Genomic DNA, 144,179 nt, shown 5'->3' with positions numbered 1-144,179 from the left:
TCTCCGGTCAATAAGGGAGGGGCCGACAGGTGAGAGAGGAAGAGGATGGCAGTTTATGAGTTGAGTTTTTGCCTTTGGGTCGGCTCCTGTTGGTGTTGCTGCACACTGATGGGTGTTAATATTATTTTGTCCTTCCCATTTATATCAGTGACAGTAGACTAAATAACAGAAACACCTGCCTCTACCTGGTGTGGAGAGTCTTCTTCACGCGCCGCCGGCCTTCACGTAAAGGTGATGTGATTGGTGGATGTTTCCAGAAAGTTACAAAAATTGCAAGATGCAGCAAAGCGTGTGTTTGAAAAGTGTTTGATGTGTTGATGCGAAAAGCTTCTTCCTTCACTTTGTGTTTGTTATCTCGCTCTTAAGTTCATCAAGAAAACCCCCGAATGGCCTTTAAGCAGGTAAACAGATAATATAATGTGTCTTTCTGGGATTGATTACACACAATCACAAGTACTGTTCCCCACAGGAGCTGTTCTGTGGCCCTGAGCAGCGTCAACATCTTGACTTATTAACTACCTCTGTGACAGATGTGTGTGTGTGTGTGTGTGTGTGTGTGTGTGTGTGTGTGTGTGTTGATTGTAATCCTTCGATTAGCGTCACACAATCCCTCCTTTCCCGAGAGACAAGCTGTCAACTCAGAGAGAGAGAACAACACAGAAAAGTGGAGAAAGAAAAAGAAAAAGAAGAGGGATGATGGAGAGCGTGGGGACGGACGGCAAAAGAAAAGAGCAGGAGGAGGAGGAGGAGGAGGAGGAGGAGGAGGAGGAGGAGGAGGAGAGGGAAAAACGATGGAAAGTGACAAAGAGAGAATGACAGAAAAATGGACAGGTGGCAGAGAGGGAGAAAGACAGCGGAAGACAGAAGAAGTGAGATGCTGAAATGAAGAGATAGGAAAAAGGAAATCATAGAGAAGGAGTCTGAATGGGAAATAAATGGGATTACTGGGCCGACTGGGTGTAATTTTGGCATCATGACTGATCAGTTTGTCCGTGCTGGTTCATGTTGTCTTTGTTTGATGGAGGAAGTTTGACCCTAAAAAGACTGAGACTGCAGATGTGCTCTTTATTCCTCTAATTAAGACTGCCTCAAATTAGCTTTAGCTTTAGCTGAACTGGGTTAGCTTTGTTTTAAAACAGACCGAAACGATGCGAACACGTCCTCCTCTAAAGTTTACATTTAAAGACATCATTAACCGTTTACGTGAAGTAAAACATCAGATGTCGTTTTGAAGCCAGGAGACAGAGTAAGTGAAATAAAGACAGTGATGAAGGACGGAAAAGAAGAAAGCACATTAGAGAGAATAGAGGAGAAGAAGAGGCAGCAATAAAGATGCGACTGATACAGAAACAAAGAGGAAGTGATAGAGAGATACAGAGGAAAACAGACAGTGACGAAGAGATAAAAGAGGGAGAGTTTGTCCTCTATAAATACCAGACTTCCTTTTAAACCGTCTGGTTTATATGAACAGCACTTTTCTCACAGTGGAAATAGAATAAAAACTACGTCAGATTTAAGACACAAGCACAGGATGCAGCAGGACAAACACGTCAATAATCTGCTGGATGCTGAACATTCAATACGTCAGCCAGCGTGAAGTAATATCTCAATCTGCTACTTCAGGGGAAATTCAAGGAGAATGCTGGAAAGATTAAGATTCAAGTGTTTTAACCCAGATCTCTGAATACCAGAGTGATTTATGCGTCATATTTGAGGAATATTGAGCAACAGTGTGACTGGAGCTTTGCTTGGTGTTTACTAAAATCTGAGATTTTCCACTGGAGCCTCCAGAGCCGGCCGCTCCCTGTGGTGTTTGTCCTTCAGACGGAAAGACAAAGGACGGAGACAGTGCAGCAGGTAAAGAACATTTCAGAGTACACTCATGAGGTACATTTTTGGAGTATTTTTACGCTGTGATGTTTCTATTTCTACTCCAGAACAACACTGACAGAAACAGGGATAAAACATATAAAGACAAACAGGAAGGACAGTAATAATAATACATAAATAAAACAAAATAAGGGTGAAACGACTGATAAATGTATATTTTGAAATGTCTGCTGTTGCAGTACGTAGATCCTGGCAGAGAAGAGTCTGCTCCATGGCTGAAATATGTCGGAGTGGTTGGACTGATAATGACGTCCTGCTGTAAAGTCTGAGATGTTCTCGCAGCTCTGTTTGCTGTCTGCTCTCTGATTAAAGAGCCAGGGGACGAACGAATGCACCACACCTGCAGTAAAACACCTCCAGGTCCCACACTGTGCGCATGAGAGAGAGAAAGGGAGGGAGGAAGAGGCCTTGACCCGCTCTCTTAACTCTCCCGCTCGTTTACCCTCGGCCACCTTACTTTCTCGCAGGATTTTTGGGTTTTACGCTCACGTCACGCCTCAAAAACACTCAAAAACTTCTGAAACCTCCCTGGTCAGGAAGGGAGGGGCCGACAGGTGAGAGAGGAAGAGGATGGCAAGAAAAGGTTGAACGTGTCATCCCAGAATCATGGCTTTTCATCTGATTTCAGTCCTTCCACCAGATGTTTGAAGCAGCAGCAGAGAGGTCCAGCACTGAGGTGATAGGTCGGTGCTCCACTTCATCCCACAGGTGTTGCAGACCAGTTAAATTCTTCCACAGCAAACTGGGAGAAACATGTCTGAATGGAGCTGCTTTGTGCACGGGAACATCAAAACAGCAAACTGTTGGAGCAAAGCTGGAAGTGCAGCACGGTTTGGAACGTACAGGTTTCGTTGAACTGTGTCCAGATCCTGCATGGATCGTAAAAAAATGCTTTTTGACAAGTATAAATGAATGAATGAATGAATGAATGCATGCATGAATGAATGAATGAATGAATGAATGAATGAATGCATGCATGAATGAATGAATGAATGCACTGACTCACTTTAAAATAGACAGGAATAAATCTGCATGACTCTCTGATACAAAACTGTCATTGTTAGAGAGAGACAGAGAGGAAGGAGACAGAAAAGCAGAAGGAGAGAGTGAGCCGGTCCAGGTGATAGTTACCTGCCCATCAAACCTGTAATTTGCGCTCTGACGACAGGGCTGCCGCCGGCGACATTTCCTCAGGGACCGTCTAATACGGCAACCCGATGGAGCCATGGCACCACGCCCCCTTTCGTCTCGCTCTTTGATCTCTGACGTCCTGGACCTTTTAAATTAATGGTGTGTTTGCAGGCCGGGAAACCCCCCCCATTTCCATGTGTGTGTCACCTGTACAGGTAGATGACCACTCTGTGACTCACACTCACGGGAACATGAGTCATTAAACCTCAGCGTCTTGGCAGGGGGAGGTGTTTTTTTCTGGAATTAGTCACGGTAACAACACGAGAGGGTCTGAATTCCTAAATATCACGAACATGAAGCTAACATGATGATGTCCAGGCTGAGATACGTAACTTATGGATAAACGATGGACGGATAAACCTTTAAATGATGCGAACATGAGGTCAAAAGTCAAATTTGTAGAGTTTTTTAGCATTCAAGACACAAACTGTGCTATATTCAAGGCCCAGTAAGTGTCAAGATTAAAGACTCACATTAGTTATGTGTAGCTTCAACACGTAGCACATGTAACACAACGTCAAATAAAACTGCATTAAAAGAGCAGTTTGACTTTTGAGGAAATCATCTTTCCACTTCTGAGAGTCAGATGAGAAGATCAATATCACTTTCTGTCTGTTCAATATGAAGCTGGAGCTGGGAGGTGATTAGTTTAGCTTAGCTTAGCATTAAGACAGGAAACAGCTAGCTTAGCTCTGTCCAAAGCTAACAAAACCTTTGCACCAGCACCTGTGAAGTCCACCGACAACATCTTACGTCTCGTTTGTCTAATTTGTATAACAATTGAAGCGTTAAAATGTCGTGTTGTGGTTTTAGAAAACAGAAGCTCGAAATAGTTTGCATCCTCATGGTAAGAAAGCCAATAAGTATATTTTTTAAATGTTATGACTGTTCTTCCCACTGGGCTCCTTCATGATTCAGACTGCTAAACACGTCTTTAGAACAAGAAGACTGAGGACAGAGGAAATGATCACCTTCGACGGAAACACCCACCAGCCAAACGTCCAAAGAATGAAGGTATTCAGTCCTGCCCACAGATGAGTGACAGATGATTTCCGGGATGTGCTGCGCAGACAGAGGCAGAAAAACAGAGGCTGCATGAAGAAGAGGAGGAAGAGGAGGAGGAGGAGGAGGAGGAGGAAGTCATGATCAGTTTAAACTTCACTTTATGGAGAAACATGTTCGCCTGACAGCAGCAGCAGTTTCCCCTTCAACCCACTTTAACCCAGTAACAATCCAGGTCAGGTATTTAGGGACAGTGTGTGTGTGTGTGTGTGTGTGTGTGTGTGTGTGTGTGTGTGTGTGTGCTGGCCTGCCACCCCCCTTTCCCCTTCAGGGTCTAAGACCAATCTGTCGCCTCATCCATCCATCACTCAACTGAGAGAATAGAAAGTTATAAGAAACACTTGAAACACTTAGAAGGAGTAATGGTCTGCAGATGTGAATGAATGAGTACAGATGGGAGTGAAGATGAAGCCTGTGTGAGGCAGGGAGAGGAGACGAAGACGGCAGAGAGACGGAGGAAGAGGAGGCGAGGAGGAGAGATGAAAGCGACGGCCTGTTTGCAACATATTTCACTGATTTTACGACACTTTCTCAAAGCATTTTGAGAAGTGAACGTGAAGCTTGTTCAGTTCACAGGAAAGCACAGATGGAGGCTGAGCTCCTCTCCTCAGGTGACAGCTGAGGAGGAGTGGAGGGAGGTGAAGAGGACTGCGAGGACAGCCGGGGTCATGAGCATGAACACAGAAGTGAAGACTCACAACTGGCTCTGGGCTACAGCAAGAAATCACAGTCAGATCAGGAAAAATCCATCGATTCATGCTCAGTTTTGGTTTTATGAACTGTTGGTTTTTCACTGAGCTTCTTGAGGTTTAGCTTTTCGGTGATCTTCTTCTTCACCCCTCCTCACGCTGACAGATGTCGACGTGCAAACCGTGTGCTAATACTACACAAACTGTTTAGTACAAACTGGATATAAACTGTGTTTTGCGCAGAAAGCAGAATTAGGAACCGAGTTCAGAGAATTACTGCCATCATGGTTCTAACTGGAGTCGTGCCTGCAAGCCGTTTTCAGTGCAAATGCTGATTAGAATGGAAATTTGGGGTACGATTACCTTCATTTTCCCTGCTTTAGATAATGCAGTTAAACTGGGGATTTATTTAAATCCTGTCTGAGTATGTGACTGTTCCTCGTGCTGTAACGACCTCTGCTGCGGCCACAGATGCAAACCCGAGAAATGATCCGAGGAATAAACTCAGAGCTACACAAATAGGAAACAAATTGTGAATTTGCATTTATTTTACGACGTTTCGGCTGCCGTCTGAACGAGGACGTTGCGGCCTGTTCGTGGCAGGTTCAGGTGTGCCTCACGCCTTCCCTCCTGTCTCCCTCACGCTCGTCTTCCCATCAGAAAATATCAAAAATATCAAACCTGAGAAGCTGCTTTTTAAAAACCTGAAGCTGGAATGTGAGACATGCAGACAGACAGGCAGAAGGGCGACACCTCCTACAGTCCTCTCTGCCTCGGAGGGAGAATTTACACACACACTCACACACTCGGGGGTCCTCCTCCCCTCCATATTGCCGCCGTGCCTCTGGCGAGCTGTAAAGCAGCAGGTTTGTAGGTTTTCAGGGTGTGGACGATTCAAACTATTGACCAGTGCAGCGCAGCGCCGCCGTGGTTAAATTAGCAAGATGGCCCTTCCCCGGGAGCGACATATGTTTTACTGTCTGTCTGAGTCTTTCCCCAAACACACACACACACACACACACACACACACACACACACACACACACACACTGACCCCCCCTGACAACACCTCCTCGGGTCAAACAAATCCCTTTCAAATCTGGGCCTGCAGCCGCCACACAGGGGGTAAGGCGGGGTGACTGAGCGGGTCACAGTGTGTGTGTGTGTGTGTGTGTGCGTGTGTGTGTGTGTGTGTGTGTGTGTGTGTGTGTGTGTGTGTGTGTTCGTGTGTGTGTATGAATTCCTGGATGGTCGCTTTAGATACAAAAGAGTCTTGTAGCAAAATGTTTTAACAGCCTTTTACTTTGTTTTTGTCACATCATACAGAAGTTGCTACTGCAGCTCTAAAGATTCAGGTTCAGGGCTCAGGTTTTTCTCCTCAATGGAAAATGTCTGGATGTGATTATCATGCTTTTGTTCATCCTTCCTGTCAGTTCTCAAAACATTTGACTCGTTACATAAGCGGCTGAGATCTGAGAAAGTGGTGACAGCAGTGAAACGGAGTCTGATGTCATCGTAGCGGTTAGCTCGGTGAGCAAAATGTGATCAGAACTGATAAACAAAGCTGTGCCTGCTGTTAAGGTTCTTCCAGGTTATTCTGAACGAGGTGAAGGTTTTTCTCATGTAGGACAAAAGATCCCAGGCTGTGTCCCCGTGGGCCGCCTCTGTTTGTACAGCGATGAAAAGTCGGTGTATTTATTCTATAAATGAGTTCAGATTTCCTGCAAATTCAGGCCCCTTGAAGGCAGCGTTTCCTGTCGGGAAGATTGGACCAACGGCAGCAGGAACAGTAGAAAAATTCAAGAATGAAATTCAAGAGATTTTAAAGCATCTTTCTTGTTTCTGTTGGACGAACTCACAAAATTCACCGATGCACAGAAAGTCAGTCAAAGCCTCCGTGAGTTTACCAAGTTTCACTGGACTGAAAGGAAAATCCAGGATGTTTACAAGGAAGTGTGTCATTCCCCTCAACACTGGTGGAGCTAACCACTTTGTGTGTGTGTGTGTGTGTGTGTGTGTGTGTGTGTGTGTGTGTGTGTTTTAATTAGCTGAACTGAGTTAATCATCGGCAGGGAGCGAGCGGACGACCTGCAGAGCTCGGTGACATGTCCCACATGCTTCTGCAGCCGAAACAGACACAATAATCCTGTCCTCCACAGTGTGTGTGTGTGTGTGTGTGTGTGTGTGTACATGTGTGTGTTTGTCATACACACACACACACACTGCATAAGCGTGATCTTTCTTAAAAAAAATCTCAATCTAATATCTGTCTTTAGTTTCACTTTCAACATGCTAAAATCAAAGGGCTCATATGTTAAAGAGTTAACTTCTAAAATGTTCACTTGTTGACTAATTTGAGGAACTGGATTATTTCTTTTACTACTAATAACATGAAATTACTTTGTCACAGTGTTTTAAAGTGTTGACAAGCTTTTGTTAGTGCTTAAAACCAACGCAGGCCATGTTAGTCAAAGACAAAAGAATCTATTTCTTTGACAAAGAATCTGAAAACTCAAAGTTTTCAGTTGCATCTCTCAGTTTTTAATCTTTAATCTTCTTCATTCATGTCATAAACATAGAAAAACAAAACAAAACAGAGGAAACCTGCTACTACAACCACCTGCTTTTCATTTATTTCAGGTCGGTCGTAGAGGTGGATTTTTCTTTTTTGCATCCTGCTGTAGTTTCACCTGCCTGTCCTGTGGACATAAAGGCGACGTGGTGCATCAGGAGAAGAAGGAGTTCAGGTGCCCTGTGCTCAAAGACGGATCCTGTGAGCTGAACGCAGGAGAAACCAGCTCAGACTTCAGTGGATTAAAGTCAGATAAATGGAATTCACAAACTAAATAAAGCGGGGAAACTCCCGTCCAGGTTTTCATCGTGTTGTGTTTGAGGACGCCAGTTGCTGCGAAGGATTTTCGGGTGGAGTCTGCTGTTTCTGTACGTTCAGCTGTTTGACTGAACCGACTGAATGGGGGATTTTGGGCTGCGGTCTGATTTTCCTGCGAGTTTGCTATCAAAAGCTGAAGACAAACAGTTTGACCCAGATTACAGCGGGGACGTGGAAGGCTGGGGGGGGGGGGCAGATCTGGACCATTTTTGCAGATCTTGAAACCATTATTAGATTTGATTGAACCGTTTTATCCAAAGGAACATTTGTGTGCTTTTATACACATCATTTCCATCTAATGGAACAAAACCAGTTTAGAGTCCAGCTTCAGCAGACTGTCCCGTCCCTCTGTCCCGGCTCGACGCCCTCGCCTCTTTCGACAGTAACAGGGAGAGTCGTCTTTGTTTTGGCGAGTCCCGCTGTCCGTGTTTATAATCTGCTGAGGCCAGTTCACTGTCTCAGACACTGGAATTAGACCAGTGGATTAAACTGGTGAAGAATTAGCCTGATGAGTTTTCTCAGCAAACACAACGGCCCCCCCAAAACTGCCCCAACCCGTAAGCTGCTCACAGTCTGAACACAGGCTCTCACTGTCTGAGACTCACACACACACACACACACACACACACACACACACACACACACACACACACACACACACACACACAAACATTCATGAATATATGCAGATAAACACTCAGAGCCACAGGGATAAACACGCACGTCCATCAGTGATCACTTATTCTCTGAGTTTCTGAGTTTTTCTTCAGCATGCTGTCATGTCGCCTCTGTCGTCACCTTTTGTCACCGACAGATCTGGAGTCAGATTCCTCGGACGTGCACACGTGCTTGGCCAGTAAAGCTGATTCTGAGGCCTTGACCACATGTATCTGGATATTCAGCAAAGCGTCCTCTCAGCGTTTTATGTCACTAAAACAGAGACTTTTTTAAAATGCACCCTGAAGTGCATGTTTTTTCTTGGGAAATGATGATGTCATCCATTGTGTGTTTACTACCGGTCAGCGCTGCTCGGTCGAGGACCAGAAAGGTGTTAGATACCTACAAACACATAAATAATTAGCCATTATTGTTTGTGTTTTTTAACTTCCTCCAGAGGAGAGTAAGGTCTCTATGCGTCGCTGAGAGCCTGTGGACACCGACTGTCTGCAGCATGTTTGTCACCTCTGAGACAGCAGCTGTTATGGTCAGCTGACGTTGAATGAAAATGTTATGGATGAGATGGACAGCTCTGTGATTGGCTGTTTTACCCATTTATTACAGAGTCTTTCCTTTCTTTTCTTCTTCCACTCTCAAACAGCGCAGGCTGACAGAGCAGGACAATCAGCACAAACCCTGCTGTAAGCGACTGGAGCTCTATTAGCATGTGCTAATTGACTTGACAAACGTTAGCTCATTGTCACTCAGTCGAGACGCCGTTTCCTCAGTTTAACATAAGATCCACTCCACTGAGATGTTTGTCATCCTTAACTTCATTGACTTTCTGTCCATCAGAGCTTCCTGTCGTCTTGAAAAAGCAGGTTTGTTACAGAGATTTTATTTTGGAAGGAAGAAACTTCACTGTTGGCACTGCTTGGATCAGTGTGGTCACATGCAAATCCAGACGTTCTCTGAGGTTTTTATGATTCCCACAAAACTTTATCACTTGAAAGCTCGATGCAACGTACTCAGCTCGGGTGTGAAGATGTAAAACAGTTGGTTGAATGATTACTGTTGGATTGTTATACTCATTTATTACATCTCACATTCAGGTGATAATAACAATCAGTCTTTGGCAGCAGCTGTTTGTGCCGTCAGAGACTCTCAGCTGCTGCTGCTGGAGAAAAGTGATAACATGAAGCCTCCGTCAAACATCAAAAAGAAAAGCTGCCCTTTTAAAGAGCTGTAAATGATGTGCTAATGAGTCCACCATGCTAACACCGACCCATTCACTGCCTTTGTTCTTTAGCTCATTAATGCTAATGCTAGCTGTTTGGGCACAGTGGCTACATAAACAAACCATGAAGGGGAGCGGATTGCATTTACCTGCGGTGTGTGTGTGTGTGTGTGTGTGTGTGTGTGTGTGTGTGTGGGTGGGTCAATGGAGAGACAGCACACACATTATGGACACACACTTGCGTTAGTGTTTCCAGTCTGGGTTGTGACACTCGACTTCTCTTTGGCTTCTTTTCAAAAACATCCTGATAAAAACCTCAGACAAACTCGACAGCAGGAGGAAATGATGCGAGCACTCATTCACTGCTTTTAGCTGCAAAAGCATCAACAAGAAGAAGAGCCCCGTCAGGTGAGAGCACGGAGCCTGTGTCTGTGCTTCGCTCTGCAGTTTCTGCACATTTTGATAACCCAAAATGAGTTATTTCCATACGAATACGGTTCCATTAACTGTTATGGAAATGATCCCAGAGATGTTTCCCTGTCCTTTGCTGTGCCAGCAGCACTGCAGTAACTGCCACTTTCCTGTGTGTTTGTATGAAACTGGTTTTCTCAGGTGGTGAGTTTGCATCGGAGTAACTGCTGTGGTTTTTACCCAAAATGAATAAAACCGGGCTATAAGTGATGCAAATCAACGTGCTTTTAAGAGGATGATTTGCATGCTTGGCTCAACAGATGAAAGGTCATCTGATAAGAAAAATTATGGGTTTGTTTTTGGAAACACTGTAAAACACTTATTCTTCTGAAGTTATGGACTAATCACATTAGCTCAAATGGAAACGCAAGTTACTGAGACACTGACAAGGGAAAGTTAGCATTTCTAGCATTTGTAATATTTGAACGTATCAGTCGTTTACAGCTGCTTTGGGAGAGATGAACAGTGGATTCATCTTTGATTCCTCGCTGCGAAGCGAAGAGGTCAAGTGTCAAAGTCGCGGTACGACTTAACAAAAGCATTCACGGCCGTTCTTCACGATGACGGGCGACCTCTAATGATGATGGACGCTGCTGTTGTGGAGAATCGCCGCATTGTTCCAGGTGACATTCCTGCCAGTCATTCGGGGCTGCGTTTGCCAGCCCCTCTCTTTCCATAACAAAGAGCTGGGTCACCTGACGCCCCAACTTCACCCACTTCACTCAGCAGCCTCCCAGCTAAAGTAAACAAACTGTTAATTCAGGATAATTCACCATAACATATAGCCCCGCTCATATAAATTCCTCACCTCTGTCCCTCCCTTCCTCCTCTCCGTCCTTCCCCCCTTTCCTTTCTCCCGACCTCTGCTCTTCCTTGATTAACTAAAATGTGAGTGCTTAACTGACGACTTTCAGGAAACATCCAATAATATTTTCGTCTCTGACGTCTCCTTCTTGCTGTTTTTAGGTTGCTGTAACCTAAGTTGAACATTCGTCTTGATGGGACTTTTCTCACATAAAACCAACGGCATGAACATTTTTGGAGAAGTGTTTGAAAGTGTAATCAGAGGTTCCTTGTCATCATTCTGCAGATACTAAAACAGCAGCTTAATCTGACATGAACGCACCTTTTTGATATTGATAAGGTTGTCTGAGTGTTGGTGGATAGTTACCAGAAAAACATCCAGGAATCAGAAGATCTTTACTGGAACGTTTGGGAGACACAGAGAGCTGCAGCTTACTGTTGCGAACACATCAGTGCAGCAGTTTTGAATAATCTGTGTATTTTCAGCCATGTCTGCAGCAGCGACCAGAGGTCAGACTCACACCTCTCCTCTAGCGCCACCATCAGGTCAGGGTTTAACTTGGTCCACTACTTTAGATTTACAGGTATTTGGTCATAAAGCAATTACAAAGCATTAGCATGCTAAACACAAACATTAGCATGCTAACCTGCTAACCTAAGGTGGGGAATATTAAACATGCTAAATATGTTAGCATTGTTTGTTTTGACTGCTTTTACTCTTGCTGCTGCGCAACTTTTTACACTTTTATTTTGATTTTCTATGTTTATAATCTTGTGTAGTTGTAGTTGTTTTTTAACCTTGTTAGCATCTATTTTTTTTTTTTTTACCCGTTTATGTATTTTGTTGTGGCACCTTATATGTAATCTGAAGTCTCTGCATCCTTTGGAGCCTTTTTGAATGGTGGATATCAATCTGCTTTCTATTTTTTATAAGAATCGTATCGGGAAGAAGGAATTCTGACAATAGTTGGCAGTTCAAGAAGCCAAAACTTCAACCGGAAACCTGCCATAAATAAGCTTTTTCCTGCCTTCACAGCTCTGTTTATTGACTTGTTCTGAACACGCCATGACAGCGCAGTAACAGATCAGATTGTTTTGATTTTACACATTTGTAAAATCTAGATTTTTGCCACTAATTTGACCTTTTTGCTGCTCTCTGCACTTCTTTTTTTTGTCCTGTTGCGTCCCTGTAATATTTTCTGCTGCAGTGACCTCACCTCGAACCAAACTCTCAAGCATCGTGAATGTTTTCCTTTTATCTTTTAGAGTTATTTGATCCCAACATGGAGGACGTATTTTAATTGGACAGAAAAACAGTAACAATACATGAAGTGAAATATGGGCGTGTGAAGGTAAAGAAAAGGCATTTTTCAGAGGAGGAGAAGAACTTCATCCCTCTCCTTTTCTTCTCCTCATGCCACAGTGAACGGGATCATTCATCCTCTTATCAGGTGAGTCCTCTCCCCCGCTCCTACTCCTCCCCCTCACCTCTCCCTCTCTCTCCTGGCTTTTGTCCTCCCCGACAATGGGGCGATCAGGAGTGAGGTGGGTATAAAGGGGTGAAGGGGCAGTAAAAGAAAAAAAGAAAGGTGGTGTTGATCCCTCTTTCTTTACGGAGAGGTGGTTCAGGTAAATAGGGGCCTTTTTCTCCTCTTTGCTTTGTTGGATCTTCGGAGGCACAATGAGGGGGTTTGTGTGTGTGTGTGTGTGTGTGTGTGTGTGTGAGACCCTGAACCCAGCCCCCATGCATCCCACCCATTTTAGTCCTCTCATGTGATAAAAAGGCCTAAAAATCTGGAAATGTTTGGTGGAAAAGTCTGAATTTCTTGCCGCCCAAAGGCTTTGAGAGGAGCTGGAGTTCAAAAACAAGTCGTAGAACAACAACACTGAAAAGACTCTTTAAAAACTATTTCATAACACTCGAGGTCACAGAGCTTCTTCAGGCATACGAGGCACAATAGGTGGGAATACAATATATTAAAATTCTGTAAGAAATGAACCTGACCATGAACTGTAATCCAGAGTTTGATGTTGTTGCATGTTGTTCTCAGTCTCTCTTTCCTCTCATTTCCTGTCGTTTCTGTACTATTGACCAGCTAATACAAACTATAAATGAGAGCACATCCTTTACTGCCTTGTATCCTTGACTGATGTTTTATTCCAGCCTCTCTTAATGACAATATAAACTCCAAAGTCCCTCAGCTGTTTACGGCTCTGTCTCTGAGTCTGTGTACAGCACCAAGTATCATTCTGAAGGCAGGGCAGCCTTAATGTGGCCTGACAGGCGAAAGTCTGGGCATAAAAGGTCCACACACACAGAACGAAATCAGTGTATCAGCACATCAATTTAGAGCTTCTCCCAACTGGATTTTGACAAATGAACCGGAAAAGTGTGGCAGCAAATGTTGGACTTTGAACAATGAACACATTCACCCTCATACCCAGAGGAAATTTAGCCCTCGGTTATATCCAATTGGGTTTTTGGTTGTTTTACTCTGAGTTATGGGGGGCTAGACTTGACGGAAACTAAAAAAAGGAATTTAAATACATGAATGTAGATTATCTGGAGTGATGGGATTAAAGTATATTTCTGATAGGTTTTTAACTCAAATCCCTGAAATACAGTGAAGGAGACTTTTTTTCCCCAACACTCAAACACACACACGTCCCGCCTGAGGTTAGCTTTTCAGTGACCCGGGGAGGCACGGAGCTGTCAGCGCCCCAGGGAAGAGCTCTGACTGCTGGGGGAGAGAGTCACCTGCAGCCCCCCCCGCCCCCCCCTGCAGGAGATCAGAGAGCTGAGAGTGGAAGGTGAGGACAGAGCGCTGCTTTTCTCCCACACTTCAAACCTCAAACACAGCCCAGACTGCCGAACTTAAACGCAACGCTGGCCACACCACAGCTGGAATCCCATCCACATGTTTACCTCAATTTTGATCAATGCAACAGTGAGAGGAGGCTACACCTCCTGTGCATCACTGACATCACAGGAAACAAGCAGTGAAGAGGTCAAAGGTCACAGAAACAACCACGACGTCCAAAGAGGCTTTGAAAAGTTCTGGGAAAACCTGCATGAAAACCATGAAGAAACCCTCATGAGAGCGATGCATTTCAGATTTCCAACACGACAGCAAAGGTCAGACAGGAAGACAGACAGTGTACAGGTATGTACGTGTGTGTGTGTGTGTGTGTGTGTGTGTGTGTGTGTCCTGAGCCCTGAAAGGGAAAGGCTCCATTAAAGCTCACCTGTTCTGACCCCTGCAGGTATGTTACCTTCCTTTCATTCATTCATTCTTTCATTCACTCGCGCCTCCCTCCCTCCATCAGCGGCCCGGGGCAGCGCTTTGAACTCACAACTGCACCTCTGTGTGTGTGTGTGTGTGTGTGTGTGTGTGTGTTTGAGAGAGAAAGAGCCAAACAGATCTAGAAACAGTGACACTGATGAATAAATGAACACAGGATGAAAACATGTCAAATTCTCAATAAATAATCTGTTTATTTGTGTGTGTGTGTGTGTGTGTGTGTGTGTGTGTGTGTGAGTCACTATAGATTTAAACCAATGTTTTGCCTAAGGTGTTGGCCAACCATTGTTCCCAGTTAATGGCTCGCTCTGGCGTGGATGCATAGGCCTCTTAGTGAGCTTAGTGTGTGTGTGTGTGTGTGTGTGTGTGTGGAGTGAACATCCCTGGCAGCTACAAAGATCTTATCTCAGCCTTTGTCAAACTAGCTAAAAGGTGTGTGTGTGTGTGTGTGTGTGTGTGTGTGTGTGTGTGTGTGTTTACATCAGGTCGTATCCACTCTAATGCAGACACATTTGAAAACGTGTCAGATGTTCCCTCCAGAGACGACCCCATCACACACACGCACACACACAGACACACACACACGCCGCAGACGTGAAGGATGTCGTTCACTGCACCGTCCTCGAAAGCATCACGAAAGCATCGATAAAGGTTCAGCTTCCCGCAGAGGTCGTCGAGCGATGGCACTCTTCACACTCACCCGGAGGAGAATCTGATCTTCGAGACCAACAGCTTCACGATCCTGGACGATAAAACTTTAAGGGGCTGCTGGGAGCTGGAAAATGAAAATGAAACAGATCTGCTCCCCTCTGTGCCGACACCGTGCGGCTGTGAGCTGAGCCTTGAACGCGTGTTGGTGCCGTATGAGCGATGCAGAGACTCAACAAGTTCTTCTACGTGCACTTTGGTGTCCAGGTCTTGAGTCTGATCCTGAGTTTGATGACATGTGGGATGGCGTTTACATGGAACATTCAGCCTGCCGTGTGTACGACGATAACAGGATCCAGGTTTGTGATGGTGTGAGCGTGTGAACGTATGGATTTAAAGCTTCACGAAGCTGCTGTGATGTTAAGAGGACGGCCTTCGAACCCTCAGCGACGGCTCAGTTTCCAAAGCGATACAGCTGATCGTGATTTGTGTTTATGTGCCCGATGACTTCGAGCCATGAAACCGTGATTTGATCGTCTCTGTTCATGACAACATGTGGTGCTCATAAACCAAGACGAGCTCATTTTATATCCGTTCAGCTGTCAAACAACAGAAAGACAAATGAATGTGGTGGACAGTCTGCCAGACGACCCACACAGAGAGGACTCTGTTGACTCTGATCGCGTCAATACAAGCTCATGTTAGAACTTTATGGGGTAGAAAACAGACAGAAACAAGATTTAATTGTGACTTTCAGCCTTCACGCTGCTCTTTTCATGCTTATTTCCTCTTGTGGGACATGAAAGATCAGAACTGAACAAACCCAACAGAACCGATTCTGCACATTTTGGTTGTTCGAATTATTGAAGTAATTAAAAACTAAAGGGAGGAGACATTAAAAACTGTGTGTCTGTGAGTGGACGTGTGTGTAGTTTTCCTTGTGTGTCCAAAAGACCCCCCCCCCCATCACCCTGAAGACTGCCCTGATAAAGTGAGCATTAAACCTCCAGGAAGACCCCATTTATACCAAAGTGGGGCCGTGTGAGGTCACACCTGTCAATCCTCAATGGATCCATCCTTCCCATCAACCCCTGTGATTATTAATCACCTCCACGGATGTACACACACATGCACACACACACACTCACTCACACACACACACACAGAAGTCTTGTGTCAGGAGAACAAGTTGAAGGATGGACGGGGGGGGGGGTTGTCTAAACAAGACAGTGAATGAAGAGAGGAAGGTGTTAATGTGCGGAAGTTCAGTGAGTGTGTGTGTGTGTGTGTGTGTGTGTGTGTGTGTGTGTGCGCGAGAGAGAGAGAGAGAGTGTGTGTGCTCTTTTCGTCTCTTTGCTCTCTTTGTGAGGACCAATCAGAGCTCCAGACCTTCAGACTGAGGACAGTTTGGAAAGTGAAGACATTTCTTACAGAATCTGTGTGATCTGTCTGCCATCTACAATAATGACTATTTTTCCAGTGTGTGTGTGTGTGTGTGCATGTGTGCGTGTGTGTGCGTGCTCAGGGCTGAGGTGTGCTGTTCCTCCATTCTTATGTTAACATGGATTACTGCTGTGTCCTCCCTGCTGACCGTCCATTGTAGGACCTGACCCGCTCAGTGGGGTTGTGTCTACACCACCCAGCAGGAGTGACTGAGTGTGTGTGTGTGTGTGTGTGTGTGTGAGACAGACAGAGAGATACTGTAGGTGTGTTTCACCTGTTTTTTATGCATTATTATTTTCAATTTGTGCATAAAAACCGACAGAAAACACAGAATTTTTTTTTCAATCCTGAAACATTGTGAAAAAGTTCTCACACTCGGCTGAGGCGGAAACGTTTGTGTGTTGATAAAAGCAAAGATAAGATAAGATAAGATAAGATAAGATAAGATAAGATATAACTCTATTAACCCCGCCAGCAACCTTCTGCAAAGGCACAACCTTCTTCTTATCTGGATGAACCAATAACCTCATAGTCGTGGTGCAAAGAAACAAGCTTTCGTTCACATTTTCTGCTTATTTTCGCAAAATTCTGTTTAAGTCTGCAAAAAGTTTGGATGTCAGTCCAGCCGAATGCACTGTGAGCTTGGGAATCAATGCTGGTTAACATGACGGGTTCAACTTCTAACCAGATCTCGGCTGTGATGCAGTTTTGTTGACTCTCAACTGAGAAGAGGACTTAAAATTCCACTACTTTCATGCGAACCAGCGTTTCAGAATTTGCACAGAACTGAATGTAAACCAGGTCTGAGAGAGCAGGAGACACTGAAACATCATCAGGCAGAGACGCAAAGGTAAAACACACACTCTCCCTCTGTCCCTCTGTGTTTTATGAGTGTGTGTCTCCGCTCTGTTTACATGTTAAAAGCTCTTTAATAAGAAGCTGCGGGGGAAGCGAGCCGATCGGAACCTTTCATCTCAACCTGTCCCGTCACACCCCGGGGTGGGGGGACCTTATTTATGGCTGCACGCAGGTTGGCTTTTCTCTCTGTGAGGTGCACTTACACCGACGTCTGAGTCAGCCTGGAGGCTCCAGAGGAGGAGGAGGAGGTGGAGGAGGAGGAGGAGGAGGAGGAGGTCTGGATGTAATCTGTTATAGATTACAGATTACCTGTCGCTCAGTTCACCTGTGATAGGGAGAATAACCAGATCTGCACTGGGTTCGTTCATCTGTCCACTCAGAATAATTCAAATTATGGATTAAGGTCTTCTGGTTTAGGGTGTCATTGTTATAATACAGCTTAAATTTACGAGGGCTTAAACTTAAACCAGCCTGTTTTCTCTTGTTCTTCCATTGTGTGGTAACAAACAGCAGTTTGAACAGAAGGATTTTGGACTAAGACAGTAAAGAAAACTGCTCTCGTTGTCTTAACGGGAAACCTGGCAGGCTCCCGTCGTTGTAATCAGATTACTTTAATCTCTTTGCTCGTGTTGTATCTGTGCGGAGCTCCACCCGGCTGGCAGACAGACTGTTGTTCGCAGCGTCTCCAGCTTCCTCTTTCACTCACGTTCACTTGTTTTCCAGAAGTATGTGGAAACAGAGAATATTCCAGCAGCGCAGAGCGAAATGTGACCAGTGTGACGTGGAAACACTGAGGCGTCAGAGCTGAGTCTGCTCATCAACGTTCAACAGCGCATTCAACAACACTTAAATCCACCTGGCTGCCGGCTTTCTGCACAATTATTACTTTTCCACGTTTGACTCGTGTGTTGGAGACTTTTCTCACACACACGCAGAATCATTACAATCATCCAGAATTATTAGTTCAAAGTCAAACTAAAAGTGTACAGAAAGCAGCTGAAATGACTCTTTCTTTCTGCATGTCTCACACTGTTTGTACCTGGAGCAGGTTTGGCAGAGGTGGCTGATGTAAACTGATTATTTAAAGTTTCAATTAAAACGAAAATCCAGCAAAGAATGAAAATGAAAATACCATTAAATTACAGTTTACCAGGTAAAGTGCACATCAGTATTTCCTCTCCTTGTTTCTCTTGAATTTCTGTTGACAGTTGACTCACAGCTGTTCTGGAAACGTTTTAGATGTGATTTATCGTTTCCAATCAGCTGATAAAGCTGCAGGTCAGTCAGGCTGCGAAGCCTCCCGCCTCCTCATAACCTCACACGGTCTGAAGCAGAAAAACACACCTCAGATATAATCTGACGCAGGGCAGCTGGAATAAATCTGATCTGACCGACGATCTGAGTCACTCATCAGCAGGAGATCACCAGAAACCTTTCCTCTGGTTTTCTTGTCTTGCGGCGATGGTCAACCTCAAACGTCCTCATGACAGAGACGAGGCCGCTGTGGAGAAATGAGGCACCAGAACCAGCTCACCCTGCGTGTGGGTCAGATGATGATCCTCCTGCTGCGACCACGAAGAGATGACGTCTCAGCCCACACAAATACACCAACTGATTTCAACGTTCTGTCTTTGCAAGTGTTGTTTTCTGTGGACGGGGACGCCTCACGGAGACATGAGATTACGATCATGCGCTGCTGTCATTCACCTCACAGTCTGTTTGAACTCTCCTCATGTTCTGCACACACAGCTCATATTGTTTTCATCTTTATACGTTTTACATTTTCACACCTTCAGTCCTGCCTTGCACCACCATTCATAGAAGCATTCGGCTCATCTTAACTTGAGGGCGGAGGTCCTGGCAGGTTGTGCAAAAATTTTGAAAAATTGCAGAAACAGGCAGCCTGAGCCGAACTCTTATCTTAACTAAGAGAAACCAGATTTCGTGTAAAAAGAGACAAAACAAAGCGTCAGTCACAGACGGTGCTGTCATTCATAACTGCACCAGCGACCTGATTCAGAAACCACATTACAGAACAGAAAGCCTGCTGAGGAAACCCATCTGCATCTGAATTCATCTGATGGTTTTTACAGTGAGGGGTTTCACAAGCCCGGCGGCTCAGGGGGATCTCCCCCCCCAGCGGCGCTCGTGGAATGAATGATATGAATTATGATGTGTGAGGTTAACATGTAAGATGAATAATGATGTGTTCAGCTCGAGCCTGCAGCAGCAGCTTCAGTCTGACTCCCGAGCAGACGCCGTTCTGTGAAGCAGCCTCGAGGTAAGCCGAAAGCTGTTGAACTGAAGTGCATCTAATCTAAACTGAGAGTTATGAGGTCCTCACATGACGGAGGCGTATCCAGTGTAAGTGTGGCGATTTGTCTTTTCCGTCCTCCGTTCTGATCCCAGGCCAGCAGTGACGAGCCGCCGGCTAACTTTCCCTCCGGAGGCAAAACGAGCTCTGAACTCTTCACCTGGCTGCGACGGAAGACACACACACACACACACACACACACACACACACACACACACACACACACACACACACACACGCGCACACACCTGCTCTGAGCCATCACCCACACACAGAGACCAACACTTCCAAGGCCAAACCTGCTGTAAATCTGCCCTGACACAGCACAGCATGCCACACACACACACACACACACACACACACACACACACACACACACACACACACACACACACACACACACACTGGCAGCAGCATGTCTGAACAAAGGCAAAGCTGCAGAGGAGTTAAGAGTTTTATTTCTGTCTCCGTCTCTTCTCTTCCTCTCAGTCGAGCTGCACTGAAGTGAAGAAACCTCTCTGATAGACATCTCGTCTGTACTTCATCAGCAGCAGTTTCTGAATACACAAACTCACAACGTACACACCAAACAGGGGCAAACAAACACCACAAGTTGTCAGAAAAGTTTGCACATTTTTGGGAGTCGATGTTATTTGGAGCGAGGGGTGGACAACGCGAAGGGAAAGGGAAGGCTGCAGTGAGAGCGTTTTTCACTTTCTTGCTCATGAAGTTTAAATAAAACACACTCACACAAGCTTTTATGTGTGTGTTAAGTGGTTGGGTGGGCCTGTGGCATTTGTGATTGACAGCCAACCCCCCCCCCCCGCAGTGTTTTCTCTTCCTCTGTGGTCCACCAGTCCGGCCTGCATCACCTACAGGAGCGAGCAGAGGCACCCGACACTTTGTGCACTCATGAATCATTTTTTGGTTCTGTTGTTTGTAGGAGACTGATGAAGAAAACCCGTGCTTCCTCACTGCTTGCATAGGAGGTAAAAGTTTGCAGCGCTGCAACAACAGGAAACCCACAGAACGACCAGTTTGTCACCAGTTTGCGTCCCTGAATTCCTGACTGTGAAAACAGTGACGTGGCGTTTGCAGCAGGAGAAGGTGAAACGCCGTCAGGTCCCGTCAGAGGACGACGCGTCGTTACAGAGGGAGCCTGCTGTCGCCTGGCAGGGTGGCCTGGTGGTTACAGCGAGGGTCCCATAACAGACAGGGGACAGTCTGATCCATCACACTGTGTGAGCTGACAGAGGACAGCGCCATCTAAGGCTGGAGACACACACTGCACCAAACTGCACACAGACTTTAGGATAAATGTTATGCTTGGGTGCCAGTTTTCTCTTTTCTGATCATCATGTCCTTGATGTGACTGAAGGATATTTAAGACTGTCTCTTGTCCTCAGGGATCACAGGACTCAGGACACAGCACCATCTGTGTAAAGAAGGACTTCAGCTCATCAGCTTGACACAAAACATGAAAGTACTTTAATTTGTTATTCATTTGTTCCTCAAATTACTTGCAGGCTTATGTGTCTGGAATTTGGAAAAGCTTTGATTTCCTGCTGATTATCAGTTATTTAGGGAGTGGTTCCATGGTTGTTGCTCTCCAGTTACTGTTTCTGAACTGGGATTCAAGATTTCATGAAAAACCAGGCAAAGAACACAGACAGTGTTCCAGTGAAATGATTCAGAAACCACAGGGTTATTGTTGGCATCCAACATGTCAGCTTCCTGAGAACTGATCTGGATAATGAAGATGAATCTATCACCAGATCAGTCTGTTTGTTCACAGAAAAACATGCATTGTTTAACGGCCTGCGAGTGAGTTAAAAATGCATCTTGACCCCGAAAACATGTGTCATGTCTAACAATTTCACAGATTTTCTTCTGTTTTTTCTGCCTCAGCCAGATGTAGCGGCGATAATCGGCCATGACAGTCGGCGTGTCGTTGGCCTTGAAGGTTTCGAGTGTAAATCCTCTGTCAGTCATTCTGCCCGCAGCCGACAACTGCGCTTCGATCTGACGCAGAGCTCGGCCTGCGCTGCATTCTTCACATTGTCAAGATGGAAAAGGTATAGAGTCTACAGTCTAAACACACACACACACACACACACACACACACACACACACACGCAGCCGGCCGTCTCCTGGTCTTGCTGTTCCACCTGGGGTCTTCTGCAGCCTGGAGGGCTTAAGGAGCAGAAACACACACCCTCATTTTAAAATAACCACCGTCTTGTCCCTGTAGTGGCACTGCTGTCTGTGTTATGATAAGGCGTGTGTCTGAGGTGTACCGACACACACACACACACACACACACACACTCCCTCTAATCCCCCACACGGTCTGCAGCAGCAGCCTGAATAAGCAGAGTGTGGAGGGCCAAACATTCAGCCAGCGGCTGCAGGAATGTCAGCATGTCAACTACAGTAACACACACACACACACACGCACACGCACACACACAGAGCAACCTGAGCCCGGCAGCATTGTCCTGTAACGCTGATGACACACTGACAGCTGCCATGAGAAGAAGAAGAAAAGGACAGGAGGGAGGGAAGGAGGAAAAATAGAAGAAGAAGAGATGAAACAGGAGACGCTCGCTGATTCCACACCAATTTAGGAAATGGACTGAAAGGGAAGACACAAGATACATTTCTGGAAAATCTCTTTGTCAGATGATTAAAACATGAGACACAATGAGTGCGCACAATCAACCTGAAGCAATGCACTGATGAAAAATGTTCAAGGAGGCTACAAGAGCTGACCATGAGCCAGTTGCTCCGTCCTGTACACGTCTGTCATCGGCCCATCGGCTTGCTGCTGAGGACAGACAGTGGAAGCATCGATAAACTGCAAACCGACCGAGTCTGAACGCTCAATTTCAGCTTTTTCTGAAGGTTTTTGATCAGGACTCATCTGCAGGTTTACTAGCCCGGTTCACTGAAGAGCTTGAACTACTTCGATTAACCAAAATCAAACAACGGCGCCGAGTTTGAGCCGGATTGAAAAGAAAAAATGGAAACCGATTTAAGGTGAGATGGCAGCCTGAGGGAGAGTTTCAGATGGAGAGAAAGAGTGAGAGAGGCTTAGAGAAAGAGAGGCGTGGATTAGAGAGAGAAGGGGAAGAGCAAGGATTAGCGAAGGAGTACGAGGGCGTTTAGTTTCACAGCTCAAGGTGTCAGATGTGAATATTTAATGTTAGACTTTTCTCTTGTTTCCGTTCACGTTAATTCACTCATCTGCTCTCGTTTCACTCTGCCAGCTCCGTTTACACTGCAGAGGCGTTTCATATGGCTGAGCGCTACATGCTAGTGATGCTGATGCAGCTGCTGATCATGAGGATACGCGGTTAAAACCTGTTAAGCATGTTTTGGGGGATTTGGGGGACAAGGATGCGCCGAAATGCAGCAGCTTGCTCTTCTTTAGCATTTAAATGATGTGTCATTATCACTGTGACGGTAACGCTGTGCTAATCATTCTCTGATTCCCACGAAAGCGATGATGTCCTTATATGAGAAAGATGAGGAAGAGGACAACGTATTGTCATCTCTGTTTGGAAAGCCATGTGTCACTGTTTCCTGCAGCCTGCCGTCCATGGCACCACGTGTCCTCTCGAAGACTTTATGTGACACGTCCTCCAGATTTTACATTTAAAAAGCTCAAGGAGTCATTGAAACGATGTCTGTGGCAGCTTTGTCCCTATAGGACTGCAGCTGCTGGCCCAGGCTACAAGATAACACACACACACACGCACACACACACACACACACACACACACGCACACACACACACACACACACACACACACACACACACACACAGGTTAAAGAGTACCTTTGTAATGACACTGGCCTGTATCTCATGTGAAATCAACATTGAGCTGAGTGAAGACTGAGGCATGCTACACTTTGAAGTATCACATGCTCACACACACACACACACACACACACACACACACACACACACACACACACACACACACAGCTAACACATGGGATGAATGTATGTATGTCCAACAAACACACTCTCACACACCCTAAATACGTACATGTGTGCACATTCTGCACGCACGAATATAACACAAACACACACACACACACACACACACACACACACACACACACACACACACACACACACGTCACGAACAATGGCTGCAGTCTGAGTGTGTGTGAGTGAATCTTTGGTTCCTCATGTTACACTGAGGCCTTTTATCTGTGACCCAGAGACAGAGAGGGAGTATTGAGAGCATCGTCCTGGTAAAAGACATAAAAGATGACACGATGATGGAGGATTTTGTGTGTGTGTGTGTGAAAGTGAGAGAGAGACCCGGAGGAGTGGGATGAACATTTTGTACTTATATGAGACACAACTCATCAGACTTAATCAGGGATTGAACAAAGAAATGCCCAACTTATTTCCAGCCCTCTCACTGGTGTGTTTTCAAACACATGTATCGACGCATCTGCAAAATAATCACATACAAAGACATAAAACCGAAACCGAGAGTGACGTCTTTAAGTCTAAAGTGTGATTTTTGTTCCACTTTGACTCAAAACCATCTTGTGTGATGACTCTGTGAAACATGTTGGAAAACACACTCTGCTTTTTTCCTGGAAGGTGAGCAGTTTGTGAGAAATGTCCACAGAGGGTTTATTCTGCCGCATCAGGAGTCCACGACCGACCTGCACAGAGCTCACATTCCCCACACCCGGAGAGATCCCGGAGGAGGAAGAGGAGCATCGAACAGGCCTCTGTTTGTTTGTGTGACTGTTCCATGTCTATATTTGGGGTAAAGTCTTCTGCCTGGCTTTCAGTTCCCTGCTTCGGATGATGGACACACACACACCCCCGCACTGAAAAATGTCAAAAACATACATTGAGTAAGAGAACTTTCAGCTGTTTCTCAATAACGGACCACAGACACATCCTACACTTATCACATGTAAACACAGCCTGTGTGTGTGTGTGTGTGTGTGTGTGTGTGTGTATCCACATGCAGCGACATCATATGTCCTGTGAGTATGTGTGTGCGTGCACGTACTGTGACCCACACCATTCTCATTTTTACTGTTCTATGGTTTGATGTGTGATTGCATCTAGCTGAGAGTGTGCATATATTTGCGTGTCTGTGTGTGTGTGTCTGTGTGTGTCTGTGTGTGTGTGTGTTTGGTGACTGTTGCATGAATAAGTGCACAGTGAGGACGTCAGCAGTATGTTCGGTTCTTTCCACTCGACATATTAGTCAGTGTGACCGATCAAAAAGACAGAAGTATAGCTATGTTTATATATCGCTGTGTGTGTGTGTGTGTGTGCGCGTGTGTGTGTGTGTGTGTGTGTGTGTTTGCATTTATTAGTCACCAACTGACCAGTTAGCCAAGACTCATCTGAAAACAAGTCGCCGTAGAAGCATACAAGTGAAAAACTCCAAAACGTCGCCGTGCGTTTAACTGGAGCTGCTCCGTCATCACGGCGCAGAGCGAGCGGCGGGGAAAGAGCCGAGAGCGTTTTACAATCATCTGTGCACTGATTCACCACTGAAGTGGAAATCAGATCGCACCGTCATTCACTCGTTCACCCTCACCAGCATCACAAGCACTCAGTAGTTTGCAGCAGGATGAAAATTTGGACACTTTAAAAGCATCAGGACTGCAGGAGCGAAGGCAAAGCGAAGCATTTCTCACACCTTTAACTTCATTTATGTCCTCTGTTTTATACATACGCCATCAGACACAAAATAAGTTGCAAATATTAAAATATTGATGATAAATAATATGATTTAGAATTAAAAAAAAGCAGTTATTGTCCATATTTTAACCTGCAGTTTGACTGAATGAGCACCGTCAGTGCTGAGGAAGTGTTTGCTACTTTAAGACGGACAGAAAATGAAAATAGAAAACTACTGGATGAACACATCTGGATCATTTTTAAAATATTGAGCAATCAATATCTGGAAAGACTTTCGTCCTGTTTATAGATCTGGACTGTTTCAGAAGCAAAGCTTTACATGTCAGTTAAGTGAAAAACGTGGAAGAGAAATCAAACTTGAATGTGAAAAGTTTGATTGCTGATCGTGCAGAACAGCTTTAACTTGTTGAGCTCATGAAGTCGTGCATGAAGGCTTCTTTTCTGAGCTTCTGTTCTACTTGTAACCGAGGAACGATGGAACATGTGGAGGACCTTCTTGTTCGTCGTCCATTGTAAGGACCAGGTGCTGCCATTCGCACAGCTCGGTGCTTGGCTTCGATTCTGATGGACTGTCTGAAACTCCTTGAATCCCTGCTCTTCTTCCACGTGTCTGCAGGAGTGGAGGGTTTGTCCTGGTCTGAGCTCTGACACTCGAACAGCCTCCACTCTTCTGGTTCCAGTCCGTCCACCAGATGTTGAACCTGCTGCAGGAGCAGTGAGGTCCAACGCTGTCGGTGCTCCAGTTCCAGGTGCTGGTTGGGTTTGAGGTTGGAGCTTCGTTCAGGCCTTTGACGTTCCTCTACACCAAGCAGGGACGAGCATCTGTTGGTGGAGCTGGCATTGTGCAAAGGGTCATGTTGAAACAGGAAAGGGTCTTCTCTGAACTGTTGCCAAAAGGTTTGCGGCTCACTTCCCTTCCTGTCACTTGATTGAAGCCCAAAATCATGAAAACCCTGCACGAACGTCCTGTTTGCAGACGGGGGCGTCCACTTACTTTTGTCCATTTTGTTGTGATTTAGGTGAACTGGCCCTTTGAGCTCATTGTTTGAGCTCCAACCACAAAAGAAGTAAAAACAACACACAAATGGAGTTCAATGTGCATTTTAAATATCTTTTTCAATATTTTATGCTGCGATGTTTTGACCTGATGCTTTGTTCAAACATTTTACTCGTATTTTTATGTTTTTATGAACATTGTTATTGAATTTAGAATAAATATTTTTCAAGAAAAGAAAGGAAAAAGAAAAGGAGCAAGTTTCCGACCACCACACCCCCTCACTTCCACGCCTCCACGCTTTACCGGATACACCAACCACAACAGATGGGACCCCCAACACACACACACACACACACACACACACACACACACACACACACACAAACTACTCCAGCACATGTTGCTTCTTTTTGTGAGGACGGCTTTAGACCCTCATTGCCACAGTCAATTAGTCCGTCTGACTGGACTAATCAGCTCTGTGCGCGCGTGCACACACACACACACACACACACACACACACACACACACACACACACACACACAAAAGCACTCCACATAAGACCCCTTGCTCCTAATCGCAGGCACAGCACATGAGCACAACTGATCTGTGAACCGCAGCATTTTCAAACAGTAATCTGTTTCTGTGTGTGTGTGTGTGTGTGTGTGTGTGTTTGTGTACATGAACCATCCCACTAAAAACTCAACGGAGCCAAAACAAACTGTGACGTTATTGACAAGCAGCGTATCCATCACCTCACACGTATTAACGTCTGCGGTGCAGAAACATATGGAGGCAGAGGAGGAAGTGGGATTATTGGAGCAAAAACTGAAACACACATGTGACGGTCAAGCTGCTGAACTGGATATAAATAGCTGCAGACTCGTAAAATAAAAAAGCTTTGAAGCTGATCTAATTGCTCGCGTTGCATTTTTCAGCTACACAAAGTAAGCTGCTCGCAGCGTCTGTGTCGATAGTGCAGATATGTGAAAGACTGATGCTCGTTATGGGTGCAGAGGTGAAGAAGTTCATGTTTAAGATGCTTCACAAGCAAAATGTTTGATGATTTTTAAAGGACGGCCAATTATCTGCACAGAAAATGAACAAAATCAACGAGGTTTGATAGACTTTGAATGTTAATATCTGCCAAATTCTTTTGTTTCTTACCATTAATGTGAGATTTTTTAACCTCTCAGCATGTTTCCTTACAACTTTGTCAACTTCTTTTGCACCATCTCACTCACATTTCCCCAAATTATAACCAAATATCTTTCATACTTCAGCTCAGCTGTGAAACATGTTTGCAACTTTGATAGATTCAAAGAGCTTTCCTTTTGATTGACATGATTTATTTCTGTCTTTGTATTTAATGTTTAATTTCTTCTTAATTTGAAGCCAGCTCATAAAAGTTTGTCTCTAAGGCTTTAAAATCTGTGCAGCACATGGAAACTTTTATGTTTGGACTCTTGTTTCACTTCAAGAAAAATCCATAAAGACGTCAAAAGTTACAGAATTAGAAAACAAAAGGACTTCAGGCGTGGAGGAAATGTAGAATGTAACAAAACACACTGCTGTGATGGACTGTGGTTTGGGTTTTAATGTGCAAAGTGTTTGACTGAGTCTCAGACTTTTTCATGACAAACACTCAGGTAACGCTCATCAGGTGTGTCTGCTTCAGGCTCTCCTCACTCGTTAATGCTATCAGCTACACCTGCGCTTCTCCTCCCCTGACAACACGCTGAACGCTGAGTGCAGCTTCAAAGTGTTTCTGTTAAAAGAGCACAAATCTGAAAAACAGAGCAGAGAAAGCAGTCTGACGTCCTACAGGAGGACGATAAACGTCACAGACTGAAGGCAAACAAAGACTTCACAGAAAACGAGACGAGATAAAGCTTTCATGTGTTTTCTTTCTTTTCTGTGTTCATTCAGTCGCATCTTTTCAGCTTCTGGCTGAAGGAGGAGAGCAGAGTCACAAATGTCTGTGTGATATATTGAATCAGAAGCATTACAGGAAAAGCTCTCGTATCTTTTTCAATTTTTCTTTGAATTGTGTTCTCAAATCGCCGTGTGTTTTTACGTTAAAATTTCTGAAATCCATTTTTCCTGCTGAAACGTTTTAACGCTGGCCTGTTCCAGCAGGCAGATCATCCCGTGCGGTCAGTGAAATCACGACAAACGTGTGGATAATTGGCTCGTCGTGTCCTGCTGTCACATCCTGTTTCAACACAAAACACATCAAATGATGGAAGTGCTCAAAGTGCACATTCACTGTGACTTTACTTTATTGACAGAAGGATGATCCTGGATTTGTGTGTCTACTGCTGGTCTCCTGCAAACCCACATGAAACAATTTGCCATGTTTTATTCATATTTTTCCAACGTATTACAGAACATAATGTTGTAGTGTTGAAATGGTAATAAGTCTATTGAATGTCTCTTAAAAGACTCTCCGCCCACGCTGTTAAGGCACCACACTGAGCTGTTTTTAATCACGTCAAGAAGCCACAGACTATAAAGTGGCTCGCTCACAGTCAAAGGGCTCAGTCAGCACTCAGACCACACACACACACACACACACACACACACACACACACACACACACACACACACACACACACACACACACACACACACACAGAGCGATCTGACTTCCTCTGTTCAGGCCGCTGCCTCTCTCTGCTTCCTGTGTCTGACAGAACGAGCGAAAACATTCACTTTCAACACACTTTCACTTCGCCTTCCTGCAGGCTCTCATGTGCTGATCGAGCGTACGAGGGACGGCCGGAGAGAGAGCATGGGAAAGAGGAATAAAGAGAGGAGATGCATCATTAAGGCTGAAGAAATAACAGCGTCATGTTTGGTTGAATCTCAGCTTCTTTTCACCAGGGAAAAGTTCAAGAGCACTTAACTAACCTTTTACATTCATCCACACTCTTATTCTCACTGGCGGAGCAGCAAAAACATTAAACAGTCGCCTGAATTAAATTGAAATAAGCTTTAAATGAATTGTTAAACAAAGGTGATGAAAGTGTGATCGAGCTGAATCCCGTCGTGTTTAATTAACGCCTCACAGACGAGCTGGTTTCACATGCTGTCGTGTTGAAATCTGTCGTCTAAATATCCAATCAGACGACTCCAGGAGCACTTTTATGAATTATTCTTGAATATTTAAGTCTTTCCTGTCTGCGGCTGCATCATTCCCTCAAGGGATGTCAAACTTTGAAACATATGGATACATTGGCAGGAAGTGGACCCATCAATGTTTTTAGGGCTTTATTTGCAGATTCCTCTTCAAATATGTTTTGAATGTGAAAATATTCTATCTGAATGATAATTTGTTTAGTTTTTTTGCACAAAAAAGGCTCATTACCTGTCGTTAAAAATCCTTAAAATGGCATCTGGTTCATCTCCCTTTAATCCAGAAATCTCTGAATCTGAAGCTGATCAGAGTCAGCTTTGTTGGCCAAGTATGTGTACCAAAGGCATCAGATACAAACAAAAACAGGTCAAACACAGTTAAAAGCCAGACAATAAAAGCTGGTCTTTGGCGAGTTGTGATGCTGCTTGAGCGTCCAAAACTCAGGTTTAAGGTGAGCACAGAGAAAATTCTTCCTTCAGGAAACAGACATGAAAACCAGCTTCTAACATCAAACCAGGAACCGAAGGAGCTCACATGTTTGAGAGGTGGGAGGCTTTTTCTTCCCCGTGTGAGCTGTCTGATGTGTCAATCACAAACCTCCAGAAATCTGACTTTGGCCGTCGTCTCCCGGCCAGGAGTCCTCACCGTAACATGACGTTCAGGAGTGCAAACCCACATTAACAGCAGCTTCAGCTCTTCCATCAAACACAAGCATGAAGGATGAATTCCTTCCAGAGCTTCGTTAAAGCACGAGGACTCCATCACGCCGACTTTAATCAAACCGCTGATGTCTTTATCAAAACAAGTGAAGCTCTAACAGCAGGCTTTTCTTCACTTTCATCTGTTTTATTGTGTAATTTTGTGAATTACCCCTCTTGTATTCTGGGCAGCCCTCTGAGCTCTGCAGCTGAGCCACAGTCAGCTTCTGTTGGACACCGAGCAGCTCGACTTGACGTTTACCTGCATCACCCACGTTTCTGCCCGCTGGCAGGACCGTAGACCACAAAGGGCTCCAGCAGCCTTAGTTCTGCCTGTGGATGGATTTGAAATATGTCCCTGATTTCCATCATTGCTTGTTTCTAGCGATCTAACGCCTGCGCAGGAGTGCGATAGCGGCACGTGCTGCAGGGCGACAGGACCCCACACCCAGCACGAAATGACAGTGCAGAGCATTAAACAGACAGAAGACTACACATATCAACTGCAAATATACATTCAGCAGAGTCACTGTGCGTGGCAGTGTGGTTGGTAAACAGTCAGAGGAACAATGAGAGTGGAGCAACGATTGGGCTCCTCGACCACACGGTTGTTATCACAATGAGATCCATATGACCGACACGTCAGTTATGATCAGCACAGAGAAGGAAAGCAACACAACAGCAGCTTTAAAAGCTGATTTGGATATCAAGATAAACTTTGATATCTTTAAACGGTTCCTCAGCTCGTCCTTCATGTGCACCATCCTGCCAGCTTTCACATTTTAAGACTCCTTCTGAACCGGAGTGAGTGTTTTTGCTGCTTCATTACACTTAACCAACATTTTCAGATTGATCGGGAACTTGACACTGACTCGTCTGAAAGATGTTTCCTGTTGTGAAATTCACTGATCGCAGAGTTTACAGTAAAGGAGGCGAAGACAGCGAGGAGAAATAAATCTACGTGTAATGCAGTATTGACTTTTGACAAAGTTTGAGACCATGCAATCTCATAAACGGTGCAGAGCACCTCAGAAAATGAGCACAAGCTTCCACTGGTTTGTAGGTTTGTAACTTTAAATCCTGCACGTGTTGAAGACAGATGAGGCGTCAGATCAGGTGCAGAGTTTCACTAAAACACAGTGAATTCACCAGCAGTTGTTAGTGGAGTCGCTCATGTGCACCTCAGTCATTCTGCACTGGTGGGAAGTGATTGACAAACATTATGCAAAAGTGAAAAGTGTTGGATTGCAGCGGCGTGCGGCTGCAGGTTGGCTAACGGCGTGTTGAAAGGGAGTAACGACACGGCAGAGACACACGAAAGGCAACACGAGCTGGGTTTCAGCATTAACACGCAGACCTGCTTACACAAACATGGCTGGGTGCTTTGTGCTCGCAGGAAGGGGGTCAGTCGTCTGCGTTTGCGTGAGAAGAAGGAGGAACTCGTTTGCGATGACGTTATTCTCACGCAGACAAACTGAAATAATCGGAGTCGTATTTTTGCCTCTTTCTCTCTCACACTCTCCATCCTCTTCAAACCGCAGAAAAAGCAGAAGCGCTTTAAAGAAGGTTTTAGTGACTCAGTGTCTGTATGGTTAGCGCTGTCTAGCATTTCTGCCACAATTAGTCACTGAGCGTTGTTGTTCTTTTCACAGTATATTTTTACTTATATTTTTTGCTGTTTCCATGGAAAACTGTGAGCCTCAGACGGCGTCCTGACTCTCTAAGAACAATGACAGCAGCTCACAGCGGCTAACTCCTGATGAATGTCGAACATAACAGCCTATTGGACATGAAAACTGTACATTTTGTCTGCAAACATTGCATAATTTCAGTTTCATTTGGTGTTAAAGGCTGAACATTTTGACTCCGTAAATGCAGCCTCATCTGTGTTGTGCATGAGCTAATGCTTCGCTCATTTTGCTAACTGGGCTAAATGCTAAATTTATGCTAATCCCTGGTTTATGAGTCACTGATGCATCTGATGCTCTGCTAATTGCTAATCAAGCTAAATGCTAAATTCATGCTAATCCCTGGCTGGTGACTCATTGGGGTAGTTTATACCTTGCTAATTGAGCTATATGCTAAATTCGGGCTAATCCTTAGTGCAGAGTGGAATGAGTCAGATTGTGAGATGCTTCACAGAAACACATGTTGGTTAATCTGCGAGAAGGAAATTAAGAAATTCCTCTGCAGCTGCTCTGCGTCTCAGTGTGTGCGTGTGTGTGTGTGTGTGTGTGTGTGTGGGAGAGGGACAATGTGGGAAATAATCACCGCAGATTAACGACGTTTGCATGGTCAACATGAATCATTTTCTGTCAGTCGGCGGTCATCAGCTGTGACCGCTTACGTAATCCGCCTCATTGTGACCCTTTTATCAAGACTCATATGGAACCTACTTTATTTACAGAGCATCACAGCACTTTTAATTAAGAGCAGGTCTTAAATATGCTGTCCACTTACGGTCAAGGTGTCACTAAAACCATCAGGACTCATCGTATGGGAGCACCTGAATCCACAGCAAGCATAATGCAATGAAAGCAGCAAAAATAACAATGCAAGCTCCTCTCAGCTTTATGGTGAGTTTTAGCTCATTGTTTAGCAGCCGGGTCTCACCGTTTCGGTTTTAGTTCACTCTGCCGCTTTCATAGCCTCGTTTTCGGCCACAGCAAGCAGCTGTTTTCAGAGCTGTTTTCACTTCTGATTCAGCGGCAAACAGCAGATGCACACCATCAGAGACTAGCTGGTGCAGCATGTAGCCGCTAAAAGGGCAAAGATTTGCTTCATGGGAGGGTGGAGACCAAAAACAGAGCTAAAAGAGACTGGAAACCTGACAGACACTTTGACATTAGCATGCAATGATATGAAACCTGCTAATGTCAGTGCACAAGCAATGAATTCAGTTTTTCGAGATCCGAGAGGCTGCAGCTTCCCTCCATTTCTATTTTCATTTGACTTGTTTCTGTTATTGATTAAACAACATTTGTTTTAGTTTTCCCTTTTTCATATTGAGTGTTGTGTCATATATTTGCTTTTTCAACAGTGTCCATGAGCCATCTATGCAAAAAAAGCACATTTGAACACGATCTTGAAGACAGATGTGTTAGAAAGATTTACTTTTGGTCAGCCAAAACTACCTATTGAAAGATAAAAACCTTGGAAAACAGAATTAGCACTGTTTTTAATTCTAGTGTGAAGGCCTGCGTGTATCAGTGTGGAGTTCTGTGTTTCAGTGATCCCTCATCTCCACCCTGAAGCCTGTAAAGCGCAGACCTGGACTAACGTACTGAAGCAGTATTTTGCCTTCAGCCACCTCTCACTGGATTAGTGCTAACAGCAGGCTAACAATGAGCCATGTGAGAGTGATTTTACTCCACAACAACTCGTGCATGTTTGTGTCTCTTTTGTAATCTGCATTTTAGAGGACACACAAAAAGGAACTAGACTGCATTGCACACACCACACGCCAATCACTCCCTGCTTTCTCCTTTTTCGGCCTCTGCAGGCCTCCTCGGCTGTTGTGGTTGCCAGATCTGAGGGGGAAAATCCCCCTTAAACGCAACCAGGCCATTGATGGTAAAATGGCTACCAGACCGGAGAAAAGGAAGACATGGAGGAGAGGAAGCGACGTGCAGCTCTTTGATGGCGGTGTCGAGGACAGTCTCTGCGTGTGGCATGTATATGTCTGTGTGTGTGTGTGAGTGTGTGTGTGCATCAGTGTGGGTGAATGTGACTGTACTATGTGTGTTTGCACGCCTTGTTGTCTGTCATTCCGCCCGTGAGCAACCACTGTTTACATACACAAAGCTGAGCAGGGGTGGCACTGTGTGTGTGTGTGAGTGTGTGTGTGTGTATGTGTGTGTTGGTGGGGAGGCAGGGGTGTTAGCAGTCTTTGGGTTTCAGTGGTTAACCCCTAAACTTTTTATTTTTTGGAGAAGTTGGGGATTGGTGGGGGGCATTTGAGCATCAGCACTGGTGTGTGGGCACGTTATGTTCTTTATGGGCCAGGAACAATCAGGAGGGGAGGAAGTGAAGGGTAGGGGTGGGAGGCGAGTGGGTAAGGAAGTAACTGCCCCGCAATCCCAACATATAACCCCCCCCCCCCATCCCACTAACCCCCTCCCAACAACACCCTCACACCACCACCGGAGGGAGAAGAGGAGGCTGCCGGACCACAGACCACCCAGAGAGATGGAGACAGGCAGAGATACAGACATAAAGACAGACAGACACTAAGACAGACAGACAGGGAGACAGACGGGCAGACAGACAGGGAGACTGAGGATAAAAAGAATTAATAGGAAATTAGAAAGGAAAGACAAAGGAAGAGAGAAATGTGATGTTGAAAAGAAGTGACTGACAGCATAACCTATAAAAAAAGTGGAAAATGAAAGTGAAAAGTGAAAAGAAAGCTGTATTTTTAATAACATCAATAAAATTAAGAACAAATTTGTGAAAAAATTTTTTTTTTTGCATGCAATGAATTATTTCAGCAGTGGATCATCGTCAGTCGGCTTGAGTTTGTCGATGTTAATGACAGAAAACAATCAGCCTCATGCAGGAACATCTCTCACCTTGTTTGCACTGATCCTCCATGTTGGATTCTGCACACTCTCCAAACTGCACAAACTTGTTGTGATTAGCTTGTTTCGACTTGATGAATGCCACCCATACAGGAGGACGTTTGTGAGATTTGATCGTTAGCTTAATCGACGCCCCCAAAGCGCCGCAGACGTCGACCTGTTCTGCTCCGTTTGCCATTTCATTCACAAAAACTTCAAACCAGAGTAAAAAAGAAAGAGCCTCACGTTAAACACCTGCCACAGAAATCAAGAGAAAATTAAATTCATGTTAAAATAGACACAAAAAACGTCCCACTGAGGTAAAGCGAGCCATGACTTAAATGAGAGGCGGTCAAGCAGATGGACGGGAGAACACCTGCCGTTACAGGTGATGCTGCACTCTCAGGTGCAAATGAAGTTGAAGTGTGAGAGTTTTCTCAGAATTCCACTCAGCGTCTTTACATTCAGTCGTTCACAGTGTTCGAGGCGGAGTCCGCCATTCCCGCCTTCACAGGGATCCACAGGAAACGAGCAGCATTTTATCTCAGCGGTGTCGGCCTCAGCGGTTCCCGTCCGCTCACATTAAACCACAGCAGAGCTGCTTGACAGCGCCGCCGAAGCAGACCCAACACTTCCCACCGCTGCTGTTTCACATTAAAAGCACTCAAGAAGGCCGTTATTGTGAAGAAGCCGCTGGAAACACAATGAATTTGTCACGGAGGTTAGCGCTGACAGTGCCGTCGACAGAGACGTACACTGTCGCTTTGGACGTATTTTGACAGCAGATCAGTTTTAAATGTTGCAGGGGAATTTTTATTTTATTTATTTATTCATTTTTGTTGACTCAGGCATCTCATTTTAACTCCAAATTCATTCAAATTAAGGCGCTGCAGTCCTGAGGTCAAACAGGGTTTTCCCTCAGTGGAGAGCGGCAGACATGACTCGTACAGCAGGTCTGGACCACTTCAGGGCCAAAGGGACGCTGGGTGGAAAGAGCAAAGCAAAGATAGCACGTAGGAGCACTGAACTCATGGTGTAAAAGAAAGAGAAGCGAGACAAAGAGACACCAGAAAGACATTAGACGGACAGACAGGCTGTCAGTTTGGGTAGCGGATCAGCGCTGTGACTCAGTTTTCATGTGCTGTTGGTCCCAGGAGGAAAAAACCTCGACGCTGTTGTCTTTCATTTCAAACATGTTGAGAAACAATAGAGGTCTGTGCGTCCGTGAGGCCTGTTTTCACTCTCCGCTCGTTCTGGACAAGAGCAGAGACGCAACTTCAGGAAGGAGGAAGAGTCGAGCGCAGGATCTCGTCTGTCCTCATGCGTCTCGAACAAATGGCCACTTCGCCTTCTGCTCCTCCGCTGCCACCTCCTGCTGCTTTGAGAGGTGGCGCGCTTTTGTTTTAAGAAACCTTTTTAGGGCTCAATTTTTTAAAAAAACTTGCTCAGCTGGAGATTTTCATCTGTTGAGTTCTGCAGTTTTATAACGTACGTGCGTGTTCGCATGTAGTCTTTGCACACTTGTGTAGTGTGTGTGTGTGTGTGTGTGTGTGTGTGTGTGTGTGTGTGTGTGTGTGTTCATGTGAGGGTGAGCGCTCCCTGTCTACAGTGAATCTGCATGACTAAGGTCTCTATACGTTTCCAGGCCGTGTGTGTGTGTGTGTGTGTGCATATATGGTCGTATGTGGGTAGATGACAGAGTTTTGTGTTCACCACATCAGTGTTTGCAGTGTGTGTGTGTGGTTTCCTCCACTTCACCGCTGCCTCCTCCACTCAGCCTCACCGCCCTGCTGTTTTCTCTCTCTCTCCGACATCGTTAACATTGTTCAAGCTCTTTTCACAGGATGAACTTCATCACGTCAGCTGATCACCGGTCGGCCTGAGCCTCAGGTAGCGTTTCCCACCATCAGCGTGCATCAGCTCTGTGGAAAAGCTGGTGTTTGATGACATTCCTGCTCCACATCCCAGTTGCTATACCTTGATTTACTTTTATTTTTCTGTCTGACAGAAGTTATAAAAGTACTTAAATTAGAGAACAGTCAACTTGTACAAAGAATGCTGCGTTATACCTCTGATATTTCAGCAAATTAGAGATAAAACCAAACATTTGCAACATCGTTTCAAGGTCTTTTATTCAAAACCTCAATGTAGGATCTGCTGTTTTGAATATGCAAATTCACAATACAAAAAACACTGCATGCAAATTCATTAAACCACATGCTCTTTTAAATAAAGTTAGGTGGAAGTATCTCTGTTAACATGCATCATGACGGACAGTGAAACCAGGATTTATGATGTTCGTTGTTAAAATGATTGTCACAATGTTTGTGTTTTCCATGTTTTGTTGTTCCTCGTTGTGTTCTGCTGGTTTGTGCAAGGCGCTAAATATGAGACGTAGCCAGAGAAAGAGCAAAGAGGAGAAGAAGTTCTGGCAAAGAGAGGCAACGATGAAAAGAGCGGAGATGGAGAACGATGATCGCAGCTCTCAGACTCAGGGGTAAGTCCGAAAGTCTGCCGATGTCTCAGGGGAATTCAAGGAAAAGTGGGGGACTTTACAAATGAGTCACAAAACAGAAATAAGGCGGAATGTGTTTAATAAACTTTTTCATGTATTCATTTTGTCAGATTGTTTCCAGATGGAAAAAAATCAACACTGACCAACTGGAAAAAAAACATATTTTTAGGCAATAAAAAGAAGTCATGGAAAACTCTCAGCCTTCGTTTCTCTCCGTTAACACCTTCTTCTCCTAACTTTCCTCTCACTCTTTCCTGCCCGACACAAAAGCAGAAATACTTTTTTTGGAGGGAGGAGGAAGGAGTGAGGGAGGAAGAGGAGAGGTGGAAAGTCCCTTCATGGATCAAGGACAGTTACTTCCACATGTCCATCTGTCTGACCGTCTGACTCACGCTGCTATCACACAGACGAGACACAAGTCAGGTGACAGGCGGCCGTGAGAACGTACACGCGGACAATGAGCGGAGGAACGGTTGCTTGTTTTTGCTAGAAATGGTCCAAAGAGGCACCTGTAGCAGAACACGCTGACATTCTTCCTGCAGGAGGCACAGAACCTGGATGTGACCCTGGATGCTTCTGAGCATGCAGCGCGCAGCCTGTCCTCATCTGGGACACTTGTTGCCTCTGGTCCATGCGTCTGCCACCAGGCCTCTGCAGCTAGTCCAGGATGCTGCAGCCAGTCTGGAGCTCAGCATCCAGTTTTCCTGCATAACTCCACTTCTGCACTCATTAGCTTCTTGTTGCAGCTCACTCGTAGCCTCTTGTGCGGCACGGTCTGCAGCGCAGTAAAGGAAACAAGTCTGTACTACCTCGAAACTATGGTCCAAACCACTCTGAGGACCCTGCGGATCATTTTAGTGAAAGCCTCTGAAGTCAGGACAGCGGCACACCTTGACGCCGCATGCTAGCTCTGACATCTCATTTCTGTTTGATACTAAAGCGTCGTTGTAGTGGTTCTTACCAACACTGTGACAGACGCTTAAATACAGTTTTAAGACTTTAATGAAACATTCAAACACCTTGTTTAAAGGTCCAGTGTGTAGGACTCAGTGCCACCTAGTGGTGGGGTTGCAGATTGGTACCCACCTGATTACCCCTCGTCCCGCCCTCCCCTTCGATGGCATTGAAAAACTGTCTTTAGAGCTAATGTTTGCTTTGTCCTTTCAGGGCTACTGTAGAAACATGGTGGTGCAACATGGTGGACCTGCTTTCTGTGGATCTAAAGAGCTCATTTTAACAAAAACACAACCGTTCTTATTCACAGGTGATTATACGCTAATGAAACATTACTGCGAACAGTCCCCCGAAATGGGACACACTGGACCTTTAAACTGGCCGGGCTAATTTAAAACACCCAGCAGCAGCTTTTTCCCTCCCACATCTCTTGATGATCAAGCAGGTGGGGATTTCCCAACCTCACATTCTCTTTAGGTACATTTTCCAAGATAAATAAGCAGGTCAGAAACTATGACAGATGTGTTTGACGGACAGCAGTAATGAGAAGTGGAAACGATGATTCGCTGCTGGTGTGACACACGTTCGGTCCGTAACACGCCCGCTCTGTGAGGAGGTGCAGCAGTTTCCTTTGTGTGCGTTTCATTCAGCGTCACAGCATTTAAACCCATGTCCGCATCAATCATGCAGAGCTTTAGAGGACGATTTTGAGTGACTCCTCCTGAAATATGTTTGATTAATTATTGTTATTAATATTCATCATCTGCAGGCTGAATATGTGCTTTTTACCATGAGCTGAAACATCTGGCAGACGCTGTGGTTTAGGGTTGTTCAGATTTCTTGTAAGTTGTCGGTTAGTGTCAGTTGCACCCACACATTATGTTGCGTGTGTGTGTGTGTGTGTGTGTGTGTGTGTGTGTGTGTGCAGTTCACTGTCTGAATTGTGCATTTGTGCAGACTTATTTTGTGTTTGCAGATGTGAGTTTCTGTGTGTAGATCAGGTTATGGGTGTGTTTGTTCTGAGTGTGTGTGTGTGTGTGTGTGTGTGTGTGTGTGTGTGTGCAGACATGTGTTTGTCTGTGGTTTTTCTGACTGTGTGGGCTTCACTCTGCTGTAAGTGATTGTTGCACATGATCTATGACAGCAGCATCAACCTCTCCTCTCTCTCTCTGTCTTTCTCTCTCTCTCTCATTAAGGGTGCGTTTGTTTCAGCTCGTCTTTAATTTTGGTTTAGCTTTTACTTACCGGCGCTGATCCGACCAGAACATTTTCTCCTGTTTCCTCCACAATCTGTGATAAAGTGCTCAAATCTGCCTTCATTACACCCAATTAGCAAAAACACTGAGGGAATCATAGATGGTGTAAAATACACAATGTTTATGTTTTGCATGTAAACACAGAGTGTTTATGAAAGTCATCTCACGCGCTTTCAAACACATTTGACCAGATTATACCTGCGCTAAAACAATACGGGTAAAACGAGAAAGTAAACCAAATGAAAGTGGCCGTGGACATGAAAGAGAAAAGAGTCCAAGACAAGGTGAGACAAAGGCTTGGTGGCCATTTTGCTGAAGAAGGCGGGGAGCCAACATGGCGACGGAGTGTTTTTGAAGCGTCTCGTGCCGAGAAGTCGACGCTCTGCTTTGTCAGTCCAAAACACACATTACAATGAAGACGTGTGGAGGGACGACGAGGCCTCTGATCCTGATGGACAGAAAGTGTGTGTGTGTGTGAGTTTCCAGTATTTTCTGCAGGGAATGAAAGAAAAAAAGAAAGGAAACGAGCCAATTCTGTGAGTGATCATTTTTTGGGGGGTGTTTGAAGTCAGGTAATGGTCTTTTTTTGGCCTATTAAATAGCTTTTTTCCCAAATCTGTTCTCATCAGCAGCTTAAAATTTGCTTTAAACTGATTTCTATGATGCATTTACTGTGTTCTTGTGCATCTACTCGTGCAGCTGCAGCCTTTATGTCCAATAGGAGCGAAACAGATGATGTCGGTGCTGCTGCTGCAAGGTGCAACAGAAGAAAGCTCATTTTCTTCTTCTTTATTTTAGAATTTTCTGAACACGAGTGGCGCCGGTATCACACACGCCACTTCAGACTTTGTTTACGTTCTTGATGTCGGCCTTGAACGCCTCCTTTCAAAAGACACCGTGCAGGTTGTTAAAGGCGGGAAGCTGTGATTGGCTGGGGACCAAGGTGTCTGTCGCGTGTCGCCGCCAAGTCATGCAAAGAATTTCTGACACTGTAAGTGACGAGTGATGAGAGCTGGACTCACGGCAGCAGCTCTCATCAGAATTTGAATTTTCATTTTAATTCATGATGAAAATTAACGACAACCTGCTGAATCTGAGTCAGTTCGTCTGCTTTCATGTGAGCATTGTTTGAGTTTTCAGGATTATTTCTGCCACCTGCGCAGTGTGTGGTATGTTTGTGTCTGTCAGCCTGTCTTTGCCTGTCTGTCTGTCAGTCTGTCTGCATCTGTTTTTCTCTCCCGTCTGTAACGGCATCACACACCTACTCAGGGTGTGTGATGTGTGTGTTGCACTCTGTCTGTTCTTGCTCATTCCATTTCTATCTCCTGCATGTGTGTGTGTTTGTCTGTAAGAGTGTGTGGAGGCTGGAGAGCAGGTTATTAGCGCTGAAATCCCTCTTGCTTTCGATTGTGTCTGTCTGAGCGTGACTCACCCTGCGGCTCTATACGTGGCTAATCGCTGCGGCATTAACCGTGATTAGTCCTCATTGTTGCTCAGGTTGGGTAACAGACGGTGGTTTTGATAGGGAAAGGAGAGGCAGTGAGCCAGACAGTCGCTGAGGTCACAGAAAAATGCAATTTTTAGCCTCGTCTGATTCGCATCTTAATGTTTCCCAACAGGACTGCAGACTGGTTCCGCTGCCAAAATGACGCTCAGGTGATGGGTGTCGTCACTGCGGCCACAGGTGAACAATCCAAACCGAGCCCTGTTGGAGAGATCTATTTTTAAACCGCTACAGATACTCCTAATTCTCTTCCGGTTCTTATTAGGTGTATCGCCCGTCTTCCTCTGGTTATGTTTGACATTAGAAGTAAATTAGGCTTTCCGGAGCTGCCATTTCACCATCACTTTAGAAGAACAGCAGCAGAAAATACTGAAGGTCAGAACAGATTTCAGCTTCAGGAAATCTGACCTGCACTCAGCCTTAAAATATGATTTGTCTCTAGATTCGAAACTCAAGTCAAAGTGCCAAAATTCAAAGATTAGCCTGCTGCTTTGGGTCAGTTGTGCTGTCGCAGTGCCCTGGAAGACGTGGAAATGCAGGAAATAAGAAATGCAGCTCAAACTGGCTGATATTTAAATGAATAAAATGAAAAATCAGTGCTAACAGCTTTTCACAGCAGCTGTTTACACACACGCTTCTTTGTTATGGATCCATCTATTTTTCATCAATTTTTTCAATCTGGAGTTTCTGTTTAAAATATGTGTAAAATGTTGCTGCGTTCAATGTTTCTATATGTTTTGTTTTGGCCAAAAAGTCCCATAAAAAGACCAAAACCAGTTGCTCATAATAACTACTGTGTGTATCAAAGCCTCCACTGTTGTTCAGAAACCAGTAAAACACATCAGGAGCTTCACTGCTGCACCGGCTGACACGTTCCTTCAGGACCATGAACGCACACGCTGTAGTTCATTTTGATTAAATCCCACCTCCACCTTCCTGCTGCTGCAAATACTCACTGAGAACTGAATGTGGATTCATCCGCTGCTGAAAATAGTCCCAACAAATGCCCTGGTGTGTAAGGTTGGCTAAAAACTACAGCGACCAACATTTTATAAGAAAGAAATACGGATTTGTGAGGCATTTTTTAAGATCTTCACCGTTAACAAACAGGCTGAGAGTCGGAGCAGGATAGAGAAGTCGGAGGATTGAGAAGATGACCTTTTCGTGGGGTTTGATGACGATGACAGAAATATAGAACACAGCCAGGTTAATCTTAAACAAAGGCAGCTTCAGGCTCTCCAACCGCTGTTCTATGATCAGAGTGAGCCACAGTAAATTCTAGCAGGACCTTGACCTCGTGATGATTAGCGACTTGCCCTAACGGTCATTTATCCTGACCACTGTGAATGCAGCAGTGGATGCAAGTGTGCAGACCTGCAGGAGAAACCAGGAAGCAGAAAAGTTTTTTCCTCTTGGTGAAAAATAAGCCTTCTCACACAACATGAACCCACACGGTGAACTTTCAGAAGAAAATCAAGTCGTTTGGTGACTTCAGGTGATCCAAATGTGGGATTTTCCCCATTATTCTGATTTAGATCAAACTAAACTTTGCAGTGAGATGATGGACAGGATTTAACGCATGATCCCTCTGAGGAGCTGAAGAGGATTACCGGCCTTCGTGTAAAACTCCCGGATGAAGACGAGCAGCGATGCGTGAGTTACTCAGACGTTTGTTTGTGCTCTTGGATGGATGCTGTTTAGTATCTTATAGCAACAGTAGGACCGATGGGTGGATGACGAAGAGGGAATGTACCTGAGCTGAACTGCTGAGGAAAACTCGTAATGTAGTTTGTGCTTCCAGGGGATTAAGTCGACCTTAAGGCGCCTTCCACACCCAAACAGAGCAGGGTTCACCTCCGCATCGCTCAGGACGGTGCGGGGGTGCGTTCCTGAGTCTGCGCTGCCTCTTTAAACCGTGTCTGCTCACATCTGATGCTCTTAAAATCAACACAGCCTGAGTTAAAGTTTGAGTTCAAGGTGCAAATCAGGTGTTTAATAATTAGAGCAACCTCAGAAAAACAGGTTTTTAAGTCGACCTGAATCAGCACTGAATGACAGACGCTGACCTGGATATTCTGCTGTGACCTCGAAAATCTCAAAGACTGAACATGACGTGAATCATCAACACCTGCAGATCTCAGTAATCGTGTTTCCATCGCTGTATTTTTAACGCTAATCTGGAAGTTTCACGTTAGAAAAGGTCGACAGAACTGTCACTTTAACTCAGATGATCCACTGTTTCTGCTACAAGAGAAGAAGAAGAAGAAGAAGAAGAAGAAGCTCTTTCCGCTGTTGTAATATTCCTGTAGACCTCCGTTTTTCTCCTGCAGATCAACTGGTTTTCTTCTTCTTCTTTGAGGTTTTATCAGTCAATCAACTATTTTGTTTCCTGTTCCCGACCTTCACTTCTTCTACTCACATGACCGCCGTGGAGGCACCTTCTGACCAAACTATGTTTTATACAGCCTGCGACAGTTCACGTCAAATTCACTTTGGAAACTCGGCTCGTGATAAAGTGACACTGAATCAATGAAGTCATTTTTTGTTTCATTTGTTAGTCTGTTTTTTTTTAATCGTCACAATAAAAACTCTCTTGACTTTCCCCGACATCAACTCAACATGAGATAAACGCTTTTAATGTCCTTCATTAGCAAAAGGAACCAGCTCAGGCGTCATTTAATCAAAGCCTGGAGCGCTGGCTCAATCTAAAGCTAAAACTGTATCTAGAAATCAGTAAAATGTCCATTAGTGGTGTATATATAAACCTTATTTTTCTCTCAGGGCCACCGTAGTTTGAATATGAATGCATAAATTAAATTACTGAATGTTAATAATGATGGTTTGCAGATACATGTGATGAATGAATGAATCGGTGCTCTAAAAGCTACAGACAGAGAAAGATGGAGGAGGTCATTCACATCTGTCACCAGACACCATCTTTGACGGAAGCGGGACTCTTTCCACCACATTCGACCACCTGTTATCACATGACCGACACGCCGCACATGAAGACACCTGAGGCCGTTCCATTTGCTAATGAAAGCCATGAGATGTGTTAAAGCTCAGACAGTTAGCTTAGCGGAGCTGTACTTCATTTATTTATCAGCGCTTTCTTTCCTACTACCACTTCCTTTTCTCTTTCCTCCCTCGCTCCTTTCGTTCAATCCCACCCCCCCCTCTTCACTTCCTCTCTCTCTCTGCCCGTCTGTGTTGTGTCTTCCTCGTTCGTCCTTTCATCCATCAGAGGACGAGGAGGAGGAAGAGGACGAAGGCCCGTTTGAAGTTGGCGTCTGTCCCAAAATCAGTGGGCACACCTGGAGGCCAAATTGGTGGTGTTGTCCTCCGGTGACACGTGCGCGTGCACACGCACACACACACACACACACACACACACACACACACACACACACACTGAAAGTCCCCTACTCATTTTCTCACACACACACATTTCCATCCTCACATCAAAGCGTCATGACTACAGGGCTCAGAGAGACTAAATACCGTTTACCTTCAGCTCTACTGACTGATCGGCTTCCTCTGCACTCTCTCACACACACACTCACACACACGCACACACACATGACCCCCTTCCAGCTCTGAGAACCAGTTGCATCTCGTGTGTGGGAGTGTGTTTGTGTGTTTCCACTCGCCTCTGTGTCATCTTCAACATATTCACAGTGAGGTGTCCAGTTCCTCTCGGTGAGGTCAGAAGTCGCCGTGTGGGTGTTGTGTACTGCTATACCATGACTCCCCTACCGGCGCTCAGTTTACCTGTGTTTACATCTGTGTGTGTGTGTGGGTGTGCGTAATCTTCCTCTTCATAAACACAAATAGTGAGACACAGCAAGAAACGGTGACGCTTCAAACAACTGAGGACTTTCCAGAGGTCTCCTCGTCCTGCGTCTCGTTTGCCGTTGATCAATTTAAAACAGCAGAGGAGTCACTTTGAAGTGACTTTAAAACCTTCTTATTATGTTATAGCTGTAATTCAAAGAGTCCGGAAAATGAGTCATTGTGTTAATTTCACAGTTTACTTTGATCTCTTTCGATTCTTGAGTCTAAGATCTCAAACTCTTCTGCTCCTTTCTGTTTGCAAAAGGCCAAATGTGTTGTTTTAATCGGCAGCCAACAGTACTTCAACACAAACACGCTTTTAACACAAAGAGAGAAATTATTTCATATGTAACATGTGCTGAATTTACAATAAGGCCTTAATGATTCAGAGTTTGACAGACAGCCTTTCATGAAGTTTATAAAGTTTCTCTTTGTGCATCAACGCACAAAATTGTGTGTTTTTTGAAGGGAGTCTGGGGACTTTCTGCACAGAGAAGAAGTTACTTTCTTGGTTCCTGTTTGTTGTATTTGTAAAATTTGACACGTTTGCTGTTCTGAATGTTTCCCCATTCATAAATTTTACGTAAATGGTGAAATTTCACATTGTCATTTTACTGCAACACAGTGACGACATAAATAATGTGAGCTGAGTTTGCAGGTGATGACTGCAGCTGTTGTTGATGCTCCGCGGGAACGACATGTCTGTCTGTGAACACTGATGTTTGTGTTTCCGTCTGTTGTCTGAAGTCCTGTCTGCTCTGCTGTGTACGACAGATCCAGTTCACCCTGCATCTACTGTGTCAGTCCTCTTTTGTGTCACAGTCACGAAGCGTGTCAGTCGGCCGGGTCACGTGACATGGACCCGATGAACCTGCCGGAAGATTCTGAATCAGAAATCATGAAAACTGAAAATGCGATGATAATAACAACAGCGAGTGATGTCACGTTAAGGGAGGAAATAAAGCAGAGCCAGTCGTTCTCAATGACTCAGCCGACAGCGGTCATCAGTGGGCTCTCACAGGGTTTCACCACAACATCACAAGTTCAACTTTAACTCATGACGTCGGTCACATGTCACCCATCGCTCCGTTTCCCATCATGCCCTTCTCTCTCCACCACACAGACACTTCACATGTGCTGAGAATCTACCACACCACCTGAATCCTGCTTTGGTTATCAAAGTATTGACGATGACTTTACACTTTACAAAGTCCTTTACGTGGAAACAGCTCACACATCCAGATCAGATGAAGTTCAGCGAGTTTAAACATGCTTTTCTTTATATGGTGATATTCTGCACTTCTATACCCACCAATGACCTGACACATCTTATTCCTAGATCTCTACTACTGAGCAAAAAAACGGTGAGAAACACATCGGTGAGTCACACCGTTACACCAACTGACAACTTCCTCCATTATCATGACTGCAGATACTCAGCAGCACAGCCCCGAAAGACGAGCACGAGTCGCCCTTGATGCTGTCCAAATATGGCATTACCAACTTGCACAGCTGTTTTTTTGGTTCCCTTTTGGCACAAGCTGTGGATGGTGCCTCAGGTCTGGGCTGGTTTTGGTATCAGCTCACCAGCTGAGCTGATGTTAAAAGAGACCACTGATTGGTCAGAGAGATCGTCACAAGCAATTGGAGCCATGTGATCGTCTCCACTCCGATGAAGGATTTCCTCAACTCTCCTGCTTTTTAAATGTTTTTCTGTCATATTTTTGGTACTGAAACAGTCAAGTCGAAGTTAGCTGAGCTGTATATGCAGCCTCTACGCAGTGGAAAGGAGGCTTTGGAGGTTTTTCATTATTTTGACTTGCATGCTGAGCAGGTTTCATGCACTTTCAAATGCAGCTCACGATACTACGATGACTCGAGTGTCGGCCTATTGTGTTATTTTCTTTGATTTCCTTATTATTAACTTCACAGTCTTTCCATGGACCCACTGGCAGCTGCAGAGGAATCATTAAAGCAGTAAATGTGCATTAATCGGCAGCTGAAAATAGTCCTCAGGGAATCCACTATTTACTCCTGTTTGAGAAGGATGTGCTAAGAACTACAGCTCCCAGCTGCTGAGACAATGACAGAGCCTTGGGAATGTAAAGAAGCTGCAACGTTCACAAATCAATTCAGTCGATCAGTGATGAAATGATCAGCTCAAAGCAGACTGATAAAAGGCCTCCAACACGGCTGCCAGCAGGGATGTTACATCACATGAAAGGAAAAAAAAAAAAAAAGTAAAGACATTTTTTTTTTGTGCCAGTGAGTCACATGTTGAGGTCTCGGTTCGAGTGTCAGTGTGAATTCCCAACAGTGTCATGAGACAAATCGCTCTGACCTTACACGGGATGTTTGTGTCTGTCAGGTGTTTTCACTCACACGCACACACACACACGCACACACACACGCAGTCTCACAGACTCAAGCAGACAGTGCTGTAGGAAATGGTTGGCTAACTGCTTTTTATTTTGTAAACATGTTGACATTCCATCAGCCAATCAGAGTGCAGGTCTATCACACACAGCCGCACAGGCAAGTTGTTGCGTGCTGTAGTCAGACACATACAAACTCACACACAAGCACACACACACACACAAGGTACCTAGCAAAAATGGTACTTACACACTTTGCTGACCCAGACAATAATACTCCAAGCCAATCCAACATTTAGCACTTAAGCCCCTACAACTCTCTCTCCCTCTCTCTCTCTCTCTCTCACACACACACACACACAAACACACACACATATTGTTGGCCACTGGTTATTCCCAGAAGTCAGACCCAATCACAAAAGCGATGACAGGCGAGGCCCCCGGGACACACAACACATTTGTGCTGTAACTGTACCTACACAGCAGACAGTGTTGCAGGATAATTCATTTTAAATACGTCTGCATCACACGTTGTCCTCACACGACTTTCTCAAGCTGCTAATTATCACGTTTAATCACAGTATTTTCCCTTTTTTTCCATTAATCAGCACAGTGATGTTGATTTGCTTGCAGTGAAAAGAACAAACTCAAAGTTCAGACACGGTGAGAGGCAGCAGCTCCTCTGATAATTACCAATAACATCAGCCCCACAGATCGTCTCTTTCAAAAAGCTTTCAAAAAGACCAGAAAACAGCCGTGTGCATCAAAACAGCCACGCCTTTTTTTTTTTTTTGTGCAACCCACACGCCGGTGGTGACACATGGCTGAGCGGGTGAAAATAGGACACTGTCCTATTTTCCATAAATTCCAGACATGCAACTAATTTTTGAAGAACACTCCCACATTTGACTCGAAAGCAGAACAAGCATCGAGTTTGACCTGATGAAGTCATGACGTCTTTACACCGAAAGGACCTGCTCTCAGTTATTTGAAAAGGAAATGTGAAATAATAATTCTGCATTCAGACACGTGAAAGTCTGACAATTCGCTTCTTTAGATTTGAGGCTTGGAATGGCTGAAAAGGACTTCATAAGATTTAATGCACATTCATCTACACTCGTACAAAAATGTACGAGAGCTGCGCCACAAGTTATAGGTCATGGTTTTGCACCAGAAGCTGCCAAAAAAACACCAGAAGAAGAATAACAGTTAGCGAGGTCGCTAATGAAGCATGCATACACATAAACTAAGACAAACCCAATGAGACCAACGTTTTTCTCACATTTATGGCCTCTTTTTTATGTTGCTCTCACGCCCTTACAGATCAATCAGTGGATGAACTGATCCGGGATCAGATCAGTGCCAAAAACTCAGTCTGCTGTCTGAATGATTGTGTTAAAATCACTGCAGTCAGTGTTTCTGTGACTCACACAACACGTTAGTCCAAAAGCAGAACACACAAAGGCGCTTTCATCTGAGCAGCCTCGTTAAGAGCGCTGTACCGGTGTTATCGTCACTTATTAAGGCTTATGCACTGAGATTATTAGATTAGTTTAATGAAAGAGCCAGTTTCAAGTTATCAGTGAGATTATTCTCAGTCTCTAATTTTTATGTGCTATAACAGAGGGCAAAAGAGGTAAATTAAACCCTCACACAACCACAAAAATAATCAGACAGCCACTCCTTGTCATCTGTCAGCCTGTGTGTGTGTGTGTGTGTGTGTGTGTTTGTGTGTGTGTCCACCCACAACAAGGGACCGTCCTACTCTACCTGTCTTTCAGGGAGCAGAGTGAGTCTCTGTCATAACACTCAGACCTCATAAAGCATGTTATGTAAGTGTCTGGCCTTGTTGACTCATGACATCACTTAATTCTACTGTATTCTATTTTCTTCCGTTCCTTAGATTTCATAATTTCCTCATTTTTGTCACATATCTTTTAAAGATGTTGAGATGTAAAGCTTTCAGCAAATATAAGCAGCAGTCACACGGGAAGCCTTCAAACGGATGTTACTCTGACCAATGAGCTGCGAACAGGCCACTGCATGCAGGACACTGAAACCACGACATCCAGTGACAACCTGTAAGCGTGACAACAGGCTAACTGCTTCCAGTCTTCATGTGAAACTACGCTCACAATAGTTTGTTTGCATATGACGTTACATCACTCTTTTGTTGTGGCATGAACTGCAGATGGAGGGCGGGAAGTGATTTTCTGCATAGGAAGCATTATAACACGCTCAAGATGCCAAAGTTTAGCTTCGTTTACAGTCACTCAAATAGATCAAACCAAGAAACCACGAGGAGCTTTTGTTGAGTATCAAAAGTTGTTGTTCATAAGGGTGAAAAATGCAAGAAAATGATTGAAGAAAAACGGAAAAAATGGCTTGTGAATCTTCGTCTGCAGTCCGGAGGAGCTGAGTGGGATGTTGGTGGAAATGATGTAACATTAGTGATTGTTTGATAGATTTTAAGTAACAGCTACAAACAACACGACCAACATTTGTTAAATCAGCGTTAACGGTGTCACACCTGAACGTCAGTAACGTACCCTGTCTCGTTTTGCAATGATCCACGTTTTTAGTGGCGTTTCAGTGAACCTTTGCGAGTGTTTAACCTAGCAAACGTAACATAAACGTCAACATTCTTACTCGTTAATCCACAGGACAGTAAAAGCTACGAACCCTAGAAAAATCAAACAGCAGTCATCCCAAAGCACCTTGGTACCGAGGTCGTGGACCAACCGCTAACGAGAAAGTTGTTTGCGTCCAGACTTTTGTACGTTTTCATTTAGTTTCAGTGACGTAAAGGTCACATCCGACATATGTTCTGATTCTCTGTTTGTACCTTTCTCTCGTAATTTAATCTAAATTAGCACAGGAAGAACTTTCCTTCATCTCGTCCTTTGTGGTTTCCACTTCCTGCCCTCCGTCTGAATTTAACATCACATGACTGCAAACGTCCTTTTCCCAGCTCCTAATTAAATAAGAGGCCACAGTTTGACATGTTCACGTTGTTTTTTGGCTTTTTTGGCCACATTAATCAGATAACATCAACACCCAAGCTGACAATAATCAGACTAAAGAATGAATCGGTTAAATCTTGGGCAACATTACGGCAGTTTGCATGAAGTCTTTGTGTGTCAGCATGTGTGAGTGTGTGTTACTTAACCTGATGTGTGTGTGAGAGATTGAGCTACGTAGCAAGGGTGAGATATGTCCATCTCTGCTGCGCCGTGTGTCAGCATGTGTCCTTGGTGGAAGATGAGTTGTGTGAAAAGGGGGGATTTCAGCCCAGCCGTGCTCATGACTGGCAACCTTTAAATCACTCGCTGCACTTTTGGCCCCGGGGTCATGGCAAAATCAGGGCTGCCAGATTAGATGAAGACCCACTCTCTCTATCCGTCTCTCTTTATCAGGGCCTGATTAGACACAGAGGGGCGGGTGAGGAAGAGAGGGGTGACAAAATGAGATGGATAGAAAAAAGAGAGAGAGGGATGAAGAGAGCAAGACAGAAGCAATGGACAGAGAGAGCGCGATTGGAGAGAGCATGGACAAAAGAAGGGGAGGTCAATGGAGGGAGAACACGAGAGGAGGATGGAGCGGGGAGGAGAGGAAGGAATAAATAAGAAAGAGGGATGGAGAAATTATGACAGAGGGGAGAGAGGTGAGGGGAAAGGAAAAGGATGGAGTGAGGGAGGAAGAGGAGGTGTAGAGAAATATTGCGAGACTGATTACAGAGGAGAAGGAAGGTCTCACACACACACACACACACACACACACACACACACACACACACACACACACACCACACACACACACACACACACACACACACACACACACACACACACACACACACATCCCTCGAGCCAAACCACCAACATGGCCAAAAAATACACAAATGCTTCACATATCAGTTACATGAAAACACAGAAAATCTAATTTATTGAGCCGGATTGCTTCATCTTGGTCAGTTTGGGTGTAAAAGCTCCAGATTCACTGCCGGTCAGTTAGCTGTGCTATAACTTCATTAACTGTAAATTCGTTGAAAGATCTCCACCATCAAAGCACAGTATCACCTCAGATGGGTCCTGCAGTGTTTGTGGTGCACCCTCGCAGAGGTGTTCAGAATCTTCTTTTTCGCTCCACTGATGAGTAATTATGTATTACCAGTGAATCCAATGACTGTTAGGTGACCGTGACAGTGAGAATTATTACCGGGTCTGTAGCTGTACAGAGCTTTTCAGCCTCTTTTAGCTCATTGTTATGGTTTTACAGCACAGTCACAGAATGATTTCAGCTGCTCTCAGCTCTGAAAACACCCACGATATGGCACCAAACAACAGGCAGACGTCGACTGCAGTAGCTGGAGAGGTTTTTTTTTTTCTGGGGTGGATCTCAGAGGTGTTTTGTTTAACTTCCAGAGAGACAAAAGAAAATAAAGAGTCCCTCACTTTCCGTTTCATGGGATCATCTGTGTGTTTCTTGACCTCCGGTCCTCCTGCTGGTGGCCTGCTTACATCTCTGCGTCTCCAGGTGTGGCGATCAGGGAAAGCCCTGTTGATGCCAGTAGCCTGTGGCTCTCAATATCAGCTGTCAGACTGAGTGACTCACCAAATGCATGTCTGGCTATTAATGACTCACACACACAGAAGCACACACACACACACAGAGGGATGTACAGTACGCACATTGCTGCACCCACGCGAAGGGAAATTATTTGCTAATTGCTGTATGCTGAAGGACACACACACATACACAGATCGAGTGCATTCCCATGTGTGGGTGACTCAGCGTCTGTGAGCGGCAGACACAGACTGAGGAATGTAAACAGCAGCAGTTGCCGGTTCAAATCCCTGCAAAATTCGAGAGAACATGGCGTGGCCCTGTGGCTTTCACCCTGCGTGCACACGGCTGATACCAGCTGCTGTTTACTGTTTACGCTTTATTTACCCGTGGACGCCTTCGTCTCGCACTGCGACGCCACCCTCCTGCACATTCTTCTGTCTCCGAGCGTCAGCGACGGAAAGACAGCTGAGAAATCAAACCTGACTGACAAACAACAAGCAGACAATCACGTCGTGAAAAGGATCCTCTTTATGATACGGCTTCTGTGATTGACTGACCCACAGTTAGCACGTGTGGGATGTGACTTCAGTACATTTACCTGCTCAAGTATAAATCTGAGGTGTCTGTATTTCCTTTTATCTGACAGGGGTCATATTAAAATTCTTGAACCAAAGTTAGATTTACAGGTACGTTCAGGTGCTGTTTAACGTGCTGTAGATGAGCAGCTGATTGGCTACGTCGCCTGCAAACAGATGTTAGCGCTGCACTTTTCCCCCAGCGAGCGTTTCTTTGGCAGCTTGTTGAACAGGCTGAAGAGCAGCACGAGACGTTTGTTCATGTCTGTAGGTTAGATGAGAAGGAGGCTTTAGCGGAGAAGCTAATGCTGGCTGTTGTTCAGTGTTGTGTTGTGTAGCAGGCCGCCGTCTGGCTCACTGTGACCGCCTGCTCTATGATACAACACTGACATTACAGCTAAGGTCTCTGTCTGTGTAAAGTAATACTGGGACTGTATGTACTGTATGCTGTATATAATTGCCTATGTTCACCTGTAATACAGGCCACATTTAGCATCACACCATTAAGGCTACTTACGTCATGTAGCACAGGTGCAGAGGAATGAATGGCATGTGGGAGCCTGCAGTGTCTCCACACATGCAGGCCCTATACGCTCGACCTCACCCTCTGATTCAGCGACAGCCGCTCTCATTAACAGTGTTACCGTCTCGTCTTACGAGTTAATGTGAAATAAATGTTTAAAGTGTTTGATGTCAAAAAGCATCCAGGTGGAAGGAAGCTGGACGTCCTTGTTTGAGAAATGAAAGCGTCTCGGCAGCCTGGATCTCCTACGATAGCTGTTCTAACCAACAAGAAGAAATGATTAAATATCAACACAAAGGAGGAAGATGGCAAGACTTGTATGATAGACATGTTTTCTTCTATTCCACAAATTTGTCACTAAATGTATTATTACACTGCAGAAACTATTTATTTATTAAACTATGTATTTATTTATAAGGCACTTATAAAACAAGTTAAAAAGTGCTTCACAAAAAGGCAATTATGATTAAAAATAATACAGGAAACGAATGGGTAAATGAGAGGCCTTAAACTGGACATGAATAATATCAGTAAAAGAAATATTAGTCATCACATTACTGCGCAGGGACATGAAATCATGCAAAAGAAAACAGTGAGTTCCTGTGGACAGGCCGTTGTCTGATCTCCTTCCTCCTTTCGGTCTGTGTTTGACGTTCTCTGGTAGTGAAAATCTCTCTCTTTGCATTGTCCTTTCAGTATTATTTGCTTCTTTTAGATGGCGTCATTTTGTCAGGAGTTTGTGATTTGAATCATTTCTGGTTGGTTATTGCATCAGTTGGCCTCAGTATGAATATGTTGCTGTCTGTTAAATGTATGTGAAGTTAGTGCTTCATTACTTTCTTCAACTATTACCAGTAAAATAGGAAAACTGAGGTAAAATTCTGGTCTGAAACACTCACATAAAGCAGTCTTGATATGAACATAGACCATCACCCATTGGTTCGTGAAACCTAGCAGCAGCAGGAAATTAGCTGTAGAGACCAAAACTGTATTTTGTACCACGCTGTCAACATTTCAATGTCGGGGTCTATGGGAACTGACTCCAGCCTCAAGTGGCCGTTTGAGGAACTGCAGTGTTTGGGACTTCTGTGCTACTTGGATATGAATGAAGTTAGCTTTGGTTCCAGTAAAGCTAACATTAGCAATAAGGAGCAACACCAAAACTCATAACAGTAGTAGCTGAAAGGAAGTGTATGTGTGTGTGTGTGTGTGTGTCAGTTTGACTTCCCAGCTTCCCGTGTGTGTCTGTACGCTCAAACACCTGTGTGTGTGCACGTGTGTGTTCTCACTCGTTCATTCATTCGCTCCCGTCCGTGCTGCCGCTGCAGGTGCTTCGTTCAGCTCAGGCCTTCATTCATAAGTGCACACTGTGGTGGAAAAACAAAAGGAAGGATGTTGCACTTCAGCGGAGCAAAGAATGGACGCATTGTGTCGCCCCAACGCCACATCCACCGCACATTTCTCACACTTTTCATTTTACAGTGGACGTGAGGCTCAAGCTGACAATGTTGGGAAACGATAGCTGAGTTCATTTCCACAGCGCGCTCTGTTTCTGTTTGGAAAGACACAAGTCTTGACCCACTTTTTGCCAGCAGTCAGCAGCTGGAAACATGTGGCGCAGACAGCTGAGTGCACGTTTCACGTCCATTCACAAACCTGTCGTCGTCGTTGTGGTGCTGTCGCTGTTGATCGGCGGCTTTCAGCCTGTGGTCAGAGGAGACGTTTGAGCCGTTATCGTCTTACATTTTACTGCTATTGTTCTGAATCGGGGAATCATGATTTATCACAGCATGGTGGGATAGAAAATCATACAATGGGATCCAGAAATGTGATGATGTGCATATAAAGCAGATGAACGTGTTAAAATATCAAGTAAATCATATTATCTGGCTCCCAGAGAGGATGCTTGAATAGAGCAGCATGACAGAGGATGCACTCCTCATCAGTGTGATTGCTGTAGTTTTGCACAGCTCAGTTTAGACAGAACGATTTCCAAACAGCTTGACTTAAATGTCCAAGTCAAGTGGTCGCGTCTTGCTTCCGTTCATGAAACCAGCTGCTGTGCACATTCGTCGTCTTTCCTTGCATTCGTGCTGCCGGTGCAGATTGCTTCATGCCGTTTAAGGCGATGTAATAGCAGCGTTGCTCCACAAATCAAGTTCAGACATGGCTCTTTATCTTCAGATCCAATTTGTGTTTTCTTGCAAACGTCATCATATCTGGACAGTCTGCAGTGAAATGCTCTGATGCCTTCTCTGGTTGGCTTTTTAAAGTCTTTCTCATCAGAAAGAAGATTCTGTGTCTGAGAACAACAGTGAGCTTCAAAGTGTCTCCTGTCCCAGAATGCCTCTTCGATCTGCAGGCAAACACCTTGTAGCTGCTGCTGAGCTCACGTTAAAATCAGGGGATCATCGAGCTTTTGCTTTGGAACCAAACCGCCTATATTTGTATTATGTATCCCATATATATCCCACCTTCAGCAAGACTGTCAATTTTACCTCAATTAAGCCTACAGTTGCACTAATAGACTCATTATTTCTGCACATTTCTATGCAAAAATCATGTTTATGTACAGTAGGTATTAGTGCTTTATACTGCTTTTAAATACCATTTGCTCAATGTCTTATTTTGCTGAGTTTCTATTGAGGGATAACAAATCCTTTTCAGTGAAACTCTAATAACCAGGAGGCCGTTATGTAACCTGAAAGTCTGTGCTGAGTTCATGCGGACTCGGGTGTGCTTGCGAAGGACATGTTCATAATGTATAGAGCCATCTGACAGGCTGATGGGTAAACAGCTCCGTGGATTTAAGTGTGGTAATGTCAGTAATGTCTCCACATTAAGCCGCACAGAGGCCATGACTGACTCACAGACACACAGTGTATCCGTTACCTAACATCAGCGGACGTGCATTTATTTTTACCTCTCTCTGAAATGACTCACTGGTGTCCCAATCCGAGCCCAGGTGAGTTTGTCTAATCCTCCTGGTCTCCCTTTCTCCACACCCTGGGACACTCATGACCACACCGCTTGCCCTTTAACCCCAGCCTCAGTCACCTCGCCCTGCGCCAACCACAGCCCCAGCCCCCGGCTCAGCGGCCTCGGCCCACAGGACCGCCAGTCCTACAGCCGCGGGCATGCTAGCTTAAGCTACACTAAGCTAACAATAGTCTTGAGGATTACCCTGTGATGAAACTGTGGTTTGGAGAGGTATTAGGGTATTTCTGCTGTATTTACACCCCCTTTCTTTTTGATCCGTGAGGATTTTTTTGAATGGTTTCAACTTGCTGATGTGCAGGCTGACTCGTGTGCGGTCAGACTCCACAGATAGCAACAGTAGGAATTAGCTAACCGTGGTTTTGTCGTCGGCGGATTGTTGGCGGTGGTGTGATTTCTCTTTAAACGGCTGGTGAGCTGTCTCGCACACAAATACACACACTGACTAACGCTCACTCACTCGCCGTTGTACACACACGAATAGAAAAACTGATTCACTGGGTACATAAAGCAGAAATTCTATAGAATCACAGCCGGTCTGATGTCAGTTTTCAAAGATGTTTGTGTTATCTGATGTGTTTTCATCATTCTGACCATCTGCAGGCTGAAGGCACAAGTCGTATCAGCTGCATTTGAGCCAGAAACAGACACATCACTCCTTCCTAATAGCTTCATGAGCTTTTCTGCTAAAAAATGATGACATCGTCTACTGTGCTCCCAGGAGGCTTTGACAGCGGTCATTGTGGCATATGGAATACTTTGTTGTTGACGGACCCGTTGAATGTTTCAGCCTTCAGAACGACTGATGATGGAAGGTCTATTAGACATGTGTGGAAAAGTAATCATAAGTCAAAGGCCCCATTACGAGCTTTTATCATATCTCAGGATCTTCATCAGCAGATGGGGTTCACAGTGGATGCTGTGAATGGTTTTGTTTTAGTGTCTGCAAAAGTTTTACACTGAGACCACATGAAGGCCTGATCTTCGTGCTGATGATAGCCGTGTCAGCTGTGCCGTACGTGGCTGAAAGCTCCAGAAAGAGCCAGCAAGCAGAACTTCAACTGAACATTATCATTTACCATCATTTCTATTCCTCAGGTCAAGAGTAAACCTTCATCTGACAATGAAAAGATATCACACAAGACACACAGATGCATGGAAGGATAGTAGGACATATAAACACAACAGACACACACACACACACACACACACACACACCAGATATATGTTAATGACAGAGCAGTCTGTTAGCAGGATCTGTTCTGTCCAGCGTCCTCCTTCATCCAGAGCTTTGACTCAGACCCGTTGTGTGTGTGTGTGTGTGTGTGTGTGTGTGTGTGTGTCCTTCTGTAATGACATTTTTGGAAAGTGATGACATTTTGTCCGGTGCTCACTTCTTCAAAGAGCTGTTTGAGGGCTCAGACTTGGTCATGGGGTTAAGGTTTAGGTTTAGGTTCACGGTTAAGGGAATGTATTTTGTTTATGAGGGTCCCCACAACTATAGAAGAGCAAACGTGTTTCCGTGTGTGTGGTAGGATGTCTGAATATTCCTTTCTACTTTTTGCTTTGAAGTTTCAGGAGCATCATCCCACTTCTCTGCCGCACCAACACACAAACACAAATACAAACACACACACAGATGTTGTGAACATACTCATTCATCAGGCCCATCAAAAGATGTGTGCGCACACACACATGTGAACCCACACATGCACAAAACTGCACAAAGTGCACACAGAGACACACAACAGAAACTGTGTGTGTGTGTGTGTGTGTCTAATAAACAGGCCTATAAATAACATGAGAGGAGGAGACACACAGCGTTTCTGTTGTGGTTTCATGTTTTGTCGCTGGAGGATCCTGCAGACACACAAACATCCCCAGCAGTAATTACCGTCTCCACGGACACTGACGACTGATGAGCCCCCTCTCAGCCAATCACAGTCCGAGGAGGGTACGGGGACTTTCTAACTCCTCCCTCCGGCTGTGGATGTTCATCACGCCATCCTGAACTGTTCGTGAGCCGGCAGCCAGGTGAGAGTCGAGTAAAAACCTCCAGCTGTACCAAATAAAACGTCCATGTCAGTGTTAATTCAGATCATGACAGCTGGAGGGAGACAGAAAGGCAGCGGGGAGAGAGGATGAAGAGCCTGAGCTGCAAAGACTCAGCATTAATACATAGCACCTGCTCTACCAGGTGGACCGAATGTCCACAAAGTTATCTCGACATGCTCTTTTCTGTCAGCGCACTGAGACATGCAGAGCACACAAACGACTCACTTCCTGTTGTCAGTTCCGCCCCCGAAGCTCTCCTTCTGCACAGATATTAAACATTACATTACAAACCCAGTTAGGAAATCAATGGCTAAGAAATTAGAATTATCATTGAGAAATCTGCTGTGCAAACGTCTCTTATCTCAATTAATCCTTAAATTTATGGGTGTTTTTGCAAACCTTCCTCAATATTACTACTACTAATGCTACTTCAAAGAGTATCACAGACTGAGCGACAAACTTAAACAAGTATTGCAGAATTTTACAATCGATCGGCTCAGTTTTCTCACCTCAACACACACTCATACTCTCTCATACATATTCTTGATTCTGTCTGTGAAGTGTCTGGGCACCACCATCACCGGCGACCTGAAACAGGAGACTCACTCCTCTCATGTCAAACCCCATCGACTCACCTCCTCTTCAGAAAACTTCCATCCGGCTGCAGGTTCAGCTCCATCAGCACCAGGACCACCAGACACCTGAGCAGCAGACACCTTTTTTCACAAGTCACACAAATAAGTACGCGACTGTAACGGACACAACATTTTTGATGCAGGTTTACTGTCACATGTTCATTCATCCACACCCACTTCATTACATCATATGATGTTTAATACCAGGATCATTACATGTATCTCCATTCCCAGTATTGGTAGAACATTATATCATAGTGGTGCACCTCGCATTACGACCAATCAAGTTCCGAAATGGCCAAGGAGCCCATTCATGTGAACTTGACCCACGTCAGACCTGCATCCAGCCCTGGTCAGGAAGAGGAGAATAAAGGAGATACGCTGATACGGTCCACCGACGCATTGCTGTGTCTGAATGAGTCTGAGCGAGTTTCATGGAGGAGAGAGTGAACACGGGATGCAACCAGACCTGAGGGAGGCGGACGTCTTTGTTTATGAAGGTAAACAGGAAACACACACAATGAAAAGGATTCATCCCTTTGATTGTCAAGGCTGTGAGAAAAACTGGCCGTCAAGCTCCAGCGTGTGTGTGTGTGTGTGTGTGTGTGTGTGTGTATGTGTGTGTGTGTGTGTGTGTGTGTGTGTGTGTGTGTGATGGTATTGTTGCCATGAAGCACCTGCTGCCATTCTTTTAACCCCCCCCATAGAAGTCTCTTTGACTGGAGACACAAAAAGGCACACATATACGCAGCAGGTCATTCATCAGGAGCTGCACAGTTTATCCTGTATATCAGTCAATCAGCGTCCATCATGTGCACAATAAAACACATTTTCTCCAACTCTTTTTTTTTTACAGTTTGCTGTTTGCCAACAAGACCAAAAATCTTCCTTTGCAAAACTGTTAAAGTGACAGATATTTTGGAAATTGTTGTAAACCACAGACGAGAAGATGGAAATCAGTTGCTTCTCTGTGCGTCCAGTGCAGAGGTGTGTTTAGCCTAGCTTAGCATAAAGACTGGAGGCGGGGGGAAACTGCTAGCTTACGACACGAAAAGTGAAAACGTCGATCTTTCAACAGAAGCTGCTGGATTTCCACTGTGAAACTAGTTTGTTTACTCTGTGTCGAACAGCATACAACATGAAAACAGGAAGTCTGACTCCAGATGCAAACATGTGTCAGTTTGTAGTATTTCATGACCTCGATCACATTTGATGACATTTCCAACACACACACACACACACACACATACACACACACACACACACACACACACACACGGCCAAAACCCACTGACGGGCTACATTTATGAATATGAATGTATAAACACTGATATATGAATGTGTGTGTGTGTGTGTGTGTGTGTGTGTATCTTCTGAGAATAGCCCTGCACAGGAAGTCTAAATCTAGCCTGGACCAGGAAGAAAAGTGTGTGAGAGGAACAAACAAATCAGGAAATCCTATCCCCCAACCCCACCTCCACACACACACACACACACACACACACACACACACACACACACACCGTCTCACAGATGCAGTGAAGGGTAAATCCACCTCCCGTCACTGTTATGGCCTCTGCGGTTGCAGAGTGGATGCCTGCTGACGTTCACTCTGCGTTGAATCGACTTCATATTCAATAAATATGAAATCTGCTCTGTGATTTTCTCCAGTGAGACACCGAACACGTAAGCAAAGCGTCTTACGTGTCGGTCGTCATTAAAGCTGTGTTGCACCCATCTGCTGTTACTCAATGTTGTGAAACTACACCATGAAAAGTCATGGACGCAGGTGAACGTTGTTTATAACTTTGATTTTCAGGGTGACACGGTCGGAGCGTCCCCTTCTAGTTAGCCTACAGCTAACGTCCGTACAGCTGGCGCAGCCTCGGTTTGGGGCAGTCCAGACTGCAAATATGGACAATGTGTGATTTGTAATGTTGGGTTCTATGTGTAAAATCGAGTTGACTTGTCTTGACTGCTGTTCCAGTCAGTCTTTAATCTCGAGTTAGTCACTGTGGCGCTGCATGTCGACACGTGCTGCTGGCATCAGCTGTGAAACCCTCAAACCGATTACGATGTCCAGATGTTTACCTTTGCTTTTTGCTGCTTCAGTTATTGCTCAGATATTTACAAAGCTTTGTGCATCCAGGTGGAACACCATCGCTCACACGGGTCACAGTAAGGGTATTGATCAGTAGCCGATGAGCATATTATTGTTTAATATTTTCACTTTCTTACAAAGCTGTTATTATTATGAAACATGTAAAATCCATAATGATGACTGGATACTGAACCAGAACAGGCTCTCAGACCTCTGTGAAGGATCAGTGCTCAATATAAAACCTGCAGTTCAGCTGCCAACCAATGAGTCCTAATCACAACAAACTCCTGTTCAGGGTCCCAGGAAGCAGTCTGAGACTCAATCCAACAGTTTACAACCATAAACAATAAACCCAATAAACAACAATAAACCCAAGCAACGCCTTTTGGAGTGCTCAGTGATTTGTGGTAAATACGATCCATCAATGAAACAGTTGCTTTGGGCGGACCTACTTGTCAAGCGAGCTGATTGGTCGATCCGTCTCCAGTCAGGAGGCGGGTTCAAAATGGAAAAACACATAAACATAAAATCTGTAAAAGAGCAGAAACAGGTGGAAAAGAAACGTGTGTTTCAGTCTTCACTGACTCATCGTCGACGCGTCGAACGTTCAGTCGTGTGTTGATACACAAACGTTACTCAGCACTTTTTATCATTTATTAAAAAAAAATGAACTATTGTCCTTAACTGAGCCGATAGCACAGACACCTGCCAACACACACACACACACACACACACACACACACACACACACACACACAGAGGAGGAAGTAGGATTCATTTTTTCCCTGAGGAAGTCTGTGTGTGTGAGTGTGTGTGTGTGTGTGTGTGTGTGTGTGTGTGTGTGTGTGTGTGTGAGAGAGACAGGTTCTCAGGCCGGCCGGTACTTCCTCCTCCTCTTCTTCTTCTTTTGTCGTTTGTTCCTCCTCCAGCTGGACTCCAGACAGGAAACAGATGCTCTCTCCCCCTCTCTTCCCTCTTTCTCCCTTTTCTCTTCCTCCTCTCCTTTTTAATCTCCTTCCTCCCTTTCTCTCCTTCTCTCCCTCCAACCAAAGTGCCATTTCTTTTTCCTCTCTCTCTGCACCTCTTCTCTCTTTCACTTACGTGCTCTTCCTCACATGTATTTTATGTCGTCTCTTCCTCCCTCTTTCTTTTACTCTACCTCTCCTTTTTGTTTTTTCTTATTTGCTTCCTCCCTCTCCAGTCTGCTTGTGTTGTTTTTATTCATTTTTCTCCTCTTTCTTCCTCTATCCTCTCTATCTTTCCTCCTTTTCTTCTTCTTCCCTTCTCTTTTCTCTCTGTTGTTACCTTTTCCCTCTTTTACAGCATTTCCTACTTGTTGTTTTCCCTCTGTTGAGTTCCAAATTAAGAGCCTCAGTACACTTTATAAATCAAATCAAATCAAATCAAATCAAATCAAACTTTATTTATATAGCACTTTTCATACATAGTGCAACACAAAGTGCTTTACAAGAGTTAAAACAATATAAATAAAAACAGTATACACATATATGGAAACAAAAATACGGCAAATACTGTATATATATAGTTAAGTTTTTATATCTGTAAAAAAGCCATTTTGCAGACAGAGATTTGCATTAGATTTTCACATCTTAACACATTTTCATCATTTTAAGGTTACACTCAGTACTAATATCATAAAATTTAATATAGTCAAGTCAGGATTTTTCATTTAAAAACAACAAAGCTTGACCATCGCCTGAAAGAGCACAAATACAACAAAATAATTAAACTGAAACTAAATGCATGGGTAAGAAAATAGCTGCAGATTAAAAGCAGATGACTCAGAGGAAGGTGTGACTGATAGTGTGACTGTTATGAAATAATGTACCGCAGCAGCAACATTGTTTCTAATCACAGTCATGCTAATAACGGAAATTTCCATTTAATTTGAGAGAGAGAGCATGAGAATGAGCTGGAAGAGGTTAATGAACAGGACACTTAAATAACGTGTGTGCATGTGTCTTGTGTGTGTGTGTGTGAGAGAGAGACAGACAGAGACTGTGTCTGTGTCTCCACCTAGTGGTCATGTTCAGATTGCTCTGTGTCCCTCGCTCTCAGTTTCACTTTGCTTTCATGGCCTTTCTCACTGCAGACATTTTGGCAGGACAGGTGTATTTAATGATCATTGACGGTGACTCAGTCCCGATCAGTCAGTGAAGCGACATGTATTTGCTGTCTTTGTGGCAGAAGTTACAGACACACGAGCCTCCGTCTGTCTGCGCTCACAGTAGCAGGTTGTATTGACCTTCTTGTGTTTGGCTTTTTTTTTTTTTGTCATGTCATGAGTTTACAGCCTGCAGGGAGACTCCAAACTAATCAAAGTTCACTCAGACACTGAGCTCCAAGCTCAAGCGAATAAACGAATGAAAAAGAAAGCAAACTCGGGAACAGTGCGCACTGTTGATCCCAAAGATTCAATCAGAGCTGTGAGAAATTCAGTGTCGCAGTGTCCTCTTCGCTGAGACATGACAGTCAGCTGTGTGAAGAAGTTCAGTCAAAGAAGAAAAGTGCTTTGGTTTCAACAGAGAGAGTGAAGCTTCACGTCGGCTGCTGGAGCTCGTGTCCGTTCACCCCAAACAGCCGTGCAGGAGACACCTTAAGCAAGCCAGTAACGTATGCACGAAACTCCTTTTCTGTTGTCTCCAGACATTTTCAGATCATGTGACGTGTCCTCACCTCCGTCCAGGACAAACTGGTCCATGCTCCTGTCTTGGCATTGACCTTGTATACAGTCCTTTACATTTGGATGCTACCACAGCTTTTATTTACATAATAGCATGATTTTTATTTATTTTTTACCAGTTTGACTGGTTGAACCCAATTTCATAAACTGTTGGCTTAAGTTTTACTCAGAGTTTAGAAACGACCAGTGCCTTTCAAACAAAGAGGTGCATTTCACTTTTATTAGGCTGCTTTTGAAGGCTTGTCTGACAAAATTCAGAGTGATGTGTCCAAACCTTCTGCATAAAATCTATACACGAAGACTATGAAGACCACAGCATGAGCTGCTGCAGGGTGTTTTTGCACCTTCCGTCTTCAATCCAAACCTTTTTCCTGGTCCAGATCTGCAGTGATGCAGCTCCCAGTCAGCCTTTCTCTCTCTGACAAGGTAAACTGAGGTCAGATGACCTGTGTTTGTTTTCAGCTCTACGCTGCCTGAAGTGAACGGAGGACGGAGTTCGGCGCTGTGAGATGTAGGGGGTGTTTTCTGGTTTTATGATGCCGTGTAATCCTTCCAGTAAAAACAGTCCACTGTAACAACTACAGCTAAACTCGATGTGAATGAATCAGAGTTTCCAAGTATCCTGCTCAGATGACCCCCCTCCTCTGCTCTCTCACACACACACGCACACACACACTCCTGAAGTCACCACAGCAGTCAGAGGAAGCAGCCCGGAGCTCACGGCTGCAGTGAATTATCATCCAGCGGTGGCTGCTCTCTGCTGGATGTTCTGCTGGGATGCTGCTCTGCTTCTGTCTTTCTTTTACCAATTAACATTCTCCCTTTCTCTCCCTTTTCTTCTCATCCTGTTATTCTTCTCATCTTCTTCACCATTACTCTTTTTTCCATCTCACTCTTTCTTGTGAAGTCATGCTCACAGTATGAGAATGCTGATTTCGAGTCCACCCTCATGCACACAGTTGCAGACTGAACCTCGCTGCCGACACACCAGACCTCATTAAAAATGTTGCAGTTTTTGTTTTGTTTTGTTCCTCCAAGGTCAGAGACTTGATCTTAAGTGTTTTCTGTTTATTTCTGGTGTTCTTTCAGCCAAAACAGTAATTCTGCTGAACTGGACAGAGTACAAACTCTCTTGTTTTGTCTTGAAGTGTATGACTGGAAGACAGCCGACATGTGAAATGAAAGCTGATGAAGTTTGAGTCTGCACATCGTTGACCTGACACCAGTTTTTCTGTGATGAACTTTCCTTTTATTCAATTTATTTCTAACTGATGAATTTGTGGTTGTGAGCGTATAAAGCGTTCCTTTCTGTGTCTTTCTGCGGCTGTCGGGGTTACCTGCTGGTCATCCCAGGGGCCTATCACAGCACTCATACATCAAGTCTTTATTAGGAGGAAGTCATTAGGTTTCTGCGGCGCCCCAGCCTTGACCCTGCTGAAGCTGCATTAAAAACCCCGACCCAGGGGTCAGGGCAGGGGGTGGGGCTTATGCTAGGCTTCAGCCAATCACCGATGACTTGAGCACCCAGTCGGTAAATTTGGGACAGGTTCCAAGATTTTCTGTGCGAGTGTGTGTTTGTGTGTGTTCCTCCTTCTGCCCTGATGCCTTAGAAGTATTATTTGCATTTTTTTTCCCCCCACACCAAAACCTGCCTGTCACAACAGTCCGTCAGAGCGCCCAGAGCACAAAACCTATTCATTCAGTGACAGGAAATCTTCCCCAAGTAGTACTTATTCTATCACGTTCTCTGCCCGCAGCTCTGCTTTAACCACACAGTAAAATCCTCTGTTTTGGAATCTCTCTGCATGCAGACACTCTGTGTGACCCTTTGGGTTTCAACGGCGTGTCAGGAGCTGAACAGCGTTCTGCAGAAGAACCATGTTTGCAGCACTTCTGATGTACGCAGTCGAGGAGGTCAAGCTGGAAACACCGGACTAAGAATCTTGAGCCATTTTAGCAGCTCTGTCACGCTCTGAGCGACAGCAGTGCAGTGATGCTACACGTCATCATGCTGCCACGCTCACAACGAGAACGCTAACATATGGAAATGAAAAAACAATGATGCTATCATGGAGGTCTGTGGTATCAGTTGGCAGTCTAAAAGGAATCTGAGGCACTCTGACTATGAATATAACAGTTCTTTATTAAATCATGGACAATCAATGCATTCCAACTCAGAGAGTCTCTGTCAGGACACATTTATTCAATGATGGCATTTTATATTTCATGTGGAAGCTGAGACTAAACAGCTCTGACCTTTGACCCCTGGGCTCCTCGCAGAAGTTGTGTGTCAGTGTTTTTGCCTCATCATCTTGAACTCGTCGATGTTGAATTTCGCTCACTTTCGGCTGATGATCCGATGCTTCCCCCGTGGGCGGGGCTGCTGGGGGTGTCCTTTTGATTGACAGGAGACATAATGTGGCGCCGGGCGTCCCCTTGCCCTCCATCTCCCCTCTTCACCTCTCTGCTCAACTTCCTCTGCCCGGATCGCCTTTCTGGGGTTCAGAGGTCATTCATTAGGATGCCCCTTCGTTCCTGATAATACGAACACACACACATAAACACAGAGTGTGTGTGAGGGTTATAACCGACACAGGACTCTGCCAGGGGTGGTGAGGGCCGCAGAGGGTTGACAGCGACCATCAGTCTTTAAACAACCCCCCAGAACCATCTCTATCACACACACACACACACACACACACACACACACACACACACACACACACACACAGAGTTCACCCTCAGGGACATCAGTGTCCTCACTTTGCCCTGAAAAGGAGTCACACCGATCGGTCACAATGACGACAGAAAATGTGACGCTCCATCGGTTCGGTGCCGCCGCCTCAGACTGAACTTTTTGCGTCTCAAAGCGACTCTCTGCTTTTTGAGTACTGAACAAGCCCTGTCGGCCTGGACGGGAGCAGTCAAACGGTTGTAGCTTCGTGGAGCACAAAGGCTGCAGTCAGCACGGACTCCCAACAGCTAGCGATGGGCAGAGGCCGCCAGCAGCAGACTGGTAATACTGGGTGGCTCCCAGTAGAAATGCATTGAAATCAGGGAGGTGCTTCTGGAAACAAGTTCACTGTTTGTCCTCAGAGTCTTTACTTGGTAAACACAAAGGTAAAAGTTTGCTCATTTACAGAAGGAAGGCCGATTTTTTCCTCCTTAGATAAGAAAACGGTTTCAGTGTGTTTGTTGCTGCTCGCTGACTGACCAACCCCCCCCCCCCCCCCCACGCCCCCCCCCCCCCCCCGACCTACCCATTTCTGTTGTGGTCGAAACAGGAAGGTTTGGCCAAGCAAAGGATTTGTCAGGAACGGAGAGGATGAATATTTGCTCAGTTATTTAAAGGGTCCATGAAAGACTTTATTTGTGGTTTCTGTCTTTAATTTGAAAAACATGTGAATGTATGACATCAGACGTCCTGTGCAGACTCTGGTTAGTTGGTTAGCTTAGCTTAGCATCCTGAAACCAAAGTGTTAAAAGGAGCTTTAAAGGGCCAGTGTCTATTTTTATTATTGTTATCTCCTGAGATTTACTTCTTTTGCACGTTTTGAAAGAAAAAATGCCAAATTTCCAACCTGATTTCGTCAAAAGCAGATATGTTGGGTTCATTCTTGTACCAGAGCTTTTGACCAAAGCACACGTTTAGAAGTGCAGTTTGTCTGCACAGCGGCTGCTTCTGCTGCTCAGGACGGGTTAAACGCACAGATCTAATTTCACTATGTGTTGTACTGTGTGTGACAATAAATCTTTATTTTTACTTGATTTGATTGATCGAGAATAATCAAGTGTATCGCCAGACTTCACCGCTTTTTCACTTTTTCAGTTTTGATTTTGAGTGTTTTTGCATTTGTCTTCTACTGTGAACTTCCTTCATTTCTGTAAAAAAAGGCTCTGCATGCGATCAGGATCAGGACAACTGAGGACGAGGACAGCAAGCTGTGAAATCAAGCTCTAGACTTCAAAATGTCCCTTCAGCGACATATGTTGACATCACTAACAATACGTCCACGCTGCCATTGAGCAAGGCATTCAACATAAACAGCTCCAGGGTCAGTTTAGTCCACTGACAGCAGCGCTGCAGCCTCAGCGGTTAAATAGAGAGCAAAGAAAATGAAAGTATTTCCAGAACAGGATGTTCACAAGCTGAACCTTTCTGAATGGATAATGCTGCCAAACAGTCTTCCTCTAGTCGTTTCATTAGCTCTTTATGAGGCATTTACACACACACACACACACACACACACACACACACACACACACACATTAATCACTCTGTCAGGACAGCCTGTACAGGTCATGCATCGTGTTGACAAATCTCGAGTGACGCCCCACATCCCTTTAAGTATAACCCTTCCCCGTGTCATTGTCTTCTTCTTCTTCGTCTTCTACTTCATCATCTTCTTCTTCGTCTTCTTCTTCTGTGGTTGCACCGTGCTGTGAGCATTGTCTGGGCCCAGTGTGACAGTTTGATGAGCCATTAGTGGACATAATTTATCTGTGTGTTCACTCTGCCTGCAGACTCTCTGTCTGCTGTGGGACGGCGTTCCTTTGTCCTGACTGCTGCAGGCAGCAGGCGAAGGTTTGCTACGCCCACGCAGTCACACAGCACTGACGTAAAAAACATGTTACTGTGTTTGCTAAGAATTACACGATACGGTGTTACAAAATATCAAAAGTTCAGAGATAAGGTAAAGTGATGAGGAGGCAGCTGAGGAAAGCATGAATCATCTGTAATGTAAGTCTCATGCATATCTGGTTTTCTTAAGGAAATAGTTTTGATGGCATGGTTTATGCTTTATTCCTGTCTGTGTGTGGGTTCTGTGTCTGATAAAAGTAAACTCACTATTTCGTCCAGGACTGTTTCAGCACGAGCTGCCAAACGCTCCTTTACGTTCACGCGGCTCAGGCTCAGTAAGAATCAGAGGAACCAGACCTGCTGATCCACTGGAGGACGGAACAGCGGATTTGTGACTATGAGCAACTGCTTTTACGTTCAGATTTTTAACATCTGACTCATTGTTGATGTAACAATATTTAATACAGAAGCTTCAAAGTTGCATTCATTTATGACTTCTTAAAATTTTTTGGCCAACAGGAGACAACACTACTGTGCATGTTCTGAGGGCCCAAAAACACAGGGGCCCATTTTCGTGGAGTCTAGATGTCATTTATCCACGATACAGACGGAGACGAAGGAGCAGACGATGGCTGTGCGCTGGAGGAGCTGATTGTGTTTATAAGGGGAGGTTTTAAAGTTTTATGCTCTCAGAAACTTATTGAATGTCTGGAAATATCGTCAGTTTCTGAATTATTTTCAGATGGAAAACTGTGTGGTTATTGTGACAGATAGGAATAATGTCCAAGTCCCAAACTATATTAGAAAAGTGTATTTATCATTTATTTTCTGTAAAATTGGCCTAAAATGCCTTTCTGTAAATCTGAACAGACTGAGGTAGAGGTTTTTATTCCCGCCTGAATATTTTTTTTTGCTAATAGATGCCTGCAGATGATTATATCTGGGCCTTATTAGATGGAAAACACAATGGGACCACAGAATGAAGCCTGACCCTCGTCCAAGTTCAATAAAAACTGACAACTATACCACAGAAGATAAATGTTTTGGCTATTTTTTTGTATGTCAAACTATATCTAGGTTTTCTATGTTCATATTTTGGATATCTATACTTGCATTTAAGCTGTGTATCTTTATATTGAGTCCATTCACTGTATTTATCTTTTCAGACCCTGTGTAATTCCCCTATTTGCACTGAATTCCTTGATTTGTCTATAAAATTAGTCACTGAAGCAGCATTTCCTAATTTTGGAATTTCATTGGCTGTATGAAGCCCAATCGTGTGCCCAATTGAAATTTTATTTACTTATTTACATGAAATAAGAGAATGAGGCAGTTCTTTTCAAAGCAGACTCTCATTGGCTGTTGGCGGCTGTGGATGTGACACGGAAAAGAAAACATGAAACACGAAACATAAAGCTCTTAAATGGAAAGAACATACTGTGTGTTGATGGTGTTTTAAGGTGGGTTGAAGGATTACACCTGCTTTGAAAGGAAAGAGAAGAGGAAAACAGTTCAGAGGGTGAACTTGGAGGCTTAAAAGACTGATAAGGAGCCCATCGTCAATATTAGTTACATTTAGGATTAGGGTTAACCTTCCTGAAAAAGGTTAATGGTGGGACAACGCAGCACTCAGTCTTTACAGATCATAGCAGACATTCTTCTGCAGGCGCTGCCCTTCGTCCGCTCTCTGTCGCTGTGGAGTTAAACGTAACGCCATCTGTGTCTCGTGTTTTTGCGGTTTCGGCTCTCACAGCTCTCACTTTGTCAGTGTTGTAACCGTCCTGTTGCTCAACAACTGAAGCCATGAAGAGAAGCTCGGAAACACTGAGGGGAGAGGCGAGGGGCTTTCTGTCTGGGTGGAGGGCAAACTCCCAGCTCGATAAGAAAGGTGAGAGGTAAACATTGACCTGAGTCCTATCGCTGCTTGTCCAAGTCCATCTTTCACTGGAGAAACTGTGCAAACAGCAGGGATGCACTGATAACTCTCTTTCACTCCGAGCAGTAAACCCTAAGTATCGTCTGATAAGGAGGACCAGACCCCAGGCGTCACAGTTTCTACCTTCCGCAAAGGTAGTTTGGTAAAACTGATCCATGTAGACCATTTTCGACTTTAGAGCAGTCTGTGTTAATATTTTACCTTCCATTATTGGCTGTTTTTAGCAAATTCTCTGATCTGATGCGATGGGATTGCTGATACTATTGCCACTTGAAGGGTTTTCTTTTTCGGAGCTTCTTAATGTTCTTGCGGCTGAATTTCCATGCAGTCAACATCCGACTGTGGCCGTATGTATACTGACTGTCCTCTTCAGCAGTAAAGTAGCGTGACAGTGTTATAGCACCGCAAAACCTCTTGGAGAGGGGGTCCAGATGGATGTTTGGGTCCTCAAAGCATGTAATTTTGACAGTAAAGACCACTATACACATCTTGTCCTTTTAAAAAAAATGTCAACATTGGTTTCTTTTAACCCTGACCACCATCTTTGACTAACCGTTACCAAGTAGCTTTCAGCCACACTAGTGCCAGACTGCAAGATCTTAAGATAGATCATCATGGAATGTGGTACAGATGTTCATGGTTCCCAGAGGATGAACCCCAATCACTTCACTGATCCCCTTACTTTTCATCTTACACCACCAGGCAGGATGAAACTGCCTTATGTCTCAGCTCTGTGCGTCAATGTGTTCAATACATCGGTGGACTCACTATCAGCTCTGATCACATGGTGTCATGTCCATGTGGAGTGCAGGAAACATGACGTGCATTACTTTCCTCTCTCTTTTTGGGCCTGTTGAAGTCCACCACTTTTTCGATTGGGTCTAATTGATAGATTTGGGCTTTCCTGGGTTTGTTTTGGACCCATGAAGACCTCGACAGGAAAACTTGTTCTGCAAAGCTAAAAACTGGTCACAGTAAAAAAAAAAAAAAAAAATCCCTGCAGTTACTGTGCTTTGGTTTCTTCCCAATAAACATCGAGCAGCTACAGTGGGCAGACATGATCAAGGGAGCTGGGAAAAGAAAATGGGAGGATGAAGCAGTAAAACCACAGGAGAAGGTTTTACTTCAGTTCAAACAAAAGGAGGAAGAAGGAAGGTAATACAAGATGACCCATCTGTTAATGGCTAACTGAATCAGTCCATGAATGCTGGCCTTCTGCATGAGCACATAAAAAAGGCATTTGTACACAAATAGATCATCATGAGAGTGAAATGGCCACTCCACAATGCCATTCTCCAATTAGGCCTGTTCAACAGTCCTCATTCAGATGAACTCAGTACTTTGAATTTTCCCATTTATCAATCAAATCGCTTCAGAGGATTATATTCAATCTTTGATCGCAGTGTTTTTGAACTGATTTTTAAGTATGTGTGTCGGTAATGTTTACCATATCGATGCGAGCCGCATGGTTGGTTCCACACATACGTCTCTTTAAATACAGCTTTATTACACCGTGATGCCAGTGAACACACATCCATGCATGCGTGTGTAAACATATTCCAACAACTGTCGCTCCACACATGAAGTCAGGATATTGAATCTCTCTGTGACTCTCACCGATGCATACAGCACATTTCCTGTCCATCTCAGCAGCAAACACACGACCGGCCTGCTAACACACGGCACGGTACAGAAGGCCTGCGATGTCCAGTTTAATGACACATGAAACAAACGGGGGGAGAAAACATCTGCACATTTGTGACCAAGAAGCACTGGAGGCTCAGAGCCGATGTTAGCGAGGATACGAAGTCAATGTTCGCAAAATAAAAGAGTCAAATCCAGAATATGAAGCAGAGGCCTGTCATGCTTCCATACATGAGAAACATGCAGGGAAAAGAAAAGATTAGATTATGTTGAAATGAAACTCAGATCATTTGGTTTCTCCATCATTACAGGTGGCTGGTAAAAACATTTCAGGAGCCGGAGCTTTTTTCAAGGCTTCCGGTGATGCATGTTTTTTTGTTTATGTCGCAGGAAAGTTACTGCAGATACTTCTGCTTCAGTGTATATGTCAGATGTTAACTGAGAAGAAACTGAAGTACAGAAAGACAAAGTTTGAGGTAATTTACAAACAGTGTCAACATTACATCGTTTGTCCACCAGAGGGCCGTGACGAGTTCTGTTTTTCAGCTACAAAATGACATGATGAGCACATACTGATGTCACATTTCCTTGAAAAGATTTTGTGGATGTGTTATTATCGACTGATAAATTACTGCTGGTCGATATGTGCCATCTGTGCCGATCAACAGCATAAATACACACTAATGTTCTTCAGTCTGATTACAGTCGTCATTAGTCTCACTTCCAATCACCACGATGACTTGCAAGCTTACCGGCTGTAATCATTGGAATCACTGGTGCCTTCTATCCCACCTTTGCTGAGTTAACATTTTATATAAGTGAATATAAGGTTCATTTAATGAAGCTCACTCACATGAGGCCGTGATAACAAACATCCAGCGGTTCAGTCAGGCAGCAGGATGTGAAGGCAGCAGGTCACCATGAAGTCTGTGTCTCCATCTGCTGGTCAGTCACTGTACTGTGACCAGAGGACCTTTTTTTAGTAATTTTAGGCAATATATTTAAATTTGATTGTTTAGACCAGTGTTTCTCAATTCCGGTCCTCGGGCCCCCCTGCCCTGCATGTTTTAGATATTTCCTGCTCCAATTCAAATGAGTGGCTCGTTATCAAGCCACTGCAGAGCTTGATGACGAGCCGATCATTTGAATCACCTGTGGTGGAGGAGGGAAACATCTAAAACATGCAGGGCAGGGGGGCCCGTGGACCGGAATTGAGAAACACTGGTTTAGACCAAAGAAAGGATTATTTCCCCGCTGATTTTAAATGCATCTCTTCATGCTGGGAACTAAAATGTACAGAAAATATAATGAGCCAGTTAATTGATTAAATGCAAGCCCCTCTTATTTTAAACATCTTTCCCCTGACAGTGTGTAGATACTTCATGGAGAAAAGCAGGAGAAAAGGTGTGTCAGTGCTGTGATTATGCCCTTTACCTGCTTATGTTTGCCTCCTTCTTTGCCCTTCTGGTTTTGACATCTGCTTTACTTTGCATTACAGATTTGGTACTTTGCTCTTAAACGTGCTGCCTTGGGTTGTGCTCATATCACTTTACAACAGTCCCAAAGTGCTTAAAGGCCAATAAACCAACCACATAAAATACAGGAGAAAACTTTTACAATTTGAAACTGAACTGAATCAAACTCTGTGTTGAAATGTAATCACCATAAATGTTCTTGGAGAGTCATCTGCCTGCAGGAGCCGCGTGCAGACACTGGATGGCACTATTGGTGTGTGGTTACGGAGCTGCTCTACGAAGCCTCTTCTCTCAACAAACGTATTTTTCTGCTTTGCATTTTACAGCCTCTACTCGCAGCTGCAGAATTGTTCCACCACTTTTACATTTCTGGAGGAGTTTCAGCATAAAAGGCTGTCAGACAAGCTGCCTTTACATAATTGAAGAAGCTTCACGGTATGTATATGTGTGTGTATGTGTGAACGCAGGATGCCCTTTAGAGTGAACTGCACTCTTTTATAAATAGACATGGAATAACACACAGTTTTAGCTTCTCTCCAGCAGTTTTCTGTCACTTATGGGATTGATTTTAAATTTTTACCCTCAGCACACCAGGCAGGTCAGGCCCCTGTGTTCTTAACGGTGTTGTTTTGCCCTCTGACCCCTGAGATCTTCGGAGCAGGGATCGTCCTTGTTGTTGCTCCTCAACTCTGAAACAACCTCCTACAAAGTGTCAGAGAGGCCAAATCAGCGCGAGACTTTTATACCTTTTATTATGGTTGTAGCTTAAAGTGAAATGCAGTTGCTCACTGCATTGATTTTGATGGTGTCCATTGTGAGTCCAACTGTGTTACAGAAGAGTAGTGATATCGATGCAGTACTCTCTAAACACTGGTACAAGGATTGTCATAGCTGAAAATTAGATATGCTTCAGTGGGTAAGGACTTTGGTGTTAAACCCATTGATTAGAAATTAGATTTGAGCTCAGGACAATATACATAGCAGTCAATCTGAGCCATGAAGCGGCCTTGACACTGGTGGCGGTGGAGTGATTGAGACTCCAGCAGTGACAGAGATGAAACAGGGAGGGTTGTTGGCAGGATTCGTTCATTTTGGGACATTTTGGGAAATGCACTTACTCGCTCTGTAGCTGAGTGTTCGATGAGAAAGTGCTACCACTCTCAAATCTCTCAAAATGAAGCTACAGCCAGCACCCTGGTAACTTAGCTTAGCTTAGCATAACCACTGCATTCAGGAGAGCGTGGCTCAGTCCAAAGGCGACAAAATCCACCGATCATCACCTCTAAAGCTCATTAATTACATCTCGTTACCTTCATTTGTACAAAAACCAAAGTGTAAAAGTCGTGGTTTTACGGTGGGTGACGTGCGCGACTGTTTCATGGCCAGGTGCAACCTGAAGGGTTAAAAACAGTAGCTTCATACTAACTGTACGAGAGTCAAAGTGACTTTACAGTCTTTCTTTGGTAGAACAGCCATGATGTGTCTGAACGGACGTCTCAGAGCCTCAGAATGCACCGCAAACATTCTCAATTCAGCACCAAACAGATGGAGCCGAGCTGCTGGGTGAGCAGCGCACTGGTGAACTGGGAGGAAGGGACGACATCAGGAATTACCATCATCGCATGCTGGGTGGCGCTCCAGCTTGCCTTCATGTAACAGGTTATCAACTCTCATAACTGGACCTGTGGTTTTGACATGACTGCTCTAACCAATGGAGAAAGTTGTAACAGAGCGACTTTTTGCAAGCTTTCATTCCCCAAATCAGCATTTTTAGGCCAATAATAAGTTGCAGTCTTTGCGTCTCTCTGCTGCCGTATGATGGTGGCTTTTGTTAGTGCAGCAGACAAACCTGTGGCTGTCAGACAAGCTGCTGTTTCATTATTAAAGAAGCTTCACAACTTTGTAAGGGCCTGTATTGAGTTTCTCCAGACTGCATTGCATGTGGCCTCATTAAGGGCTGCGTTTAACCTTAAATGCCTCTGTGCCCTGCATGTGCTCATGAGGACAGAGACTTTAAGGCCACCTTTGTCAGGCTCCGTCGTTTACATGTTTTTGGAGTGAATTATCCTGTCACTTTCGATTAGCATTAGCATACATGCAGTCAGTCTTCAGCAAAGAGTTCTGAAATTTACACATTTCTCTCTTAATATCTGAAAAGAAAAACCCACAAGTTGAAGAATCGACAGTTTCTTGTATTGTAAGTGTTTAACTGAAGATCGGATCCTTTGGTTTAAATACTTTTGCTGCTGACCGGACGAAATGAGCAACATGTGACAGACAAGTCAAGTTTGTGATGTGTTACTAAAAATGCAATATTGACACCTTAATATTTTGATCATAAGGTAATTCTGTCCTGACTTCTGCTGCAAGTTTAATCTTCAATCTGTGAAACTGTTACATTTGCATCATCTGTGAACATTGAACAGTTGTTATAGGGAAAATAAAACACCATCAGAGTCCTGTGTGATGGTCCTGTGTGATGGTGTTTTTGTGTGCATTCATCATTTAAACTGAGTCAGTAAATGCTGGACCAAGAGCTGAGTGTGTGTGTTTCTCTCTATGATTCATTACCACAGCGCAGAATTTTTTTCTGACTGGTAAACATCTCATTTCACACGGGAAGAAAAGGTCAAACCAGGTGTAATTAAGCACCTGATGTACAAATAATGCAACCCTATCTTTACCACGGGACCAATTCTCAAATGGTTTACAAACGTTCTCCTGATTGCATGAAGTCTTCGTGCCTGCAGCGTGTCGTCAGAGTGACCCTACAGTTTTCCTTACAGCCGTCATGTGTCTGATGAATGAACTTCAGATCCTCCAGGACTGACGTCATTTAATGCCCGGCCAGCGTTTTCCTTTCAGAGCAAAGCAGAAGGAGCAGAGCTGCTGGATGAGCAGCGAACTGTTGGACTGGGACGAAGGGATGAACCAGCAGGCCGACATGAATTAACCCCATCAGATACTGGGTGCTGCTCGAGGTTACCAGCAAGCTTAGAGAGTCCACATGTGAACAGGTCTTATATTACTCTTTGGATGGAGAAAAAAAATGCTAAAAACTGGCCCGAGGGGACAGACGTCAGTAATGTGTCTGTGCAATGTTTGAAGACATTATCGAGCAGTTCATCTTTCTTCCTAAAATAAGAGACGTGTGAAAACAGGATATCATCTTTATTATGATGGAAGAGTTTAGGCACAAAGAAAAACAGAGTTTGTTACCAGTGATGCATCTTTAGTGTGATTAAGGAGTTGTGTAAAGACAGGGTGACTGATTTAACGTGAAAATTTAGACTTTCTTAGAAGCAGAGTCATCTGCGCATTTCTTTTCATAGTCTATGAAGAATTCATTGCAGGCGACAGTCAGTGCAGCAACCAGAAGGACAAACTCCTGGAAGTCCACCTCGCCGTCCTGGTTTTCATCCAGATCCGTCATAATCTTGTCGACCACCATGGGGTCTTTGCTGGCCTAAAACAGAAGCATCACAGTGAAAATGGAACTACAGAAACCTTTGTTTCACAGGATCGAACCATGACGGCAACCGTTAGCCCTTCGAAGCCTGGGATGCTAAGCTAATCATTATAGTCTTTCCCAAAATGCTACAGAAGATAAAATCCGAACCCAACAATGGGCCGCATGCAGGCACCACTCGTCCAACAGACTGGCTCTTAAATGGCACGTATGAGAGATTTAGGAGAATTTGCACAAAATTAACATTCTCTCCACCATATCATCATCATCATCAGAGGTTTTTTTTTTTTAGATGTTCTGTTTCATTTCAGCATTTTTCAGAACAGCAGCATTTGTCCAGTGTATTTCAGCAGATGTTCTCTCATTCTGACAGCTGCCTCGGGGTATTTATGGAGGTCATGGTCCAGTATCCTCCTCTGCTGCAGCCAGCAGTGATCACCTCTCATATCAGTCAAGGACTGCTTGGCTTCAGAACGATGCTTTTAGCCTACATAACTTGCAAAAACATTCCTTCTCTATTTCTGTCACAGCACTGCTCTGATGACACCTCGTTGGCAGCTGTATTAGGATTTTCTAATGGTTCTGGTCCTTCCAACATAACAACTGCTGAAGTTCTGCAGTTTGAAGTTCTTTTTAGTCTTGGTTAACTTTCTGAAATGAAACCTGCCCACACACCGTGCAGAGCAGGCGGCCTTGAAGGCAGTTTTAGTGATGCTGATGATGCTAATGATGAAAGCTCATGGAAAAAGCCCCCTTATGAAGAGGTGGCACTCATCAGGCTGAAACCAGCAATGAACAAGTTCATTTATGAGAGTTTGGTGATTCTGACTTTGAACATTTAACCTCACAGAACAAAAGTATGTTTGGAAATAGACCAGACTATTCATCACCAAGCTGGCGAACAGCTGTGACCGGCGAGCTAACTGTTAACGCTTTAGCAAGACAGGAACATGTTAGCACCAGTCAGCCGCATCTGCTCCCTGCGCTACACTGCATTTCATTCAATAAAGAGTTCTTGAAGAGGGACGAAAGCTGTCTCTTGGTTGCCAGTAGTTGCCATTACTGTGAGATTAAACTACTGCTATCTAATTTGTGTTGAACTGCACGTATTGTTAGGTGAGGCAAAACTTTTGGTTACATTTGGATTCTTAACATAACATCCATCTGTAGAAAATGTCTAAGATACTCACTGCCAGGAGGTCAGCGAGTTCTCCCTGTAACAGGTTCTTCAGCTCTGCTTTACTCAGCTTGTACTTGTCGCCTTCTTTTCCAGAATAGGAGTGGAACACTGCGATGAGGCCCTCCATGGCCGCTTGCAGGTTGGATGACATTTTTTCAGTCTGAAGGTTAATGCCTGGAAGAACAAATCAAGAGAGTCACTATGAAAAACAGTTTTATTACTGACGAGTTGAAGTTGAAAGGAAATGTTCAGCAATTTCCTCTGAGCAGGAACAAGAGGAGGAAAGCATTTAAAAAGACAGTTGAAAGGTAACTTTGGTATTTTTCAACCTGGACCATATTTTTTCATGTTTTTGTGTCTAAGTGACTAATGAGTGAACAGTCTTTTAAACTGGTCCAGTATTGAATGAGCTGTAGCGAGAGGGAGAGCGGATATCAAAGAAGCAGAAGGAAAAACAGCGTTCAGAGCCGCAACGGTTTCCAACTCGCTGATTAGGGCTCATTTCAACCAAACCAGAGCGGGTGATGGTTGGAACAGCGGGAAGACGAACCAACGAGGTTTGAGTAAGTTTTATTTTGTTTCTGCCGAGTTTGAAGGAAATGTGTTTAACGATGATAAAATTACTCATCCTGTAAATGGAGTCTGGCGGCTTTGGCGAGGCTGATACAGCAGCAGTTTCCTTTTATTTAAGAAACGACCTCTGGAGGGATCCTTCACATAACGTGAGACTCTTAGAGTAACAATCTGAGGCTCTAAGTGGCAAAAACAAGCAATTTTAGTGGAAGCACCTTTGATGGTACACAATTGTCTGCAGGAATAACATTGCAGTCATTTTCAGGGCTGCAGCTTCTCGTTCCAGATTGGACCCGTTCCAAAAATTGTTGTCCCCATTAGTCACTGAGATTCACGACTCTACAGCTAAGATCAGATCTGTGAATGAGTGTGACTCAGATCTGTATGCAGAGGACCAGCTGCCTCCATCAACTCGAGTGCAGGAAGAAAAAATGAGGTTTTTTTCAGCAGGAGGCTGCAGAAAAAAAAAAAAAAAAAAAATCACTGCAGTTCTCTGGTTAACAAAGATGTGACTGTGCGGTGGTGTTGAAGGGTTGCGGGTGAGATGGTTCAGTGAAGATTTTATGTGCTGGCACGCTGGCACACACACTAGATGCAGAGTTTTCCTTAAAGTAAAAAGAAAAATATGAAGGAAAACAACAAGACGTTCTGCAGGCTCAGACTTGAGCAACCATCACCTCTGAATGCTTCCATCCCTGATGCTCCACTCCAGCCTGCACCACAGATTCTACAGAGTTCCTCTTGTTTTAAAACGTCACTCCTGCAGAATGAAAGCATACTGAAGCAGGAATCAAAGTTGATCATTTGATTTCTTTGCTGAGTTTACTCATGTCCTCCAAACGGCTGTACCTGTAACTGACTGGAGACCTTTCAGTTTTAAAGGATCAGGTGGGAATTTGGGGAAATACACTTATTTGCTTTCTTGCAGGGAGTTAGAGGAGAACCTTGATACCACTCACTTTTATGTTAACTAGTGCACGCAGGTTCTTATCGTAGCTTAGAGTAATGACGGGAAACAGGGGAAAACAGCGAGCGTATATAAAACCTGACCAGCACTGGGTTTTACAGACTGATACAGTCATACAGTACATTGATGGAGCCAATAGTAATTATTCGATAACACAAAAACCCTTTATATTGGCATTTCTGTACTGACATTTCTCATTGGCAGCAAGAAAACCAAAGAATACTAGGGAGCTAGAAGCTTTGGCGCATGAAGAATGGAATCATCAATCAAAAATCATTTGTGTTTGTATTATTAGACTGTTTACCAAATGTTCATTACATTTGTTTTCACATCACTAGAATGTATTGTAGCTGAGGGGCTCGAATAATTTTCACAGTGAATATCCACAATAAGCCAACATATTGGTCTGACTGATTTATGTATCCAGCTGTGGTCCAGAGATAACAAAGTCATACATACACTGCACTTAGTAACACCCCCTTTGGCGAGTACCACAGCTTGTAAACAGTTTTTGGTGCCAGCTCAGGGTCTCAGTTCTTGTTTGGGGGATTTTCACCCATTCTTCCCACAAAAGGCTTCTAGTTGTGTGAGGTTCTTGGGCTGTCGGGCATGCACTGCCCTTTTGAGCTCTATCCACATGTTTGTTGATGCTTATTTCATGGGACTGTGAGGGAAGCTGCAAAACCTTCAGCTTCAGCCTCTTAAGGGAGTCATTGTTTGCACCCAGGATTTGTGGAAATTTCATTGAATTGAACCCCTCCACTGCAAGATTGTTTTGAGTCTTAGATGCAACAGTCATAATTAAACATCATAACAGTCCAACAGTATGAGCAGCCTGTTGAAGACATACGCAAAGTGAAAGCTGTTCTTGAACCAGTATGGTTTTGGTCTCTTCTGAAAAGGTAGCACTCTGAACGTTTATTAGTAAAATTACTAATATATTTATTTACATAAATATCTATTTATATTCATGAAATCGAAATTTTGGCCATCTGTAATCATATTTAAGGTGTCTATATCTTTATTTTGGCCATATATCTTTAAATAGAGGCAATTTTCAATGAGCATCTTTTCAAACTGTGTGTAATATCTCGGTCAGCACTGAGTATCTTTACTGGTGGCATAAATAAGAATTTCATTGCTATTCAAAGTGTCAGTCATCTGCATAATCGATTACGATTGGCTTAATCTGCACATGAAGAGAAGGAGGCCCTTCTGTTCAACTCAGACTGTTATTGGTTATGCTTGCTCAGCTTCCAATGGTGGATCGTGATTGGTCCATTTGAAATCTCAGAATCAACAGAGCAACTGCAGACAAAATGGCGCCCTTCACTTTATATCTGATTTGAAAGAAGAAAACATCTTTCTGTGGATTATTTTCATGTTTTAGACTAAATACTTTTGCAGCAGTGGATTTTCTGGATGTTTCCAGGCCGTTTGTGTCCAGTGTTATTGATCTGCAGATCACGGAGAGAGAATCGGTGAGTTGCCTTTAAAAACAGTTGTGTCAGCTGTTGGTGTTTATTGTGTCTGTTGTTGTGATTATACATTAAAATGGTTTCCGTCAATCGATTTTTCTGAATATTAGCCTTCAAAGGTGTGAAATGAGTGTAAACATATAAAAACAAACAGTACGCTCTGGGATGGCCTGTTAAGAGCCACAAGGTGTTCCAGCTTTAAGGTTAATCACACGATCAGCCAGCGCAGGTGTGCCATGATGAGCCGTTTAAATCTGTACGCAAACTGTGAAGATCAAAGCCAAATGTCAGGCTGCTGCAGGTAGCAGGGTATTTCGGAAAAGGGATATTTCAGCCCCTCCCTTTTCAAAAATAACATCGAGCACACAACATCGTTTTCAAAAATGTTGTCGTTTACATGAACCGGGATAAATACGCCGTCCAGCACCATCATAACAACCTATCGGCACGAGCGTAAAGGTAGGTCTCACATGACGTTATTCTCAGTCGCATGTTGTGACGTTTCGGAAACTGAAACGCCGTTTAACCCTGTTTACCCTGCCAACACAATACCGGCGTTTTCAGAAATCTCCACTTTGGCCGGAGTTTTTAAAAATGATCGTTTATCGTGAAAATAAAATAAAATAAAATAAAATAAAACCCTTTTGCGTGTAAACGAGAGGCCAAACCGCATGAAAACGTGTTTTCCCTAAGTGTGAACGTAGTCTCAATGAATGCAGAATCACACAGCTTCCAGGAGCGTTCAGTGTTTGCACTGAAGGACATTTAGAAACCGTCTGTCCCACAGTAAACATGTTTGTTGTCTGTGTTAATGAGACAACACGCAGAGACAAACATTGTTTTCCAGGACATCAATCATCAGGCTGCTGTTGTGACAGGGGGAGCTAAATAAGCCCTTAGTTAATGTCTAAAATGACATCAAAAGCTGGAATGAAAACATTTTCCTCTTTATTGAGACATGAGTGAAATAAAAAAAAAAAACTGCTTTTAATTTTTTTATGTAATTAATATTTGATTTATTTGTTTAATTGTTTTTTAAATGTGTTTTTTGTTGTTTTGGCTGGGTTTTGCCAGTTTTAACATGCGGGAAGAACCCAGTGGATAACATTCTCAAGTTGCTCACCTAAAGTTGAAGTAAAAGCAGCAATTATTCCGCGGGTCAGGGTCAGGGTCAGGGGTCGGTGGCTCTGTACGACCCGATGTGTTCACACCCACCACTCATATATTTCTGTTGTCGAAGCCAAAAAGAGGATATGCAATAGTTCTCTTTTAGAGAACAGCCTGTTGTATTTTGTCTACCATAGAACCAGATGGAAGCGCAATCGGACAACGTCCAGGAGCCTCAATACAATCCGCGGGTCTCCCTGTACATTTACATGAACAGCGTCAACATGGATCAGTGGGCCGGGTGAAAGGGACACGGTCCGCCACAAAACCACAAGGCACGGAATGTACAAGGTGAAGGGGAGGGCGCAAAGAAATGCAGCAATATAAGGATGTGAGAAAACTCGAAGTACGAATGCTGCTGTCCTTTGTCCTAACATGATGACACAAATTGCGATTCTTGACTGAGACACGACACGCCAGCCCGTATTTCCTGCCGATCTAACGGTGGAAGTCACTCTGCTGAGCCTGGTTAGAGCTGCTGAAACTGCTGCTCTGGTGCCACAACTACAGGCTGCAATCTTCGCACGTGCTCTGGAAAACACTGCGGTCTCATTGCCAACAGGTGGCGGTGTCTGTGGCTCAGGTGTAGGTGGTGTCTGTGGCTCAGGTGTCAGTGGTGTCTGCGGCTCAGGTGTTGCGTTGTTTTCCAACGCTGCGTCATCCATTGAGCTCGAGACACCAGGGGACACAGGTGGAGACGGATGGGAAGGGGGAGGCAGAGGACTAAGACCCCTGTCACTTTGAACTCTGTGAATCACAGATGTGCTGTCCTCCCCCTGTTCGTTAGCCAGAGGTCCCATGGTTAGAGAGCGAGTGCCGTTATTCTGATGCAGCAAGCGGAGCTGACTGTAGTCTGTCCGGACTGGTGACGGCACATCTGGAGATGGTTCGTGGCTTTCTGCCGGGTGAGCACTCGGTGAACGAGTGTGATCAGGTCCCGGTTCAAATTTGAGCAGGTGAGTCGCACCTTTGGAGACCAAACGGGCCCGAGTCCAAGCAAGAGTAAACATTGACATTGCTTTTGTTGTTGGAGTTCAATAAAGTGACAATAATGCAAATATCGTTTGTCAATAAAGTGAAAATAATGCAAATATCGTTTGTCAATAAAGTGAAAATAATGCAAATATCGTTTGTCAATAAAGTGAAAATAATGCAAATATCGTTTGTCAAATTCTTCCTCGAGTCCAAAATACTGTGAATGCGTGAAGTCCTTCGATCAGTCCTTAAATACGTCACAGCTGCAGGCTGCGCGCGCCTGCCTTTGATGCCTTTGATGTTCCCGTCGCACACGTCACAGGCCTGCTGCGTCATGGAGTGACGTCACAGCGTCCAAAGCATTTTTTGTTTTTGTCATAGACGTTCCCAGGGGTTTTGTTTGTTTTATTGATTTTATTGTTTGTTGTTTTTATTGGCTGACATTAGCGATGGTGAGGACAGGAAGCCGGCCATCATCCTAGACTGCAGCTGCAACGTGCAGCTGCAGAGGGATGACTGCCCGCTGGCCCCTGCATCTACCACAACATCACTGATGTTTGCTCCTTCAATGCCTTTGTGATTTGGAGAGAGATCCACCCCACCTGGACGCCTCGAACAAGAGGAGGCTGTTCCTGGAGCAGCTGGGAAAAGCACTTGTAACCCATTCATCGAGAGAAGGGAGCATCCCCCCCCCCCCCCCCAGAAACCTCTGCAGCAGCTGTGAAAGCTGTTCAGATCGCTACATCTCGCGATCAACCTGAGGATCCAGCGGCCCTCGCCACTGCCCCAGCCGGGGCAAGTAAGAGGAAGAGGAGTCAGTTCTGCCCGCCAAAGGACTGTAAAACACATACCGTGTGCTGCAGGTGGAAGAAATATACCTGCAAAGGCTGTGCACTGCCCTACATGTGCTTACCCGTTGACTGAGTTATGTTGTTTTGTTCATATTTTTGTTTTGTATATTTTATTACATTGTTCAACGGCAAAAAACAAAACAAAACAAATTACTTATTGGATAAATAAAAATCCATTCAAATTTACTTTTTGCACATTTCTGCTACTTCCTTATAGAAATACTGTACAAATATTGCTTGGCATCTACAAAGTAAAAAAATAATACAATAAGAACCATGCAGTCCTTCTGCCATGCGAAGAGGTAAAACTCAGGTATTCACACAATTTGAGATGAATGACAAGTTGCTTCTTCAGGCAAAATAGATTTGGTGTTTAAAATTCAATGAAGCTGCAGTATTTTGGGGGGGTTTAGTGAAGGCGGGTCCTTCTGACCCACCTTCTGTAGTATTATACTGCTCCTCCGCATGCTGTGTATAGATTCGGTTCAGGACACATTAGAGACACCATTTCAATAAAGTGCAGTCCAGTGCAACATTTTTCATTTTTGTGAACGCAGAATAAGTGGCAGCAAAGCTGTGCTGCTGTTTCATGGCGATGCTTCACCTAACGATGAATGCTTATGTAAAAGCCTAAGTGTGTGTGGCGCTAATCAATTCATCTAAAATATTTTTAAAATGACATGCAAAGAAACATGTCATGGGGGGCTGAGCCATTTCATCCCCCACCTTCATCAGCCAGGGGAAGACAAAGGCCAGACCCCCCCCCCGCAGGGCGCAAAATACGTCCAGATCGCGGCTTGCATTACGGTACATAAACGGCGCCCTCATGGAGGATTAGCTGCACGGGTTGGTCATGTTTCACAGTTTATTATTCGTGTCTATAGGAGAGACGTGCTCGTCAATAATGCAGGACGGTTCTATACCTGCCCGAGACTCTCAGTGTCTGAGAACAAGCTGCTGCATCACTTCTCTGAATCATGCGGCGCTGCATCCCCTTAATTACTCTCGATAATTGCCGTTAATCATTTATTCCCGTCGCGATCAGGGAGCTAATTAAAAGGCTTGAATGTCAAATGCAAAGCTGGTGTTAATTAACCGAGGCAGAGACTAAAGCACGGATATTTTGGAAATGTTAAAAGCAGACTGCAGACGCCACATGAACAAAGTGAACCCTCACCGCGCTCACCTCCTTCAGCTTAGACAGAAACAGCAGGGACTCACCTGGACTGTGACGCTAGCAGGTGCTGGTGGAAGTGGCTTCAGGTCTCATCTCATCAGTTATATGGGCTCCTCTCACCTGTGTGCAAATGCATCCAAATCAGACAGACGCCTCCCCCAGCGGGACAGCAGGAACACAGGTGAGCCACCTGGCCATATAAGGCAACCTCAGGCGGCGCAGTGCACCTGCGCCGCACAGCAGACCTTTCATTTTTATTTTTATCTGATATTTTCTCACCTGGTCATAGCAGGAAAAAGCACAGCTGTAACTGACAACACGGATTATGACCGTTTAGGTGTATCAGTAAGACATGCAGTGAAGCAGCATGTTCAACAGAACCAACCGAAGGAGCATTATGTGATGACTAATATTTCACAAAAAGATTAACCAAACAAATTAGAAACCAATTTAGGTCCTAATTCAATTACTTCTCAGTCAGTGACAATATCACAGATATAAAGATGCTTGAGAAAAGAAAGCGAATTAAACTAATGTGTCTAAATCTGAATCATGAGTCATTTCACCATTAATCTGCAAACGATCAGATCTCAACAGTCTGGATGAGTGGGATTATTTTAAATCTGACAAATTACTGACCACATGTGTCTCCTTAGCATTCCATCTCTAATGTAAGAACTCATAATTAGTTGAGCTGTATGTGTAGTTTTTGATATTTGTTTACAGTGAACTCAGTGAATAAATCAACGTGGCGTGTGCCTCAGCCTGCAGCCTGCAGCCTGCTGACACTGCAACGTTTGCACTGTTTTTATGTGACACATTATGATTGAAGTTCAAAGGCACTTATGAAAAAAATCCAAAATGACAAATAATCCAAGAAAAGCTTCCACCATGCCTCCTTTTTCCTGCCATGGCTTTTCTCTCTGTGCTGCCTGTGTTCACTTTATTTGGCCTCACTTATGCTTATTAGGCGTGACTAATGCTTTCCCGTCACATCATTTGCAATTAAGGGAATGATTGTGCTTGAGTGCAACTTGAGTAGCAATACAAATTAAGTGCAGGCCAGTCGACTGAAATCGTCTTTGCACTGAATGCAAACCATCAGGGTTGATTTACATCGTATCTCCAGCTGACCGGTATAAAGGCTTCATGGATATTTGCATGATTCTCGTTAAAAGTTAACTTGGGGCCTGGTTTCTCCCAGACAAAGTGCATTTGATACAGCACTGCCAGAAAGAGTCACAGCAGTTATGAGATCATTTTAAAGGCTCAGGTTCTCTTCAGCTTTGCATTTGGGACACACCAACAAAAACATGCTGTATGTGCACAGGACGATATTTTATATACAAAATCTGAAAATCTCATTGATCCAGTGACGTCATTTTCCTGCTGTCACAGCAAACTGAGTTAAAAAATGACTTTGGGAGCATTACTGTGGAGCAAAGTCATGTTTCCGATTTCAACATTTGGCTATATGATTAAAGAAACCAGACATTTTCTCAGTCCATGTGTAGATTTTCTGTTCTTGGCTTGAAATAAAGTGATAATTATAGATGAAACACTTTCTTTCACTTGATTAACTGAGACTGACAGGATGTGTGAGCCCGAAAAACAGCCTCTCATCTCTTTTATTTGGGAAACCTAAGCGACCGTCTCTGATCACTGACTAGAGTTGGTCCAAAACCAACTGCAGAGCTCTACAAGTAGATGGATGAGTGACAGGCATCCAAAATAATCACTCTTTTACAGTCATGACCAACAGTTTCTATCCGATTATACCATAATACATGAATACTGCATTATAAGAATTATGGCTGTCTGACATTTTCAAATAATACAAATGAGCCACATACATGTACTGCACTTTAAATAAGATAACTAGAGCAGGAAATACAGAAAGCATCGACGTATAAAGAGTCAGAATCTGTTTTGCATGTTGTAGTATAATTTTTTCCAACAGATATGTGAAGAATTGAGCCAGACACTGTAATCAATGGTAGTTTTAGCAGCAAGATTGTAAGCGGGCATGTGTAAGGTTGAAATGATGATGCTGTGCTGTGACTGACACTGTGCAGCAAAGATCAAGAGATCATATGAGCAAATATCTGCATCATGAATCTTCGGTACTTTCCATGATTCTGCAGGTATCCCTGCAGCCAGTGTTAGCTGGCCTTAACCGGTTTTGGCCGGTATTGTCTGTAACCTTGCATAACCCTGTGTGTCCTTATATAACCTTACTGTATTCAGTCTATATTACGTATCTGTCATTAATCATGAAAGGATAATAATGTTATCAATCACACTATGATTTGTTATGCTGATTTCTGGTGATTATTGTGATTATACTTACTTTTTAAAAAATAGAGCCTGTGACAATCAGAAGCTAATGGTGTAATTTCAAGGGAATAAGAAGAAAATAAATGTACCTACAAGCCCAGGCTAGTGGCCAAAAGATAACGTAATGGTATAAAAAATAGAAGAATCAGAAAAAAGAGAAGATGCCCCAAGGGCGGGGGTGGCCTTGAGCAGAACTGTATAAAAGGCAAGCACTGACTCTTGTAAGTTGGAGAACTTCATTGGAGTTACACCTTGTGTGTCTCTGAGTGTTTTCCCCTTTATTGTCGACAATAAAGTTGCTTCTCGGACTTCGACTCCTGCAGCCTCTTTTTGAGCATTTTTCTCGGACAACTGAATTTGATTTGCAACAATGTATGCGTGTGCACACAACACCTTTAAGACTTCAGAGAACTCTGTCATTTCATGGGTACCTTATTTCCAGATAAGGCTTTTGTTGCATAAAACATTTCACATTTGCATCGGTGCAGACTTGTGCAGACCTGTTTATTCGTCATTCATGCAAATACTGATTCACTATTGATTTCTACAAGTTCAAGGGTGTCATCTGCTGGCCGTTTGCAACCCCTGCAAACATGTCGAGTCAGGGTTTCCACACAGAGGAGACGGTTTCTGTGACTGTTCTGAAGTTGCTACAATACTGTATGCGAAAGTGAAAGGAAAGAAGTCATTTTTCCCCAAAATGCTTTCAAGAAACATCAACCATCAAAACACAAGTGTGAGCTCCAGCCAACTCAGATTCATCAATAAATAACAGAAAGAGCTGCTGCTTCAAAACAATGATAAAGGCTTTACGTTTTCCTTCTGTAGATGGAAGGTTTCAGTCATTAAAAGAAACCTTGTTTAAAAAAACAAACAACAATTTCCAGAACGAACTGGAAGGAAACCTGCGTTGCTTCCTTCAAATCATAAACCTGTAGGATGGCTGCAAGTTTACATTCACATTATTGACATCTGGCAGATTATCACACTTTGTTTTTGTACTTCTGCTGACACTGTTTTTATTGTTAGGCTTGTAAAGTGCGTGACGATACCTGAAGTTCAAACATTAACGCTTATTTACACAACATGCCCCATGTCTCGCACTCTAAGGAAAATTAGCATTAAATTATGACTTTATATACTGTCTGATACATACATTTAAAGTTTCCTCCCAGCTTTTACAGTTTCTTTTTTCAATATTAATGATCAACATGTCAAGTTTCATGTGTCAGTCATAGTGACAAACCCCTTCAGAATTATTACCCCTTTGTGCTTTTAAGCCCCTTTCAGCTCATAGTTTTGGTTTAACTGCAACTTTTTTGGTTCACTCTCATCAACACTGTTTCCTACAACAGCTCTGATAAACCAGGTGTGCACTACCTACTTGCTCAGCACCAAATGGCAAACAGGCAGTTAGTTAGATGGTCAAGGAAGTGGAACATGTAGCAGGAAAAGAGAGAGATATTCCTCTCAGCAGTTACAGGTGACCAAACCAGAGCTGAAAGGAGCCCTGCATTGACCGGATAGACAGAAAAGAACTCCAAATGAATGCTAATGTTGCTCCAAGTGGCTGGATGTGCAAACAGGTGAACTAACATGTCATGCAGAACTCCTTTATAAAAGGAGAGTCAACATTAGACTCACAGAATAGCAATCAGGTGGACAGACGTGTGTGTCTGTGTCATTAATTGAAAACCTTTACAGGTTGAGTCATTTAATAAAATTATTATGCAGTCTAATCCTATATAAAAATAACTTGTGAGCCTTTTGAAAACAGAGACTTTGCAGAACACAACCAGATCAAGTTAAGACAGATGTTTGGCTGCAATCAAATTAGTCGTTACCTGACCATGCATGCGCTAGTTTAATACAGGAACAGCATGAAACCCTAGAAGGCCTATAGAGAGGCACTTCAAAATGATGAGCTAATTAGCACACACTGAAAGAGCGGATAGAAATACAAAGTGTTGGCGCACTACATTTCCTGATTTATTTTTCTGTACTATCACTTGCTTAACTTGTGCCACAGAACCGAATATCTCGAAGCATTGCCTGTACTCAAGAGCTGGCATGCAGTGCTGGCAGCGCTGAATCCAATTATCCACAAAGATTTCATGTGATTTTTATGCACCCAGCATTCGGGCTAATCTCCCTAAAACACATTATATTCTTTGAAGTGTTGGTATTATGTGACTTGTGTGGCCTTTGACTTGGCCACTGGAACATCAGAGTGGGAACATGCGTGATCTCATACCTCTGAGGGCCAAGAATGTAACAGAACACTACCTTTTCACAATGTGGCTCCTGTCAACACATCTTTCTAGCACCTCGCTTGTTATCCAGAGTGCGACATGGGAGATCTTATTTGAGCCGTCGAGTTTGTGGCCTTTCAGCACCTGTCAGCAGGGCACCCGGTCTGAGACGCTCAGAGGGAGAGCGGAGCAGAGGGCATCGGCTCGGCCCTCAGGGATAACATGACAGAGTGCCATGGGCAGAGAGGGATCGTGTTATTGTCCATCATCATAATGAGACGTTGGCTTTTGCTCCCAGCTTGATTTAACCTGCACACAAAAGGTCACCTGAGTTCAAGCCTATACTGAGACAATACTGAAGGAATCACACAATCTTTGTTTTTAACCTGTTGCCACCATAGGGATTTGTCTCTGATTTGACAGCTCATCGTTATGTCTTTTAATAATCTTGTTTTTGTGTTCTTCGTCTTTGTCTGCTGTTGGTGCTGCTATTTCAGGCCTCCTATCCTCCATTGGGAACTCAATCACAGAAACGCCGCCCACAGATGAGGTTCTGCTCTTAACACTGTGCGCCCCCTCCCGAGTCATTGTTGGCTTGCCCAGAACACTCTTCAGCTGCACCCAGAAAAAAGCCTGCTGGTTGTCCTGCTGGGGCCACTCAAGGTACGTCTTGGTACTCAGCATCTTCTTAAGCTTGCAGTACTTACTTGGTAAGGAGCTGGGATCAATGGGCTCCTTCACTACTAGTATGACATCACTGAAAGTCTTGCCTATGGCTCTCTGCTGAGCGAAGTACAGCTCGTAGTTGCACCACTTGCTGTTAACAAAGTGTCGGGAGAGGACAAATATTACCTGAGGATGGAGACAAAGAAAGGAAAAGGAAACATGCATTACAACTGACCGTAATATTTTCTTCCACTTAAGATATGATGAGTTTTGGGCTGTGCTAGTTAGGGTGATACTGTCTAAAAGTATGTCTTAGATGTTAGGGAAATGGTGTGGTACTGGCACTGATGAAAGCTGTTGTTCTGCATTGTAATTCTTTTTGGAAATGCCAGAAACTCTCAAAACACTCTAAATCCCACTGCACTCAACTGCACTGAATCAATGAAATCACCAATTTGCCAAGCTGAGCAGTCAATCGTAAAGCTCTCTTTCACAATGTCTCTAAGACACTGATTTAACATGCTGAATCACATCAATAACCACCATAAAGGCTGACCACTGCAGACACTACTGCAACAGCACAATGGCACCAAAGGCCAGTCTTCATCTTGGTCTATCAGGATTCTGACGTGCCCCTTGAAAAGCACCTATCATGGCAGCAGGAATTCACAGAGAGAGAGTGCCAAAGGGAAGACAATAAGGACTTATTAACCCAAACAAAGACCGGTCTTTAAACATTAGTAACTTAAACTAGATAAACTAGATCGTAGGTTTCAATAAAATATGGTTTGGCAAGTCTTTGCATACTGTTACTATTGTGGATACCTGAAATCTGTATTCTGACACATACAAGTCAATGCAAAACTACCTACTACTACCTTGCGACTGTTTTCAATGTTGTCAATGATGTTATCGATGATCCATCTTCCTGGCATGAAGTCCCTCTCATGAATACACAGACGATAGGGATTCCTGTTGTTCTCCAAACAGGGCAAAAGCTGGTCCCTCACCCAGTCTGCATCAGAATGGCTGTAGGATATGAAGGCATGATAAGTAAAAGTCTCAGACTCCCCTGCCCCGTTCTCCTTGTGAGCTCTGTATTTGGCCCTGATGATGTGATATGTGGCTTTAGTGTACCACGGGAGGTCAAAAATATAGCAAATCAGCATCAGTATGAAGATCACCGCTGCAGTGGTCGCGACGCTGATGATGATAACTAGTCTCATATCACATGCCACTTGACCTGGGAGGTATCTGGATATGACTGTGTTGAGCAAAGCCTCTGGGTGGTAGCACCTGTAGTTCCAAGGCCAATCTGTGAGGTTAACCTTTCCTTTTGACATTGTGTCCTGGACGAAAGCATGGAGCTCACAAGTGCAATGGTAAGGATTGTTCCCTGCCCTCAGATGAGACAGTTGCGGCATGTCCTGGAAGGATGCCTGGCTAATGAGACCAAACGAATTCCCATCCAAAGCTAGTGACTGCAGTGATGGACTTTTCCAGTTAGATGGGATGAACTTGATTTTATTCCCACTCAGTAAGAGCACTTTAAGGTTGGTGGCTTTCTCAAAGTACCTAATGTCCAGCTGGTCCAGGTTGCAGTAGGAGAGGTCCAAGTAGTGCACTGTGGTGGGCAGACAATGGAGGGCTTCACTTACAAATTGATTGTGGTGAGCAATAACCTGAGTGATATTTTTTTGCCAAACGCAATCCCAACTGTTTTCAGCAGATCCCAGTTTGTTGTCACTAAATTCCAACACCTGCAACTGCTGGAACTCCCTTGTCAGCAATGACAAGTCTTTTAAACTGGTCAGGTCATTGTTGTTCAGTTTGAAGGTGTGAAGATTTGGCATGGAGCCCTTGTAATCACACCGCTGGTTGAAGATAAACTCATTCTTTAATCGATTATTGGAAACATCCAGAAACTCCACACCTTCCATCTCAATCCAGGCATCACAAGGTACAGAGTTGAAGTACACATGCTGAATAGACAATTCCTTTATTTTGTTGAACCAGGTGAAGCGCCAGTCAAATCGCAGCACATCAGGATTGCTGATATACCTACAAGAAGCAGAGATTTGTAATGTTTGTATGTGCAAATGAAAAGCAAATACTCAGTCCCCCAAGAACAACACTGAGCTTTTTGTGATTATTGAAAAGCATTAAATATATTGCTTTTATGTACCAAAGGGTTGTATGAAAAGTCTAGTTCGAGGATAAAAAGTCCCTTGCACTATAGGCACAAGGATGTTTTGCTTTGACTACCAATAGTTCTGATAGTTAAACTGACTGTAACTGCTTTGTGAGACATCATGGGGGAGTATCGACCTATTATAGGTCTATAAATATATGGCATGACAAGCAATTTCACTCCAAATGATTTACATTTCACACTGGGACATGATGCTGCAAGATGAGACTATATACTCACCAAAGATCTAACTTATCCAGTGCCAGGTCTGTGATGCTGGAACCTGCTCCGCCATCAACAAATGTCGGTGAACGGGCGAAGTCGATGTACTGAAGTCTCAACCTTTGGATAGGGGCATCTTGTAAGTTCATTAAAGCCATCCTCAGGAGGTTCTCATTGAATTTCCCTCTGTGAAAGATGAGCTGATTTGCCTTAACGTATTTTAAACCCTGGAAAATGTCCTCCTCTCCCAAGTAGTACATGAATTCAAATAGGTTGCGGAACTGGATGACGCTGAAAGTCTTGTTGGCAAGGTCACGTAGCATGTGATGAAGAGTGTTAGGTCGTTTATCTATGGCCATATCAAATCCCATCTGCCTTGTCTGGATGACCTCTAAACTTCCAGGCTCATAGTAACTTAGATTGGAGGAACATTTAATGGCAAAGCCCTGTAACCTGATGTTCTTCAGGGGCTGAAAATCAGCTTTCTTTAGACCCATCACCAGAGACCCACCCATAGACAGAACACTGAGTTTAACAAATTTGGAGAAGCTATCAGCCAAAGTGGCATGTTTGTAAAGGTTATTGGACATGTAGAGCTCTTTTAAATTCAAGAGAGGAGTCAGCGCTGTGGCAGGAATTTCTTGCAGGGAGTTATTGAAGATGTCAAGATGCTCAAGGAGCGTGTTGTTTTTAAAAGCATCATTGTCAATGTGTGAAATATTATTGTACTGCAGCTTAAGGATGTGAAGCCGAGGGAGGCGGAGGAAGTCGTCAGCGTGGACAGCTTGAAGTTTATTGTAGGAAAGATCAATGTCTTCCAGCGTGGATGGAAATTGTCTCCATGGGACACTTTCAAGCTGTCTTCCCAGACAGTCGGCAGAACGGCCAGAGTTGTAGATGTAGCAGACTCCTTTGTCAGTGTTGGTGGTGAGGGGTGAAGATGGAGTTGGGGATGCGAAAATTTCAAGAAGGAGAGCACTAAAATGAAGCAATTTCCAAATCATTATGACAGACCTGTAAGGAAACAAGAGGAGGACAGCTTAGATGTTGGCATTGTGTTGTTTATTCCAGTGAAATAGTGTCCGTACATCGATTCAAGTTGTTTCTGGATGCTGTTTCTGTGTCTTTTTAATCTTTCATTCCTTCTCTTTTTGACATTTAATTCAACTCATCTGTAAGCAAAGTGCCAAAAAATGTTTGTTACTTTTTACTTTTCAGTACACATTGTTTAGCATCTTAATCTGGGCTGTCACTGCATCAAAGAATGTTACGGTTTGCAGAATGGAGGAAAATGCATACCTATTGAAATTGCATCATGCTGAGCAAAACAAATTGTGGCTACAACAGTAAACCAGCCCTCTGAAATCAACTGGCATGTAATTCCTGGAAGCCCCCAGAGCCACATAGCATTGAGAGACAATGGAGAAATCAAGATGCTGGAGCCATGATGTGACAGAAGAAAGAAACAAATCTTAATCTCTGCTTCGACAAGATCTTTGATCAATTTTCTGTCATGTCCCGCTAAATCCTGAATGTGCCCTCACAGAATAAATTGACATATAGTTTCTTCTGCAGGCTAAGTGAACCTTACAAGAAACACAGCAGAGAACAGGCTACACACATCACTCTACATTCATTAAGTGCTCTCAGGCAGAAAATCTGCAGTGAAAAAGACATCAGGCTCATCCATATGAAATAGACGTTTTCATTGGTCCCCAACTATACAACAGCTCATCGAGCATTATACCCTTCACAGGACTTACCCTCTTAAGATGAGTTTCCTGCTTAAGGCTGCTAATACAGACTGTTTCAAATCCCCTCTCCCAAACCTTTATTTATATTGATGGTCCAGTGTACACAGTGTTTTGGCCCTCACGTGGAGGAGCTGTCAAGCTTTATAACCCCCGTTAAGCAAACACTGTTCCTGTCCAGAAATGACGCGGCTTGAATAAACATTTATGTTTGTGCGGATATGGGTCGTGTAGAAACACGCTGTTTCCTTATTTGTGTTAGGTAGTCCTAATCTGTGACATCTCGGACGACCAGAAGAAACCAGCGTGGCGGATCAATACATTTAATTTAATGTGGGGAAGAAGATTGTAGCTGTGAGCAATCACACGCAGTGTGTAGTTTGTAATGTCAGTCATTTATCACATGATCAAAACCAGATTAGATATTTTTTATTTAGATCTTTATTTATGACCTGTGAGCAGCAGTGACTGAGATGGATCATGATGTTAAAATCATCTCATCTGTTCCCAGCCAATGCCTCCTCATTCCTCTCAGCAGTCATCTGAACGGCTGACTGTTAACGGTGCTTCTGGATAAATGTAAGCAAATGAACGACCGTATTCCTTGAGAGAGTTAATGTCACCTCGTGTTGACTGTGTAGCCATCATCTTCCTTCCGTGACATATAAACATTGTTTGGCTGAGGAAACAGCAGCCGTGATGCTGCTTCATTGAGGAAACCAGAGACGCTCCTGGGCTGTATAATCTGGTCAACAGTGGACAGCTGGTCCTGGAAATTGACAGTTGATTAGATCACCATCAATAATATTGACGAAAGCTGCCCACACCTGTAAAACTGCTCTGTGCTGGCTGTGCAGATGTTTTCCTATGAAAACGGCGAGAGCGGCGGCACCCAACGAGGCGGAAGCGCTACCCCGATGCACCGCTTGAATCTGCCACTGAGCGAGGTGCTTAAAATTTTAATTATTTCAACTTTGACCTCTGTTGCCACTGACCCCTCAAAGCGCACCCAAAGAGATAGCAGCTGTATGTGATGTAGCCAGAAACACATGCAAGCAGAGAAGGTGGAGTGATGGCAGAAGAGTCTTTATGACCCTGATCTGCTCCCACATCTTTTTTACACTGCTGGTGTTGCAGCTAATAGAACACCAATTATAAAACTGATCAGTCCACCAATACAATTAATTCCACTTTGATTTGGCGAAAAACTTAAGTGATTTCCATGTGTGTGTCATTAGGGGACAGTGTCAGAGACCTAAATGCCATTCCTGAGTCTCATGTTTATACATGCTGTTTCAAGGTTAAAGCTTAACCTTCACCTTTTGCCATCGGCACATCTGTTTCATCAGAATCTTGCCCTCAAGGCTTCAAGCATGGGTAAGTACATCAAGCTCTGGAGATATTAAAGGCAGATAAAAACTGTCCATTCTTTGTAGTCTTTTCTCTGTTTACAAAGCATCTGGTCATGACTCGAATGAAAAGTATAAAGGCTGTCTCAGGAAAATTCCTCTGTTTCACAAGGCATGCTAGGTTAACCGAAACTGTGTTCCTAACCCACATACATCTTGTTGGCATTTTGAGTTCACGACCTCCAGCTGGTTTGACATTAACCTGCATGGCTGGAGTTTCACTGTCAGGATCCGGTGTAAAGAATTTAGTGGACTCGTGCAGTTTCTAAATGTGCAAACCTTCCTGTTCTGTGGTGTGTGCAGCCTTATCTGTGAAAGGAATGTGCACAAATATGTTGGCAGTGCTGCAGACTTTTCTCCATTCCATCCATTAGTGTTATTCTCCACAGCTTCAGAGGCGAGGTATGTTGCAATCGCTTCAGTGTCAACACACATTTAAGTTCACAGCTTTTCAGATTTCGAGGTTAGACCATCTGAAACACCTGCACATGCTGCTCGTTGTGTGTACATACAAAACATATGGCCCTTTTCCTGTTCAATATTTTGTCACATGCAGGTTGGCCCACTGCCAGGCTCATAAAGTTCATATAGGGCATGTGAAGAAGGATAATATTTGTTTTCTCTGCACCCGAGAAACTGACGCTGCCCGACAACAACGCCATTGTTCATCTTTTGACCCAGTTAAACAGGTGTTGCAGCAAAAGGATACAAGCTGATGAGTAACAACTAAACACATCAAGTGACAGAAAATCTCATTGTTTGAAAGGTACACATCCTGTTCGCTATGATAAAATCAGTGACATGCAAACCTGCATGACTGCTTAGGATCATATTTTTATCAATCAAAGATGACAACACCCTTAAATCTTTCAACCACATTATTAGCAGGGCAGCCTCAGGAGCAAACAGCATAATATTTGATCTTTGTAAACGGTTTGTGTTGGGGAGCTTAGACAGCTGTAAAAAGTGTGACTTTTGCTTTATTTTTTCAAAATCAAGTAAGAAACTTCACTGTAAAACATACCCGCCATAAAAACATACATGCCACAAACATCCATCAATGCCGGGAATTTCTCTGACTTGCAAAGCTACAGTGTCCACAATGACGGTGGCCATAACAGGACTTCACAGACTGAGCTAGTCGGGCTCAACTCCACATTGTCAGACTTCACTTAGCTGCATGATACTGAGCAGAACATCCATCAGTTTCAGCTGAGAGATGCTAAGTTTCAGTTGTCTCTTATCAGCATCAACTGCAGAGTGCACCACAAGTGTGCTGGAGTTAATGATAAAATGTGTATGATAATCAGAAAGGGGGTGCATCCAATGTGCAAAAATTCATGAAAATGATAAGCCGAAGATGATGATTAGACTGGATCTGCTCGCGTAGCATAGCGCTTGTATTAGAAAGGTGCATTGAATGCATTAAGCTTAAAGCACAGCTGAGGGAGACAGGAGGTAAATATGATGGTGATGACATGAAAAAAAAGAAAAAAGGACAGTTAAAACTGATGGATGTGGAGGTCAGTGTCTGTAACCCTGAACAGTGTTGCTGTTACGTTTGATCCTACCCGCTTGTTTGATCAGCACATTAAAGAAATCACATTTTTTCAATTACGCAACATAGCTAAGATCCTGTCCGTGACTAATGCGGAGATCGTAATTCATGCCTTTGTTTCATCCAGATGCTTCTGTTCTGCTGTGTGCTAGCTCTGACAAATGGTTCAAAACGCTGCAGCCAGACTGTCAGCTGTCGGCAGCTGGGTCAGATGTTTGGATGTGTTATGGTAGTTGTGTTAGTAGCAGCGAATTTAGCCTTGAGCTGCTAGCCTCAAGCTTGTACCTTGTAGTCTTCAGGAGTCCTCTGGAGTCACAAAGGGCTCTGTACAACTTCTGTCATATGTGCAGTGGAACTCCTCCTGACCTGTAAGCAGGCTTTGACGTGTAAAATTGGGTTCCCATTAAACACAAGTTCAAGTGATTAAAGCTAAGCCACATGTGGCGATGTAGAGCTTAGCTGGACAAACTAAATCTGAAAATTGCCATAATTATGTGTCATGTGCAAATATTTTGAATAGATATTCAGGTGTTGGATTTAGGAAGCAATGTTCTAATGGTTTTGATATAAAACTCATCCAGAGGGTGATCTGTCCACATAATTTTATCCAAAGCTTATCATGATAGAGGTAAAATATAGACTAATAAAAGCAATGACAATATTGGTTGTCTAACCTCAGTTCTGTATGTGCAGTGGCTGACTGAATTCAAGCTCACAGCAGCATAAAGGCGTTTCAGCAGGTGTACTCTGATGCTGGTGTTGTGTGGTCTGTGTACATGGTGCACCGTTTGGTCGATGGTGTAGGTGGAAGTCCTGCAGTAATTTACCCACCAGGCTGTGAAAGAACAATGGATGGCTCTCTCATTGATGTGGTGTCATCCAGTGAGCCCAAAGCTCTACTCGTGTCTGATATTTACTCAGCAGTCAATAATTGGTGGCAAACAGCTTTTAATGGTCATGTGTTCGCAGCACCGTGCTGACTGCCTCGTTTCACTGACGTGGTTTAATCATGCTCCATGTTTAAGTCCTACGTCTGCACACCGACCGACGCTCAACATGTTCATGCAAAGCGCTCTCACTCCCACATATGGATGCTTGCTCAGGACTCCTTGGATTCAAAATGGGGGTCTCCTCGACCCATCCGGCCATCCGAAACTCTGCCATTGGTGGAGTTTTCTTGCTCTTTATACTACATCGTTTGACACATTGGGAGTGAGAACAGGAAGTCACAGCTGGTATTTTTGTTTATCGTGGGCACCAAAAAAGGAATACGGCTGTGTGGTTTCCTGTTTTAGTATTGAAGTGAGTAATCAAATTAGAAAAGAAACTGAAACCATAAAAGAAGTCTGATGTCTGTTTTTGAGACTGCATCACATTAGTGGATTTCGGGCTTGTCTTCACTGTGTGCATGCACTGAAAGCACAGAGCTCAGGGGAGGGCACACAGCAAAGGTGGAGTACTGTCAGTCATTTTAATGATTCCTGAGGAGATTTAGTATTTATGACAGATTTTAACCTCTGCTATCCCGTTCACCAGAGCTGACAGACAACCTGTAGCCCCTGTAATATTTATATATATGCTGCACTGGACCAAGCATTAAATAAAGATCATGAGATTAAAACAGTTACACATCACTCGTCACATTTTTTAAGAGGGAGGAGATTTTTAACTTTGTTGCCTTCATTTGTGTGATGTCTGTGTGTAAAGTAGTGACTTCCTTAAATAATCCCAAACAGACAGATGCTACCAAAACAAAACAACGAAAGCCTGATTTATTAGATTGTCTACTTTAAGGCTTTTAAGAAAACACAGTAATTGTCCGTATTTACTTCTGACCTGTTTTTCATTTCCAAGATTGAACTGAATAACTGAACGATTGGATAATACATGAACAGTCATCCTCCCAGCAACCAAAAGAACCAATTTAAAGCAGAGCGGCGGTCTCTCGAAGGTTACAGACGTTAGTGACGGCAGATATTTTGATTTGTCACAGCAGGAAAAGGGCAGGTGTGTCTGACAGCATTAATGTTATGATTCATGCCTGTCAAAGTGTTAATATCTCATTGTCTGGTGCTTTATTGTGGCATGAATGGTGTGACATTGCTTCCTTGTTTCAGGGCCAGAGTTCTTGTGTTGCACATGCTGGTTCATGGTTACGGCTTATTGCTTCACTTAACTGGAACAGATCCACGGTTGATGTTATCAGTTTTACCTGAGCGTTTCTTGGTATGACAAGACAAAATATCCACTGTGAGAAAGGTCTATCACTCATGGGCAAAATCTTACTTGGCTTTCACCTTAATGTTTTTCTTTCAATTGTTAGTAGGAGTTGGTAAAACTGTACTTACCGATGCAGTTTCAGAGATTAAAAAAAAAAAAAAAAAAAAAAAACAAGAAAAAGGAGGAGTCTTGTATTCCACCTAATAACAGTAGCCCCGAGGCTTTATTTTCCAAAAATCTAAATATTGTCCAGTGTGGCCTCCAAAAGAGAAACATGCTCTGTGTGTACAACGTGCACTGTGTTACTGTGATATGACTCCACCTATATACCGCCGTGCTGTGCTGTGCTGTGTGGCAGGGCCAGTGAGTAATCCATGAATCAGTGCTATCGCAACAACTGGAGCCAAGGGGTCGAGCTCCTCTCTGACAAAGTCATATCAAACTCATGTCAGACTAACCAAGTTTGAGAAAGTGCTTTGTTTTACTTTATGAGAGCAAACCCACAATAATGTCATGTGATCGTTTGGGTGAAATCCAGCACATGTAAATGAGAGTGTTCTGCAGTCCTGTCTCACTGTCAGCCACACACTCCTCCAGACTGCAAGATGTCTGAGAGGGTTCAACAAGACCTTCTAAAATAAAAGAGGTTACAACACGAATAGAAAGAGCAAAAGAGTGAAATAAATGACACTGTTCAAAATGATAGTTTGAAAAAGATCTAAAGGGGCGAAACAGCAGCAGGATTGAAGTGACTTCAGGTTTCAAACAAATCCTCAAAGAAACCAAAGGAGCCTTGGCTTTAACTTCTGCTTGCTTTCAATAAAACCTGCAGCTTGAAACCCTCCCAGATGCACAGTGTCTGCCCCTCACAGCGCTGAAGACGAAGCTCCTCAGACATTATCAGCCAGGCAGTACTGACACCGACAGCTGCTCAAAACTGCCTGAAATTAGCTTATTTACTGCCGGAGCTTCACGGGTGGCAGCAATTAAGCAGGCTGATTGCCTGAGGTGACGGGTGTCTTAAAGGATAAGACTGGCGTTAGTTTATCTTTTTATTATTATCAATAAATCCCATTATGAGACCAAAACCAGCAATAAACCTACTGACAAGTGCTGTCTGTGTAGCAAAAGCTTGAAATAGTTTACGCCTCCATGTCACAGCTCATTGTCATCTGAAAGCTATGGGCCACATTCATTGTAAAAGAGAAACCTGTCATCCAAAGTTTTGTTTGTGTTGTGATTAAAATAGCCTCTTGCACAACAGTGGAGTTTTAGAGCACACAGATGAGCTGCATCACGCTTCGGCTGCACAGGCAATGCTTGATGGGATGTTCATTGTTGATTTTTTTTTTTTTGTTGAATTTGCCTTTTCAGGCAATTTGTTGAGTCTACAGCTGTGGTAGCGGCACAGTGAGGTTGTACCTGCTGATGTTGAGCAGTAATGATATGATATGTCATTAGCTGAAGGTGATGGGGGTGTCAGTTTACAGGTATTTGCTGGTAAAATGAAATACTGGACTAATAATATTCTGACCAGATGAAAAATCCTGGCATCACCAATTACCAAAATTTCATCTGTCAGCACATGAATGTGTGTTCCTGGCAAATTATCCAGTCATTGTGTGAGTCATGAGTAAAGTCGTGACTGACAGCTGACTCTAAACAGCAGCAGCCTAAACCTGATGGAGCCTAAATATGCATCAAATCAACACGTTTCATAAATGTTGCTAGTTTGATCCCTGAACCAATCAGATCAGTCGGGGCAGAGAAAGTGAAAGAGTCGTGCTTGCCTTCCTGCTCATTACCACCACTGACCCTCAGCGTCCAATTCTAAAATCCATCTTGCTTTCTGATCCCAAAACATTTTTGACACAATCCTTCAAAATGATGGAAAAACGCTGAACACTTCAAACTGATTCATTACTTCTCGCTGTTGTTGTGTCTGAAGCCAGTTTTGGAAAGTTTGCTGAACAGTTATTACTGTAAGACTGCATGTGACACATTTCTGGCCAGTGATGACTGATGAATGATTCAGCTTTCATTCATCTCAGTTTACACAACCATCGCAGTACCCAAAGCCATCACCAGGGCTCCTTTTAGTCACGTCCTCATGGACAGAACTACAGTTACAGAGTGATATTTGTGTCCTAATCCACTGAAGACAGTCCTGAAAGTTGTCTAAGTTAAAGGACATGAGAGAAAAAGTCTTTTAACTCACCTCGAGATGGACAGTCAGATTTGACTCTTCTTCATCACTTTGAGTTGTCAGAACACATTTTGACGTGAGCTATGCGTCAGACGCTCACTGAGAAGTGATTCAACACTGGATGAGTTCGCCTGTGGCAACTGTGTGTGTGTGTGTGGGGGGAGTGTTGGGGGTGTGTGTATTGCTCAGGCATGTGGAAGGTGTCGGGAAGATCTTCGGCCCCAGAAACTCCACTTTTTCAAAAAATCTTTGCCGTCTTGACTGAAAAACACCTTCTAGGCAAACACACGAGGAAAACTGTCACTCCACTCAGAAATGTCATTTTTCTGACGTTATTGGGCCGATTATTGGAACCTCGCAGAAAGATTTGGTTTTCTTCATCCAGACTTTGAGATATGGGTTTCTGCTCTCGACCCAAATGGAATGAATGGAATTTGAACAGAAAATATTTTGTATTCCTTTCATATAAACAAAGTTTAATGTAAATTTTTATATTATGATTTTATCTCGTTTCCTCATTGTTGTGAACCAGGCTTTTATCTATACAGCAGTGCGCTCTGAGCCTGTTTGAAAAGGCTATGGGCATGGGTCAAGTTTATGACGTTTATGATGTTATTACGCCAGTGGGAGGCAGTAAGGCGCTAAAGTGTGCTGAGTCTGCTGCAAAGAAGAAGAACACAGCGAGCGCAGTCCGGACTCAGAGTTACTTGCAGTAACTATTTTTCAGAAAGGAAGTTAAAGTTAACAATGACAACAGCAGAGCTGTGGCAAAAGGTGATATTTGGGCCAATTTTTGTTGCAATGAGGCTGAGAAAAAAGCTGAAATGAGGCAATAAAATATCTGGTAAGAATGCCACAAACCTGAGGAGACATCAAGGCTCAAAACAGGCAGGTTTTGTTTGTTGTGTATGAGACTGACTGAAATGTTCAACGTACTCTGATGACTAAAAACAAACTGAAATGTCCACAGTTCAATTTGACTAAAATTATACTACAATTAACGCTAATTTCAAAAGCACGTTGCTGGCACTCTTCTAGCTTGTGCATACCAGTGTTCAGCAGGAGGCGGCAGTGTGCAGTCTGAGGTCGGGGGAGCCGTTAGGCCGAGGCACCTAATGAACCGGCACAATTCAAGGGCTGCTCTGAATAACATGCTGTCAGCAGGTTTCATAGTATTGATGACTACAGTGTTTCTTTGGTGGAGAATATTTCCAATAACTACTGTCCAGGAAATTGATGCGTATCTTAAAACCAGGGCTTCTAGAGCTCAATCTGTCTCCATGTGTAGATGTGACTCAAAAGACAAGAGAAAATGTTGTAATTTGGGTGAATCGCACCTTTTAACACAATGCAGATTCATTTGTGAAGCTCAAATTACCAAATAAGGACCTTTACTTTCTCCATTGTGTTTAGAGACGTAACATCTGGAAGCAGGAATGTGGTTTGATTTATTTTCTGGGCTTCTGTCTGTGTTTGTGCCACGACATGCACTGAGAAGACTGACGCTGTCGAATTTCTGTTTGTGTGTTTAGAAAAGAGACAACCCTTGTTTGCGTGTGTGTGTGTGTTCCCGATAACTGCAGAACAATGGATGTGCCAAACCAATTGAAAAGAAATGAGCATTTCTATTTAATGGCTCCAGAATATGAATAGAGATGTGGAGGTAAACAGCTAGCGTGCTGAGTAAGATAAAGACTCGTTCTCACGGTTTTTAACAAAAGCGCCTCTTTGTTCTTGAGTAGAAACTGCTGCAACTATGTGACTTGTGCAACAGGCTGCTTTTGAGAGCAGTTTATGAGAGAAAGTGATGAAGCTTGGTTTAAAAAACGCCTTCTGATGATTTTGCTCTGCAGAGCTTGGCCAGTAACAGGGCTAAGGAAGTTTGTTGTGAGGGTAGCACCAGAGGACGAGGTTTCATTGTCTGGGAACCATAAAAATGTATTTTTGGTTTTTCTGTTTTTCAGCTTTCGACTGAACGCTGCCGGCTGAACTCAGAGTCGATTGTCTGGAAGTCTGTCATGCTGTTTGAGGCCTGTCTCCTCAAAAAAAAAAAAGTGAGGGTAAGGCTACACCTTTGTGCATAATTCATTATCCCTGACAAACTAGCATGCATTAATTAGCATTAATTTAGCATGCATGCACGTGATCTGCTCTATACTTAGACTTCAGTCCTTCATTTGGTGCGTTTGGTTCTATTCATCAGCAGCCTCACTGAATACTCTCCAGATAGACATAAATTGATATTTCAGCCATAAAACATTCATCAGTGTAAGAGTGCTGCTTTTTCTTTTCAAGTCCTATCACTTAGCCTGCTGGCTACATCATCTCTAATTGTTGGAGCAGACAGGTTTGACACCCATGTTACCGTAGATGATTAGTGGAGTTGATTGGTGGCTCTACGCTCGTAAAATGTCATTAATCAGAGAGGAGCAGATAAGACAGAGCGGCTGCAACAACATGGAAGCAGCCAAATATGAAGGCATTCATGATGCGTGTGATGTCAGTGGATTTTAAAAGCTGTATATGCTTTCCAATTTTCTTGTCAATGCATCAAATGTTGGCCAGCAGATGGTGATGAAACATGCTTGTCTTGACAGGCACCGCCAAAAGAGTGTCAACCATTTTGTGATCTGGTGTGTGCAGATTTCCTTTTTGCGCCTTATGATCCTTTAGACCACTTTGGATGCGTGTGATTGTCTCAGTCTCAGATCTCTTTAAAAAGGAAGAGGGACTAAGAGACAAAGACCAGCTCAGTCAAAATATGGAGAGATGTCCAGCAGACATCTTTGTCCTCACTGTGAAACCTCAGGCCTTTAATACCTCCTTAATTAATCCCTCATTTACCCCTTAAAGCATAATGAACACATTCATCTAAATCGCGTTTATGGCAAAGCAGAAGGAATCCCTTCATTTGTCCTTTCATCTGAGAAAAAATCAAATCCCTTAATCAACAAATTAAATACATTTGATGGGGCGCTTTTCCAGATCCATTCATTATCAATTTGAGGCATCATCAGAGTTGGGATTTTGGTTAAAATCTCAGATTTTTTCAGGCACAAAGTGAGTTCAGTATTCGAGTACTCAGCACCTTTGCCCCAGGTGTGCAATAAAGTAATGGTAATAATTTAATTTGTAAAATCCTTAAGACCTTTGTAAAGCCCACGTGAAGGCGTGACTTTAATGATTATTCATCCTGAAACATGGCTATAACTAAAAATGGCGTACTTCAATCCATCAATTATCCCCTGAAAATCCCATTAAAAACGCCTTCGTTACATCATTGTTGATGGTAAATTAATCAAATTTCCAAGTAAATGAAGGGATTCAGCTTCACAGTGCTTTCAAATGAACACAAGATCCTTTCTTTATACTTATATTTTATTAATTTTCACCGCACATGTTCAGGGAAACACATGTCAATATGGATTTGTTACATGAATATCTATTGCACTATAGATATTTGTTTTTTAAAAATACATGTTATGAGATGGCATTAGACTGGCATGGCACCAATATAAATCTCTTTTTTTAATAATAGAGTTTGGCATGTTACTTTTAAAATCAGATATATCAAGACACATAATCGTGGGCACACATCATGTACAGTACTCGACACTCAAAACCCCAGAGCAAACAAAACAGCGACCTGCTTCACTCGACATCGATTCGTTGACAGCAGATAGCGTGATCCACTAAAATGGTTTCCTGAAGGCAAATAAAGAACTTGCTTTGAAGGAGATTAGCCTTTATCACACTGGCTGACAATGACGGATGTGAGTGAGCGATAACTACATTTCGATAAAGCAGCCGTGTGAATGTCCATATCAAAGCAAGGACTTGAACACAGATGAGATGTGGTTTGAAGGCGCAGAGTGCTGCTAAATGCTATAAATCTGAATCCCACGCATTAGCTGGAGAAGTGTGGATATTAAAGCAAAGCCTTGGCGACTTGAGGATGATGATTGGGTCGTACTGAATGATTGATGAAGGCTTGATTCCAGCCCTGCTCCTCGTGAAGAGGGGAGATACAATCAGATCTGATCATGTTCAACAATCTGTGACACAAGGTAATTTTTCCTGAGGAGAAAACAAACCTCGTGTCCCAAATCCACCCTATACCACAGCCCCGGCCTCTGTGCAATGAAGAAACACACTGAAAACGACAGCATCGGCTGGTTTTTGAGTCCAGCAACAAGCAACTGAGATGGAGGAACTATGAACAGCTTAAAATGAAAAACATTTTCAAAGATGTAATTCTGTAAAGAAGAAATGAAAGATGAAATAGAATAACGGTTGTGGGCGATGGAGAGATGGCTCCACTGACGGCAGTAAAGCCTCCAAAATATTTCTCCTTATGCCATTTTTCCCATAAGATTTGACATGAGCAGTATTTTCATCCACTGGCACATCGTGTTATTTGCACTTTCTTGTGTACTTAACTCCCTAAAAATGCTGGACTGTCAGTCAGAGAGAGGTACTGCGAGTGGGCCTACGTTTAATGACATAATGCACTAGTTTGTAGTTTTCAACTTTGAGAGACTTTCTATGCTTCCTACACTAAATCTGAGAGAAATATTACACTAACTCTGTAGATTATGATTTGAATAAAACTAAAAATTTCAGACTCAACTCCATCTAGACGTGACACCAGAATACCTTTTAAAGTCCTCTGTATATTTAACATATCTGGATAATCTGATAATGTTTGTGTGATTAAGTAAATATTTGAATAAGTGGATTTTAGTATTATTTTAGTACTTCTTGCAGTACTAGTACAACAACTTAAACAACAGAACAGAACCTCGATCCTTCAGGTCTGGTTAAGTGAAGGCAGCTGAAGGTACTCGGTTAAGGTTGAGGAGAAGATGGCAGTCATGGTTTACATAAACCAACACTGATGGTCATAAAGTCTACTGCCACCTGTTGTCGCTGTCATGCTGCTTCCACCTTTGCCACTGAGAAAGGCCTGCAAGAGGTCACAAACTTAAGCATGCAGCAGGTTGTTTTAAGCGTTTGAGCAAAGGACCAACGCTGTCATCCCTTCATGTACGTTTATAGTACGGAGCCTTTGATTTCAGGCCTGCTGCCACTGGCCTCTGCTGTCATAGTGCCCTGTGATCACAGGAGTCGATCCACAACCACATACACAGTGGTTATGGTTACAGTATAAAGGAGGTCATACAGGAAAATGCCTCGAGCACGTCTGAGTGTGTTCATTTAGGTTCCTGCCAAAAGTCTCTGACAGAACGGACTGAGTGTTAACAGCCTTTACCAAATGATGGCTGGTGTTGATTTCCCACCCTGGTGGCGACACGGACACAAAGATGATTAATATGCATTAGACCTGCAGTAGGTTTGTGTTTGCGAGTTTAGTTGAGGGGAAGACTGATGTTGTACATGCGCTCAGGGTTTGTCTGCGATAAAATATGCGCGGTAAGGAGCGAGGGATTGTGTGAATGAACATAAGAAGAGGCATTAAGCGTCGGCTGGATGAGGTGGCGAAATGTAGCTTTGCTTTTTCTTTTTTCTCTTTTTTTTGGCACAGCCCACATCAGTGCAATGCAGAAAGTACGCAGATCCCAGAGCAGCAACACACAACCGAGCTGAATGAGAAACACGACACTACTTCACAGCCGAGAACATGCTGCTCGTATCCCTGACGGTGTAAAATAAATTCTTTAATACGGTGCATGACGAGCCGGCTCCATTGTCTAATTAGCTATTAATGACATCTCTGCCACAGTGGAAGGCTCGGCACGGCCAGATTTATGTAACATTACTGAATGATAATTCGCAAAGCTCTGGAGAACATGCTAATCCACTGCATAATTCATCACCGCACAAGCCTACTTCAGTCAGCTGATCAGTATTCATAAGGTTTGGCCTTGGTTTTTGGCATTTGTGCTGCTGAACTGCAGCTACATTCTCAACTCACATGTCTTTTTACATTCAGCTTTAATCTGCTCTCTTAGCCTTAATTAATTTGGTGTTATTAGACGAGAGGTTAAAGGATGACGCTGCAGACGTGGCGTGATGTCGAATCCTAAAGTCATTGCCCTTCCTGCTGGTTGTGGTTGCTGCTGTTCATCAGTGAGGCGTCTTGATGGAACCTGTCCAGCCTTTTGTTTCACAGCATAGAGATACAAAAAATAACTATTTTCTTGTCTATTTGTACTGATGTCCCTGGGGAAAGAGGCAAAGCAGCCAATGGTTACACATCATGGTCAAACTATGGCATAAAAACCCAAACAATCAAGACAAAGTTTCACACACGTAGGCAGCAATGGTAGAAATCAGCATCTGCAGAGCAATAAAATACAGAACATACTTCACGGATCTAAGTACAAGCCTTTTTTTCTCCGAGCAAACTATAAAATGCAAGCCTAATATGCTGTTCAGTTTCATCTGCCTTTATGATAACGTACTGCAAGTATGTGTTTATTGAAATTGCTATAGTGCAACACCTTGTTCACATCTTTACGCATTGTGAGGTTGACAGAAATTGGATGTCGTTTGCAGCAGAATAGCTTCTCTTTTTTGGCTGTCCACTGTTTCCTAAATGGACATTTTGGACTTTGCACCTATGGCGTGACACCAACATACCCAGAATTAGCAAAAAGATCACTGCTGTTTCACATAGTTTGCAACCATCGTCTCTCCACACCTAACAGAAAACAACCAGAATTTAAACTTCCATGTTGACTGATAGACATGAATTTAATTATTTAAAGGTTTTATGATTAAGACTTTGCTGCTGAACGATTCTGAGGGCGGTTTGCTCCCTTCTGCTAACATTAAGTAATTCTTTTTCCAAAGGAGCTGTAGGCGATGTTGCGTTTTTCACATCCTGTATGAGCGAGTGTTGTGTTTATGATGCTCTGGGGAGGAGGAAAGACGATGGCATGTAAAAAGAAAAACAACGGACAAAGCTGTGAACAAGGCGTAATAACGATGTCTGATACCATCTGATAAAAAGATGCAAGAAACTGCCTCGTCTGAGGAGGAGGTGCTGAGACACAGTGATGTTCGAGAATGAGCTCATGCCCATCCTCCTACTTCCTGTCAAAAAGCTGACACTTCCTCCCAGCGATGTTGTTAGACTCAGCTGCACTAATTATAGCGCCAAGTCCAACCGAGTCTGCAGTATTCTGCCTCGACTGCAAAATTGTGCTTAGGAGTTTGTGTCCCAGAAGTGTTAAGGCTTTTTAAATCTCAATACCAGACTTTTTTCTAAGTACTAATGAGCTATACCAATGAAGTTTAACAAGATGAATGATTAGATGTAAGGTATTAAAGGTTTATATATCCACAAATAAGCACAATCAAGTCAATTTCAAAATAAGAAGAGACATGGTAAAAAGAATTGGCCTGGTATTGGTGTTTTTTTTTGCCCCACTCATACGATATGTTTATCTTATGTGTCAGAGAGGAAAGGTTCGCAAAGCACCTAATTATGGTTGAATACAGATAGAACTCGTCAAATCATGGACAGTAACTCCTAGTCACTTTAGTCTGAATTTTAATGAATGTATTTTCCAGTTTTGATCTTATCAAGACTACTGCAGCTGCACAAACACTACTTTATGCAACAAAATACACAATTTAGTCCCTCATTCAACATTTTCTGCACTCTTCCTCTAATAATCAATATGGAAAAAGGTGAATGTTCATCGTTGAACCCAACCATACACTTCAATGGTCTGCGAACCTAACCTCCTAACAGCGGCTCCTTGTCTTTCCTGTCATTGGGAGCCAGTAAGGATGAGGGGTTAGCATTAGAATTAGCTGCAGTTAATGGAGCCACAGGGTAGCCACGGCGAGCAGGAGCGATGGCCCCAAGGTGGAGGCCAGGGAAGCAGCCAGGAGCCTGCCGTTGTTGACCAGCCTGAAGGAGATAACCTCCACCTTGAATCCGTCCTCGGTGGCCATGCAGCGGAAGACGCCTTCCTTCAGGGGTGTGTCAATGGCTGGCCCCAGGACGCAGAAGTCCCCGGAGAAGAGGCACGGATAGTTCTTGCCGCAGTTGTCCTTCTCCCAGCGGTAGGTGGCGTGAAAAGAGTGCACAGGGCAAGGGAGGAAGATGGAGGTGTTGGACTGCACTACAACTTCTCTGGGAGAAGTTCGACGCTGTTTCAGAGCTGTGGGGAGAAAGTAATGAAGAGCTTTATATCAACACCTGATGCAACTCAACAGTGGTTCAGCCCATATCTAACTCATTTTTTTTTCATATTTGCTACTCTAAACATCAATTGTTTTACAGATTTTTGCCATTGCTGGGTCACCAACCTGGAAAAGCAGCCGACTGCCTCCAGCTCCAGACCCTCAGGGTCTCGAAGCCCCCACATTCATTATGTGTCAGTTGGTTTGCGGTTATTTGATTCGTTGCAGTTTCATTTGGGAACATGCACCATGAAGCATGCTGGCAACACAAAGACCTAAGACCTGCAGTATCACCTGTCATGTAGGGGGACCCTGTGCCAAGTTGTCAGTAGGGGCCCACAGTTCAGTTTTGGCTTGGTGCCCCTAACCAGGTTAATCCAACCATGATCTTAATGAGGGGAAAAAAGTCACACTGAAGTGACGCATTTTAAGTTTCTTGCTTATTTGGAACAAACCAAAGACAAACTGGGTGGTTAGACGACAATGGATGAACAGAATCAACTTCATTGACTGCTAATTTGCTAATGGTTGCATTCTGTTTTTATTTGCGTTTTACACAGTAAAACACAGACCCTAGACTTTTTTGGGATTGAAAGAAACAATCTAATCATACAAATTTCCTTATAATGCCGGATTATAATGCTACATATACCTTATATAGGGTTTTGATTGCCATGAGCTAGCTGGCTAACTTGCAACAATTAATAAAATCTTTGAGTTCATGCAGTAGCACATTGGACAAATTTGCATTTTGCATTTTTCAGTGAAAACTAAACATTAAGCAATTTTCCATTTGATCATCCATATTGTTTTTAAACTCAAAAATAGACTCATATAGAATAAAGATGATAAAATGTATTGTATGAAACTTTGCGGTGTGCAGTTTCTTTGTTCTTTATCAGTTAAAGATCGTCTTTAGTGTGACTTTCAGGGGAAATAGATGGAAACTTGTTCTTGTGACCACAGGCATTACATGTGGCACCACTGACAAAACTGGAAATAAATACCATGTTAAAATCTGATGTCTTAAGGAGATAGCCTTCCCTTCTGAGGGGAGTAATTGTCATGATCATTCAGGGTTATAACTGGGTTTTGAGCTTTGAAACAGGGCAAGCCATGATGTAAGAAAAAAATCTCTCCCTGCGGGTTTTGGACTGTTCAATTATATGATAATCATCTTTTTACTGTAGCTGCTCAGAGAGGTTCCTCTTTTGGTTTAATTAAGATACAGAGAGAGTGGGAGAGAGCAGATAAGGGCTCACCAGCAGCTTCCCCACAAACCGAGGAGTTCGAATGGTCCAGATTCTGAATGAGTGCCCTGTCGGAAAAGAATAGAGACGACAAATTAGCAGCGTTAAATAGTTTCACAAATGGCTTATGAGCCTCCACATCAACCTACTGTTACTCACAAATTAAAACATGCAGAGACAAATCATTCAACAATGTCGGGGGGAAGCAGAAAAAAGGACTCGGAGCTCATGACTGATTTACACACTGTTAAAATTGGAAATGCACAAGATCCATTCAAGCCAAAGCAATTTGCAAACCAGCGCAGGATTAGCTCAACATGCAATTTCGGTGATGTCATGTTTTTCTTTGAACCGCAGTTTCGTCATAGTTAAAGCAAGTTTTATCACCCCAGGGCCAATGATTGTCAGTCAGAACATAAGGAATTCTCTCTTAATTGCAGATTTAAGCTTTATCAGGCAGTACTGACACAGTGTTTTCAGAACTGCATTGAGAGTGCCCCATCATACCCAGTTGTGACGTTGTATCCAGGCGGGATGGCGATGCACTTCCTCCTGGCCTTGTCCCAGCCACAGTATGGATCCCGGGAAAGGATGCACTCCCTGCAAGTGTCACCATAGCGGCCACAGTCAGCCAGCGGCAGTCGCTGGACCTCCATCGCTGTTCCGACATACAGGTGTCCCTAAGGAGGAAAAGACACAATGGACTATGTATTTATTGATTCAATAACTGCACCAGCATTGCTGGAATAAATCAGCCAGTGTTGCGTCATTATTTAAAAGTGCAGACTTTATGGCAGCAGAGCCTCTGAAACAGCTTTAAAACCAACACGAGACAGTAAAACCCTCATCTTAAACCCCAAATGAGGAATTTCAGAAGACAATTTCCTTGAATGAAAATTGACAAAATTTGGTTTGATTTATCCATCTTACCTTTAATAGAAGGATGAACTGTTTCAGATTGAACTCTAACAATGAATTCTGAACAAAGGCTAAAAATCATCAGTCACATTTCTTCCTCCTTTCACCTCTGATTGAAGCCCTGGTTATCTTATGGCTACAATATGCAGCTTCAGTGCAATTAATCTTCCTTTTATGTTTGGGGGCCTGCGGCCGTTCCCAGCCATGATGTGTTATTTATGGTGAAAGAAGGAATGCAGCTGAAAGACCATGTACCAAACAGCATACCGTTACTCCTCATACCTTTTGGGAGTCAATGGCCATGTTTAGAACGGGTCCCTCGTTGTGAAACAGAGAGTACTGAGATATGATGAAGACCCCCTCGCTGGTGTGAAGAACTTTGAGAACTTTGCCTTGTTCTGTAGAAATAAAGAAGGACAAGACATCGTAAATGTAGTGGAGGATTGGATCACAGGCCTGCAGTCTTCTAAACTCTTCTGCAAGTGCCCACATACAGAAAAAAGCTAGAACATCCACAGTGTCATATGTTAAAACTTGTGCATTCCGGTTTTCTCTTTTTGCCTGATATGCAGCCCTTGTTCTGCTGTCCAAAGGGCTTTATAAATATACAGATTTGACTTGGCCAGCTTCCACTCTTTAAGGAGGCTGGAGGGCCAAAGGCAAAATGGCAGACTATAATTTTAAAGATTTTTTTGAACAGGCATTTGTGAAGGCAGAGCTGCTCTGCAAAAAGAACTGTACTTGTTTAACCTCAATGGATGGATCCAAAATCGCAGTTCTGGCTGCAATAATGCAGTAGAGGAAGTGTTTTACTCAGGCTGCTAATGGTAGGGGGAAGTTCAGAGGTTGAGATCTGTAGAACACCTTCCATGCACTCAGCAGTGGAACTAAAGTAGCCTCACTTTTGGATTCCGGGTGACTTTTAAATTAAACACTGAGTTCGTTCCTCACTGAAACAATGGAGCGTTCGATGTCTTAGATCATTTATTCTTGCTCCACCGGGGATCTTTCCCAGAGCAGATGAGTGCCATACCAAACTGATGGAAAATGAGATTTCTTTTGTAACCACTGGCCATAATGTAATAGTTATGTTATGACGTCTGGCTTAGAAACTGAGCTTTGCAGGCTAACCGAAGGTTCCAGGCCCACTGCATGCAAATGGGTTTAAAAATATGCTTGGGAATATGCACTATGAGAGCACAATGTCAACATGATAAAGCACTTAAGGTGGGACCCACTTTATTGAAACCCTTTGTCAAAATCTAGTCTCAAAACCTTCCTTATTGTTTCATACTTCATGCTTTGTTTCATAAAATTAGCACTGAGCAAACCACCGACCAGGTCATTTTCCAGCATAGAAAAACTGTTCAAGCACAGAATGTGGACTGAACAAGTGTTTTCCTCCTATTTGCTCTGACTAAATTGTAATTGCATGGAAAATTTGCTGTGGGAGTGCGTGTCCTGCATCGATTCAGAAAGCTTGTGTTTAAAGGATAAAGAAGTTTGCTTCGCAGAAGTGTGAAATCAGCAAGGGCAGTAAAGTCTTCACTGCTCATTGACAGAGGATGGATACTCGATAATGACAATTATGTACATACAACAGTACAAGGTGAAAGCAGGCCATCCACCATAACCCCTAGAAACACAGTCAGTCATGTTACACACACTATGGACAGAATGTAAATTCAGACGCAATGAACACAGCAGTAATGCACATATTTGGTTCTGTAGCCTTAAGTAGCTCTAGCCTTTACTGCGGCATTAGAAATGCTATTGGTTATTATCAGTTTTTCAACACAAGTTACCTTATAAATCTGAATTTACGGTGGGAAAACTTTGCTACTCCATTAGCATGACCAGCAAAATGGGCTAAGTTACCAAACTGCAATGCTCTTTTGCCTCAGAATTGACGCATTCCTGCAAAAACTAGTGGCTAGCTGCAGCTAACGGCTCAGTTAGCAGCGGTAACAGTTGGCATCTGCTCATTCTTCTGTGTGTGCAAAGCTATGGGGAAAAAACAAAGATGACCAAGTCCGTTCATCAATTCATCAAGTCTACCACAAGCTGAAACAACGGCACAGCGTCTGTTAGCTAGGTTAGCTTATTATTCTGCTTTTGGAACTCGTGTGTTTGTTTTCCACATGGAAAGCTCATTTTCCGTGCTGCACAGATGAACATAAGGCGTCTGTGTGAATATTTCCTTCAGTTATCATTTGGTCCAAATGAAGTCTGCCTAATGAATTGGGTTTGCTGCAAAGTGCTCCAGCAGACTCACAGGCCTGCTGGAGTTTGGTCCACCTTTGTTCAGTTTTGCACTGCCGGTAAATAACGCCGTCTTGGACGCAGCTTGATTCTGAAAATGAAGGAGGCATTATTCCAGCCGTCAGCCATTACTCTGTTTTGTGCAATAAGTTATAAACCAGCAGACAGCGAAGTGCAGCATCACTCTCACAGTCTGACTGTTTACAGTCTCATGAGCTGCTCAGTATTTCTTTATTACTTTCTACCTTTTGTGGTGCAGAGTGTGGAGATATTTCATTGGACTCAAAGCCAACTAAAACATTCGTCTACTCTTACTGTTTGCGTTCTCCAGCTCGTTGCCTGCAGACTACTGCTCCTTCCTTTCCAAATAATGACTCGGCAGACTTAAAGGCTCCCTGCAGAAACACATTCCGACTTGTTTCATATTTTGTCACATCTCCGATTATTTTAGCTTCCCCACTGTGAAAATGTGATTGGAGTGATACCTTTTTATCTTACATCTCCATTTCCTGAATGCTCCCTCCATGAGGCACTTTCTCATTTGTAATTAGGCAGCCAGCTTCTTGTTGTTACTTAGAATTCGTTTGTCCTGAAACTGTCTCTCTCTTTTTTCAGAATCTCTTTTTTTTTCCTGTTTAGTCAAAGATAACATTCCCCATTTCATCCATTTTATTCTCATATGATTCTTTAATCCTGTCTACAGCTATTTTCAGCCCTTCTATCAAAACAGTGTATCAGCACAAAAATAGCCATTCTGAGGGGGAAAAGGGTGACGGTGCTGAACTCATGCGGTGTCTGCTGAGAGAAACTGTTTTTTTAGTTTTATTTATCGGGGGAGAGTTTGCTGAGTGCATATTCTTTTACAGTAAACACCTTCCACACCACCTTTTAATCTATATACACTTATACACACCTATTATCTGGAAGCTTTGACATTTTTCCAGCTGGACTAAATAAGCTCACCCTCTTTTGCTAACAAGATCTGTTTCGCCTCCCTCTGAGGTGCAGCCTCTACACATTAACTCTGAGATACAATCATTTACTTCCCCAGCTCATGGTTTTCCCAGTCGGGCACCACCTTGGCCTGCCTCTCTTACCTTTGAGCTACTGCCACATCGAATGTCACACTGTGTGAAAAGAAAATAGCTTCTGATCTCAAACATAAAGTCAAGTTGAAACAAGTGTAAGGCTCTGACATTTGTGGCATCCCTGAGGGGAGCTTTCTGCTGTATCGCCTCCATGACTGAAATGGTCCAAGCAGCTTTTACTTCTTCTGCTGGTCAATCTGTCAGCGAGTCCCTGACGGAAATCTTTCACTGCCGCTCATTTTTTTGTTCCATTTCCAACTGTCGCCGGCCTCAGAGACTAACTGCTCCAGTTTTCCTCTGATTCTCAAAGGTCTGCAACCTTTCATACCTCCTTTGCTGCTCTTTTTCTTGCTAAGCGACTCTTTAGGGCCCTGACACAACAGACAGTCGTCTTTGGGTTGTTCGTCTTCAGGAGCCGACTGCAGATTGTGTGTCCAGCACTGTTCCAGCTGGCATTTGTCAGCAGACGTAGTTCAGCTTTACGAATCAGTGATTTCACCCATTTATGTTTCCCCTGAGTTGCCACCTCCGACTTTTCTTCTTGCACAAGCTTGAACACCGCAGGCTGAGATACCAGACATAATGGACATATTCTGAGCATTTTACAGAAGCATGTGTGAATGCAGGAGCTAGTGTGTCGCAAAGAGGAATGTAGGGTTTTAGCTGACTGTAACCACAATCTGTCCTTAAAATTAACTAGGTGTTTTGCTTGCCGAACCTTAAGACCATTTTAGTTTATGTGCCATAAACGTGATGTTTCACTGACCGTACTGTTGAGTTTCAAAGAATTGTCCAGTATCTGGTGCTAAGGCATGACCCCCCCCCCCCCTCGCTGAGGCTGTCCTGGACACCTGAGCGGTCCTTTGGCTGACTGAGAGAGCTGTCAGCTGATGACGCTCACCTGGGCTCCAAGGCTTTAAAAGCTGGCTCATGTGTTCGCTCTGTCTCTGCAGCTCATCCTAACTGCACTATGTTCTTTTGATTTTGCACCTTCAACACCTCCACAGCACATGACACACATCCACGCACGGCCTTCACTGCTGGTCAACACACTCACTGCTGTTCATTTTTCTTGAGCTTAGTTTCAATAAATAACTTGTTTTATCTCTTGCGTGGACTCTTCTTGTCACACTCCCAGAGACAGATTGTGACATTGGGTTAATCAGTGTCTCTTCTATTGACCAAAAGCTCTGCAACTCTAAAATGAATCCATTTGCCTCGGCCTTGGATTAGTCCACACTGCCTTTGAACCAGGTCTTGACCTGCCCCAGACTGTAGTCGGATTTTAAATACAGTGCTGTCTCGAAACATGTTTTTCCCGGCAGAATCAGCTGCACTAAAACACATCTGACCAAAAGGGAAAAGGGACTGAGAAAATCCACCAGAGCAGACTTAAAATATCAACTATTAACTGGGACATCAACCCCAGCATGTTTAGAGGAGGGCATTTATTTAGTTCCTCTTGAGTGTTGTCCATAGGAATCAGGTCACAATCAGAATTAAAATGAAATAAATCTGTTTTTTTTTTTTTGGGGGGGGGGCATGGAAACATGGACACTGGTCAGCACTCTGGCAGAACCACTGCACCGCCTCGAGTCTATTATAAGAGTCTGAAAGTAGTTTTGCGACTCGCAGTTCATATCCTGTCTGCCATGTTTTCTCCATGACAGACATTGAACTAGCTGATTATAATATGCATAAATTATTCTGAATTATTTTCTGGTTGATGATCAAAAGACGGAGAAACTCACTCTGTCAATCCTGCAGGCTGTTCTGTTGGCCTGCGTCTTCCAGGGGAAGTCCCACAGAGACTAGTTAGACAGGTTTAAAACTCAAAGCGTACAGCGAGCTATTTATCAAATTAGACCTCAGTAAACTGCACGGCACCGACCTGTCAGCTCCGTCTAGGTCAGCGATATGAAGTGAAGCCTGCATCTCTGTGCCAGATGACTGTGACTAGAATAAACAAGATGTGCGCCTCTGCGGGTGGGGACATCGAATGAGAGGAAATTAGATGAGTAATGTTCTCTACTTTCATAACAGCCACAATCAAGGTGCCCTTGTGCACGGCACCCACAGTCTAGTCACTCTACTTGAGTTCAAGTGTTGAGCAGCCAGTGAGCGCTCGCTTTGATCGGCCCAGACCGAGACATACGAAAAGGTGGCCCACTCAGAAATGACCCGTTCCACGGTGCTGCGAGAGGTCAGAAACTCCACAGCTTACCGTTGGTTTAATTAAAATGGAGTCAAATTCATGTTCAAGAGGCTTTTAAATTTGACTTGTTTGGAATTCACAGATTAGAAATGTTCATTTTTCTTTTAAAACACATTCAAGCAGTCTGAAGACCACTTGTGAGTGTTTGCTTTAAAAAAGAATTAGTGTCCGTCATAAAGAGTGTTGGCGTGTTTACTCACAGGTCTCTCTTGAAGGAGATACTGAACTCAGTGAGACTATCTGTATCAATAAAGCATTACAGCTTATTTGTCTGCTGCTTTAAGACGCAGAAGCAGGTCCAAGCCACAGAGCAGCAGCAGGAGCTCTGGCAAATAGACTCAGGAGGAAGGAGACGTGATGAGGAAAATGGCTGCCATAATCAGCACGCAAATAAGTAAACATATTTGTTTTAGGTTTTGCATTAATGCATGTGTCACATACTGATCATCACAGAATGCTTTGGCTGGTCTGCTTTGCATTCTCACCACAAACAAACGCACCAGAGTTTGTTTGACGCAGAACAAACAACCACATCGAGGGCGGATGTGTGCTTCCAGAGATCCAATGACAGTGGCTACGTTTACATGCGTGATCATATTCCCTTATTATTCTGAATGTGACAGTACTCCAATACTCTTTCTGAATTGGGTCTCATTCTGAATGTAGTATTCTCCCTTTAAGACGTGCAGGATAAGCCAATATTATTCAGTTGTTAGGATTATTTGGACATGCATGCAGCACATTGAAGATATGCGCCTCAGTTGGGGTTTTTCGTGTAGTTTGCGACACACACCTTCGTCCCTGTTGACAGTCAGCTCTGTGTGTTGTAAACAAACCAACTAACCACAGTTTGCAAGGCCGGGGGGGAAGAGATGTATGCAGGAAAGAAAAACCCACATTTCTGGTGAGAACGTACTTTTGAATATTACGAAAGACTTGTAGGTCAACAGGTTTTTGAATTTGTGCCAATATCGCAATGCCAAGCTGCATGTAAACAGAAGTGTTAGTGGAATATTCATATTCATTAGCCATGCAAATAGCTCAGAAGTAGTATTATTTTTTTGTGAATAAGGGCAAAAAGTGGAATATTTTGTGCATGCAAACATAGTCACTGTTCTCACCAGACTAAATGAACTGGACCAAAGAAGAAAAATGCACCAGAGTTCATTTAAAGTGCACTAAATAGATCAGGTCCGCCTTCGTGCTTTAGCTGGTCTTCAGCAGAGGGTGATCTCATCCCCCTGGAAGGTATCGTGTGGACACTCAAGAGTGATATTTGCTCTCCAGGCTACCACACTGATATCAGCAGTTGCATCAATGCTGCGGTTTGTGTCCCTGCTCGTCTCTGTGAGGGATATTTATTGGACTTTCCGTCACCAAGGAAGACAAATGTCTCAGGGCTACCCAAAATGCATGTGCTTCGATTTCCCTGTCGCTGGTCCAGAGGTGGACCCTGACTCACCACTTCTATTCTTCAGATTAGTTTAAGCTGCTGTAATGCAACTATCCATCAGGAAGAGCAGTCTGTCTGTCTGCCTTGCTCTCCAAAGATTGGATTATTTCAAGACGAGAGTCTGTCTCCATCACTCGTGGAGAAACAGTACGAGAGCGTGCTTGAAATTAATTATGCAGATTGATGAGCTTGACTTGTTACAAGCCTGTGAATATTTATTGTTGCTGCCCTCAAGTGAAGGTGATGCAATAAAAAAGGATCAGAAGAGATCATTCAGAAGAGATCAGAAGAGCCTTTTTCACCAGAAGTGACGACATCCCCTGTTCTTGGAAATGGAAACGTTCAGTCAGTGTGGAGCAGCCGATCTCCAGCCTGTTCCTCTGGCCGCAGATAGCAGCTCAAACTGCTCCAGTTTCTTTTTAGGCCACCGCAGAGACCCGTGGCTGTTCATAGCTCTCCATCCTTTCCCTCCTGTTTCTGACACAGTTAGTAAAGCCCACAGCGAGAGGCCGTCATCCCGTCTTCTTTAACTCACATTGTTTTCTAGGTGCTATTATTAGGATCAACCCAGAAATGCCTGATGAATGACAAGGACTTATCCACCGCAGGAGCGAGGAATTGAGTGGATGTGATGACACTCTCTCATCTTTGGGCGAACTTCAGCGTGATGAGACGCTCGTACACACACCAGCGTATGACTTGAGATGGTTGCCATAGTAATCTCCCCGAGGCACAAGGCAATTTTTGGAGTAACTGCTATGGGCAACAGCAGCGCCTCAGCATCGCTGTTTTGATCAAACAGAAGGAGTCGTGTGAAGGCCAGGAATCGTTCGAATAGATTTTTAACAGAATAGATTTTGATTTTGGCCTTGTGTCCCTTTTCCACACTTTCCACTATCTGCTGCTCGAATTAAGAACTTCAGCACATCTTTAAGCTGTAGGCTTTATTTTCTCGCACAGTATAAAAGCATTAATTAAATGCTTGCGATTTTTTTTTTTTTTGCTTGCTCATAGTGAATGGGCTGATCCTTGGGTTGTATGACTCACTCGTCCTGATATATAAATGCAAATACTGTGTCTTTACCAGTGGCAGGGAACAGCGTTTTCCCTCTTTTTATTCACTCTTTATTATGAGAAATAGAAGCAAAGCAGATGTCGGGATATGAATAAAAGAACAGATGAGAAAAATCTATATTTTTAGTCTTATTTTTGCAGCTTTGGTCTTCATATATTTTGATTTTGATTGTTTGAACTTTTTACTCAACAACTTCATTTCCTCTGTGAACATCATGGCGTTCAGACTGTCAAACAGGTTGACAAATTTTTTTTTAATATATAAACAATGAATAGCATGGCTGTATATTGTGAAAGCGGATGTCACAGGGACCAAACCGCACAGAATTATCACCATTTCTGCAGCACCACAGAGCTTTTTTAGTCTCATGAGCATAGTTTTAGTTTTTCTTTCATCAATCCCATTTCCAGTAGCAGCAGGCAGCTGTTTAAAACAAAAAAAGCTCTGATAAACCAACTGTAGGTCCTACACTGCCAGCCCAGCACCAAACAGCAACATTAGTGACTTCCTGCCAGATCCCCTCAGGGAGCATTGCTTTATGGTCTGGGCTTTTGAACGAACCAAACCAGAGCTAAAAGAAAACCAAAGAAAAAGAAAAGCACAACTCCAGTGATAATGTTGCTCTACGTCTGCCCAATGTGCCAACAGGTTACTGTCTGTTAAAGCTGAAACATCCTGTAAAGGCCGTAATATGTCATGTGCGTGAGTTCCTCTTCCTTAGTGGCCGTAAAAAGATTGATGCAGCTTTAGCGTGGACCAACACATGAGCTTCAAACAAGGCTCAGGTTAACGTTAGTGTTTGGATTCAGGTAACGATCGGAGTGAGTGGTTGATTTAATGCTGTGTGTTAGCTATGGAGCCATGTATGAAGGCACCATGCTGCACTGCAGCAAAGCTTAAAATTTAACAGCACATCAGGACTACGGCGGCTACAGAAATGCTACGTCTGGATCACAAAAACTGGGATTGTTCAGCTTGGGATGCTTTTATTTTTCCCTAAAAGTCTCTGACTCCATTACTTTTCTGTAATGCAAATTGAGCAAACGCATCTCCAGTGGAAACCTTCTGCTCACCACGATCTCTATCACAGCGAACCGAGGAAAGCAAATATGATGAAAGCATGAAATAGCCCCAAACAAGGCCGGATTTTCTGCTGTCGCTCTGTATCACAAAGGGAGCAAAGTGAGGACATTTAGCACGATGTTCAACGCGGAACCGTCAATGAAATCCTCTGCTGTACGTATCTCCATGACAAACAGCTGCAGCTTTAACACACACATACACATGCGCACACACCTGTTCCGAGATACAGGACGGTGTAGTGCTCGTCGTTGACCGCCAGGACGATGTCCGCCACGGTGTGTGTGATCTGGTCATCTGTGGGCAGGTCGAGCGGAGCCACGCCCACAGGCCGGATCACGTCCTCGATTTCAGGGTGGTATCTGATCACCCCGAGGTTCTTGACGTCGTTGTGACCTCCCGCTGTCGAGTTTTTGCGGACACACTGAGGAGAGAAGTGATGTAATCGATTCAGAGGAGGCTGGGCTCTTGAATAAACAAAACGCCCTTGGACAAAGAGCTCAAAATTGCTTCTCTTTTATGAACTCGTGACTTTCAAAAAAAGGCACCAATCTTTTCACCTCTGAAATAAAGGCTGACTCATGCAGTTCCACATTTTTTTCTCAGTGCTATTGGAATAAAATAGAGAAGCAGAAAGAGACCTCGTTGTTTTTTTCTTACCATCCCTGGACGATTGCCAATTAACGGACTGCTGTATCCCTTCAGTTTGGATGTGGAGAAAGCCTGGTCGATATCTTCGATGGAGTAGGCACAGATCACTGTTCTGCCCCTGAACAAAGGAGAGTGGAGGGTAATTATATTGACCATAAAAGCAGGGAAAGTGGTTATGAGGGACATGCAGGGCCATAGCTAGAAATTGTCAGCCGACTCATCATCCCTGGCTTGTTCTGGAGCAGTCAGCCCCTCAGAGTGAACCACTGTCTACCTTCCTTCCCTTGTCACCTTTGTGACCAGTTAAATCACACTCCAGGACTCCCTTTCCCTCCTTTACTGGAATACTAGATTTGATGCACCCCTGCAGGGTCAAAGATGTGTGTAGCCGAGCTTAGCGCAAAGATTGGAGGCAAGTTCAATCAGCTCGCCTGTCTTGTCAAAAGTGCTTTCCAACAGCACAGCGACTTATTGGTTTGCTGAACCACATTTGTGTTTAATGTAACTTTGAACAAAAACTGTCAGCAGATCGAAGTGGTGAGCCGCTGCTGTAGGACCCGTCCAAGAACTCCAGAGCGAACAGGCTTGAAAACCGTGGATTAGCTTCAACTATTTCAGTTTAACTGTTTGTCCGAGCTGTCATAACTGCTAATTTGTGATTTGTTATTTTAGTTTTCTGTGCGTTCTGGACATTTACCGTTGGGCCAACTGATATATTTCACTGTTTTTACTTCAATACTTCATGTTGGTTTAGAGCATCATATTTCCTATTGAGACTTAAAGTTAATCTGTCGCTGCTGATACACCGTTCAGTCCAGTGCTCTTGTTATTGTACTGCTTCATTCTTACAGTCCCTTTGGTCTGACTCGTTTATGGTATCTCACTGACATTTTTCTTTGTTGTAATCACCATCACGTGTTTTATCCAGTTTCACAACAGCTCTGAGTAAAAGAAATCAAACCCCTTAGATTCAGCCCTCATTGAAGTGCCTGTAGCTCGCTGCTGTGCACCTGCACACATAGTGTGAAGCTGCATTTGAAATAAGATTTAACCAGCAATACATCAAAATGCAAACAATAGATCAAATTAAAAAGTATTTTGTCAGGACAGAGGGTAATTAATGCAAATCCTTCCTGCGTTTAGAGGTTTCCTTTCCTTTCAAAGCCAAACAACTACAAGAGAAAAATACAGAAATAAGAATCCGCCTGATTTAATTACACCTGTATGATACATGTAAGGTCGCAACACAGAGTATAAACCAGCTGATATGGTTCAAAAACCAATTACAAACTGTCCATTACAAATGTCCAGTTTTAGCAAATAATACATTTGACAGGACGAACTGTAATCAGTATTTCGTTTGCTCAGTAATTAAAGACATTCTTTGGCAACATCTTGCAGAAAATTACACCACAATCTGTTCTGTAGCCTACTTTTACTATCAGCTGTATCACAGCTGATACCGCTGGAACATGACTTGCAAATTCTGTGAGCGGTTATTTGGCAGATTGGTGTTCCAACAGAAAACTGCTGCTGCAGTTAAAGGAAATCTGACACTGACGACTGTTTTTTTTTTTTTTTCTAAATCTGATATAATGATAAACTTTTGCGTGTGGGTGTGTGTATTATGTGTCTGTGTGTGTCAGGAGGTGCTGCTCGTATGTGATGTGTACTGCTGCGTGGGCGGATGAGTGTCAGTTACTGTGGTATTCTTTAGTTTTCTATTATTTATTGTATTCGGTTTGTTTCATTACTTTATTTGCATTTTTTGTTGTCACTGAACCGAAGAGACCAACAGATTTTCAGAATATAAGTCAATACTAAGTCTGATAATTACTGTAAATACTGTGCTGTATAAGTGATGACGGAGGTGCTTCTATGGACCGAGCCGAACATGCGTGCTGACTCCTCTGTTAGCCTCTGCTAACTGTGGTTACCCATAACACCCTTCCCTTGCTCAGTTCACAAAGACCTTCATGCAACACAACAAAGCTTCTTTGTCCCAAATTTGCCAAAATAGTATAAAAAGATAAAATTTCGCATGTAATTGACCTTCATGCCCTCTGCCTGTGGAGGCAGTCATTGTCTGGGATAAGTTCCAGCTCACCATGCGTTGGAAAAGAGGCCGTACATGACCCCGGCCCTCTTGTCCTGCGCTGTCAGCACCACCGCCTGCTTCATGTTGTTGTACTGCTGCTGAGTGTTTCCTGCACCGCACATCACCCGGGCCTTCATGAAGGTGGTCCATGAGTCTGCCAGCAGGGCTTTGATGCCCCCTTCATCCACCTGGAAATAACACAAAAGGACAACAGAGTCACGACAGAGCAGCCAAGTTGCTCTGGTTGATTTGCCAAGATGTGATACGGACCTCAACCACAGATACCAGGTTTCTCTCCTCCTCGCTTATAGTAAAACTCAGACATGTTGGAGTTGGTTACAAAACAACATTAGCTGGGTCCAGAGAGACTGGTCCAGAATGCGTTACCCTCAAATCCTCATTTTGATGTGGCGAATTTCCTAACTCTGAAGAAAATCACACTCAACCCAGTGTTTTTTGTTTGTCAGAAACAACAAATTCAAGGCTGAACACAGGCAGGATCTCTACTTGAAGGAATAGTTTGAAATTTTGTGAAATGCGCTTTCTTGTCAAGATGAGAAGATAAATACCACTTTCATGTCTGAATGATGAGCATATATGAAGCTACATCCAGTAGCTGGTTAGCTTAGCAGAAAGTGAGGAAACAGGGGGAATCAGCTACGATAGTCTGGCTCTGTCCAAAGGCAAAAAAATCCGCCTGCCGGCACCTCTGAAGCTCGCTGACTAACACGCCAATGCATGGAGATGAAATAGAAGTTAATGTTCTCATTTAACTCCCGTATTTCTTTGATTAGCAAATAACTGAGATCGTTAATCACTGAATATGAAACCTCACTTTTCTGCTTTAATTATTATCACCTCTGTCTGAGATCTGAGATGAATTTTCAATATTAATGCAGAAGGAGTCACGCAAGGCAGCAGGTGTTTTTGCCTTTGATTTGGCTGATTGAGAAACACTTGATTGGAAAATGTTCAGAAATACGAAAAGCTTGTACTCAAAGCAGTGCAGCAGCAGCATACAGAACTCTTCTGAATCCCATTTTACATTCTGTGTATGTTTACTGTTCAGTATATAAAACAGGAAACATGTCTTGTAAAGCAGACAGTATGAAAAGAAATATAAATGATAGTAGCACTGGATCACCTTATGTTCAGTGCATCGTCACTCACATTTGGGATTTGATCTAACTTTGAAACGCTCAACCTGGGTTTATCCACATTTCCTCATGTGGTATAAAAGTGAGATTTTTACTGTGCAGATTCGGCCGATGCGCGCCCGGTAAGGCTCCTCGTCCACTCTGGCGGTCTTGTTGATCTCGCTGAAGAAGAAGTAGATCTCTTCCTTGAACTTGTCTGACGACGGGATGATGGCTGCGCCAGCAAACTGTGGATCTGGTGATGAGAATCAAACATGTCCACTGAGATTTTGTCACTTTGGCGTGTCAAGCTAAATCTTATAGTCGTATTTCATGATTACGTCACCTTTTCTGAGGACTGGCATGCAAAAAGAGGACAAATGGCTGCTCTCAGCGGATATTTTTCTAACTCACATTTTACTGCAGTAAAGAACGTGACCCAAACCATAAGCAAAATGGCAGTGAATACACCTACATGTTGTTTTTCCCATGGGAATGATAGTGGGTGATTTAGAGAGACTACCGCCCACCATCTCCATATTCATTAGTCTAAACCTTTATGGTTTCTGCACGACTCCCCTCCTCCTACTCACTCAGCAGCCAAATGTTCTCCGTCTTCAGGAGTTTCTGGGAGCCAAACGTACGCCGGATCGAGCCGGCGTGACCCACCACCGACGACATAGCAGAGTACAGACTCCCATCTGAGACGGCGAGGAAACAAGACAAAAAAAGAGAGAGAAGGTGCAAGATTCAGAGAGGGAGGGAGAGCGATGGGAGACTGAGTGGAACTGAAGGAGAGGAGGATACAGAGAGAGAGCATTAAACACAGAGAGTGAAGACAGAAGCAAGGAGGCCCAGGAGGCCACAGAATAACAAACAGGAGAGGAGAAAAAGGAGAGCAAGACCGAAGAAGACATCAAGGCAGAGGAGCTGACGGCACCGATGAGCAGCCTCCAATCACCAGATTCCCGTAACCCCAGTTAGAGCCCCGTCTCCACAGCAATGCAGAGGGGAAGTGTTTGAAATCGTGCTAGCAACATCTTAATTAGGACAGATCGAGCAAAGGGCTCGTCGCTTCAACAATCGATTCCCGTCCAGAGGAGCATCCCGCTGTACAAACTAACCTCTCGCTAATTTCTGAGTGTCTCTGCAAACGATCCATCTGCATCAGACAATTTGTCCCTCATCATGTGCTGCCGGAGGCTGCTTTAATCTGAGACGTCTCTGTTTACTTAACGTGACCCTGCACTTCTCAGCAATCACACAATTAGGAGTTCGATTCCCCGTGGAGAGGTCCAAGGCACTAAAGTCCTTTGTGGTGAGCTTGTGAAGTTGATTAATTCTGCCCCTAATGATTGCCTTTTATTCACTCCACTGGAGCCTGATGTACAAAATTTGACATTTTCACAAAATACAGGAGGTCATATTTGGCTGTTTTGAAGGTTTGCACTGCTTCATGAGATCGAGCATGTCTCATCATTGCTGCTGTGTGGAAAAATGAACTGTGGCTGCTTTGAATAAGGAGAGCTGTGATGCTGGGAGGAAAACAATGAAACCCTTGATAAGATTGCCACTGGCAACGACTATGATTGGTGCAATGTTCCAGACAGTCAGTGGTCTGCGGATGTTGAAACGTGGCCAGATATTGAATTTCTGGAGATATAACTGTATGTTCCTGGACTCTTTGGCCAGTAATGGAAGTAAACAGAACGTGCAGGGCATATACGTGCACATGCAAGGCCCTATTTTAAAGAACTTGTCAGCCTGATCAAAAGTAGGAGGGCTTCATGGAATAGTAGTTATCTGTGGACAAGTACGAAGAAATGGTTGGATTTTATTCATTTTCCTGGTTGGTTACGGCTACGCGGCGCTACCGTCCCTCTTTTTCTCTTTAGCGTCCAGCAGTCTATAAAAACTTGTGTCTGAATTCTTTCTGGACCTTTTTGTGCAGTCAGTTGTACGACAGCTCCAGTTTAGCTATGTTTTCCTTGATTGTTTTTCCATGCACGGTGTCAGATGGCTGGCTGTTGTCTGTTTGGCACTCAGGGTGGTGTGATCCCCCGGTGATGTTACATAGATGATCTGTGAATCTGCCTGACCATCGTCATCATCACACCTGTGCCGTGTTGATGCTCTTCCAAAGGTTTCTTGTTTTTTTTTTGTTGTTTTTTTTAAATTTTTTGGGTGGGTGGGGGTCAGATGAAGGCAGTTTTTCCACATCTTCCCCATGGAGTTAAATATTGTGGCGAGAACAAAGCCTGTAACAGATGATTTTGATTCAGCTGTGTAGAGAATTGCATCAGTGACTCAATAACCTTCACTTAGTGTGAAGCTCCTTTTTATTGGAAAATTAGTTAAAAGCTACTCAAGCTTTTTAACTGTGTTTGCTGTAACTCAGTAATGATTTTCCTGAGGGTAATTAACTCCAGTTGAATATTTCACATTGCAGATATTGGCCAATTAGCATGGACCGTTATTTTCAGTAATAGTAGGTAACATGTTAGATCTTGTTTTAGCTAGAGTGCATATGTTTCAGCCAAGTGCTACATGATCAATTAGAATCAACTACAACATCTATCTTGTAGAGGCTCTTTGAGATAATGTAAGGTACTTTAGGTAAAAGCATCTACTGTACTCATTTGCATGTTATGAATAGAGAGGCATAATAAGAGTCAGATTGCTCCTGGGAGCCCGGGACTCACAGGTGTCGCTCTGCTGCTCCCGACTCAAATGAGCAAAGTTACTATAAAGAGTTGAAGGTGGCTTTGTTCCATAATTAGATATTTGAAAAAGTGACACCTTTGGGAAAAAGGTGAGACTTTTGAAATTGTGACACTTGCTCTGACAAAATGGAGTGAGACTTCAATCAGGAAAAAATATTAATTTGAGTGGAAGAATAACAATCAGAGGCTTTCCTCCTGAGCTCAACTTTGGTGATCTTTTATGTGCAAATCTCACCCTTCAAACCAAAAGAAACTCTTGTCTCGTTCCATTATGTGTGCTTCTATGTGAAATAACGTTGAACTGTGTGGCAGCCAAATAAACCACAAAATATCTTGTTTAAAAAAAAGCATCATGTAATCGTCGTCATCGGCGTCCTAAACGGTCATTTTTCTGCATTTTCACAAACCGCCGTCACTGTCACTTTCCTCGGCCTTGTTGTGATACTTGATGGGTAAACGCAGTGAGCTCTTCAATGTGCTTTGTTTTTGATTGTTGAGGTAGCAAACCTCTTTGCTAGCTAGCTGTTGTGGCTAGCTTGATAGCTAGCTTTTAGCACTGTGGTACTTGAACTCTGGCAGCTTGTGAGACAACTGCACAGTGCTCATGTGACTGTGATCCTATCAGTTCTAAAATCTAGAGGGAGCACCCATGTGGTACGTGTCATCCAATCAAATATGCTGTACAATAGCAATCCTTCACTTCTGCTCACACAGGAGCCAATTATCTTAACTAAGTGCACCTGCTATCTGCCTCCAGCTGTGGATTATTTGGGTGCATCAGGTTCATTACCAACCAGAGACCTCGTCTTTTTCAAGAATGTTTCGTCTTTTTCTGAGCTTTCATTATTTTTCTTCTCATTGAATCATGAATTCCTGTATGCACACCAGTGATCTCCTTTTGCATTGGGTACCTGCAGGCAAGCTGATGGACCTCTGGGAAGGGTAGGGGGGTGAGATGTCAGAGGCCGCCGCGATCTGCCCGCTGCCCTGGACCTCAGTCAGCACAGTGTCATTTACCTGCCGGAGAGGGAGCATTTAAAACCTGTTCATTGCAGGCAGGCATCATCATGCATTATACATCTTACACTTTTCTTTCCAAAGACCCAACACTCAGTTATCTGTTTGTCACGACACAGGTTTAGGAAATTTCAACCTATCCTAGGGGGCCTATATTCATTACTGAGTGAGAACATCCTCCATGACAATAAATAACTTCTGGCCCTCGTTGAGAAGAAATAAGTGAGCAAATGAATGAATGCTAATTACAATCGATCTTGAGACTGTTTAGACTGGAGGAGCAGCTGCATAAGGATTTATAAGTGCTTGAAGGAATATCTGAAGAAACTCTTACCAGCATCCAGCATCTGGGGCTTCCAGCATTTGTCCCACATACTATGATTGTGTCATTTACTTTCTGAATGATGGTGATGAAATTATCACACTCCAGCTGTGAGGGAAAGAGACAGAAGCCGAGAGGAACAAAGGCAGAAAATGAGGCAGAAGAAAACACAGAGATTGGGGAGAAGGATTAAAGGTGCAGAGAGACAGAGAGGCAAAAGAGGGAAAAACAGTCGAGAGGATGTGAAAAAGTGATTAGGGGGGAAGAGACGGCGCAAAGGGAGACAGAGAACAAGAGGCAGACCACAGGATTGAGGAAAACAAACGGGGAAGAGAGGGAGAGAGGAACAAAGCAAGAGTACAACACAAAACAGATTACGAGGGAAAAAGCGGATTGCTCAGAGACAGCGATTTAAGAAAAATTGGAGGCGATCCACACTCTGAACATCTTTGGCAGACAGCACACAGGAGGCTTAGCCCTGCAGAACAGCACTGCAATACTCCATATGCATCACTTATTCATTAAGTACAGAAAATGGACTGCTATCTCCAAGACATGACTGGATGGAGGATGAAAATTAATACGCAATACTCCCTTAAGGGGTATATTATGGTTTTAGGCTGTAGTGGCGCTACTGTTGAGTCAAGTTTGTTTTAGTGTGTCTTTAAAAAAAAGTGTGTTTTAGAAAGCAGAGCACAGATTCTGATGGAGGCAAGGTTAGTAAAAACTGGAGACAGTGAAAGTACATCAGTAAATCCAAAAAACAGGGCCAGAGCTTGTGTGGGTGGACGTGTAGGTGGATGGGTGGGCTGGTGGGTGGGCTGGGTAATTTGTGGGTGAGTGTATGTGGGTTTGTGTGGTTTCACTTTGTGTGCTTGTGTTCTTTAGGGAAATACTTTGAGGTCTTTGGTTTTCGTGGCCCACACAAAAAATCTGGGACGGGGGTTATAACATTAGAATTAGGTTTAAATGAGGTCAGTGTGAGACTGACATGCTATCTAGCAGAATAAGAGACGGGGTTGTGTTGCTGTGGACGTGTCTGATAGGGGCCAGTAGCTCATTTCAACCTCAAACTGATGTTTTCTTCAGTAGCTTCATTTTTCCTGCTCTTAAAGTCTTGTGATGCATCATGTTCTGGTGTTTTGCTGCACTGCTTGGCAAGAAACTCAACACTGCTCAGAAACAATGCTCACTGGAACAACAGCACAGCATCCCAAGGAATTACATCCACAGCCAGTGATTCCGCACCTCATGATTTATGTCCAAAGACAAGTAATGTGACCTTTGTATCGAGGCGGTAAGGATGTGGATGTTAGGGTGGTGCAGGCATGGAGCGTGTTTGGCTTTTATGCAGGAGATTGCCTTTTCATCCTCCAGGATCTTTGTCCTTGTGTGGTTCAGAACACATGGGTGAACAGCTATCGGTTTGAAAACGCACTCCAGCAGTTCACTTGAATATTGCACTTATGTGAAGCTGTGAGACAAATTTAAAAAGTCCAGTGTTTTTGGAGTCAAGTGAGGCTGATGAAGTAACAGACAAAAGCTCCTCCAGAGCCACAGAGGACATCATACAGCTGTTTCCACAAGCTGATTGATGCTCCTTGGTACCAGTAACTGACCTTTAAGTGTAAAATGAGAATAAAAGTGCCCCTTTTTACAAACTGCTCCATAACTATGATTGACCTGAATGCCCCCTGGTGAGAGGTAGTGATTGGGTTGTTCAGGATGAGGACTGAGCTTTAATGCAGGTTCTTGTTATGCTCAGCTGTATTTCCTCTTTGGGATCAGCTTCGGGGGGTTTTGGACAAACTGAACCTGAAGTGGACAGGCAGTCCTGAAACGTTGTGGCTTTATTGGGGAAGATTTACTGCATCACTTAGCATGTTCTCATTTTTCCACCATCTGCCACGTCCAGACTCTCTGGACGCTTCAGCTATGTTTTTCAGGAAAGACGGCCCAGTCTTACGCCAAAGCATGTGATGGACCTCCCCATCCACGAGAGGAAAGTGTGTCACTTTTTGCTTCGCCAAGGCGTGTTTGAAGGTGCACGACCAGCAGGGGGCGATGATGACAAAGAACAAACACAATATAAAGGACAACAAAGTCCACATGTGGGTCACATCCTTCAGTGATGGAGACCAGGGTTTGATTCCTGTGTGAAACCAACAGTCCGTGTTAATTGTTTTAAGGAAGTCGTTACTTTAAACCAAACTGTGATCTTTTCCTGAACTTAACCAAGTAGTTTTTGTGCTCTTCCTCAGCAAGCTTTATTTTGAAAGTGTATCTGGACGTTGTGTGTTTATTACTGCTAACCTGACCATGGAAGGAGAACATTTCACGCCAAGCGAAGCCAAACGTGACATTTTTTTAACCTAATGGCTCAAATTCTGCCGTCATCTCACTGTTGATTGTGATGTTCAGGAAAATGTGTTCATCCCATTCACATCCATCCTTTTTGGAAGGATTGAGTACAGCAAAAAGTCTTTTTGGGCCAGTGGGCACCAGAGACTGAAAGTATAATTTGCGCTTCAGTTTTAACATTGCCTTATTTTATATTTTAAGTATTTAAAGTAGAAAGAAAATTAATTCTTTTTTTTTTTTTTTTGGCAGAATGCGGAGTTTGACCTTGACTAAAAATGGAAAATTAGTCTCAATGATCTTAATTTCCTGTAATTATAAAACTGTGCCAAAATGAATGTGGGAATTATTAATGAATGCAAAATGGTAAAAACGTTCTTGGTATTTAAAGCACGAGCTTTAAATACGACCACATCTGATTCTCTTGTCAGACTCGGCCTTTTTTGTCATTAGGATTGTTTGATTTTCTATGACGAGCAGCACACTGAGCGGCACTGTATCCTTCTTAAGGTTATTCATTACAGTATTGACGAAGCTTTCGCACGTTCTCAGACTTATTTCAGTGTTGCATTAAATTGCTGGTATTCTCTCGGTCTCTGTGGAACCTCGTGGAATTACTCACTGCAGTTATCAGCGGCTCACTCATCTGTGCATTGTTTGGTTTGTTTGTTTTGAGGCGAAGCTGTCTCCTGTGTAATTTTATCTCATCTGTATAAATTAGCATTTTTATGCATTTGTTTTAATTGTGCTTGTGTGTTTTTGGCCTCCTCAGTCTTAAGAAAACATTAACATCAACCTAAACTAAATAAGAGAATGAAAACTATTGATAGCGATGGTAATGATGAGAAAGGATGGTTACACACTGATGGAGGAGGAGAAGCGATGGAGGTGCTGACAGTCAGGATGAGCTTCTACCTCGAGTGGTGCAGCCTTGGCCTTGCAGGTATCAATTGCAGTCTGATCGGATGCCGCTGGGATCTGTAGGAGGAAGGAGTGTTTAGTTTGTGCCAACTTCTTTCACCAGTTTCAGCAGGAAACCGCGACCCTGCTGCAGCTGCTGAAACACAGCGAACGTCCACCTCGTTGGCTAAATCCACTGTGATGTTCACTGCACTCAGCGACTTATTTGGTCATTAAATGTGTCATTTACATTCTTGTTGTCACCAAGTTACCTCAACCTGCCTCCTGTACTTCACATTTCCCAGAATTCCTTTCAGCAACCCCTCATAATGAGCAGAGTACATACAGGTAGATATAGAAAGAGTTTTGTGCCCTTCAGTCAAACAAGCTTTGTCTCTGCATTGCAAAGCAGGTAACGGAGTTTACTGACCCTTTAATAATAAATGTGTTCACTGCAATTGTTGAATCCCAGGAAAGACTCTTTCATCGTGCAGCTGACGCCATGAGTTTATGTTTACTGCTGCTGTTTTTAAGAATTGAAAATTGTTATTTTTCCACTGCTCCACTAAAGTAACCTGCACTGGAAATGACTCAGCCTGACAAGATGTCATTTCACTGCGTGAGTCAGAAAAACACACCATCAAACATCAAAATAGTCCCTCGATGCCAAACGCATCACCAATTCTTCCACCTGTCTTTTTGTCTCCAGTAAGGAAAACCCGACACTCAGCCAGCGATCATTCCAAAAAACAGGGCACAGTCATATTTGGATCAAACGCCGAGCTTACAGTCGTTTCAATTTGTCAGGCTAGTCAGTGCTGACACTGCAGCCCACACACGGTGCAGTCCTGAGCCTATGTTGACATTATTAGCTCAGTCAATTATGTTGTCTGTCCTCACAGGGAGAGATAGGTGTATCTTCATTTATGTATGCATGACCCAACTTCCTGGGCCCTCGGCCGCTGAACTGGGTCAGCGGCCGGCCAGCCATCTCATCTCTCTCTGCCTTCTTTGGCTCGCTGCGTCGGCCTCACAGCGAGAGGGCAACTATATTTGTTGTCATCCCGCAAAGCCTGGCAGGAAGTGTCGAGGGAATATATGTTTTTAAAGTAACGAGTTCAGTTTTACTTACTGCTTTGTTTCCATGTTAAAGACTTTAACTGAGTTAGCCGGTGCAGTGTTTTAAAACGTCAGGAAACCTTTTTTTTTTTTTTTTTTTTGCAGATGAGGCACTTTCACTGCATCTTTTCAATGAATAGTTTGACATTTTGGGAAATATGCGTATCACTTTCTTGCTGAGAATTAGATGATCTAACTCGCTTGGCTCTGTCCAAAGTCCAAACAGCTACTAACGCCTCACTAATTAACACATATTTGAGCCAGTTATGTGCTGTATTTCTTCATTTCTTCATGCTTGATGCAGTGATATCCATCTTCACACTCCAGTCTGATGCATTTTCCTCCTCTCCATTCATTACTATTATAGTTTCACTGCTCTTTGCGATTGTGTTTTTATCAGTTAAAGACTGTTAAAGATTTCTCTGGCTGAGTAGAGAAGCCCCTCCCTAAGGATTATAACACAAGGCACCTCACTTATACAGGTAAAAAGCTTCACGTTATAAATTCATGAGGTTATTACAAAGACCAGCTCCACCTGTGATTCCAAAAGAGCAGAGGAGCATAATCGCCGGGCTACTGATCGCCTGAGAACTGACCTATGGCGGCGCCGTGAGGTGCTTCCTCCTCCTGTGAGTGTAAGCGAGGAGCAAAGGGGGACTTTGTGAACCCGTCTCAGAATCAAACCCTCTGAGACAAGTTTGCGATATTGACCTCGTAAATAAAATCTACTTCACTTAAAGGCGCTGAACACCCACACAGACGTTTGGAGTTGGTCTGCCTGATTAGACCTCTGCTCAGGCTGACGGTGGGCTGAGCTGAGAACAGGTGACGTCACCTAAAACAACGTGCCAAAAAGAAGGTAAAGGTGTAAGCTGCATTACCTCAACAACTGTGACCAGAGAGTAAAGGAGCTGTCAATCAAGCGCACACTGTGAACGCCTAAACAGCCCTGAGAGGAGGTTTAATCACAAAACTGAAGAACATGCGTAGGTGAACCTTTGGCGGCCTCTTCAACCTTTAGGTTGAAAGCAGGGTGCTTTCATGGTCAAGTCTTATGTCCAAACAGCACTTCCAAACATTGGTTGTTTGCCAAACTGGCTTTGAAGCGAACTGGCCTTAAAGCTTGGCAGTGTATAGCATTTCAAGCGGTGGCTGGCAGCTGATCTTTTATAACCACTCTCTACATGGCAGCAGAGTGGTTCCACATTACAATGGACTGTCTGTAGCTGAGAGATTAAATCCTCTGAAGCATCCCTCTAGAGCATCTGCGTGCACGTCAGCAAAATCAGCTAAAAGTAAAGCATACCTGTAGGTCGCGGACCCCTCGGTTAGTGAACGTCAACACGTAGATCATCGCCTGGCCGCCCACATACAGCGTGTCGCTGCCTTCCTGGTGGTACATGCTGATGTAGTTCTCAGGTTTGTTGAAGTGGAACCTGGAGGGCTCTGTGGATCAGAGCAAAACATGTTACGGAGACGAACTGGCAGACAAGAGCTTTGTTAGTCTATATTATTGTTGTTTTAATTGTTAAAATTTGTTTTTGTTTGTGCAATGAAAAATGTCCCGTGGTAATAAAGTTTAATTTAAATTAACTGAACTCAATTAAAGTTATTCTAAAAAGACGGCAACCATTTCACATTTTAATCAACACTGCTGTGGCTGATTATCACTGCTGAGTGCAAACTTATGAGAAGCAGGAGAGGGAATAAGAACACATACAGGACAGTATGTCTCCAAACACATTTCAGAAGCAATTTCCAGGTGATAGGGAATCAATCAGATCAGCAGCCAAAGCAAAAGACAAGATTCCTGAAGCAGAGGTCAAACACAATAACAAAAGGTCAACACATGAAAGCAAAATTGACTTTCACAAAGTTATTTTAAAAAGATGATCCAGATTTAGCCGGACTAAGCTCCTCAGGCAGGTCGAATCAAAGTCTAGAAGCCCTGATGGCAAAGAGCCAAACGTCTGGATTTTGATCTACATTTAATCTGCCGTCACTACGGGAGCCGGCTGGAGGACTGCTGGCTATGAACTGGTTTGATTTACCAAAACATTCCCTCCGACGTTGATGCCCTTTGTGCTTTTAGATTAAACAGGGAGCCTTTCCAGAAACCGGGCTCGGGTGTTAGAGGAAAAGGGCATTTGGTGGGAGCATAAATATCACTGAAATAATCATGTGGGCAAATACCATCACAGATGCTCGGTGGAATTACACTCAGGACACCTCCAGAAGGCTCCAGAGCTCATTTTGGCATTTCTGATTCACCCATCCAATCAGACTCACATTGCAACGCTGCCTTTAAAAATAGATTAAAATCACCACGAAAACAGTCTATAAATGAATGGCACATAATGAAAGAGCTTTATAAAACAGCACAGTTTCAATCGACCTGCCAGCCTTTTTCTCCCATTTGCTCCAGAAGTACGTTTCTCCATTTATTTTGTCAAGAGACGTTTCATGAAATTCCAGTCTGAAGAGTTTAAAAGCTTTGTAGCAAACCAACCTGTTTGGGCTTCTGACAAAAGATGTAAAAGGAAAAACTGAGTAGCAGAAAAAATTACAAAGGCCACAACCAGGAAATTTACAAAAGGACGAAGAACATAGATTTCATCCCCTTTTCATTTCCAAAAAACAGAAAGTAAAACCTGAACTGATGCTGAATTCTGATCTCCGTTTCAGTTTAAATAGATTTCATGGCCACGCTCTGTTCATACTGATTTTCTTCTCATCCCTGAAATAAAAAAGACATCCAGTCTGACAGCACAGCCAGGATGAAGTGATGGTGATCACTGATACAGGTTGCTAGCCAACCAACTAAGTTTCTATGGAAACAGCGGCCTCTCTGATTGGCGGGAATCTAATTGATGAAGTTTGTACAAGTGAGGGGGGCACAAGGAAGGCTGCATGTGGCTGATGGCTTAGGTGGGAACATGTATATTCATTTCACTGTCTGACGATCTTGAGAGGAAACACTCTGTCGGCGGCAAAACACACCGACAGACTGGCATAAATATTTCTTTTAGAAGTTACAAGCAGAAATTCACCGCTTCCCGAGTAAGCCTCCGTTAGCTCAGTCTGCCTTCAACAGAGAAAACCTTCATCTTCTGTTAGTCGGACCGACGCACATCAAACTCAAACAAAGTCTGGATAGAAAATAGTGCCTGGTGTTAACCTGCAAACCGCCCAGCCAACATCGGATCATACTAAAAAGCTTACGCTAAAGCTTTAGCATGAAGTGTGTGGATCTTTGAAATGCTTTGAAGTGGTTTGTCAGGCCTCAAGACACAAACACAATAAACACAAACACGGTGTGCTGTGACTGTAACACACAAACTTTGTTTAGCTAAGTGACGCTCCTTCCCCCACCTCTCTCTGATTGGACAAAAAGTTTGGACTGTCAGAGGTGATTTCACACAGGAGGAACAGAGGGTACAGCCACTGTTAGGGTCTCGTTTCTTGTCTTAACACAATTTCCAAAGCGCCACACATTTACAAGATTCTGGATGTAGTTTGAGCTCCTAACTTCTCTCTTCCCTTCCTATCTGTGAGAATGTTTCTTCTTTCTTTGGACATTTAATCGTTGCTGCTTGGTGAAAACCTTGAATTCTCAAAAGGTCAGCGTTTCATTAACCAAGAAAAACACCCTTGTTTTCAGCTTGTGTTCCAAAAAGAAAAAAAATATGGCTTCATTAAACTCAAGGGCTTGTAATCCTTAAAGAAGGATGTTAAAACATTAAAACACTTTCAAATTAGTGAATCAGGAATTCCTAAATGCAATAAGAAATGTGCTAATTAAACAAGAGCAAAGCACAGAAGTTATTTGGAGAATCGTTTCCACCTGTACTTAATGAATAAAGCATTCTGGATATTGGAAACAGCAGCAGAGGCAAGCGGGTTTGATCAAGAAGCTTTTGAAGCTCTTCTGTTGAGCTCCAGCAGATCCTAAAACAGCTGCTATTTCATTTACAAAGAATCTTTCCATGCAAAGTTGTTTTGGGGGATCGACCTCAAGGTCCACCACTCTGAATTTGACACAAAAAAAAAATATCAGGCTCGTTGTGCAACAGGGTTTTTGTACTGAAGTGTTCAGGCCTTCAGCTGAGAGAAAAGGTCAACACAAACGATGGCTGAACTTTGGCAAAATGTTCTGATATTTAGGATGCAGCCATGGACGTCAAATTAGCCTTGAGACGAGCTGTTGTCTCTCTTCACTCACTCTTTCTGTCGTTTCTTTCCTGCTATGTCATTCAGATTCTCTCTTTGAGTTTGTTCTGCTTTGCCTCTCTCTGCCTTTTGAGAGACATATTCAAAAGAAAGTGTGTCCACAAAATCAGGAGTGCACATAACCTGTATGCAGGTGTGACATAATCAGAAATGCTAACATCAGTTGTTTCAAAACATGTCTTTGCATACAAGGCAGCAACTCTCATTGGTCATCAATGCACCACAAAAAAACACAAAAAACAAAAAACAAAACATTAAACCAAACCCAAGAAGAAGAAAGACTGTTCTCTGAAAAGTGGCTTCAAGATGTGCCATTGCTTGCTAACAATGCTAACAATGCTAACAATGAACGCACAGAAATGTGGTGCAAAATATGTCGTTTGCATCTACATCTAGCAGACAAAACAGGTGCATTTCATAATTTCTATCAGCCACTATTTGATAAACATGAAAAGAGTAAGGAGCACTTGAATGTGGCACAAGCTAATGCTAACAGACAAGCTACTCCAGCTGAGCATTCCAGTTGTCCGCTTGGTGAAACAGCGTGAATGAAGAACAGTGGGAAGCTGTGTGTGATGTTTTTCTCCTCACATTTCATGAGGCTAAACACGTACATCCGATGCCTTCCTGTGCTTTGGATTTTGCTTTATTGAAGCGGCTAGCAGTGAATGCCGGAGGTGCGTATTATTCATGTGAAGGGGGGACATGAATAATGTAAAGTACTGCACAAAGTATCAGTGGGGAGCTAAGAGCAAAGTTGCAGCGCACTGAATTTTGGGATGGATCTTTGATGGTTTGCATGAGGATGTTTACATTGTGTCTGCGTCCACAACAGGAACGTGACCTTGGACTTCTTTGGACTGACTGAATCGAGTTCCTACAGAACTGCAGAGGCCATAACAGATGGACTCTTTTCCTTGATGCAGGTTTTGATAACTGCAAACTAAAGTTGGTTGTCCTGCGCACAAACACGGCTGCTTTCAACCTCAAAACTATGCTAACTGGTTGCAGAAGGGGATTCCCATGTCCATGTTCAGTGAACTGCGCACACCCTTGAAAACTGTGTGAAATCAGCTAATCGCAAGATTCCTTACTGTGAGGTATTCAGCCTGTCAGTTGTCAAGCTACTGCTGTTTCATTGGCTAAATACTGCCGTGCTGAAGACGTGTGAAGAGACTGGATTGTACTTTTGGAAACTGGGGAGGTTTCATGGTGTCTGATGGTCTGCATGCATCACCAGCCATTCAAATGCAACTGGCTTCGAGTGATAACAGTGAGCAGCGTATCTGCTCTGTCTGGGACTGGGAGGTGCATCTTCATCATCCACCATGCAGGAAGCTGAAGCAGAGGACAGTGAGGAAGACTTTGTCTATGAAGACCAGGCTATCCACACACCATCTGGTACTCACATGAATGCCTGACTGGAAAAGTTACGTGCACCCCTGCACATAATGTACAGTAAAGTAGGGCAGGCTTTCATTTTTTCTCACCTAATCCAAATCCTAATCCTAATGCAGTGAGGAGAAGCATAAAGCATTCACAAACCTTTACATACACGTACTTTCACGTGTGTATGTATAAATTACTTTTGCTAGTTGTTATTCTTATGAAAACAGTTATGATTGGCTCAAATGTCTGCGTGGTGTGAAAGGAGTCGCTTGCAGTGATGATCCAAAAGAGATTCATCTGCAGCTTGACATTGTTCTTTTGCATCTCTCAGCTAAGCTTCATTTGGTTTGTTGTTTTCTGGCCAAAACTTCACTGTTGTGCCTCTGTCTCACTGTCACTTTGTTTCCATCAGAGGCAGCAGTTTTCAGAGAAAAGGCTCCAATAAACCAACTCAATGCTTTCTGCCCTGCACCAAAAAGCACACAGACAAAACAGCACTGCTGCTTTAACAACACGTTTTTGTATTGATATCAATGAATACCAATGATTAGTTCTATCTAATGGTGATGATGACAGTTTTAATTCCTGTACACAGTAAAGAGGCCTACACTCAGCTTCCAGTTTAAGAAGCTACCTTTGTGACTAAACTCTCACAGATTCAACAAAAGCAACATTATAACCTTCATGACGGTAGGATTCATTGCACTTACATGCACTTAGTTGTGTGTTTGGGATGGATGCACTTTCAGTCTTTGATGACATCTTGTTCCTGCTGAGGCCTAATGCACTCAATTGTCTGCCCGATGAATGCAATGTAATGCATTCCCTAATCCCTCCAGTAACTCCAGCCATCACAGCATGTCCTACCTTAAACCCCTAAACTGAACAAAATTTTAATCTAAATCCTAAAATCAGGTTGTGGCTGTCAAACAGTTCCTTGAAGGCACGTGAACCTGCCAAATGTCCCCATTTGGCAAAAAGTGAGGACACTTCACCGTCTGAGGACCTCGGCGCTGTCTGTGGTGCTGAAACAGCGCAGGCTCAGTCTTTGCACCTCAGGCTGAAAGTGCGCCTTTGGTCGATTTTCTGACAGTTTTCTACCTGTACAGTGTGTGTGTGTGTGTGTGTGTGTGTGTGTGTGTGTCCCAAAGAGAGGCATTTATAGCTCACCCTGCAATTGCATAACAGCGAATTTGATTGATATGACACGCACGTCCAGGGCCGTCATCTTGTGCGTTTTGTATTGTGCTAATCTGCGGGGAGGGGAGGGATACAGATACGGATAACTTGACACACAGCCCCCATCTCTACTGATCGCTGAATACATTAGAGGACAGTGTGAGGTGTAAAAACGCGTGAGTGGAATAGATAACTAAGAGGCGGCTTGGAATTTTCCATTCATTGATGTCCCCTCCCTTTCTCCCTCTCATGTCTATCTGTACATGTAACCTATGTATTTATGGCGGCTGCAACCCTAAAGCAATCCAGGAGCCGGGCTCCTCTGCTGCAGTGTGAAGCAGCTGCCGTGTCCCGCATTGCAGCTCCGCAAGGACGCGGGAGCTACGATCACCGTGTCAACCTCTAAAGCGTCATATTTCACAGTAATGCTGCTTGGCGCTGGCAGGCGGGTGTTTAAAGGGTACAGCTCCGCGGTGTGTTCACGGCGAACTGGCGCCATGTTCCTCCAGAAGACAGGAGGGAGGTTGTTTTTGCGCGCTCCTGGTTTTGTTCTGCTCGGTGCGCCTCGAGGTGAAGATGCAGACGGACGGTCGCCAATTAGCGCCTGGGTGCCCCTGACTGATAAACAGCCAGCGGCGGTGCGTTTTAAAAACGAGCACACAGTGTACTTGTCGCGAACTGAGATGAAACGAACACACAAGTTGTCAAAAATAAATAAATAAATAATAAAAAAAAAAAAGAAAAGAAAAGAAGAAGAAAAGCCACAAGTTGCCCAAATTAGATCCGAATTATTCAAATGTGCCTTTGTGCGAGTGTGCACAACGAAAGCTGAAAATTTACTGGAAACACATGACCGGACCGGCTCACAAAACACTCATATTCTCTTATTCTGCACATGATCTCTAGTTAACATTGAGATAATACAAGAGAATTAGTTTTCGTCCAGATGCTCATCCTTTTCTAGTCAGAGAACATGTGTGCGGGCCCTGAATGGTGGAGCGCGTAATTTACTACTCGGGCAGTGGGGGGAGGGCGGTGTTTTAAGAGCTTCATCCAGAGGTAGCCGCGTCGATATGGCTTTATTGGTAGCTTACTGTTTGAGCTGCTTTCTCAAAGGACAAGACAACATGAGTTAATGAGGAGAACTGGAAAATATCTGCCCACATCACCTCGTGACTAAACTCTCAGTCCATTCATTCATTCATTGACTCATCCGTCCATCCCTCCATCCTTTCACCCATTCATTAATCCACTACCTTCCACGCACATAATTAATAAAACATGCTTGGCGACCTAAATAATTGGCTGAATGGCTTACAAACAAACAACGTCCAGAAAATACAGCTCTGCCTACCGTGCACAACAAATTTCAGCCGAGGTGACTTTCCGGCGATAACCGTGGCCAAAAGCGACAGCAGGATGAAAGAATTCATCTTTCTTGAAGCTCTGCCGTGTGTAGCCGCTTTGTAAAATGATTAAACCGTACGAGGCGCTCCACAAAATCCCTCTCCTTCCTTTCAGTCGCCTTTGTGGTCCCTCCCCGATCTGCTGCGTCCCAGATCTGTGCCACCGACTGCAGGTCCCAGTCCTATCTTGTCCGTCTGCTCCGCCGGCAGTTCAGTTTGGAGAAGTCGGGGTATCAGGCTCCACCTCGGAAACAAAAGGCAAAGGGGGGAGCGTTGTCGATCAACAGGGACGCAGTGATGAAAAGTGGGATTGCAAAAATTGCCTGCAAACACATCACTTTTTGTTACTGGCGTGTGGGATTACGCGTCATACCTGTTGCTGACGGTGAAAGATGATTTTCACACATATTTCTGCATCTGACTGTACCTTTAAAATCATGTTTCTCATATTGTTTTTTTATTTATCTTGTTTTCAGTTTTCATCCCTTCGTCCGACGGTAACTCCAAAATAATGTTCTAATCCAGGTTCCAGCTTTTTAAAAAGGTTTTTTTTTTATATATATATATATTTCAAATCTTTCCGTATTTTAATGCTTTTGAAGTAAAGCCAAAAATACGACAGCGTAAACAATTAACCTCCTTATATATGCAAAATGACTAAATTTCATCATTCCACATTTAATGCCAAGATGATATATGAGCCTACAGGCCAGGGCCATTTTATGTTTGCACACAAGCCCTCACACCAACTGCCAATAATGATATTGCCTCAGCAACTGCTCCTACTGTAATGTGTAATCAATATGTGTCAATAGTGCCTGAGTGCCTGAATGGGAGTGAATCAGCAGTTTGGCTCTGCTGCGCTTGCATTTGTGAAGTTAATTGAGTCAAATTTGAAAAATTGAGGCACTCTGAAATGGTGAATGCCTGTTAGTGGAAGCCACCAAACAGATGCTTCCATTTTCATGAGATAGCTCTCTGTGTCAGGCACCATCGAGAGCATCATTTGGGTTTCAGCGGCGAGCTTCTTGCAGGGAAAAATCAGCATGAGGCTATTTTGAAAAACTGAGGAGAGACATTCCTGCGTTTCCTCAATTCAGAAAGCACGATACGTCTCACACACGGTGGGCCTCGGTGGAAACAAACCTGCAAAAACCCACGGGCCAGGGGGGCAATTTCCCCTTTTTCATCATCTTTTAAATGCCTTAATCATGTCTCAATGTTGAGTTCAGTCAAGGATGTCAGAGTAGACTCTACAGGGATTCAGATTCATTTGTTTTACTCATTAAACTTACTCTGCACTGCACACATTCAATCCGAACCATGTAAAGTATAAAAGTTTTAAACAGAGACGATGATCCGTTGTTAACTGGGTGAATTTTAACCTAGACACCAGGGGTTTAAATTAGTGGTTAGCAGCCAGCTAAGTGTTTTAACAAGACAGATAAAGACGTCTCTGCGGCTAGAAAGTGGAAGTTCAGTTAGACTGCAGTTAATGAGCTTTGGTTGGATGTTTTGAGTCACGGGATTTGTCTTGTTTATCAGTCACCGAGCTTCTTTCTCTCTTACGTGCTTTGCTTTCTGGGCTAACATCAGTCATGCTAAATGGTGTGAAAACCTCTATATGTTTAAATTTTCAAGTCCACTGCACGTATGACCTCACTCAGCAGTGATGTCATTTTGTATTATGCAGTCAGTACAAAACTTGGGTGGGAAATTTCAACCACTAGATGGCAGCAAAAGTAGGATTTTCAATCTTTGCTTCATTACTTCAAGCTTATGGTTCTGCTTCCTAAATCATCAACAGGGGTCTCCGGTCTCCCTCAGCAGCTTACAGCACTGATCAGCTTTCTCTCAGACAAGACTTCTGGTGACTTTTGTTCCCTTGAAGGTTCCAGTTTAAGGAGAAAGAGAGGAAGATGAATGAACTGGTCTGCATCCAGTGCAGGAATCATCTTCAGTCAATCACATTGCATTGATCACACATTGGCATTATCAAACTGGATCTGTTTGCTTTTTTTCATTCATTTGTTCATAATGATTGAAAGCAAAAGTCACATTTAAACAGTCGCCCCACGATCACAAGTAAAAACACATCTTTTAATACAGGGACTCATACTAAAAACAACAAAATGTATTATTGTTTTCTAATGTTTTTAAATGTTTGATTACTTCAGCGACACAATCAAATAATGATGTAAAGGAATGTGCATTGGGAATAAAATGGTAATAAATGGCCGTCGTCAATTAACACGGAATTATCTGTTTGTGCATGGTAGATTAAAAAAAGCATCTAATCTCAAAATTAATAAAATGAGTTCATTCTAACTACAAAGGGCAATACAAATGGAAATTAAAGGTAAAGCTTCACTGGAATGCAAACCTAAAGTGAAAACATGATCAAATGTGTTGAAAGAGGATGTTCATGCAATCATATTTGAAACATAAGAGGTTGTTGTGTGTGTGTGTGTGTGTGTGTGTGTGTGTGTGGCCGCTGTCTTCTTAATAATGCTCTTAAGACTTTCCTCTTTTATCCAAACCCAATCAGACCGAAAGCATCACAAGAGGATCTTCACCCACTTTGATTTACTTAAAAAACACTCTGAGATAATTGATGCAAATTAGCACATTTGTTAAATGAAACGAATCCTTTTAATTGGTGGTCGTGGCACCATTTGCTGGTGAGAATCAATATAAACCAGTGCACTGCAGGATAATTGGAAATA

The 144,179-nt window shown here is 43.6% G+C and overlaps 3 protein-coding genes across 3 annotated transcripts; all 3 read right to left on the bottom strand.

The window, feature by feature from the left end:
* Positions 1–75,958: 75,958 nt before the first annotated feature.
* s100a1 (S100 calcium binding protein A1) lies at positions 75,959–84,723 on the bottom strand. Its single transcript, XM_076737364.1, has 3 exons — positions 84,657–84,723; positions 77,435–77,598; positions 75,959–76,241 (listed from the first exon to the last, which is right to left on the bottom strand). Exons 2-3 carry the CDS (start codon positions 77,573–77,575, stop codon positions 76,062–76,064), a joined length of 321 nt encoding a protein of 106 aa, XP_076593479.1. The 5' UTR covers positions 77,576–77,598; positions 84,657–84,723; the 3' UTR covers positions 75,959–76,061.
* A 4,859-nt stretch (positions 84,724–89,582) lies between these two features.
* tlr18 (toll-like receptor 18) lies at positions 89,583–93,284 on the bottom strand. Its single transcript, XM_076737451.1, has 3 exons — positions 92,299–93,284; positions 90,746–91,928; positions 89,583–90,053 (listed from the first exon to the last, which is right to left on the bottom strand). The coding sequence occupies exons 1-3, from the start codon at positions 93,282–93,284 to the stop codon at positions 89,583–89,585; spliced, it is 2,640 nt and encodes an 879-aa protein (XP_076593566.1).
* Positions 93,285–104,784: 11,500 nt separating this feature from the next.
* On the bottom strand, positions 104,785–141,834 carry LOC143324152 (semaphorin-7A). Its single transcript, XM_076736380.1, has 14 exons — positions 141,402–141,834; positions 134,556–134,695; positions 132,146–132,208; positions 128,885–128,980; positions 128,445–128,550; positions 125,404–125,511; positions 124,927–125,066; positions 123,684–123,862; positions 121,586–121,694; positions 121,142–121,349; positions 112,035–112,150; positions 111,342–111,514; positions 110,847–110,902; positions 104,785–109,562 (listed from the first exon to the last, which is right to left on the bottom strand). The coding sequence occupies exons 1-14, from the start codon at positions 141,478–141,480 to the stop codon at positions 109,216–109,218; spliced, it is 1,920 nt and encodes a 639-aa protein (XP_076592495.1). The 5' UTR covers positions 141,481–141,834; the 3' UTR covers positions 104,785–109,215.
* Positions 141,835–144,179: the final 2,345 nt, after the last annotated feature.

The sequence above is a fragment of the Chaetodon auriga genome, chromosome 8, assembly GCF_051107435.1.
Source record: "Chaetodon auriga isolate fChaAug3 chromosome 8, fChaAug3.hap1, whole genome shotgun sequence".
Classification (NCBI taxonomy): domain Eukaryota; kingdom Metazoa; phylum Chordata; class Actinopteri; order Chaetodontiformes; family Chaetodontidae; genus Chaetodon; species Chaetodon auriga.
The sequence above is the reverse complement of the archived record's forward strand: the minus strand, read 5'-3'. Positions and strand labels throughout refer to the sequence as shown.

What these genes read in the sequence shown, in the direction of transcription:
- tlr18 (XM_076737451.1), bottom strand. Translation starts at nt 93,284, where the DNA reads ATGATTTGGAAATTGCTTCATTTTAGTGCTCTCCTTCTTGAAATTTTC. An exon ending in CTGGATAAGTTAGATCTTTG is followed by an intron (nt 91,929 to 92,298) that starts GTGAGTATATAG and finishes TGCTTCTTGTAG; the next exon opens with GTATATCAGCAATCCTGATG. An exon ending in ACATTGAAAACAGTCGCAAG is followed by an intron (nt 90,054 to 90,745) that starts GTAGTAGTAGGT and finishes CTCCATCCTCAG; the next exon opens with GTAATATTTGTCCTCTCCCG.
- LOC143324152 (XM_076736380.1), bottom strand. Translation starts at nt 141,480, where the DNA reads ATGAATTCTTTCATCCTGCTGTCGCTTTTGGCCACGGTTATCGCCGGA. An exon ending in GCTGAAATTTGTTGTGCACG is followed by an intron (nt 134,696 to 141,401) that starts GTAGGCAGAGCT and finishes TCTGATCCACAG; the next exon opens with AGCCCTCCAGGTTCCACTTC. An exon ending in GGATACAACGTCACAACTGG is followed by an intron (nt 110,903 to 111,341) that starts GTATGATGGGGC and finishes CTTTTCCGACAG; the next exon opens with GGCACTCATTCAGAATCTGG.
- s100a1 (XM_076737364.1), bottom strand. Translation starts at nt 77,575, where the DNA reads ATGTCATCCAACCTGCAAGCGGCCATGGAGGGCCTCATCGCAGTGTTC. An exon ending in AACTCGCTGACCTCCTGGCA is followed by an intron (nt 76,242 to 77,434) that starts GTGAGTATCTTA and finishes CTTCTGTTTTAG; the next exon opens with GCCAGCAAAGACCCCATGGT.